The sequence below is a fragment of the Sinohyriopsis cumingii genome, chromosome 6 (genome assembly GCF_028554795.1).
Source record: "Sinohyriopsis cumingii isolate HCF-2022 chromosome 6, ASM2855479v2, whole genome shotgun sequence".
In the NCBI taxonomy this organism is placed as follows: Eukaryota; Metazoa; Mollusca; class Bivalvia; order Unionida; family Unionidae; genus Sinohyriopsis; species Sinohyriopsis cumingii.
Window position 1 is genome coordinate 120471377 of NC_142966.1, and position 144179 is coordinate 120615555.

The window sequence follows — 144179 nt, forward strand, 5'->3', positions numbered from 1 at the left end:
TGGAATTGCAGCTTTCAGAAATTTGAAAGGGAATATAATCGTTCGATGATCTTCCGCAATACTGCTCAGTCTCCCAAACGAGAAGATTTAAGATTTCATCTGATTGGCCGAAAAAATTAGCTATTATGGTAATAACATAGGTCACTAGAACATGACCATTAAGCAGTCGCTGTCAGATCTTCACTTAGAACAGCTGGAATCTGATAACCAGATTGGTCTGCCCTCTAACTGAAACGAATGAGTATTAGTAATACTTTTCACACAAGGACTGTCTCTTTTGCAACAATGTAGAACGTTAGAGGCGGGAAAGATTAGTTAGTCTGCATTCTAAATGAAATGCCATATTTTGCTTTGCTTGATAAATATATGGACATAACACGTTTATGTACAAGAGAGAGAGAGAGAGAGAGAGAGAGAGAGAGAGCATTTTTCAGCAAGCTCCGTTCACTTAAAATATTATTAAACGATGAGGGAGAATTATCTCAGTCAAAATGTATACAGTGCAGGGCCCGTTACGGCATAAAATTGCACCGGAAGAGAGAGAGAGAGAGCCGATAAAAGGTTAGTAGAACTTTTCAAGATCTGATTTGAAGCTCTCCTCTGTTGACGCGCACACGATACTTAGTTTCACAAAGGATGATTCCAGTCCACAGTTGTTTCATCAAAGAAAGCATTTATAAATTATTCTGTCTACAATACTCAACCACGAATCATCTACTGTTATTTGTAACTAGTTTTTCTACATTATATTTTAGTTACGAAGTTAGGAAAAGATCTTGCTTTGATTTGGCATTTATGTCTTCTTTGTTTTAGAAATACATTTGGTGAGAGAATCGGCACTAACCCCCTCGACCCCTTTGTGAGAGTATGTCAGTCGGATCATACTTCGCCTGTCTTGGAGGGTTTTGGTAGACCCAGGTCATTTAACATTTTGTTGACGCATCCTGCTTTACTGGTTTTGTAGTCGCCATATACAAATCATGCTGCCTGGCGTCGACACTTCTCGACTCTGACGATATCCTTGGTGTAATAGGGATCCCAGACGACACAACCTTATTCCAACACGGATCTGACTACTTGTTAGTAAGGCGTTTTGCCTTTATATCTGTGGATAGTGTCTGAGGTTTCTCTTAAGAACTGCCATTGAATAGTTTGCTTTATTGGTCGCTTTGATGATATGAGATTCCCACTTGAAGTCTTTAGATAATGTTAGTCCAAAATATTGTTTGCTTTATTGGTCGCTTTGATGATATTAGATTCCCACTTGAAGTCTTTAGATAATGCTAGTCGAAAATATTGGTTTTCACTGACTTATTGTGGTATGTGATTTTCAAGGTGTAGAAGTCAGATGATTTATTGTTTTACTGGTCATACTCATGAGGTAGCATTTAGTGGCATTAAAAGCCATACCCCAATCTGCCGCCCATTTTTTTTTTTTTTTTGGGGGGGGGGTTATTGCGTGTTTTTTTTTTATTGGTGTAAGATCATGCTGGAGGGTATGGTGATCACTCAAAATTGTTCTGTAAAGGAGGCAGTCGTCTGAAAGCAACCTAACCTAAGGATTTAACGCAGTCTGGAAGGTCATTTATGTGGTAAAGGAAAAGGAGGGGTCCTAGCACAGTTCTCTGAGGGACACTGGAGTCGACAGTGACTACTTTAGATGATTCTCCGTCTACCACCACTTGCATGTGTCGCTTGTCAAGGACATCGCTAGCCAGCAGTACATTGCCCAAGTGATTCCATCGTTTTCTATACTGAACAGTTATGAGGTGGCACAGTATCGAATGCTTTTGAAAAGTCTAGTATCACCAAGTCGGTTTGTATTTATCTACCATTGTTTTTTGAAGTAGCGCATGCATTATTGTAAGATGCTGGAGTATCCCAATCTAAAGCTGTGGTTCAGTTTAGTTAGAATATTATTTTTGTCCAGGTGGTTAAGAAGATGCCTATTCGGTAATTTTCTGCAAAATGTTCGTCTCCTTTTTTGAACACTGGGGCTACATTTGCATTTAGCCAGTCTATTGATAAACTCCACAAGTCAACCGATAATTCGAAAATAGCTCACAATCCAGAGGCTAGTTGGTGGGCACATTTGCTTTGGGGGGGGGGGGTATGTTGGCAATGTTGTCTGGTCCAACTGCTTTGGAAGTATTTATGTTTGACAACAATTTTTTAACATCTGTTGTTATCTTAAGACTTAGTAGGTTTTATTTGTAGGAGTTTTCCATTTTGTCATAGTGTTTGAAATGTCTGTGGTGGAAGCTGATTCAATTCGTTCGACTAGTATTTGCGGTTTTCCTTTGCTATAATTTACTAAGGTTCCTTTCTCCTTCATTGGTGGAATGACGAAGTTATCTTGTTTGTTTTTATTTACATATCTCAAGAATGGTTTATTGTTTTATTGTCCAGTCATATTTGAATTGTGTTGGTTATATGGTTGATCACTGCATGTTTAAATTGTTTGTTTGCTTTTTGTGTTTTTTATGGGGTGTTTTTTTTTTTTTTTTTTGCACTGTTGCTGAAATGATTTGTATTCAGTTTGTTCGTTTGTCTGTTTAGCTTGGATGTAAAGTCTTGATTTACGTTTCACCGTTCTCTTGGGTTTGTAACTAAACCATTACATAGAGTTTCATGTTTTGCACAGTTTTGATGGAATATTTTTGTCTATGAAGTTACAGATCGTGTTCTTAAAAAGGGATAATAAATTGTCAATATTTACTCCTACAATTATTTAGATTCCTTACTGTTCACATGCAAACTAAATTGTAAACATGAATCTATTCTCAAGGTTGACAACATTGTAAAGTAAGACCAGATGTCCGATCATTTAGTTCAGAATTGTAACATGGTTATGTTTTGGTACACGCCGGGCTTTGTTGACATTCCTTAGCCCCATCCCAGCATGTATGGCTGATTAGAGCATAGAAATGACACCCTGTTTTTCTAAAAGTGTATTTGGTGTGGGTTTCCTACGTCCTTCCCTGAGGTCTGTAAGTGTTGTTGTTAGAAAACAATAATGCGTTATAAAAATTTTACATGGTTTTTCTATTTTTTATTCATCAAATCTGTGAGTTTTATTATCCCATGAAGTTAAAAGGTGTACTTTCTTCCCTTTGTCCGGGCTGACAGTGGGCCTGATTTCCACCAGTTACTTCGAACTGGGGTTGTATTATCAACCGAAAGGCTAGTTACGGCCCTGGGTTAATTTCCTTCCCCTTTTAAAGTTATTTTGATTATTTGAAGTGACTTTGCCAGAGTCTTTCTGTCCGTATTGTGTTATTTGTAATAAAAAATTTGTTTGTATGTATGGCGGAAGCCAAGATTACAGACATCGGAGGTTGGCTAAACTTTAGCGGTGTATGTAGATATGTCAAATCACGCCGTACTCATTCAATAATGTTTCAAAAATATCCTTATGCCACAGAAATATAACTGTCTTTCTGTAATAATTGTAAAACTCTAATAGCTAAAATTTCTAGAACTCTCTTTTCTTGAACATGTATAAAATTATAAAAGATTAAAACCTATGAAAATTTATAACATAGGATTTAACCTTGTTCTGAAAAACTAATAAAAATGGTGACCTAAAGTTGATTTCTTCTTGTCCTGTAATACCCCCACCCACCCCCAAAATTGAAATAAATAGTCGCTCTATTTTTTTTATTTTTTTTTTTACACTCGACTAGTAATAACAAGGGATTATGAGAATAGGAGAGGAGTGGGCGCTGTTGTAGAGGGTATATGTTTTTGTTTAAGATAGAAGAGATGGGGGAGATCATAGAGGGCCTAGGAGTTTTGTTTAAAATAGGAAAGATGAGGGCGGGTTATACCACGGTTTCTTCTTTAAAAATAGGAGAGATTGTGGAATTATAGAAGGACTATAGTTCTTTTAATTATATTGGAGTAATGGGAGATATTTTTGAGGGCCTAGGTTGTTTTTTTTTTCTTAAATAGGAGAAATGGGGAAAATTATAAATGGCCTATGTTGTTTTTTGTTTGTTTGTATTTTTATGTTTAAAATAGTAAAATTGGGAGTTATTATAGAGAGCCAGAGAAGGAATGGTTATTTAAAATAAGAGAGATGGGGAGATTATTGAGTGCTTATTGTTTGGGGTTTTTTTTGGTGGGTGGGTGGGGGCTTAAAATAGGAGATATGAAGGATATTATGGAGGGCCTATGTTGTTGGTTTTGTGTTTGTTTTAATAGGAGAGATGGGGGAAATTATAGAATGGCTCGGGGTGTTGTTTAAGATAGGAGATGGGGTATAGACGGCCTGTGAGTGTTTAAAATAGGAGATGGGGTATAGACGGCCTGGGAGTGTTTAAAATAGGAGCTTTGGTGATTATAGTGAGCCTTGGGATTTTTGTTTAAAATAGGAGAGATGGGGTAAAATTCAAAATTGCTACAAATCTCCTATTTGAGATTATTACTCATAGGAAAATTTAGGACAATTGGGTACTGAAATTTGATCAATATTTTGCTGTCCCAACATAAACACATATATAGCAATCATACCAAATAGCATACACATATAGCACACATGGGACATAGGGTGACCTCTAGCAAAGGTCAACTTTAACGATCTAGGGAAGGAACTCCGAGGAGGTGATAGAAACCACTCTCGGATGAACTTCCCTATAGATACACTAGGGACTTTTTAGAAATACCCCAACAAATTTCTTAATTTTAAAAATATTTCATTTCAAAATTCTTTTTATAAAAATAACACATACAAACAACACACCTTTGGGGGAAACAACAACACATAAACAATTTTCAGTTCTTTGGCGGGGGGGGGGGATCTGTCTGGTGCCCCCACCCACCCACCCCCAAAAAAAAGATTATAGAGGGCTTAGGTTGTCGGGGTTTTTTTTTTTTACTTTTTGAAAGGGTTCTTTGAGAAGTTATTTTTTTACAAAATATTTTTATACCTCTTCTTTTGCATCCTACCCTGTGCGAATGAGATGGTAGCGTTGTGTAAAATAGGAGTAGTGGGGAGTGTGAGTACATTCAGTACATTTTTATTCTTATACCCCCAGGCTATTTTTGTAGAAATGTTGACAAACCTGGTTTGAAGAACATATATTTTTTTCTGGTTTCCTTAGCCAAAATGTAGTGTGCATTGATGACAAAATGACTATGTGCTAAATTATTGCCAATCTAGTCTTTCTTTTCGATGCTGCCGACCACTCCCGTGGCCTATTGGTTAAAGCGTCCGCGTCGGATGCGGAAGGTCGCGGGCTCGAACCCCGGCTGAATCATACCAAAGACTTTTAAAAAATGGCATTGCAGCTACCTCGCTTTGTGCTCATTAAGAGGTTAGTGTTAGGACTGGTCGGTCTGGTGTCAGGATAATGTGACTGGGTGGAACATGATGCTACATGTCTGCGGCATGATGCCCCAGTGCTAGACGTCACTATCAACTGTCACACTGCAGACATCGTAGCGGTATGACTGAAAAATCGTTAAAGCCATGTTGAAAAACAAAATATCACACACACACACACACACACACACACTATTCGAGTATATTTTGCAAAAGAAAAAGTCACAGCATACTCTTTCAGCACAGTATTTGACAAAGATCAGAAAAGTGCATGTACCAAGCATTTGTAATACTTAAATAACCCTTGTTTCTAACGGAAACCATTGATGGACTTGCAGGATGGTGGACAAGTGGTTAGATCACTGGCTACTGGCACCAGAAGCCCCAGGTTCGAGTTCTGGTGTGTCAGAAGAACCCTTATTTCCGAACACCAATAGCATCAAGAGAGAGGGCATATGAGCTTGATCAATGCCATGGTAATTTCGACATAACCTGCTTGAAATATAAACTTAGTTCATATTTTAATTTGTTGCTCAAGATAACGACTTTGTTCACATTGTGATGGAATTTATTGTATACGCAATATCCTTTGCACATTCGGAATGCACCCCTAGTTTAGAATAGTCTGGAAAATATATACTATATATGACGTGAAACTAAGTACTTTTGTTACTTTGATCGATGTTTGTTTACAGGGGGCGCTCTACCGCACTTTAAGGTCACCTGCTTGTTTGACGTCATACCAGACTATTGAGGACAAGCTGTAGAGGAGAAAGTGCAATCTCCATGTCAGTTGTAGGATAATATCAGTCTAACATGCCAGTTGCAATGGCTGGTGTTAAATATGTATCGTCTTCTATTACAAAACCATACGAGAAACCTTATTTATCTGTGCCAGATGTAACCAACAAAATTGCTAATCCAAGATGGAGGCTGTTTGACATTAGAAAGACAATATGGAGCAAGCTCGTTGTGTATTGGCTTGTGTATTCATATTTTAGTAGCCAAATTGGGTGTTGTGACCATTCAAACGGCCAAAAAGTTACGAATGCTAATATTCAAATTACATATCGTGAAAATGGGATGGATAAAATTAAACCAATTGATGGACATTATGGAATGGTAGCAAGAAAAGCAGAAGCAAATGGCATTGGTGTGCACGTACGTACAATTGAAAATTTAGCCGATGGCTGCAAACCCCTGAACACTAGTACAATTCCGACACAACCTTGGATAGCTGTAGTAAAGAGGGGAATCTGTGAATTCAATGTCAAAATCAACAATGCTGCAAAAGCAAATGCCTCAGCCGTAATCATATATGGCAATATGGAAGATAATAATAATAATAGGCATGTTATGGGTGGTAACGGAAGTTACAATGGTAAGTTTGTTTATCCTATAACTTGCAAAAGAGAAATTGTGGTCACATATTGGGTTAGTTTAAACACTAAAATACACTCAAAATCCAAAATACTCGAGTATTTACATATTTCGGTGTGTGTGTGTGTGTGTGTGTGTTTATAGATTATATAGATCAAGACACAGGTGCTGACGCGAGCTTGATGTTAAGAAAAAAAAAACAATCATCTAAAGGAAAAAATCTACAGAGTGACAAAAATACCTTAGATTACCCCCATGACCCGTTCTGACATAGGACCCTCTCTATCATAATATATCAGAGAGAAGGACCGGAACTTCCAAATACTTCGCTCCACCCATGACCCTGGGGGTAATCTAAGGTATTTTTGTCACTCTGTATGATTTTTTCCTTTAGATGATTGTTTTTTTTCTTAACATCAAGCTCGTGTCGAGCACCTGTGGATCAAGAGTGAGATTATAACAAGACGAAATATTTGATAATAGACCCAGACATCTTCAGAATAGCACGCCCCCTCCAAGGTACTGGAGGAAAAGAATGTAGACCCATATATCCAAAATAAATCGTATAACAGTAGGGAGAAGGTGATTTGAGTACAAGGAACTCGTATCTCAGTACAGAAGGACAGGAAATGTTGATAATGATCACAGGTGCTTAGGTTGTGGATATCACAGTTAATATTTGCAATAAATATTCACTTTTCAAGGAAGCTTTGCTATTATTATATACCTGAATGAGTCATTGAGTGAGACTAAAGCACGGTTTCGTATGGTTTTCATGTTATTGAAAATAATAATGACCAAATCAGTGGACAGCTATTCTAGTACATAAGGTAATTGAAGAAAACCAAGCTGTAGTCTGACTCTGTGATGACTGTTTAAAAGCATATAATGCTGAATAGGTAGAGATTTATTGCAAAAATGAATAAAAACATGATTTAAAGTGCCTTAGATAATCATGTTTTTAGTTTCTTGAATAAAGAAGATAGAAGTAATAGTTTTTATGGTTTCCTTTTTTATTTCTGAACTACCCCACTTTGGACCTGTTAAGGGTCATTGGAAATGAACACTGAATATACCAGCACCCAAAGTTTTGACTGTTGACATTGTAACGGGTTACTGCTATAGTCAGTTTCTAATCCATTCTGAATCATGTATCTTTAATCTCTGAAAGCTTTTACTTGGCACACAGTCTAACAAACTATTTAATCTCTCTGTGCCTTTCTAATTTAAAACAATACCTTTTTGTCTGCATGTACTTCTATGATTTGGGAAAATATAGTCGGTGGCAAGTGCATTGTTAGAAACATGCAATTTTTTGTACACAGAATGGCTTAATTTAGATGAATTGCTGCAAGATTGAGATGCAAAAGTTTGTAGGTATCATAGATTTTGTTTCCTTGCAAATGCTTCCACATGCCTACAATTGTCGCTTAACATGCCGCTGAATTTGTATGAGCAACAATATAAATATTAAAACACATTATCTGGATTAATTGTTTATTGGCAAATGGAGCCTTTATCAGTTGTACTAGCCTCTGGGAGTACAGACAAAAGCCCTCTAGCATAAAGCCCCCTGATAGGGGTTCGACAAAAGCCATGCAAAGGAATGACAAAAGCAGCTGTCTCCCCCATTTAAATTTCTTGAAATAAATAATTTGATTGTTTTAAGTGTTTGAATTATTTGCTATAGATACAACAATTTTAATATGTAATTACTGTGAGTGTTTGATTGAAATAAGAAAATATTTTTGTTAAAAAGTAATATAATTGTTAAGTATAATCTTTTATTTTCTTTTATTACATTCATAATATTTTTAATTACATAATTCTAGTTGTTAAACAGTTAGAAGTATGCTTAGATTATGTATATTTAATTTTATTTGTATTGTTTCTTGTTTTTATTTTAATGATTATATGCTATATACAAAGGTCTTGCTAGGATTTTAAAAGTAGGAGTTCAGGACTCCCATTTTGGTACAAATAGGAGTCCCACCATCAAAAGTTGCAGTCCCTTTTTTCCTACAGAATCAACAGAGACGTGAGTGCATCTATTTTTAGATGGAGAGGTTTTTGTAATGTAATCACTCACTTTAATATAGCTTTATTACAACAGTCCATTGACAGGATTGCAAATTTATGGTTTGTTTATTTGTCTACGTCCTTGTAATAATTTTAGGCAATGGTTAAATAGTATCTGATTTGCTGTTTTTTCCCCCCATATTTTTGCAAATATGTGTCAAGTCGGAAAACAGCTTAGACCTTGAAGCGCATCTTGCGAATTCCACAACATAGCATTGTCCCATACGTTTCTGACCTACATAATTTGCATTTTAAAGTTAAATCTTTAATAAAATAATACCTTGGCCTTACTTCCAATGATATGTGTATTTTTCTGAAAAAATTTGCCTGATGATTTACGAAAACAGATAATCTAATAAACTGGTACATCCCAGACTCAGTGAAGTCCACCATTATTTCTCGTTAGGCCTACTGGTTCACTTTCAGTTTCAAACTAATTTTTGATGAAATAGTGTACAAGAGGCAGTTAATATATATCCAGATCACCGATTCTGATCTTAAAACACATGTTTGTATGTTTTGTCATCAAAGGATGTCATGCAGGAAATTGATAGTTGCTATCTTACTCAGAAAAAGGTTAATGGTCAATCAGCTATCAAAACATATGCTTATGAATGGGCAAGAGTTTGTTTGTCAGCGTAATTGATATCCAAACTAGGCCTAGCTACTGATGTCTTGATGAACACATTTCGCTACAACACTAGAACTAACCGGGCTAAGGTGAGGGGCATTTTTTAAAAAAGTATGGTCCGTCAGTGTACCTCTTAAATAGCTATTGTTTGTCCGTCAGTGATACTGAATTTTGTCAATTCAAGTAAGGACTTGTTCCAAACACTAAGCTAGGCATCACACACTTTCTTACACTTAGCTACTGTCCTATCCGAACTATAAATTCTTGCAGCGTTAGCACTCTTCTGAATCTTGTTACAATCTTTGTTAAGTTTGCCGTCTAACCTCAAAATACTTATCCAAATTTATGAATGGCATTTTGTCTAAGTCTCAACATGTTTTGATTCTGAGGTCACGTGCACTACTTATTCCGATACGTTCGGAAATGAACACAATAATGAAAGTTAAAGTTGTTTATTTGATGTACTTTTATAAATTATCGCATGTACATCACTGGGTCTTTATGCCTCTGAATTCAATCACTGTAAATATCAGTACATTTTCCTACCCGGCTGCCGGTCAGAGCCTTTGAACTTGCTGCCCAGCTATTGCATCATGTTCTTTTTTATGTACTCTTATAAAGTGGCAACATATATGTACATGAAGGGGTCTTTCAGTCACTGAATTTTGTCATTGTAAATATCAGCATCGCTAATTGATCAACACATTTGGCAGGTGGCTGAAGCAGGACTGCCAAGTCTTTGAATTTTGTCGCAGACCTATTTCATGTGTAAGGAGGAATCCTGCCTCAGCGATTTTCTGCGTCCCAGATCAAAAATTGGCATCCAGATATGCGTAAATAAGCGTTTCCGATATATATATATATATATATATATATATATATATATATATATATATATATATATATTTATATATGCACACACACCCCCTTGACCATTTGTACAAAATCAAGTTAATGGTATACCTATTTTGTTTTGTAAACAACATGTTACATAGCTAATATTTTTCAATGAGTATAGATTAAGTATTCAGATCATATTAATTTTGAATATGCTTACTTCAGTTTGAGTTAAAGATACAGTCTTGATTGGACCTTAGCAACTTCCAGAAAGGATACTTCCCATTAAGTTGACAGTATTTCCAGAAAATGGTAATTGTGACTTGGGTGAAGTGGAGAGGATTTAAACTTGTTTACATTAATCATTATTTCTGAGGCAGAACCATTCTTATTGTTGTGTTCAATTTTTAATTTGGATGGATTTATTTATTCAAATTATTATTCACTGGAGTTACAAAGAGCTCAATAATATTCTTGGATTAAAACATTAATTTGAATTATAAATGAATTCAGAAAAAGACATTTTGGATTATATTATTGTGATACATCAAAAGACTTGACACATCACCATATTCCAGCCCTTTGTTACTTTAGCACATTCAAGACTATAGTACCCGGATACCAGGGTACCTGCCTATTGATAATAACCTGGGATAATAAAATGGGTAACTGGATACCCATTTAAAATTTAAAAACAAAATGTTTCCAAGTTCACATCAAAGACATTAAGAGCAAGCAAGACACACAGTCAGTTTGAGGCTTCTCTCGTGTGACTGTTGGCTGCTGTGCATTTATCCATTGTTAGACCCTATCTAATACTGTTATTTTCTATTTATAATAACTGTATATGAAATAGTTCCGAGAAAACTGATAGGTTTCTTGAATGTGAAACCATGTGTCACAGATTCATTATATTTTGATACACACATAGGTAGCAGACCAGTCTAAAATGAAAAAAAATGGCACCAGATATTAAGATAAGCAGGCTTTATCATTGTGATTCATGGATATTAGTAACTGAAAAATGTTGGAGGAGAGTGATTTTGTTAAACTTAAAAAAAAGACTCATGTTACCTAAGGAAAAGGACAAATCAATAGCACATTAAAAATTTTGAAGGAAGTATTTGCCAGTCTTGTAATACATATTCATCATTTGTGGACTTCACGGCCACTCAGTGAAAGTTTGACATGCAGACTTGTTAAAATGAGTATCATGCATAAATAATTTATTAATTTGTTTTGTATCTATAATCTCGTACTAACTACTAATGCACATGGATTTAGCCAATTTGTGACAAGAATTTTAACTGCAGATCCAGATAAGTAGCAAAATTAAATGTATATTTTTCATATACTTTTCTGTAATTATGCCATGTAATATAAAGATTGCTCTTTTTATACTTAGATTATACTTTTTTGTCACTTATATTAGTAATATTTACATTTAAACCTCTCTTGGGGGTTGGCATGTATAAACCTATAACAAAGTGGTTTAGACTTAACATTTAATATCATTTCCCTTTGATTGGGTACCCGGGTAACCAGTCATTAGCATCGATGGATTCCCAGTAAAGGTTTCCTAAAAGCTTTACACATCAGTGCATTCGATATTGGATTATTTCTTTTAATACCACTAGAATTCAATTGAAACTTTACATTTGGACTTGTGATATAATTTTTATTGGACTGTTTGGGATTTAATTCACAATACTGTAAGTTCTTTTTAAATTTTAACTTTGTTTTCTAGGAAGTAAATTATTTGTTGAATTTTACAAAACTTGTAGGTTTTCACTGTTTACTGTTAGTTTCAAAATCATAGAGTCATCATAAAATATAGTATACATGTTGGATTATTCTGTGTAGTATTTGTAGCCTAGTACGAGATACATATATGGGTTAAGTAAATTTGATTATTATATACTCCTTTTTTTCTCTGTTAACTTTACATTGTCAGAATTGTTCAGTTATTTTGTTTGATTTTTATGAAAATATGCCCATATTGTGTCAAAGAAAAACGTACTTTTGTTTTGTTGTTTCATAGTCCTTACACAAGATTACACACTCTAAAAGTTACTCAAGTGTGCAAAGGAGTCTATTGTACATAAACATTATTGTAAATATAGTCACAATAAATAAATAAATAAACTCTCAGTCAAATAGATAAACTGTTCTTTAGAAATGAACAGTGAAAATGCATAATAGTGTAAATATCGAAGATCAAGGACTTTTGTTCTCACCAGAGTGGTTTTGTTCTTGGGAACTTTTGTCCTGTCTTTTCATCAGTAATGAAATCAGAGATACAAGTGAGTGATTTTGAAACCAATATAGCGTTACATATTATAAGTCCAATTTATGTGCTTGATGGACAAAAACAGACTGCATGACAGTAAAACCTCATTTCAGAGGTGTTTTTAAATTAAATGTAGAAAAGGCTGTGTGCCAAATTAAAATATAGACAATTTAAAACTAAATTGCACTTTTTTTTCCTCGTCATAATTTAGCCCTTCAGGGTCATGTGTTATAAAACCATATAGCCCAGCAGAAAGGTTACAAAAAAATCTAATATATGAAAAAAATCTAAAAATGAAATTAAGAAGTACAGCTATTTATTTGATCAAAATACCTCTGTTTGAACAAGTAGACTAGGGCATTATTGGCATAAAATCGTAATACAACATTATGGAAATGTAAATCTGGCATAGATCAGCTGATTAATGCTTATTGAACTAGAGGCAAATATTTTAAGGATTTTGGTTTCAGTTAAAGATGCCAACTGGTACTTGAGTACTTGACCATTGCTAATAACCTGGGTAATAAAATGGACAACCGAGTACCCCATAAAATAAACAAAAAAAACCCAAGTTTTCTGGTCTTGTCAAGACACAGAAGAATGATTATAGTTTGAGGCTCCTGTTTTGTGCACATTTATTTGTTGTCACAGGGGCTCATATCATTGCTTATAATTTATTTGTCAACATGTACTCTATAATAATACAAGGAAGGACACTTCTCTCCTTGCTAGTGCAACCTATTTAAGAATTAATGTTGATATTTCAAGCTAGATTTCATGTAGCATATTATAATTGGTACTGATGCTTAGCTTTGGCATTTGACTTTGTATGCCAGTCCAAAGTTTGGCTTACTGTCATACTTTTAAGGAATGCCAGACCCTTTTCCCACAGTACCACTCGACATTCCCATGCTCACGCTGCTTAATATGAAAGTACAACTCACTGTGAATAGAATACTGCCTGCTCATTGGCCAGAGAAAAATGACGTACTAAACCTATTTACAATTTATTTTTGTAGTATTATATTGTATATATATGACTGATCGTTAAATTGGAAACAACAATATGAGCCCCTATGTTCATGGTTAGACCGCCATCTAGTTTCCTTATTTTCTATTTATAGTATGTACATCAAACAGTTCCAAGAAAGCAGACTTGTTTCTTGTATGTGAAACCACGTGTCACTCTGATACCACACACATAGCTGACTAGTCTAAATTGAAAATAAATGGTGCTGGATATAATAATAAATAGGTTTTATTAATGTGACTGATGGATGTTATATGACTGAAAAATGTTAGAGGGGAGAGATTTTGTTAAACTTAAAATCATGTTGCATCTGTAAAGTACAAGTAAATAACACTTTAAAAAAATTTGAAATAAGAATTCGAGAGTCATGTAATATAATACAACAGTCATCATTTCTGGACTTTACAACTATTTGCAAAGGTTACTTAAGACATGTGGATTAGTTACAGTGAGTGTTATGCACAATTAATTTATCAATTTCTTTTTTGTCAATACTCTTGTACTAACTACTAATCCACATGGATTTTGCAGATTTGTGACAAAAATGTTAACTGCCTATCCAGGTAAGTACCAAAATAAATGTATGTTTTTCATACATTTATTGATAAATGTGGCCTGCAATATATAGATTGCTCTTTTTATGCTCAGGTATGCTTTTTTGCCACTTATATTAGTAATAGATATGTTTATATCTCTTGGGGTTTGGCAAGTGTGAACACACAACAAAGAAGTTCAAGTTCACATTTTATTCAATTTCCCTTTGATCAGGTAACCAATCATTCGGATTGACCCAGTAGAAGTTTTCTAAAATTTTGACATCTCTAATTTCAATAGGAGTCTTATCGAGTGGAGCAGGAAGAAGGCAAGATGGATATTAAAGTGTGATGTAAATATTCAACAGTAGCTTTTTCCTACTTCACCTTATTTTTTTTCTATCTCTCCTCTATTTTTGTGACAAGGGGGGAAAATACCCCCCTTCCAGCTTTGGTGCTATATATCCTGGGAACATATCTGGAGAAGCTGACTCACCTTCTGGTGCTGTATTGTTGCTGTCAGTCACTTACTAGCTACACATTACAAATAGAAAATTGAAGTATATACAGTAATAATATTAATAATACATTGTAGGTTTTTTCTTCAGTTTGATGTGACCTTTTTAAGAATCAACATTGATGCTACTGCTGGACATGGCCATGATTGCAGTCGCGTAATATACAGGTGAACCTGCTGAATGGAATGCTGCCCTGTCATTTGTCAGCTGAAAATGAGGTTATCAGTAGTATATTATGTCATATTCATTCCACCAGTGAGAGGGCAGCATTCTATTCTGCTGTTGTACTTGGCATATTAAGCAGGTGAGATCATAGTCTTGTCCAGCTGTAGCACATTAAAACAGGCCAGTATTCTTTCAGGTTGGGATAGTGAATAAAATTTGTTATAGGTCTAACAATTTCTGAGCTTAACAGTGGTGCTAAAGCTATTACAGTACACGACGTGTAGCCTGAGATACCGGCGTCAATTCTTAAATAGTCCACTGATCAAATAGCATTAAGTGTCCGTCTTTTTGCTGTTATATATGTAGTGGATATACAGTATCAGGAGTCACACTACCAGGCAAAGTGGGCAACTAAGTTGCAGATAAAATGTAAACTTTCACCTCCTTCTGTTACGAGAGTGAAAATGATTTCACCCTGTGACATTTTAGATGTAAATTGAGTGACAGTAAATTGATCATGGCTTTTGAGATGTTTGCTTGACCCACACATGTAATTAGAGTTTTGTAACCCGAGGTAAATTGTATTGCTGGCTGCCTTAGCTGGTGTTGATATCAGTTGTACTGCCAAATTGGTCGCATTCACATGTATGTTTTTGACTGACCAATAATGCATTTCTGCCCTTGGTATGGTTACCAGAGTTCCACAAGTTATCATTGGACGATGAAAACATACCAATGTTTGCTTCAAAACTTAAAACATCAACATGTAAATAACAATTTATCTTTGAAGGATAGAAGTGAAAAGCATTTCTAAATATTTTTTTTCTTCAGATTTCAATGGCATATTTGCATTAGTTTCTTTATAAAATAAGCTTGAAACCCATCAGTAAACCTTAATGGCAGACATTGCTCTGTGGAAGTAGAAATGTAAAAAAATATTAGGAAAATTCTGCCAGGTACCCATCAATCCTAACAATCAGTTACTCGGGTACTCGGTCCAAGGAAAATTGTATTAAAAGTGAACCTGAACTACTTTGTTGTAGGTTCACACATGCCAACCCACAAGAGACATATAAGTGTAATTACTACTAATATAAGTGGCAAAAAAGTGTAATCAAAGTATAGGAAGAGCAATCTATATATTACATGCCATAATTACCAAAAAGAGTATGAAAAAGGTACATTTATTTTTGCTGCTTACCTGGATCTGCAGTTAAAATTGTATTCACAGAATGGCTTAATCCATGTGGATAAGTAGTTTGAACCTCTTGTACTAACTAATAATCCACATGGATTTAGCTGATCTGACACAAATGAAATTGATAGATTATTTATGCATAACACTCACTTTAACTAGTCTACATGTCTACAGTAACTTTCGCAAATAGTTGTTAATTTTCACAAATGATTGTTGTATTATATCACTTGAATTCTTGTTTCAGAATTTTTAAAGTGCTGTTTATTTGTCCATTTCTGGATGCAACGTGTTTTTTACAAAGTCCCACTTTAACATTTTTCAGTCATGTAACATCCATCAGTCACATTGATAAGGCCCATTTATTATGATATCTGGTGCCATTTATTTTCAATTTAGACTGGTCCGCTGGTATCAATATAGAATCATGGAAGTGTCGAGTGGTAGCCTGGGGAAAATTGTCTGGCATTCCTAAGAGGTATGATTGTAAGGCAAACTTTGGACAGGCATACAAAGTTCAATGCCAAAGCTAAGCATCAGTACCAAATTTATTATGCTGTGTGAAATATAGCTTGAAATATCAGAATTGATTCTTAAATAGGTTGTACGAAAAGGAGAGGTGTCCTTCCTTGTATTATCATACACATGTCTGAGAAATAAATTAGAAGAACAATTTGAGCCCCACTGATGATAAATAAATGCACACACGACATGAGTCTTGAACTGTAATCCTTATTCTGTTTCTCAATCTGAACTTGGAAACTTTATTTTATGGGTACCTGGTTGTCCATTTTATTGCTCGGGTTATTATCAATGGGCAATTACCCAGGTATCAGATGGCATCTTTAGTAGGGAGTACCTATTCATTAGACTATATTTTGCAATTGATAGTCACATAACTTGGAAAAAATACAGTTGGTTGAAAGCAAAATGTAACTGGTATGTAATAGAAGATTTAGCCTAATAATATATTTTTTTAGGTGAAAACTGTATGGGACGGTGTTGGCAGAATTTGAGAAGAGATGTAAAGGTCAGGGTTTTCTTCTGTCATTTATTTGAGTAAATATGCAAAAAAGCAATGAAGCAAATTATGTCTGACCTATACATAATATTATTATGAGTACTTAGACAAATATTAAACCATAATTTTGCAATCCAATCTGTGAATTGTTGCACCAAAGTTAGAAAGTGACTGGTCAAATTAAGAAAATTTCTGTTTCAAAAAATGGACTGCTTTCAGGTGGCATAGTAGTTAGAGCATCCATCTCAGATGCAGGAGGTCACGGCTTTGAACCGCAGCCGAGTCATACCAGAGACTTACGCAAAATGATACTAACGGGCACTCAGCATTAAGAGGTTAGTGTTAGAACTAGTCAGCCTGGTGTCAGGATAATTTGACTGGGTGGGACAGCATGCATGCTACATGTCTTCGGCATGATGCCCCAGTGCTAGACATCACTCTGAACTGCCACACTGCAGACATTATAGTGATATTACTGAAAAATTGTTACAGCTGTGTTAAAAATCCAAATCACACAGATGGTGTTGTATATTTATAACTATGTGTCAGTTCAGTTGGAAAGAAAAGTTCATTCATATATTGACTTAAATTTTTTTTGGCAATAATGAAATTAAACATTAAAGTTCTGATGTTCTTATGTGCCCTATTTGGTCTCTACACCATGTATTTTAGCTGTACATGTTTGAATTTATATAAGCATATGAGAATATATTTAATGTAATTAATTTTAGCTGATGGGAGTACCTAGATAAATCATTGTAATTTTGAACAGGTATAAATCAACAGCCACTAGAACAAGCAGTTTAATTTTGTTACTTTTCATAACTTCACCAAAAATTGACAGTGCAGAGGATTCACATTTAGTTTTGAATTTACACTCTGAACATGTTGTTGTAAGGTTTGGTTACTCATCTGTAGTTTGGATTCATGAACACTGGTATGAAGACACCTGTGTACTCTCATGTACATAATTTTCTGGTTGTTTTAAACCAGTTTAGAATGTTCTTGACGGCCATTTTCCAAATTATAAATAAAAAAATAAAAAAGATTAAATTGGTAGTTGATTACCTATTTGCAATTGTAGTGCAGGGTTCTTAGGTGCTACAGTAAAACCTGTTATGAGACTGCCCCATGTGCCAACAAAAAATGGTCTCATGACTGGTGGTCTCTCATAACGGGCTTGTACAAAATGACCAGTTTCAATGGTCCAGTTTCAGAATAATTTAAAGTAAAATAATCACAATCACTGTACACATAATCTATTCTATATTAATAGTTCTTACTAAAATATGGTAGGCATTCATCTGAAGAAAATTTTTTATATAGCAATGAAGATATACTTTTAACATCAAATTTGAAATCACATTTACTTGAAGATCACATGTACATGTATTAGCTTATGAATTCATGTCTGATTCACTCCTTTTCCTTTATAACATTCTACATTTTTTTTACTGACATTTAAACCGCCATTTTGCAAGTGGTCTGTTCTTTTCACTTCTTTCAGTAAAAATAATTATTTTCTCCAGCGTTAAAATTTGTCTCTTTTTAGTCGGAGAATCTTCCATTGTTATTAAGGTACTAGGTGTTAACTTTACTAGTGCTCATTTGCAATGTCACCTGTAAAGATGGTTTTGACTAGGCTTTGTGAAAATATGAAAAATCTTTTCATGGGCATTGCATTCATGAAATAAAAAGAAACAGTTATCCCATCCAGAAACAGGATCATTTGCTCAGAGACAAAAGTCACTAGCTTTATTTCAAAAAAAGACATACAGGGTAAGTCTATAAACAAAGTGTGTAGTCCGGTCGCACTAACTTGACAGACGACATATTGATGACTGGGATATAATCACTGTAACATCCGGGTGTGTGTGTGTGTGTGTGTGTGTGTGTGTGTGTGTGATGGAGGGAACAAAACAACAAACATCACAAGCCTTTAAAACTATCAATCAAATCCCACAAATGGTAATTACTTGCTGATTTAATAGACAAAGACCTTATTCACCCCCGGGCAGTACGGATTAACTCTAAAGACACAATATATGCGATCAGTACCTTAATTTCGGCACCACACTGGGAACTCACAACATGTACATTAGCCTGGTTTATAGACTGTACCGTCTGTCGCTGCATACATACCTGTAGCCAGAATCCTTTTTTATTTTTTTTTGTTCTTTTAATGCGTGTCTTTGATCAAAACAATCTTTACTATTCAAGCAGTCATTGTTACATTGATTTAAAAAAAGGTCAATGGTGATCTGTCTCTGTTCTCATGATACGCTTACTCATAGAGCTGGATGCTGGACCCTGCTTGTACATATATCATCGATAGCTACAGTTAGGCTAGGAACCAGGCTAAGTGCTAGAATATCCTACTGGTACTTTAGTCTGATTTGCAATGGAAAACAAAAAAAAAAAAATAAACAAGCACCATAAGCAAAAAAACCTATGCAAACACCATGATATTAAAAATTCAATAACTTAAAACTTTTGAGTGCTTGTGATCAAACCTATATTTAACAGTATAGTTGAAACCTGGATGTCAGCTTCTGTGTTGAAGAAAGGATATGAGCCGTGGCATTTTCTGGATCTGCATGTGTTTGAAACATGTGCGTTCAATTCCGCACCAAAGAGTCAGGTGCTAATTTTAGTAATGAGTGTTCCAAACTCAAGACTGTTCAAGGACTGAAATTCCATCATCAAACAATGTCTCTATTCTTTTTCCACTTACAATTAAGATAAGCTCTCAAAAGATTTTTTTCACTAAAACATAACATTATTAACCAATCCTGGTCAGCCAAACCCATATATACCCTATTTTATGTTCACCCATTTCCAGGCTGGTTCCCATTTTTCCACATCATGAGTACCCTGTGTCCTGTTTGGTTGCTAGTCAATTATTTTCTGGCTATTTATTAATTCCCAGCCATAATAAATCTCTTGCCTGGCAATCTTTGACAGTAGTTAAACATTTTTTACAGGAAGTGAAATTAAATGTCAGTGCTGAATGTTTTTACATGTACATAGAATTTGAGCACAGAAATTCAGACATTATATCTGATCAGTGGTGACAGTTTTTTTCAGTTAAGATGGGACCCCTTGAGAAGGAAGAAAGTAGTAATCTGAAACTACCTTTCTCTAAGAAAGGTGGGCAAACTTTCCAGTGCAAGTGCCGCATACACAAATTTACACCTTGTCGTGGGCCGCATAGTTCATTAAATAAAATAATTGATATTTGAAATAGCAAAAACAAAAGGTTTTTCTAAATAACATCATAATTAATTTTCAGTTGTTAATATGTTGTTAATACTTGAAAACTTAAACTTCAAAAGAAGCATATTTATTTGATGAACAGAGTAACATAAACAGAGTCAGTGCGAATGATGACTTGTTCCTAGGCCGCATGGAATACCCTTGGCGGGCCGCATGTTTGCCCACCCCTGCTCTAAGCCGATTTTCAGACTGCAGATAAGTTATCACTGGAAGTCATACACATCTGCTTTATTAGTTAGTATTTGCAGCAGCCTGGATCATATAATATTGCAGAACATGCATTTACATATAACATGGACATTGGTTAGGATTAGAACTGAATACAATGAAAAGTTTGTGCTGTGATATACTGCTTTATCTTTAAATGTACTGTAATAATGCCAGGGTATTCCAGAATTATATTAGGAATGAACATATTACTTTTGGGGAGGGGTGTTTTTTTTGTTGTACAGTTCTGACTCTCATAAAGCTGTGAAAAATATCTTGCTTTGATTCAAAGCATACTAGCAACATATTTTATCCATTATATTATTTAAAAATTAATTATCTTGAGCTAAAAGAAAAGACAGTCTCTTGGCTATATCAGTTTCCTGTGTTCTTCTTATGATGCCTGTTACGTATATCTGATTTAATTCATATTTATTTTAATTTTATTGTTTGTTTGTCAGCTTCAATTTTTTTTAAATTCTGTTACATGCTGTTATAATATAATCTTGTTTATGTGCTTTGGAAATCTTTTGACCTTGACAGTTTAGTTGGTAAACACTTAAAGCTGACCTAGTTCCCAACCTTAATTCAAATTAGTAACAGCCACATGAACAAGTTCTTTTTTTTTAAATTTTTTTATTGTGAGAGTAATAACCATATTAGTAAAAAAGTCAATTCAAGTTTATGGCTTCTCAGTAGGATATGACATTTTCTCCCTGAAAGGCACAGAAAACTATTTTATAACAGTTACATACAACCCTATTTAGATTACTGTAATACAGTATGGGGTAATTCAGATGATAAAAACATAGCAAAGCTGGCACATTTTCAGAAAAGAGCATGCCTGTTAAAGACCGAATCTGTTTGAGAAAAACCAAATTAATTTACAGGATATCCCATAATAGTGCTCCTGAATATTTACGATTACTATTCCAGTATAGGCTACCTGGTAATACTCCCCACTTGCGATCCATGTCTACCAAACAGTATAAAATTCCCAAACCAAATAAGGAGTTATTTAAAAAAAACTTTCCAATACTCTGTAACTCTGCTCTGGAATAGTATTCCAGTTGAGATTAGAAATGCCCACTCTGTTTCTTTCTTCCAAACCCAATATATCCAGTGGCTTCAGAGATGCAGCTAAAATAAATAAATTCCTTTGCATAGAGATGCACATTAAAAAAATTGATGCACACTTTTTATTGCCATGCATATTTTTGACGCGAAGGATGTACACACTGCAATGTGTTCAGTCTCCAATGCAGTGGATGAACGATGGCATCGTGTCCAAGTTCAAGTGTAGGCATTGTTATGATGGAGTAGCTTCCCCTATTCTAGCGGGCTCATACCAGTCTGGTTCTTGTGTAGGCTTTATTATGATGGAATAGCTTCCCCATATCTCGTGATTATGCAATTTCCTTCAATTTCCTTCAGGCTCAGCAGAATGTCTAGCAAGCAAATGAATATTGATACTTTTCTAAGTAGAAAAAGACATCCAGAGGAAAACCACACATACCAAAAATCATCAGCCAGATAGGTGAAGGATGATGAACATATAAAAGTAAGTGTGGCTCGTAGCTTCAAGGGTCCTACTAAATACTGCTAAGCCTGACAAAGCCACACAAACCCAGACAAAGCCACACAAAGCCCCACAAAGCCATGCAAAGTCAAATAAAAAATATGTATTTATATTGTTGATTATATTGATGAATAAATTGACCAAGTTGAAAGACTAGTTTTCAACATATTTATTAAGAATTAAATAACCAAAAATTGGTCAACAGAGTACAAATTCGAAATCAAATAATGACAGAGTCTAACAAAATGATATCTAAATTGTTTATTACTTTATAAATTGTTCATTTAATTTATTATCGAAAGAAATGTCTGTATATGATAAACTATCAACTTAAATGTTTATTTTTGACACAGGCACACAATGTCATATAATGGCATAATAAAAATGTGTTAATTAAGTTAAAGGTAGCACGTCCTACTCACCTACTATTGATTGTAAAAGTTGTTGATGTGTGTTAATGGAATACAGAAGCATTTCACTACCATATGCTGTAAATTTTATATCAACAGTAAATAATTACCATTATTGTAAGTTTTAAAACGTTTCTATCCTTGTACTGATTTAAATAGATAATAAAAAAATAATTATCATAGACAAAGCAAACATTTTCTAATTCTGTTATATTTAAAATAATTATTTTGAGAAAAAGAAAAGAAAATATTTCATTTAAAAAGATGATCATGGTCCCAAGAGAGAAAAATAAATTGGGCTGGATAAAAAATATTGAAATTGCACCAAGTAACCAACAAGATATCATTCATCATAATGGTATGTGTACTTCCCTTGGGACCTATCTAAAGTGTTTATATAATCAGTGATACAGAGTTGCAATGCCAGTCAGTAAGGTAAATGTCTTGGTTATGGGGCGCATATATGTAGTGCATTTAAGACTTTGTTGCTCTTGTTGTTGTATCTTAAGCCTATTAAATGGTTATAAAAATCAGTTGCTTTAATTAAATTTTAAAATATACAAAGGCGTTTCTCTCTCTCTCTCTCTCTCTGTTGACCAAAATTATCAAGACAAATGCAAAACTCCATGAAAAGTCAAGAATAGAGGATTTTCGCTTGTGAAATATCATAATGTCTCTGGATCTATGAAGGATGATGGTAGATATCAAGTCAAACTGACCAAAGAGATAAAAAAATTTTATGGTTGGTAGTAATATTAATTAAGGCAGAATAATGACTTAGATCAGCTTTAAATATATTTAATTAATTTAATTACCAATTGTGGGCTCGTTATTTCGCTTAGATTCTACTCCACACTAATATCCATGGGCCTGCACGTCGATGCATTGATGAGCGATCATTATTCAGGAATCTTTCTTTGTAGTGCCCTCCTTTGTTTGTAAAAACCATCTTTCATGTATAAATCATAAGTGTGACATATTGATTTAATCAATGTGAATAAAAATAGAAACTCAAAAATGTAAACAATCAGCTTATCAATATGCAGAGGTGATTGTGAATAGGCACAAAAGGACATTACATTTTGTAGTGGACACACTCGGCTGGGATGTGAGTTCATGGATTCGGTCAATACACAGTTGCCCATAATCAGTCTAAACTCCATTCCAAAGGCAAATATGTGTATTTGTATGTGATATAAATAAAATATATACATAGTATGTATGCTGTATCCGCAATATACCACTCAATGTGCAAGCCTCGTTTCCTTTTAATGAAACATTTATACATTTCGAGGTATATCATTCATACAGCGTACATACTACACATAAATTATGCTAATATACCGTTAGTCTGGTCATAAATATGTCTTTAAATATGATGAGCATGAGAAAGGCCTGGTGAAGTGTTCACCATTTGTCGGATGAGAAGTCCGTGAGAGAGTGGAATATATATTAGAAAATTGAATTTTCTTTCGATAATCAGTCGAAAGAACAATTTATCAAATAATAACAAACATTTCCAACATGATTGTGTCATACTTTATAAATACTTTATGATTGTTTGAAATTCAAACTTTGTTGCCCAATTTTTGGGCTTTTAAATCTGCTTAAATATATTGAAAACTACTCTTTTGGCTAAGTTAATTGATTCATCAATATAATTAACAATATAAACACTTTTTTTAAATCTGACTTTGCATGGCTTTGCATCAGGCTTTGTGTGACATTGTCAGGCTTTGTTGAGTTTTATGTGGCTTTGTCAGGCTTAGCCATATTTAATAGGACTGTAGCTTCAACAATAAATGGAAGAAAGAATTCCCCTGGATGAAATACATCTCATCTACTGGAATGACATGCTTGACTTGTGTTCGGGCGAGTGCAAAGACTTCCAGAGTGAAGAATACTTTTGTGACTGGGTCAAAGAACTATAAAAAATCTGCCCTTGTTTGCCATGAAGAATCTGGGGAACATATTATCGCAAAAGGGATTATTTCGCAACAACGAAATCTGGATGCTTGCCAAGAAAAATGCAAAAAGCAGGTAGATGCTAGCCTCATGGCGCAGATGAGAACAGCAGTGCATATATGCCGAGAAAATATTCCAGACTGGCAGTTTCCTGGTTTAATCGAACTTCAGGTAAAATCCCCCTCCCTCTCTCTCTCTTCTTTCATTTGTATGTGTATGTGTCTCATGTCTTTTTACTTGAGATCGAATTAAATTATAAAACGAAATTGTCATTGATCAGTCCACTTCAGTTTACTTTTTTTTTAATATAATTTTCAGTTAAAGAACTATAACACTGAATGAAGGGAATAACATTGGTTCTGCAATACTTAGTAGACTCATTACTTAGTAAACTCATTCCGTTGACTTGTGCTTTGTGAGAGGATGATAAGCAAGTTTTTATTACTTTTTTTTAGAGGGACAATGGTTGCTCAGCCCTGCAGAATGAGACCCTGACATACAAGAAGCATGGGATTGTGTCTGAGATGCAGACAGCAGCCTCTTTAGTTTGCAAGGAGAGGGTTCAACAAAGGGTCCATACTTCACTATACCTGGGCATTCTTCTGAATGAGTCTTTGGATATTGCTGTGCAAAAAATAATTGGTTATATTTTGTCGAGCTGTTTGTGGTGGGAAAGCAAACACTGAATATTTAGCTAATGTGAAGGTGCAAGACAGAAAAGCTGAAACAATCACAAATGCCTTAATGGATATTCTTCAGGAAAACAAGATTGATATTAAGGTGATTGGTTTGAGCACTGATGGGGCAAATGTCATGATAAGTTTCAAAATCTGGAGTAGGTGTATGGCTGGAAGAGAAGAATAAAAGAATGGTGAGTGTCTGGTGTATTGCTCATAGACTGGCCTTGGTAGTATACTGCGCTGCAACAAGCATAGCATACATAAAAAAGTACCAGTTTGTTTTGGTCACAGTCTACAAATTTCTTTTCATATTCAGATTGTAGATATCAGAGGATAAGAGACATGTGCCAGATTATGGGAAAGAAAGCAAAAAGGGATGAGATGGCTGTCTCACCATGATGCTGTGCAAGCCATTAAGAGCTGATGGGGATGCATAGTTCTTGCACTTGAGCAAGAAGCAGCTCAGAATGACTATGCAAATGTTTCAGAAGCAAAAGGCATCCTAGCTGAGGTACATACAAGTTTCTAGCATTGGCAATGTTATTGCTTGATGTCCTGCAAGAGGTAACCAGATGCAACAAAGTATTTCAAAAGGAGGTCATTGACATTGATCAGGTAGAACATATGCTTGATGCTACTCAGGAAACACTCAAAGATCATGTCAGCAATGTAGAAGGATACACACAACATGTGACTGAACTAAATGGTCAACTTGACATGCCAGGAAAATACCAAGGTGTGCAACCCAAAGAATATCATCAATGTACTAAAGAGTCTGTCAAAAATCTCGGAAAAGTGTTTGTAGCATGTGTTGAATCAGAGATGAGAAAAAGATTCTCCCCATGTGATAAGCAGATTTTGAAAGACCTCTCTACAGTACTCAATCCTAGAAAGTTACCTCAAGGCACTGAAGAAATAAGAACCCATGGTTCCATGTCCTTGGAGAGGCTCATTGAACAATTTAGAACATGGGGAAAATCCTCTGATTGACCCTGAGGAAACCAAGGCATCTTTTCCTTTGCTTCAAATACTACATTTCAAGACATAAAGATAAGGGGCTGGCTGAAATCAGCAAACTTCTTCTTCAAGAAGGAGGGGATATTTTCCCCAACTTAGCTCAGCTCGCTGCTATTAGTCTCGCCATCCCACTTACCTCTGTGCCTTGTGAGAGAGGGTTCTCTGTCCAAAATGCTGTACATTCACTCAAAAGAAACAATCTTTTCATTGCAGTCTCGTCATGAGAAAATGCTTGTTAGATATGAAGCCAACGTCCTGACTTTGACAAGCAAGGGTTTGCAAAAAGCTCATGTAAATTTCCTCTCAGAAGCATTAAAATGATTGTTTAATTATTGAGCTAAATTGTTTGTTGATTTTTAATTTTAGTTCGAGACAAAGTGAACATGCAATAAAGTTGTAATTTCATATGTTCAGGTAAAAAAGATTAGGGGTGAGATGAAAATTTGTCAGCATATTCTTGACCCCCAAATTTTTCATTTGACCCCCAGTTCTGACACCAAAGGTTTTTTTTACCCTTCGTCTTGCACTCCTAGGGGATACAGTGTCACACTTCAAAAAATTTCTGACAAAACTACTGAATAAACATTGTGTCAATCAAGTCTCCAGTTGCACTCAAACATTGGTCATATAAATAATCCTAAAACAGCAAAGTACACAAGACCTGCATTCTCAAAGCAATTGGATAATTTGAACTGATCCATCTGACATTTTTTCATGTGTCATTTTCTTCCATCGAAGATTGCCACAGATTGCATTTAGCCAGGAGCATTTGGATGCATGTTTGGTTCACATGACATGATTCTAATAATGTACTAATGATGCAACATTATAGACAGTGGTTTAAGTAAAAGTCATAAAGATATGTTTCATTAACTACTTTGGCTTGTTAGTTGCTTGCATTGGTTCAGATGTTGAGTACTTGGACAAAGCACTATGGGATTGATCTTGAATGTTGTTTGATTTCATACTGGAAAATGTATTCTTCTAACAATTGAAGCTACTACTGTTTGTTGTTGGGATAGTTTTGTTCTTGTGTATTCATAAATTTAGGTATTTGTTGAGTTTAGTGAACAAAATCAAGTATCCACCTTATATACTTGCTTTAAAAAAAAGGGTCCAACTTCAAACTGCACAGACCCAGATCTGCCAGTGCATGCAGTAATGTGCCAGCAGATCTGGGTTTGTGCAGTTTGTTAGAAGTAATCAGTAGAAGAAACAACATAAACCTTGATGTGCAGATGCATTATGCTACTACAGATCATGATCTTTGTTGTTTGCAGTTACACTCAACTTATAATCGAGTATATGGTGTAAATACTTTTACAGAGAAAAAGTATGAATTTAAGCACTCACAAAAATGTTTTTTTTTTGTATACAATCACAAAATCTGATAATCTATGAAAATGAATAACATAATAGTTTTGCTAAATGTCATATTTGCTATCATGGCTGCAGAAACTGATATTGTGTCACTTGTACACCTTTTCCTGCCTGCAAAAACTGATACCCGTGTTATTGTACACCTTTTCTTGCCTGCAAAAACTGATACCCGTGTTATTGTACACCTTTTCTTGCACTTGCTGAAAGCTTGGAGATGTCAATGCATTAACTGCATGCACCTGCAAAAATACAATACCTAGAATTTGTTTGCTGTAACTGATGGCACTCTATTGGGAACTTGTTTTGCAATTGGACATTTTATTCTTGATATAAAAAAAATATCAAAATATTTTCTTTTTTTCCATTTCAGTGGAGGACGTTATATCAGTATTTGTGGATGATGGACAAAGTTTGGTGGAGATTTTAGACAAGTATGAAAATGTTTTGTTGAGTATCAAAGTGGTTTCTGACGTGACCAACACACCTAGTCCATACAATGCCAACAATACGTCTGTGCTCTTTGTTTCTCTTTCCTTCATTGTGCTGATAATTATATCTCTTGCCTGGCTTGTATTCTACTACATACAAAGATGTCGATATGCAAATGCTAAAGAGAGATTAAGGGTAAGTAAATTATGTAAATTTGAATATATTTCTAGAAATACTTATCAGGACTTTTGTATGAAGTAGTTTGACTAAAAGGAATCAAAAGACAATTAAACATAATGCCCATAAGGTGCATAAATTCAAGTAATTCTCAGTGGATGTGCAAGACTATGCAAATGTGGTATACAAAGTAGTGCCACTTCATATAATTACTCATTGATAAAAAGAGTAAATATTACCCGCAAACACCATCAGAGGCTTTTCATTCAGGGTTTAATTTTTTTCCCCATTTGCATTTTCTACTTACATGTACCTTTTAAAATTGTATATCTCCATTTCATATCTGCCCAGTCTACTTCATTGGACATAATGGTCCAAGTGACCTACAAACAGCATTAATTGTGACAGACCTGAAAGGCAACTTCTGTTGTGACCTACATTGTATTTAGTAATTAGAAAGATTAATTGGTTTTTGTTTCTTTGACCATAAGGCCAAGGAAGCTTGTGGTATGATCCTTTGTCAATAATCGTCCATCATGCATTGTGTTTAAGTCCATCAACAATTTCTTTTTACACAAATCTGGAGCCTGTATCACTGATACAATTTCAGTCAAACTTGGAAAATGCTTTTATATCATCAAAATCTCATATTCGATGATGATCTGAAGTCAGTATAGATGCCATCACGAAAATTCAAAAACATTAAGACAGCTTATTAAAAATAGGTTTTTTTCCAAATCTAAAAGAAATTATCGTGACGTAAAGGGATTTTATTTTGTTAGAAATGATCCCTGTCTACTGGTAAAATTAGATCCCATAACTAAAACTAGACAAACCTTGAAATTACCTTTAAAATGCAGTTCAGCAGAAATTTACTAACCTTAACTTATCCTTCTTACTTTGATAGTGTTTCAGATTCCTACAAATGATGCCAGTCCACCATGCTTTTCGCAATAGAAAACTTTTAAACCTTTCTCGACAGAATTTGAACAACATTGATGGAAAACTTCAGGCATAAAGGCATTTCAGTATTGGATAAATGTTGATACGCCATTAAATATGAATGTGGACACAAAACAATAGAAAAACCTTGAAACAGTAGTTTTCATAATATTATACAATCAGCTGGCTTTTATAACATGCAGTCATAGCATTGGGATAAATTTCTACAAAATGCTTCCTACTGATTTAGATTTATTGTCCAAACTATTGCATTTGGCTGCTAGACAGATAAACATAGCTAGGTGAGCAATCTCAGACCAACGTGGCTTTCTAGTGTTGTGGAAAAGCAGTGAAACTATGTTATCATTAGCTATTAAGACTGACACCTAATGCAAATCAGTCAGATGTTTTCATTTGTAAATGGTGTTACATCTTGACGCTTTTCTCATATTGTGACAGGCTAATAGGACCCAGAATCATTTTTGATTAATGGTCTTGTTATATTTATGAATAATTAATTTCTGTTATTTTAATGCAAAAACAGAACAAGAAATACAAGGAGTATGAAAGTAACTATTTTGGTTGGCCTGCATAGTGTACCTAATTTGTATCATCTTGCATTACATTTCTTGATCCTTTTACATGTCAGACACATCAAATAAAGTTTTCCATAATGATTGTTTATGATCTTGCTGCTATTACTGAATAGTTAAGAAGAACAACGACAGCCAGAAACCATCTTTTTTCTTCCACAGTAAATATAATCAGTTCTCAACTTAAAGAAACTTATAAAAATCATGCCTTCTTCCTATAAACCGACATTTTGGATTTTGAATGGATATTTTCTTAACAGATTCTTTATTATAGAAACCTCTACAAACCAGAATCTCCAAATTCCAGACAATATAGACATTCTCAGAACCATTAATGCAAAGTTAATGTAAACCTGCCTCACAAAACTGGATAAATTTACCTTTCTACCTGTTGTTAATCTGATGAGTGACACATAATGTGTGTTAATTTGTTTGTAAAAGTTAAGTATTTGCACATTAATGATCTGTCAAATGAACCTATTACAGGTAAAATGTTCACAAAACCAATTGTTTATGAATTAAAACTTTGATACTAGGTGCATTAAACAAGCAAATTGCAGATTTATTTGAAAATTCCTTTTTTGAATTTATGTATGCTGTAGTACAATATAAAAGCTAACAGGTTATTTCAGTAAGTTGGTTTGCTGCACTATATGTGTGTATTCACTGAAAATATTGTCTGAATTGCCAACCAGGTGGCAACTTGTTGAAAAGTCTTGTAAAGAACAAAATCGCTATAATAAGGTAGTAGGAAGCAACTTGTAAGTCTTCCAAAAAGAAGTCTGGATAGCTTTCATTGCCCAAAAATGTACAGTCTCTGACATTTACAACAAAAGCTGTGTTTGTTTGGTTATATTTACCATTCAGATATGGATACTTCATACTGTTGATGTATATGTGTATCCACTTTGATATTGCATTAATGTGTATTGTTGTTTCTTCTAATCACTTTATATACCAACTTGTGATAATTAAAAGTACAACAATATTCATTCCTCACTCCCATTATGTATATATGTACATGATATTGATTCAGAAAGGCCTGAAATGCACTTCCCTTTTCAGCAATTCTGGAATTAGTTGTCTGAAATCTGAACATTTCTGTTGGTTCTGTGAGTGTTGGTTTTCAGAAGTTTCAGTTTATACAGAAGTTTCAATCATTTTGCTGAAATGTACCCAACAGGTGCACTTCATTTTAGTAGTTTATCGCATACGTTGGACAATTTGTCAAATATTACTGTAATTACTATCCATCATAAATGTGATATGTCATCTATGAAAGAGACAGTAAACAGATATTCACATTATGTCAGCGCCATGTCATAGTTAAATGGAGCCAGCAGCTCACATTGGTCTCAGTTTGTCACATCAAGCTCACATTGTAATATAGATATTAATCAATATTTACTTCAAAATTCAACATAAAGAGAATTATTTTCGTGATGTCATTTCTTTCTAAAACATTGATTACCAAATCTTTTTGGGATAACTGTTTAACTCTTTAATCAGTCAATTAATAAATTATTCATTTACCTGCATCAGTCTTATCTTTTAACACTTGGTAGCCATATCAGGTAATACTTGACACTACAGAGTGAACTATTACAGGTATTTGGCTTGTCCTTATTTGGTCCACATATAGTGCAGTTTTCACTTTATCTATACATGTACCATGTATAAATTATGGTTTTGTGTTCAAGGGGTTATTCAGGTTTTACATTCATGGAGTTATGATTACATGGTGGTGTATTAACCTGGATGTTAATTGGCTTGCAGTGATTGGTGGATTGTTGATTGATGGAATAATGGATTGAAAGGTAATCAAGAACTTCAGTTTAATATGATTACTTAGTAGCAAGGACAAAAACTTTTCTTTACCATAACCAAGGGTAAAACAGGAATCAAGATTTTGGAGACATAATACAACATATTGCATGAAACCTGGTATCCTTCACCCAAGATGCTTCACTTTTCAGAAGAAAAAAAAGAAAAAAAGGTTTCATTGACTATTGTTTCCTGCCTGCTTCGTAGTTATGGGCTTGTGAGAGAAAAAAATTGACATTGAATTCACACTTATGATGCCTGCAAAAAACATTATTTTCCGTAAAGCCTCTGGCTTCAAATGTATACATATCGTGTTACTTTGTCATTGGCGGGAACAGGTGCTCTTCAAAGAAAAGGAAACTTTTTTATCAGTCACATAATGTGTCACCTGAAGTAGCCTATATAAACAATCCACCCGCAAGAGGTATCTCTTAGTTATTCTGGTGTTGTAGCGGAGCGGTAAGTACTATAATGTGCACATATTTAGGTGGTGTTGTAGCCAGCTTAGGACTTAGTCCAAGCGATATGTGTTATTTGTCAAAGTTTGTTTTTTTTTTGTTTGTTTGTAATGGCTACTGAAGAGGGCAAAATCCTCTCAGTTATTGACCTCGAAGCCGACTTGGAATTTTCAGGTTTTGGTCCTGAGGATATTGCAGACATTTGTGAAGTTGAGGCAAGTTCCTCAAAAGGGAGAGGAGTTATGAAGGCACAAAAACAGAAAAATAAAGAGAAAAGATTGAAGTCTGTTGTGACTAAAGTTCATGAAGTGGCAAAACGCAAGCCTGTTATGGCGACTAAACAATCAAAAAATGTTGGACAGTCGAGGACATCAATAACAGTATATTGAGCTTTTGAAGAAAATAATGGTCCTAAATGAAATGCAGCCTGTTATGTCAGAAACAGATATTGAGCTTTTGAAGAAAATATTGGGCCTAAATGAAATGCAGCCTGTTATGGCAGATGACAATGAAATTGATGCCCTCTTTGGTGAACCCTTACTTGAATTACATGTGGAAGTTGAAGATGAAGGGCCATATAGCGATATTGATGTTACCCCAGAAGAGGGTGATGAAAGTAGACTACTCGAGCAAATTTCTTTGAATGGGAAAAATAAATGGGGCATTGTTTGAGTCTTTGCAGCCAGATTACAACTGTATTTCTACTACCAATGCTGATAATATGTGGCAGTTATCCAAACTGAAAACTCCCCAAAAAGGAAATCCTGTAGCAGAGCTGATTAATACTGCATGCACTTCTTTATGTGCAACAGATGATATTGTACAGAAGTACAAAATCCCAGAAAAATGTTATAAGTTGGGTCCCCCACTTGTCAACCAAGAAATTTGGAATGACCTTAACAAACAAGTTCACTCTTATGACAAAGCCTTTAGGGATATAGAAGATCTTGTTGCTGCAGGTATTATGCCAATTGTCCAATTAGCAGAATTACTAAAGTCTCAGATTGCCACTAATGAAAAAGCAAAGATCCAAATTTCAGATGCTTTTACCCTTATGGGTCAGGTGCTATATCATGTCTCCCTAAGAAGGAGGTATATGACTCAACCACATTTGAAAAGGAAATATTCCAATCTTTGTAATATACATATTCCCATAACGTCCATGCTTTTTGGGGATGATGTGGCCAAGGAAGTTAAAAGATGTGACACTGGGTTTGCACTTGAGAAAGAAACTTTTGTCCATATTCATAGGGGTTTCAGTAGAGGCTGTGGTGCTAGAGGTGGTGGACCCCAATGAGGTCCATATTTCAATCAGAGGGCAAGATTTCAATCTCAGCCTTATAGTGCTAAAAAAAAGTAAGGTATCAATACCAAAATTCCAATAGAGGAAGGAGACCTGCCCATACTAGTCATCCAAACTAGCCCACAAATTAAAATCTGTAGAGGTAAGTTCTGTGGGAAAATTTAAACACTGTTTTGCTATATGGAATAATTTTACTTGTGATCCATGGATTTTGCAAACAGTTTTGGGGTACAAAATAGAGTTTGATTCTGTGCCTTTCCAGTCCTTTTTTCCAAAAGAAATTCGAATGAGCAGAGGACAGTTATATCCAATGAAATCACTGAACTTCAACACGAAGGAGCATGTGAGAGTAATCAATTTCTTTGGAACATTTTTATTGTTCCCAAACCTAATGGAAAATTTCGACCAGTGATTAACCTAAAACAATTGAATAAATTTGTTCATTATGAACATTTTAAGCTAGAAACATTTCAGATTGTTTTAGATCTCATCCATAAAAATGATTTCTTTACTTCTATTGATCTAAAGGATGCTTATTTTAGTATTCCAATACATATAGATTATCAGAAGTTTCTAAAGTTTACTTGGAATTTAAACTTTTTCAGTTTGTATGTTTACCTTTTGGGCTTTCCTCTGCTCCAAGAGTTTTCACTAAGAGCCTAAAATGCCATTTATGCATGGTTTAGGCATCATTGCCTTAGGTGTTCCAATTATATTGATGACTCAGTTCAGATGGTGAAAGTCACATTTGCTTGCAAAACACATGGACTATGATTGAGACATTAAAATATCTTGGTTTCACTATCAGTGTTGAAAATTCAGTGCTTATTCCATCACAACAAATTACCTTTTTGGTTTCGTTTAGACTGTACAGTTTAAGGGTGTTTTTTTTTTTACTGAGGAGAAAGTGGAAAAGATCCATTTTTGCCAAGAAGCTCATTGATAGAAAGTATTTATAGGTTACTACATTTGTATGGGAAAATATGAACGAGTTTTGGAATGGAATACTGCAGGAACTTGTGAGTGCACTATATCCTTCTGACAAAACGAGTTCACATTTTCCCATACAAATGCAGTAACCTTTTTATTATATGCTCATTTTTTTATTCTGCCTAAGGTTTAATTATATAAACAAAATACACTACAAGAAACAACGTAAATGAATGAATGCCGTTTTCCAAACTAAATACACAAGCGCAGATTTGTCATTACACAATGACATCATTATTAATGCGCACATAACTCCGCCCAGATAAATTTGAACTTAGTCGCGTGCTCGACATAACTTTCGAAAGAAAATGGTGTGTCTAGTTAAAATTGAAATTTGCAGTCATATTGTGAATGAATGCGCATTGCAACAACTGTTCCATTTGATCTGGAATGAATATATTTTGTTATTTTGTTTTGTTTCGACGAAAGTTTGTGATTTTGGACTGGATTCATCTGTGCAAATTATACATGAAATCATCGGATTGAAGTGGCACCGGAGAAGCATGTTTACGTCTACTCTGCATATGTGTTTCTGTTTCTGTCATTGAATGTTTGAAATCATAATGTGGGAAAAATATGAAGTCTCTCAATTGCAATTATCAAAAAGACGCTTTGGAATTTAATGCTTATTTCATTTTGAGTGCAGTAAGGAGGATGCAGTTGCACTTATCATCAAAATTACAGCACAATTTCAAAATTTGTAATCCCGATTGAAAACCGATGACATGGCTCATGTAATTCGGATTTGCAGAATTAAGAAAATACGTTTTGAGGAAATTCAGGATGTAAAACTGGATGTATATTTTATTTTTCCATTCTTATCACCAGCTAAAGAAGACAGTATATGCCTTGTCACTTGTATGTTATTTGTAAGGACCTCTTGTCACTTGTATGTTATTTGTAAGGACCTTATTTTCCGTCTTCTATATAATGTAGCTAGCCAAAATCCGTAACATTGTATCAATGCTGAATGTGCCAAAACAGTTTTTTTGCAGTCCACAAAACATGTTTTAGTTCGTTCAGAAACAAATTTAAACAACCACAATGTAAAGAGCCTCTTACGCGAGTGTACATGATTTGTGTACAAATCAAAAGTGCTGGCGTCTGCGTCATTGTTTGTTTACAATAGAAAGTAGTTCTTTTATGCACATGAATGCTATATGTGTATTGTCGCGCGCATTCAGTATCGTGGAATACTGAACAATTCTGACAGTGTAAAGTTAACGGGGAAAAAAATGAGCATATAATAAGTTAGAGTACGAGAGTTGGCATCACTTTTTGGTATGCTTATTAATGCCTTTTATGCAATCCTGGAAGCCCCAATGCACTACAGGAGCAGCAGAGAGGGCGAACAGACCATAGAATTCTGACAAACAAATAAAACAAACAAAAAATAAAATCTGTAGAAAGGTCCAGATTTTCACAAATAAACGTTTCCTGGGAGGTTTTTGTTTTTTGTTGAAACCAACCCCATCAATAAAACCCTAGTTTGAAAAGGTAGCTGAAAAATAAAGTACTCTACCTATTTATTTATTTTTTTGTTTAATTACTGGATGACCAACGTTGGTAGGCGCCCTCTCTGCTGCTATATTAATTAAAAAATTGTTATGTTAAAAATAATGATGCATCCAGAATCTCATACTGCAAGAATAGCACGAGAACGATTAGAAGCAATTAAAAAATTTCTTCCCGTGCGAGATTCATTTAGAAAAAATCTACAAACGCGGCAAGAAGCACGAGTTGAGTACAAAGAGGACACTAAAAAACTGTTTAAGCCCATCACTGCAGCTACTGAGAAAGTTACAGCAGTCATCAAAGAGGATCTTCTTCCGGTATCAAAACAAACAGCGGAACAAACCGCAAAAATAGCAAGAAGAACTAAACAAACAAAGAAGATTTTACGAGATCTTCCACCTGGCAGCCAGGGAAATAGCTGCGGCTCAACCTCCACCTGTTGGTGAGGAAATACTTGAAAGTATTGGAAAACTTCGTACTGAAGTCGCCGACGTGCAAAAAGAGCATACACCTGAACCCGAACTAGTAGAAGTAAACGCGGAATTGATTGCAAAATTTAAGGAAGGTGTTGTTGAAGAAATTAGAAATACTAAAAAAGAACAATTACCCGAAGCAATATTAAATAGTATATTTAATAAATCTAGTATTTTAAAACCTCGTCATGAAAAAGTAAATGATGATAATCTTATTAAATATATATATCGTGTATATTACAACAAAAAACAGGCTAAAGGTCGAGAATATAAAATTATTGAAGAAGAAGTAAAAAGACTTTATAAAGAGAGACTGAAACAACTCACCCAGTATCAACTTCCTCCACCACAGCAAGAATCTTCACCCCTGCAGCGATTGTACACCTGACGAGGTGCTATATTGAGGAAACCAATTGAGGAGTTTAGAGAAGAAAGAGAACGGACGTTGGCAAGGGGGGATGATGATGATCCTCCGAGCACTGTTGGAAGTGGTTTTTTGACTACATCGGAAGAAAATAATTTTGTTTGTCCTGATAATATTATTAATGATGTGTCACGGTTAGAGGTTCTCATAGGAGGAAAACGTGCCAGAAATAATTCACCAGAAATAATTAATGAAGCATCTGATATTTGTCAGCGATTATTTCAAGGTGGTATCATGGATATCGGTGTTTACCGAGAACTTATCGATGAACTTGCTGATGACTAGTTGTTAGATAAATGGTAAATAAAAATAAGATGATCATACATGATAATCATCGCAAACCTGTACAGGTCAGAGCGGTAAACTCACGATTACCAATCTACAGAGCTACTTACGGAGATGGACTTGGTGATGTTATTCAGGGATTATTTACAAGGATAGCCCCAAAAGTAGCACCCGTTGCAAAACAATTATCGATGAAAGCTATCGATATTGTTCGTGATAAAGCTCCTGGGGCAATTGTCAATGTTGCTGGTAAGGCGTTCTCGGCGATCAAAGAAAGACTAGCACGATTATTGCGACGAAAATCACAACCACCGGTGAAACTGGCAAGTACTGAAATTATGCCAGCAGATGTCAGCAGAATAATAAATCAGGCTGCAAATCAAAAACTAGCGGCGTTAGCAGATCAAGGACCCGGTGAATCAGGGAATAATATTTCAAGCATGATATCAGGGAGTGGAATTTCTAAACCTGGTTTTGGTGTTAGACGAAAATAATTATAATAAAATGTTTAAGCGTGAATCAGACACAGCATTTGACATGGAAGCACCTGTCCTTAAAGATGAATCGGTACGTGATTACACTGGACAACAAATTTTTACAAAAGTCATGTTACTGAAATAAAATTAGTCAATTCTTATCAATTTTTATGTGCTGAACACGAATATGACAGTCAAATTGCAAAATTGGCTCTAGTTTTTTTGTAATCTGCAAGAAATTAATGTTTACATAACGAAATGCATTCCAATAGTAAAAGGTCAACTGTAATAGCCTACCTATAAAAAATCAAGTCATTGACTACATCTTAGATTTCTTCGCCTGTCTCTTGTACAGCTGTTCGGGAGCATCTCTGAGGAGTGTCCAGCAGTAGTCAGCCAGCATTGTAGTGGACCATTTTCCCTGGTATCTTTGTTCCATTGTTGCGATATCTTGATGAAAACGTTCGCCGTGTTCATCACTAACAATACCACAGTTGCTAGGAAAGAAATCCAAATGGGAATGAAGGAAGTGAATCTTTAGAGACATATTGCAGCCAAGTTTCTTATACTTCATCAACATGTCTTCTACTAGTTCCTTATAGTTTTCTGCCCTAACATTTCCGAGGAAGTTTGTAGAAACTAGGCGAAAAGCATTCCATGCTTGTTTCGCGTCACCTTCCAGCAAGTTGTTGAACCGGTCATCTTTGAAAAGCTCTCGAATCTGAGGACCCACAAAAACTCCCTCTTTAATCTTTGCTTCGCTGAGTCGAGGGAATTTTTCATGCAGGTATCGGAATGCTGGCAAAGTCCGGTCAATGGCTTTCACGAAGTTCTTCATCAAACCTAGTTTGATGTGAAGGGGTGGTAGCAAGATTTTCTGAGCCTCAACCAGAGCTGGGTGTTGGATATTCTTCTCTCCAATGGCTACATTCTGCCTGTGAGTCCATTCCTTCCTCATGTAGTGCATTTCCCTTGCTCGGCTATCCCACTCGCATAAGAAACACATGTATTTTGTATATCCTTGCTGCAGTCCCATTAAAAGGGCAACTACCTTCAAATCACCACGGAGGTGCCAGCTGTACTTGTTATACTCAATGGAATTCAGTAGCTGCCTTAAGTTATCGTATGTCTCTTTCATGTGGACAGCATACGCTACTGGAATAGATGGAAGAATGTTTCCATTGTGCAAAAGCACAGCCTTGAGACTCAGTTTCGAAGAGTCCACAAATAGTCTCCATTCTTGTGGGTCATGAGTGATTTTTAAAGCATTCATGAGGCCCTCAATATCGGAACAGAATATCAGATTACTTTCCTTTCTGAAGAAAGGCTCCAATTGCTGGTGGCGCTTTCGATATGCAGTAATTGTGACATCTTCTTCTAGAAGATTCCATTGTTGGAGTCTTGATCCTAGCAATTCTGCCTTGTTCTTTGATAAGTCCAAATCACGAATCAGGTCATTTAGTTCTTCCTGTGTTATTCTGTGTGGGGTTGATGATGCACCACAGTGAAAATCTGGATCACTGCATGCTGATGGACCAGGAGAAGAACAGGTCGACTCACCTTTGTCTTCGTCAGATGAATCAAGAGAATATTCTGCTGGAGGTTCTGGAATAGGAAGTCCCTCACCATGTGGAACTGGTCTCAATGCAGACGGAATGTTTGGGTAGACTATTCTCGACTTCTTTCGCTTCGTTATTCCGCCGGAAAGAGGAGGAACCAAGCAGAAGTAACAGTCATTTAGGTGGTTGCTTGGCTCTCTCCACACCATTGGGACTGCAAACGGCATTGATGACCTTTTGCAATTCAACCACTGTGAAAGCTGTGTTGTACATGTAGCACAGCATATATGCGGAGCCCAAGGCTTGTCTTGGTCACCAACCTTGCATCCGAAGTAAAGATGATATGCCTTCTTCACTTGAGAATTGATACTTTTCTTCTGGTTGGCAAATGTCACTTCCCCACAAATATAGCAAAAATTGTCCGCGGTATTAACACACTTTCGAGGCATTACTGTTCTTTATTGTACGTAAATGGATAAAATAATAAGTTTTATGTAACAGTAGCTTGAACTGTCTCGCACAACGTCTAAAATATTTTAAATGCTGAACCTATCTGATTGGGCTTTATATAGTACACTGCTTACGTCAGCTTCAGCAGCCGCCTGGCATTAGTATAATAGGCCTACACATGTATAGTACACTGCTGACGTCAACTTACTTCAGCAGCCGCATGGCATTAGTATTGCATTGCATCAGAAAATGATGCAATCAACTGTGGATGATGTGAGCATGATGGTATTATGCAATGTTACATCATTATTCCGGATGTTGCTGCAGTCCTACTGGAGAAATTTACACAGTGAAACATAGAAAATGAGGTATATGAATATCTTCAAAACGAGAGCCAATACAAATTTTTCACGGTTATATTCGTGTTCGGCACACCAAAATACTACAGATTAGGGCCTTTTCAAGTCAGTAATGATTTCACTGTTGACCAGTGTTATCAGTTTTATTCTTATGAAGCACGAATACCAAATCAACGTGGAAGAATTGAACTACAAGTTCATGATACAAGTAGATACTTTTTACCAGCTGAGGCTTTTCTTGAGGTAGAAGGTACAATTATAAAAACGGATGACACTAATTATGCAGATGCAGTAAAAATTGGTTTTGTCAACAACAGGATCATGGCACTGTTTGATAGGGCCACTTATATGATCGATGGAAAAAATATCGAATCGATTCAGAAAGATGTCGACGTTGCTACAACAATAATAGGATTAGCAAGATATTCTGATGATTATACAAGATCAGCAGGTCCTACAATGATGTTTGTGAAAGATAACTCCAATCACCCTGAAAGCAATCCGTATAATATAAGACGACCAAGAAATTTTGCCGATAACGCTGATGCTGATGTGTGGCCAGTGGTTCATGGTTCTAGCAAAAATTTCAACTTGGGATTTACAGCGCGTAGAAGTATGTTGTCTATTGGCAATAGAAGATTCTCATGTGCAATTCCACTATCGCATATTTTTGGATTTTGTAGAAATTTTAGGAAGGTTATTTTTGGAGCTAGACACACGGTTGTTCTTGTGCGAAAAGGTGATGATAACGATGCTCTGTGGAGACCTGTTGGTGATGCTGGTAAAGTAATATTGTCTAAACTTTCACTGTGGATGCCGGTAATGACTCCAATGATCGCAGTAGAACAAAAATTAATTTCTTTCATGGACACTGGTGGTAAATCCTTGTTGTCATGGTTAACAACAAGCACAGACAGTATGCAAACTAACGTTAACGGTCAGTTTACATGGCATATAGCATCACAACAGGGTGTTTCTGCACCGCGACATATTTTTATTGCTTTTCAGGAAACTACCGGTAATCGATTAGGTTCACAAGTTCGCTCTCATATGATATTTGATAAATTAGGTGTCACTGATATTTCTTTACGGATAAACGGACAACAAGAACCAACAGAGAATATACAACTAAATTATGAACAAAATCACGTAGCGTGTGCATATCATCGTTTAATGTCATTCATGGGACGTGATCAAAACGTGGATACTGGGTTGCAAATATCACAACATGATTTCAAAACTTTATATCCGATTTATTATTTTTCATTGGAGCATCTTGATCTATCAAAACAATCTGTCGTTGATATACATCTTAAAGCAACATTGAATACAGGTGGTGTTGATTATAGAGCAATCACGGTCATACTTAGCGATAAAGCCATGTTACTAGAAGGTGGTAGTGGTCGAATGAGGGTCGTTGATGCACCAGTGGAAAATATTTAATCATGTTATTTAGAAAAATATATTTTATATAAAAATGTTGTATGGTCATGTTAATGTTACTCTGACTCCTGGTCAGGTTAAAAAGCTTCAGTCAAAAACCGCCAACAAATGCGGAACTAAAATATCACTAAAACGAGATCAGATTAGTGGTGGTCCAAACAAATTATCGTTGACAAATAATCAGATTAAACATTTCAATAAAGCCCTGGAATCAAAAACTGGAGTTCAATTTCATCTTTCTCTGAGCGCCATCAAAGACATGGTTAAAAGGGGTGGTATATTTCCACTTCTTGCGGCTATACCAGCATTAATAGCTGCTGCTGCTCTAGCCATAGCAAAAGCAGCCGCGTTAGGTGCTGTTGGAACAGCTGCTGGAATGGCTCTAAAGAAAGCAACAGGAAAGGGGTACAAAAAAAAGGGACGCGGTCTAAGATTACCCGGATCTCACTGGGGAAGAGGTCTGAGGCTTCCACGTTAGATACTCCAGCATCAAATTTTGATTTACTTGATGCCGCTAAAAAATTAAAAATAAAAGCCTTTAGAGGTGTTTTTATGCGAGATCAATTACCGAAACAACCGAATAAACTCGAAACGGGTATTATTAATCTAGACTCAAATTCAGGACCCGGTACTCATTGGGTATCATACGCGGTTGATCCACGTGGAATCGTTTATTTTGATTCATACGGGTTAGCTCCACCCGTTGAATTTATCAAGTATGTCGCACCACTTCACGCGCAAGTTTGGTATTGAACGCTACCCACACAAACAATGACAGATCCGCCAATATGCGGCCATGAAGTAATTAATGTACTCGACGCTATATCAAAATCATCCAAACCGCCACATAAAGTCTTGCATGATTATACAAGCAACCGATTCATTGCACGTAAAGCGTTTTAAACAACAGGTCTTATTATAATGGTTGATATTTACGGAAGAAGATTCTCACGTGTTAAGAGAACATCCGGCGACGTTGATCTGTCGAAGTACGCGACTAAGGATGACCTCGCTGATATTATGAACCTGGCTGGAGTTGACCCAGATGAGGTTGTTATTTTTCAAGATCGATATGGTAAACTAAAAACAAGCAATATCAGATGGAATGATATAGTTCAACGAGTACTCGGTGCAGTTACAGATAATATTCCTGTGTTTACTAACAGCGGCAGAATCAGGGATTCAAGTATGTCGTTTGCAACCATCAGAGATGAAATTACAAGAAGCATTGCTAATCGCGTGAAAAACACCGGCGACACAATGACAGGTGAACTCAGCATGAACGGAAACAAAATAGTAGTTTTAAGAGATCCAACATCCGGTGAAGATGCTGCAACGAAAAAGTATGTTGACATTAGCTATGGTACCGTAGATAATAAATTATCCACGTTACGGGCTGAGTATGATGTTCACGTGGGCGCTTTTGCAAGATTTCGCAGAAACCATCAAAAAACCGCTGAAGATTTTTTTGGTTCTCCGCACTCCATTGACATAAAACTCGTTGATATCAAGACCAACATTGACACGATCAAACAAACACAGCAAGACATCGTAGCGGGAATTCCTGAGATCGTTAACAAAACCAGTCTGATTAAAATTCCAACCGGAATAACTCCCGGACATATCACAAACATCGTATACACAGTATCATCGGGATTTGCAACATGGTCGCAGCAAAATAATACTATCAACTATACCGCAACAGTCACTGACGTGTACTGGTTGTCCATGTTCAGTGCTGCGCGATTTGAAATATTTATCCTGGAAGTAGCTGATAAGAAATTAACCGCAACATCTTACTGGTGGTGTTTGGAATTTGTAGCTGAAACACCTCAATTGGTTACTGCATAAAAATATATGGACGGTGCACAATACAGGTACAATCAAGCGCGTGAATGGCAGGCGGCGCTAAAAGATCAAGTCGAACAATATACAGTAAAAGTAAAAAAAATATCGACGACGATTAGTTATCGTTGATGTGATTGTTTATTCAGTATCCACTGTTGTTGCTGGAACGGGTGTTATATTATCAGCGGTGACAATGATGGCACCAGTAGCCATGACTATTTGTATTTCAGCGGCAACAACGATTGCAGGTGTGCTCAATATCATCGCAAAAAAAATATGTACTTACACGAACGAAAAATTATCCGATTACATAATAAAATTACACACAGCGACGGTAGCATACTCGAAATTATCCTCGTTGTTATCAGCGAGTCTCAGTGATGGAATTATATCTGATTTCGAGTTTTCAATGATGACTAAAATATATGACGAAGGTATCGGTATTAAAGATACAAGTATTAATAATGACAGAATTACTCCAGCAGATCGTGACTAACACAACTCCGCCAAAGATAACGATGATCTCGGTAAGTTCATCTAATCCTGAATTTAGTATTAATTTTCCTACTGCAATTCCAGTAAAGGAAATAGCGTTAGCTCAATTACATGTATATTACAGCTGGCCAAATATCAGATCAAAATCATTTCATGGTACACCAGCAAATAATTTGCTCGTATTTGCTAACAAGAACAAACCAGATGGTACTCCTGACTGGATAGATGTTGGAATACCCACTGGTAGTTATGAGATTGAAGATATCAATGAGGAATTTCAGCGTAGAATAAAATCAATAACCGGAAAAGAAGCAAAAATATCAATTAACGTTCATGAACCGACGCTATCTTCAACGGTTGAGATACATTCTCCCGATTACGTCGTTGATATTTATCAATCCATGATAAGATCCGTACTAGGTTGGCCGGATGCTCCCCCGGTGTATGAAGCACCACCAGGACCAAAAAAATCTGATTTTACATCATCGAAAAGTTTTCATCATAATATTAAAATGAATTATACAAGTTTCTGGTGGAACATAGAAAAACGGGTATGGGATAAACGGGACCAATTTCGTGTCGATAAAACTGGTGAGTACTATTGGCTCTTACACAACGTTGATGGTGGTAATTCATTTTACGATTTGAATATCAATAATGTCATTCATATCGTAAATTCAGATCATGAGGAACAACTGGTTGATTTACGTATTCTTTTTCATGAATATTTGTCCGATGTGACATCTACGCGTGAAGAAATTATTAAACGAGTAGAAATTTTAAATAATATAGCTGATACTATTGAATATTTTCATAATAGAATCATAAACCTGGTGTTTGAATCATCGGGCGATCATAGAAGATTTTTCGCAGCTAAGTTCAAAATATCCGAAGCTGACATTGTAACGTTTAAGTTTCCTGATTATAATCCGGATAAATTAAGAAAATCTGTCAATGATGTCATTGATGAGTTTTATCCTAAAATACTCGGCGCATGGAGAAAACTAGCACCACTAGCAACTGTTCTTAGACATGATAACGATCCACATGGCGGCGGCAGACACGTATCTCCAGGAATCGTTAATATAACCAGCACTATCATGGTCAATCTGGTTCGTGACGTAGTCGATGGCAGCTATCAAATAGATCTCGGAAGATCAAATCAGGCTCAACAAGAATATATTTTATATACATTTACACCAAAAGTTTCCCCTGGAAGTTTAATCGTGCAAGAACCAACTAATCCTGTTTATCTGCGGTGTCACAATAATATGTTAACACGAATAAATTTTAAGCTCACAGACCACCTCAATCGCTTAATTGACATACGTGGAGAAGAACTTGTGATAAATCTGTATGTGAAATCTTAATTAATCAAGTAAATATTATATAATGTACCAGCACGTGAGGGTTTTTAAACACGACAAAGAAGTACTTGAAAACGCCATCAGAACAGCGTTTTCACAAAACATGGAGCAATTTAACGTTAATTTAGTTATCGATGAATACGGAAGTGAGGATTTCTTATTAACACAAGAACAGTTAGATGAGCTCCGTCAAAAACATATTATCAAGATCATTTGTAGCAGAGATCAGATTTTAAATTATGCACACTCCTGTATTAAAGTCGATCAACTTAAAAAAATAATATTCCAGAATGAATCAAATAAGGAGCGGATTAAGAAATATTTTATTTTATTTTATCAGAAATATTTTATTTTATTTTATTTTATTTTATCAGAAATATTTTATTTTATTTTATTTTATTTTATCAGAAATATTTTTTTTTCTTTCTGAATTTCAGTGAAAAATCAACAAATTTCGTGTTTTTGAGGGGTATTATACCCATCTTGGGTGATCTTGTCCATTAGATCGTCGGGTAAAGTTGCCTGATTCTCTAATTGATTTCAATTGAATAAAATATCAAAACCAGTAAAAACCAGTAAATCAGTAAAAAATTACATATTTTTTGAGATAATTTTACTGATATTTGAGCTGATTTTACTGATTTTTTTGTAATTTTTACTGGTTTTGATATTTTATTCAATTGAAATCAATTTGAGAATCAGGCAACTTTACCCGACGATCTAATGGATAATTCAGAAAATAAAATAAATAATAAATCTGAGTACCAACTAACCCATCAGAGTTATAAATTTGATTGATTTGCATGATTCTGAGTACCAACTAACCCATCAAAATTACGAAATTGATCATTTTACATAAATCTGAGTACCAACTAACCCATCAAAATTACAAAATTGATTGGTTTGCATGATTCTGAGTACCAACTAGCCCATCAATCTCAGAATAAATATATAATATTTCAGAATAAATATAATCTCAGAATAAATAAATAATAATTCAGAATAAATAATAATAATTCAGAAGAAATATAATAAATCTGAGTACCAACTAACCCATCAAAATTGCAAATTTGATCATTTTACATAAATCTGAGTACCAACTAACCCATCAATTTCAGAAAAAAATAAAATATTTCAGAATAAATATAATCTCAGAATAAATAAATAATTCAGAATAAATAAAATAATTCAGAAAAAATAAAATAAATAATAATTCTGAGTACCAACTAGCCCATCAAAATTATGAAATTGATCATTTCACATAATTCTGACTACCAACTAACCCATCAAAATTGCAAATCTGATCATTTCACATAATTCTGAGTACCAACCAGCCCATCAATTTCAGAATAAACATAATAATTCAGAATAAATAAAATATTTCAGAATAAATATAATCTCAGAATAAATATAATCTCAGAATAAATAAAATATTTCAGAATAAATAAATAATAATTCAGAATAAATATAATTCAGAATAAATAAAGAATAATTCAGAATAAATAAAATATTTCAGAACAAATATATGATAATTCAGAATAAATATAATCTCAGAATATTTCAGACAGGGTTGCTTTGGTCGTTACATGCTGACATCATTTTTCTTAAGTATCTTATGCAGGTACTGATTGTTTTATTCGTTTCATACTCATGGGATAACAGCGATCTGACCTTTTCTACTGCGACAGAAAGAGGAACAAATTTATTTACTTGATCATCGCTCACCATAGCCAGTGACTGAAACATAGCTGCCTGAATCCGCTTTATGAACTTATATGAGATGATAGAACGTACTTATTTTCATTCTTAAGCTCTTCTAACGTTTCAAAATCAGATATTATTTTTTCAGGATTTAGTTCATCAGATATATTAATTCCGTTTTCTTCTAGTTTTTTGATAGCAGAAATAATGTCTTTAATATTTTCATGGTTCATTATATAATAAATAAATCTTTAAAATAAAAATAAATTATCCCTACAGAACCCCTATCGAGTCTTTAGCGAGTTCGTCGGGATGTTTCAAGGACAGCCAAGAACTCGCAAATTGCCATCGCATTCTACCAAGTTCACCAGGCACACAGAACATTTAATGAATGAAGAGCCCCTATCGAGTCTTTAGCGAGCTCAGATTATGCAATGAATGACGGCACAAACATATATTATGAAATGGAACCTCTATTCGAGTCTTTTAGCAGGTTTAAGTATGCAATGAATGACAGCACGAACATATATTATGAAATGGAACCTCTATTCGAGTCTTTTAGCAGGTTCAGTAAATATGAAATGAAATATATATAATGAAATGAAATATATGTAATGAATGAATGAATGTAATGAGATGTAATAAATGAATGAAATGAGATGTAATGAATGAAATGAGGTCATTTTCTCCGCTCAACAGAACACCCACCCACCAAATAATCAACTCGTGGGAAATACAAAAACATGTATCTACCACGTTTGACATGGTAGGACGGTGTTCTGAGAGCGGGGGGGGGGGCTGGTGGAGCCCCAATTAATTATAACAATCGCAATTATGCGTACACCACCGACAAGTTGTCAGCCATGGGGATTCGATCCTGGACCGCAAGCGTCAAAGTCCAATACGATACTGATTGAGCTATCGAATCTTGTTAGAAACATGTTTTGGAAGTTAATATATAACTAAGGAACTAATTTCAAATATATTTGCTCAAAAGACAATTCTGAATTCAAGAAATACGTTTATACAATATATTCTCACCAAACATGTTAGATTTATAAAGCTGGATTAAGGAATTTCCTGTTTACTATACCACGCCATCTATGATTGAACATCCGGTCCAGATCATCTAATTGCTAGATTTTTCATTCACTCAATAACTGTTCAATGAAGAAATATATATTACGAGATTTTCCATTCGTAGTCAAAGGGAGTATTACTCGATAAATAAATAATCACACATACGTACACAATCTCGCATTATATTTCTGCACTGAACAAGAAAAATGCAACTAATTTTTAATTCCAAACACTATTATGCACGTATTTCTGTAATCGAGTCAGTATATGCAGGATCCATGTGCTGTACATTAGATCTAAAATTAACCCGCCACGATCGATACAGACTAGACGCTGGATTCTGCACTCAGTAAGCTGGAATATACGTCATACTGCGCTCGGTTTTCTGTAGGTTAGATAAAATATACATGTATTCTATGTGCTGTCTATGTGTTGCGCTGTTCTAAATGTTTCACGAAAAGAACAGAAAAATACACGAACTGTATATTTTTGTAAGTTAGAAATCATAAACGGGTATGCTCCACCAGGCATCACAGACCTTGGATGTTGTATACGATTATGACCATATACCAAGGATAAAAAAATTACCTCCCTTTCATGAGTCAAAAAATAAGTAGTATAATAATGATAATTTCTGACCCCAAAAAAAATAAATCTAATTCGAAGTAGAGATGATAATTATTGATACTGAAAGGTGATTTTATATATTATATTTTTTTGAGAAAGCAGATCTGGTTATATTTTCTGCTACTTTTTGTACTGAATACGGGTGAATATCAAAATATTTCGCAGCAGAACATATCGAACGAAATATAATTACTTTGCCAGTTTCTGTGTTTGTGGAATTTACCGCCCTTCTAGAAAATGTTTTACATCTTCCAGTATTACCACATGCAGAGTTCACGCTTTGCGTGACAACACGAAGGTTGGATAAACTATTATTTTGAGGATCTCCGTCAACATGATCAATAACAAGATCGTCTTTGATCACTCTGAAGAAACACTCGTACGTAAATCGATGACAGATACCTTTTCTTCCCAACAGTGAATCTAAGATAGCCAGTATTAGAAACAGTACCAACCGGTCTCTTCAACATGCAATTTCTAATCATGCCATTATGATCTGATTCATAATTCTTAATGACAGGATGTGGGATAAATATATTTTGCTCCATTATAATAATATTATTTGTTTAAATCATTGTTTGTCTGAAATCTTGATATATAATCTTCTATGGATTTTATAGCGTTTTCACTATTATTATTTTTTTTCTCATAATATCTTTTAAGCTCTCTGAACCGTTTTCCACCGCACTTTCCACATAATTCTGTTTTGCCTCGCACTCCAATACCACACCGCAGACATGGTATTGGTCCTATACTCCCCCGCCGTATGCCCTGTAAGTGCATCCAACAAAATTCACCTCTACAGGATTTATTGCATCGATTTACTGAACCGATCATCAACCATCTGCATTGAGACATTGTATATATAATATTTTTTATTTAAATATTTGTTTTAATTATTTGAACGAGTTTGAGAAATTATCCCAAGCTAGGCCTGTTAAATATAAATTCAACCTCGACAGATTATCTCCAGACTTACCAGTACGAGATCTGGTTGATCCGAATAATAAAAGTCTGATCTTGAAAATTCACGACGCCAAGAAAGAATTTTACACAGATGGTGCATCTCACACATGGTCAACGTTCAAGATTATTCTCAATACTGTCAAGGACGCCACAATGAATGACAAGCGAGCGGCAACTATCATTAACTACATCACTGAATACGAGGGCAATCAAAAATATTTCTTCAAAGTAAAATTTATTGTATTAACAAACAGGTAGTTGGATTAACCGTGACAAATATGATCCTGTCCTTGGTAATAATAAAACTGTTATATTAAGTAAAAATTCCAGACCGGGTCTATTGACGGGTGTTGACAAACCGTATTATGAGCGAGCGTGTCCTGTAACAGCAGTTATTTATGGAATTTATGAGATAAATAAAAAAACCAACGTTGATAAACTGGCACCCATGAAATTTTCAAGGTTAAATTGTGTAGCCGAACGAGTAATAGAACACTTTACAAACGCGATGCGTGGAAACGGATTAACTGATTTAAGACACAAAAAAATAAACTCGTGGGCTGATTCAGTTAAGGATACCGGTGCTACAATAAAAGATGTTGCTGAACTAGGAAAACTATTAAAATTTCCAATAGCAGTATCAACAATAACGGGAGAGGTACTGTATGAATCGAAATATAAATAGAAAGGAGCTTCAATAAATATTATTGATCATAACGCGCACGCATGGACCAGCGCAGTAACAATATTTCCACGTGATCGAACTGTTAGATTTTACCCCCCAGATAATTCTGGGGCAGACATGTTTGATTTTATCAACGAAATAAGTAAAAACGATCCTGTATCGGTATGGTTATTTAAAAGTGATGAGGAAGGTGAATTTGATCAGTTTGTTAGACCAAATGGTGAAATATATCAAACAGAATCTCTCCATGACGAGATGAAAAATCTCGCGATAAGTTTTTAGAGTGCAAACACGTGGAAAATACTGACAAATTACTAACTAATTGTTTTACCGTTCCATCTGTTGCGGCTCATTTCGCTAGAGAAAGAAATTCATGGAAACCAACTCGATTTGATTTACTTGAGGATGTACGCGCAAGTTGCGTCGAATACAGACATGGCAGATTGTGGAATACCAAGTATAATTACAACGATGTTATTTCGGTTGATATGGTTGCATGTTATCCGGGAAGTTTTCTAGGATACGGAGATTGTTCTGTATACTTTAAAAGATTCGGTCACCCTACAAACGAGATGACGCGAGTGGCAATTATTGGACCATTACCTGATTTTGATCTGACTGGATTTGCTTGTATTGAATCATTCGAGTTTAACGAAAATCTTCACAAGATTTGTTATGTTTGGTTTGGCAGACATTTTTGTGAAAAACGTTGGGCACCTATAGTTTTATTACGATATATGCTAGATTGTGCGATACTGACATCGTTGGTGGTCAGTGAGGCAATTATATCATATCATGCACAGACCGAAGTTTGGTTGCCCATGCCAGATTATATCAATCTCGATGAAGGTATTAGCGAGTTTAAGGAAAAATGTCCTGATGTTTCCGAAGATGATATCATCAAAGAAGCTCCTAAAATTCTCGAGATTAAACTCAAAACCGCAAAAGATCTCGGTAGAAAAATTATAGGTAAATTTACTCAAGGTGGTGCATATGATCATAAAAGACATCACGCACGATTAATTTTAGATGATGCTGAGTACGATTTTATAATCGCTGATACAACAGCGAGAAATATATTTGTAAATCGAGAAAGTGTTTATTTATCCGATGGAACAAAATTGGGTACGATCGTTAGTTACATAAATGACGTCTCCCCACAGTATACTCATCTAAGATCTTCCATGGTGGCTTATGTTTCTATAAATTTATTATCGATGATTAATAGATTTCCCAAGACCGCAGTCAGAGTCGCAACAGATTCGTTTTATATTTCGAGTAAATATTTAGAATCCGTTATGAAATTTACAAGTAATGATGAACGATGGGGTTCGTGGAGAATAAAAAAAGAAATATTACACAATTACACAGAATCAGCAGATGTTCCAATGAGAGATTTTTATCGTAAGGGTAATAAAATATCAGAAATGTCGAAAGCGCCATCATTGAGTGATCCAATAACCAGATATAAGACAGTATATCTCAATGGACCTGCTGGATGCGGCAAAACAACTCGAGCGATTAATGTTTTTAGAAATTCAGATATGATCGTGCTGACACCCACACATAGACTTGCACGCGAGATGAAACAGCGGCAAGTACAATCTTGCACGTATCATAGTTTCTTTCGGTGGCGCGGGGATACATGGACTCCTGAACGAATGGGAGAAAAATATATACCTAAAATAATTATTTGGGACGAGATATGCACGGTGTCATTAGATACATTAAAAACGTTTCTTGATTGGTTGTTGACGAAAAATACTGCTATAATAATAATGTGTGGCGATCATGGTCAACCGCCACCTTTTGTTGGACCATCTCCACATAATTGGTTAAAAAATTTCGTTGATTATTACGAAGAAATAGATGATGATCATAGAGCTCTCGATGCAGATTTAAAGGAGTTTAAAAAATTAATCAGATTACAATCAAACAAAATTCAGTGTGAAATAATACGCGGAGTAATCTCAGAGACCTCAGTGGGTGATTTTTTAAATTTATGGAGACCCAACGATTTGATAGTAGCAAGCAGAAAAATAATCAGAGACGATTTTACAACAGCAGTTATTTAACTACATAAAGAAAAATATTCAGAATTACCCGTACCGTTGTGTTATAGACCATCAGATACACGAAAACAGAATATTAATGTTGATATTCCAGGGCAGACTGAAAAACAGAATCTCGTATTAAGTGATATTGTCGCCGTTGATATCAGTGTGGTCGAAGATGCATTACGCGCTGACAAATCTCCATGGGTGTTGGGATACGCTATGACGATCCACTCGTCTCAGGGATTAACTATTTCTGACACACGAGTCTGGATTGTGGACGATCGTATCGAGTGGTCAAATTTAGTCTATTTAGCGGTATCAAGGGTGAGAAAGATATCTCAATTACGTAGAATTATAATTCCTGAAATCGTTGATAAATTTAACATCATCGATGATGATATAATAAGAAAAAAAATAATCGGATATAAACAATCTGATAAAAAAAAAAAATAAACACGACTTTGATCTTGATGTTGAATTTATTATTGAGTTAAAACAGCAGCAGAATAATCATTGCACAAGTTGCAATTGTATAATGTTACGGCGGTATTCGAGTAATGATTCAAGACAATTTACCGTAGATAGAAAAGATAATAGTCGCGGTCATACACGAGAAAATACCATGTTGACCTGTTTTGAGTGTAATCGGCGTTGCGGCGCTAGTTAAGTGATCGCGGTGGTAGTTGTGTATCTGTGGGGATTATTTGTAGTTGTTCACGTGTAAATCCACGTTGAGGAGCAGCCGAATCTAATCTGTAGATTGCAGGTCTACCTGAGGATCTTGTCACGGTGGATATTTTGTGTGTAGTAACACACCAAATAGGATCAGTCGCTCTTTTTTTACCACCTTCAAGTTCACCAGGCTCATATAAATATCTAACTGTAACATCACCCAATATTTTTTGTTTTTCAACATCTTTTCGTTGTGTTGGTATATTTTTTTTGTGACTGCGCTAATGGGTTTCATGTTGGTTGTTCGTGCAATCTCATTATTTAATGCAGCTATCACGCTTGGTAATCTTGCAACCCATTCGCGAGATCTTTTATCTTGAATAAATTCCCTTGCGTATTGATATCCAAATAACCGCTCAGTGAGTGTTCGATTAAATCGCTCAACAATTGCCTGATCACGGTGAATTGCAGTATGACCTCGTTCTATTTTGGTATTATGTTGTTTCATCAACGATGATACTAGACCAAGAAATTCCTTACCAGGATCAACCTGTAATAATTGTGGCCATTGCAGACCACCTCGTTGATAAATTCGTTCAAACGCATCGGCTACTTCAGATGATGTTTTCATCGATAACGGTTCTGCTTCTTTATATCTACTTGCAACATCAACTACGGTTAACGCGTACTTGTACGTTTTTCCACGCACAGTATCATGCTGTTAAAACAGAATATCAGCTTGATGAACTTCATTAGGAACACTGACATCGAAATACGTGTACTGAATTTGTTTCGGTGGTGGTAGGTAAATTTGCCATATTGCTTGTTTGGATAACCACGTTTTAGCAGTAGAATGTTTAACCGCTGCTGCATCAGCAAGTTTACCAACTGCTGCTTTGCCTCTCCAGTATCCTCTTGGTGAATAATAAATCGATTCTATTTATATATTACCAGCCCCAAGCGCTAATTTACTTTTCATCGCGGATCTTACTAACGAATTAGCTAATTTTTCTTTGATATTTTTATTTTTTATAGAATCTAGCGCGTGAATTAATTTCACATCTGCAATATGTCTATCTTGTAGATTTTTACTTTTATACGCAACATCATGAGCGTGACAAGCTCGATCAATAGCGTTTATTGGTTCCTCGCCTGGTTTTGGTTGATCTTGATTATCGAGCCTGATATCAAGTCTGGTACCAGGACCGCAATAATTATATCCTGGTAGATGTTTTTCTCCGCTGTATTTAGCCCATGGAGTACCTGGAAACTTTGACATCAAATTAGCAATATCACCACCGCGCTTATTAGGTAAAAATGAAAATTTCTTCCTACCGCACACAGAACATTTTCCACCATACGCTATTTTTTTTTTTTTTTTGTTGTAACCGTAGCTAAATCAGTAGTTGGAGTTTTAAATCTACAGCGTAAGCAATATAAATTCATGATATAATATATATGGATATAATTGATTTCTCAGCGACAAGAAAACGAGAGCCAGTTAAACACCACCCTGCGTTACCAAATTTCATCAGAATGATTATCATAGGACCATCTGGATCGGGTAAGACGCAGTTATTACTTAATTTAATAATGAGATGGTTGAAATGGGATAAATTGTATTTAGTAGCACCATCCGCTGATGATCAACGATGTTATGATGTACTTGAAGATTTCAGTGAAAACGCGTGATTACTGGATGAAGGTAATGATGTTATAGAGTTTATAACCGATATTGATGAAGCACCATCCGTAGATGTTTTAGACGGATTTATTAATAATCTAGTTGTATACGACGATGTGATGCTAGATAAACAATCAAATCCAGCTAGAATATTTTCCCGAGGTAGACATAAAAATACAGATGTGATCTATGTTACTCAATGATATACACAAATTCTGAATGTGATTAGAGACAACTGCAACATTTTAGTTGTGTTTAATGGTGTAGACACACACACGCTGCGAAATATTCATCAAACTTGGTGTGGTGGTGACATGGATATAATTAAATTCAGAAATTTCTTCTCACGAGCGCAAGCTACTCCGCATGGATTTATAACAATAAATTTACATGATCCAAGAACAAGATATCATGTAGGTCTTGATAAAAAATTTTAATTAATATAGCAGCAGAGAGGGCGCCTACCAACGTTGGTCATCCAGTAATTAAACAAAAAAATAAATAAATACGTAGAGTACTTTATTTTTCAGCTACCTTTTCAAACTAGGGTTTTATTGATGGGGTTGGTTTCAACAAAAAATAAAAACCTCACAGGAAACATTTATTTGTGAAAATCTGGACCTTTCTACAGATTTTATTTTTTGTTTGTTTTATTTGTTTGTCGGAATTCTATGGTCTGTTTGCCCTCTCTGCTGCTACAGGTATTTGGAACATGATAAAATAAAAGCCGTTGTAAAAACAAAAAATTTGACAGTACGGTACAGTTATCTCCACAAAGTGTCCAGGAACTTAAGTGGTGGTATCTAGATGTGGTAGACAGGAATGGGAAAACTATCAGACAAGAAAAGTATGCTGTCATTATTCAAACTGATGCATCACTCTCAGGGTGGGGAGCTTATGCACTTGATTCAAACAGATCAGTCTCTGGTAGATGGGACAAGAGTGAGACCATTTTTTCCATAAATTACCTCAAGTTGTTAGCAATTTCTGATGCCTTACAAGCTTTTCATTCAGATAACAGAAATGTCCATATTGAGATTCAGTCTGACAACATGTGCTATCTCATATATTAATAATATAGGTGGAATGGATCAGCTAGCTAGACAGATTTGGGAATGGTGCTTGGAAAGGAAAATATTCAAATCTGCAGTTCATATTGCTGGCAAACATAATATACAGGCGGATTATCTGTCAAGGAACTTTTCTGACTCCACTGAATGGATGCTAAAGAAAGAAATTTTTCAAAGATTGTGTGCACAGACATTTGTCCCAGACATAGATCTTTTTTGCATCTAGATTAAACTGTCAGTTAAAGAAGTTCACCTCTGTGGTTTCCAGAACCAGGTGCTTTTAAAATTGATGCCTTTTCTGTCTCCGGCATGATTTAATCCTATATATTTTCCCCCCTTTCAGTTTTGTTGGGAAAATATTGAATAAAATTATTGCTGGTGATGTTAGTAAAGCACTCTTAATTGTTCCACTTTGGACATCACAATCCTGGTTTGCTTTACTCTTGTCATGTTTAATTTCTCTTCCAATTAGACTTCCAAGGCACAAAAATTTACTGACTCTTCCACACAATGGCCAAACTCATCCTCTAGGGAAGACCCTATCTTTAGTCACAGTGATTGTATCAGGATTGCTCCAAAACCAAGGACTTTCAGCAACAGCTGTGGACATCATTAACAATTCATGGAGACCAGAAGCAACTAAACAATATAATTTGGCATGGACAAAATGGAATTTTTGGTGTAAGATCAGGGAAATTAATTCCTTTTGTGTCTCTCAGGTAACAGTAATTTCATACTTAGATTCTTTGGTAACTGTGTGTATGTGTGTGTTTTGGATTTTTAATGTAGCTTTAAAAAAAATTCAGTCATATCGCTACGATGTCTGCAGTGTGACAGTTTATAGTGATGTCTAGCACTGGGGCATCATGCCGCAGTCATGTAGCATGATGTCCGACCCAATCACATTATCCTGACACCAGGCTGACCAGTCCTGCTTAGTGCCAAGCAAGGCAGCTGCTTGTACCATTTTTGTAAGTCTTTGGTATGACTCAGCCGGGTATTGAACCCATGACCTACCGCATCCGAGGCAGACGCTCTAACCACTAGGCCACCGGAGTGGTCGCTCATTAATGAAAATACTTACCTTGCTAACTGAAGGTAAGTCTTATAGTGTCGTCAGTACTCACAAGGCATTGTTACTTACTACTTTGAGGATGTTTGAGAATGCATGGTGCCTCAACCCTTGTTGATTAATAGATACTTGAAGGGACTGTTTAACCAAAACCAAGATATGTTGACACTTGGGATGTAAACAGGGACATCATTAGGAGGGGGCAGGGGCATTAGCCGGCCCCCACCCCACCCCCACCCCCGAATTTGCATGTGCTGTAAAATGTAAAATTGCTGTTGCCTATATAGGAAAATTAACAAGCATGTCAGGTCCCCCCCCCCCTTCGAAAAACGTTGAAATGACGTCCCTGGATGTAAAGCTAGCCTTAAAATACATGTATACCCTGTTTCCTTTGGACACTGTATCTTTAAGGTTATTAACAATGAAGCTGGTTGCTCTTAATGCTTTATCCACAACTCCGAGAGCACAAACTCTAAAATCTTTGAATTTACATAACATGACTTGTATGGCAGATAAAATAGTATTAAATTTTTCGGATTTGTTGAAAACTTCAAGACAAGGTAAGATTTCCCAGTTGGAACTACTACATTATAAGGATGAGAAGCTTTGTGCTATGCATACTTTGTTGCATTATCTTGACAGGACTAAAAATCTTTCGAAATCTACTCAAGTTCTGGTATCTAATTGTTCCTATAGAGCTGTGACATCTAGTACTATTGCAAGGTGGTTAAAAATGGTTTTAGAACAATCAGGAATTGATACGTCTGAATTCAAATGCTCATTCTTACAGAACTGCTGCAGCATCAGCTGCTTTCAGACGAGGCTGTTCCTTGCACAATATATTGAAAACAGCAAACTGGACATCAGTAAAGCCTTTTTACAAATTTTATCTAAGGGATATTCTGATTAATAGTAAAGGTTTTGCTGAAGCAGTTATTAATAGCATATAAATAGTAATTTTTGTTTGATTATGATATACAGGTTAACACCCCTTTCCATTTTCCTATTGATGTTTTAGCAGATGTAGTCAATCTTTAACTCATTAACCCCTGAGCCAAACAGCTAGGCATTCCCCAACAGTGTGCAGAGATCACCTAGAGCAGTGTTAGCCTTACCAGTGCCTGTATCTCTGAGACTTCTCAAGAGTATTTGGCTTGCATATTTTTTCAGATGGAGGTTCTTGCAATAAATGTTATTTTCTTATTTATGTTCCTTTAATTAAGCTAAAAATGGCACAGCAGTTCTCAGTAAGATTACGTACATAATGATATAAATTTCATGCTACATGCAGAAATAAAACTCGTGCATAAAGATGAAATAAATGATTTTCTTTCCAGTTTGTTTATCTTTCCATGAATAATCCATAAAATCCATGATGAATTCACACTGAATAATTAACACTATCAACACATGAAATTCATTCCATTTTATGTACACAGAAATTCCACTTGTCGTCTTTCTTGCAAACTTAACACTGTGTGAATACTCCATCAGAGTCTGTTAAGTAAAAGTCTACTCCCAGCGGCTGATTCTCGTAATTTTCATCATTTTCTAATTAAATATTTCCACTTTTGTTGCCGCTATCGAAGTCAAATGTTTTCCTCTTTGTTCAGCAGTGTTCACTCTACGTAAGCTAAAATTTTATTGGTTAAAATCCCTGCATAATTATGAAATGGCTTGAAATTAACCAATAGTTTGTGCCAATTTAACTTGTGCGGGATAAAGGCCTAGACTAATACTGCCACTCAGACTGGGCACTTGGGAAACAAGCTAGGTAAACTGCGCCATGTTATCGTGGCACTAGGGAGATGAGGAAGGTAAAGTACAACAGGGGTTAATGGGTTAAAGATTCTATGTATACACATTAAGCCAAAGGCTTTACGGAAAATAATGAACCTCTCATCCAAGCATTTGTGAAGGATGAGGGGCATTATTGGAGTAAAGCAAGAGCCTGAGCATGTATACACCCATCCATTCTTTGTTGCAAGTTGAGGTTTTACTACAGTGGGGTTTTCTCTCCCTGTCTCATATAGACAACAAAACACTTTAAACTATGAGATGCGTCGTGCAGGTTGCTTGGTTATATAGGATACTTTAGGTGACACATCATATGACTGATAAAAAAGTTTCCTTTTCTTTGAAGAGCACCTATTCTCGCCAGTGACAGTAAGATGCTGTGTATACATGCCCAGGCTCCGGATTTACTCCAGTAATGCCCCTCATCCTTCAAAAATGCTTGGACGAGGGGTTCATTTTTCTCCATAAAAGGCAAGACTGTAATTGCCTGAAGATGCAAGTTTAATGCAGCTGCAAAATATTGTTTTTATTTGTATGTAGCGAACAGTTGTGTTATGGCTTTGGTGTTTACCAAAGTATCTAAGAATGCATATGGCTAAAAATACATTAGCCAAAACAATGCCTTTGAAACCAGATGATAAAAAAAATAAACATGTGCCCAATCTACCCACTAGACTTGCCAAGCAGCTGATAATTATAATGTCCATGCTGTTCATTTCCCAGCTTGCAATTATTTCATTTTTTTGTCCTTTACTTCTTACATAACAGAATTCAGTTTGCAACTCATTTTTTTCCTTCAGTATCTCTGACATCTTCATTAAACATCCCTAGGATTGTCTTGATATTATTTCCTGCTGTTGCATATGAAATACATGTTGAAATAATCAATACTGCCCAGACATGGGCATATGATGCTTTTGTAGGATGTACAATGATACAAAGTTAAACATTTTGCAACAGTGTTTATTTAAAATATTATTAAACAAAGGTTCTGTTAACTCTTTGACCACTAGATATTCTTCTAAAATTTTTTGTGTGCACAAAAGGAGGTTTGAAATATTTTGGGGTTACTTCTTAATGCATCCAAATACATCCATTTCTGAGATATTTTTTGTTCTGCCAGATGCTTATGTGTATAAAATATGTTGGTTTTGATCGGCTGTTTCCCCCCTGCAAATTTTTTTTGTTTGCATATTGGACTTAAGATTGTCCTGAACCCTTTTCACTCCAAATCTCAGATTTATCCAACCTTTTGCAAAGGTTCATCTGTATGCATTTTGGACTGGTCTGCTTTAGATATATGGCCAAAAAAGTGTAATATCCAAATACAAAACTCTGGTTCCATAACCATTAATATTGGGGCCCCGAGGGGCCGAGTGGTCTAAAGCACTCATCATTACGGATCATTGCTATCTCACATCTGTCTGCGTGGGTTTGAGTCTCCAATTCGGCCAGTGTGGGTATGTGAGATAGCTTGCCAGTAGCTTCTCGTGGGTCGGTGGTTCTTTCCAGTGTTTTCCCAGGTTCTTCCTCCACCATTTATACTGGCCGCCATGTATAGCCTATCGTGTGCTGAAAAATGGCGTTAAACCCTACAACAACAACAACCATCAATATTTGAGGGAAAAAAATCTGGTCTCAAAAAGGGTTTTCAACTGTAATTTTTAAATGTGAGTAGAAAGTCTACATTATTTAGTATCATTGCAGAACTACATCTGTCTGCAGTGTGATCGCCTTTTACGAAATCTCACTTTATGCGAATTCAAAATGACACAAGTTGGGAAAAAAATATGAAAAAGATTGCTGCTACTGAGACAACTTTCTCTTAGATGGTACCACCATCGCATGCAAATATCACCCACAATCCCCAGCTCTTACATGCCCACCATTTTGTTTATTTGTGATCTCCATGCTTCATGTGTATGTACATGCACAGATTGTTTTTTACAAAGTAAATGTTTGTTCAATATTTTAAAGTTATTAGTGATGGCATCTAAAGGACGAGCAAGAGAGCAAGGAGGGCTATTTCTTTTGAGGTTAAACTTGAAGTAGTGAAAAGGTAAGAAGCTGGTCAGAGTAATGCCATGATAAAGCATGCTTTGAACCTTTGTGAAAGTACATGTGGAACAATATGTGACAGTGGGGAAAAAATAAAAGCAAGTTTTAAAGCTGGAAACCCCCCCCCCCCACTTTCAGACTAAAAAATGTTGGTGACTTGGTGTGCTGATCAGCATAAGAAGAAAATTCCTCTTATCCAAGCCATTTTGTGTGCTAAAGCCTCTAGCCTGTATGAAATTCTCAGGATATCTGAAGAAGGTAATCAGAAAGATTTTGATGCCAATATTGGGTGGTTGCACAGGTTTAAAGTATGTTTTTGGCTTTACAATGTTAACACAAGTGTTGAAGTTGCATCAGCTGATGATAAAGCAGCAAGAAGTTTTCCTACCAAAGATTATTGAAAGCGGTGATTACTTTGCAAAGCAAACTTTATATGTCAACAAATCCAGCATGTACTGGAAGAAATTGCCCAACCACACTTAAATTTCGGTGGAAGATCAGACTGCACCCAGTTATAAAGCTGCTAAAGACCACTTAACACTTCTCCTGGGAGGCTGTGCAGAAGGTGAATGCAATTTGATGCCTCTCTTTATCATTCTGAAAATCCCAGGGCCTTCAAGTGGTATGAATGATTGGAGCTGCCCATCTACTGGTATGCTAATGAGAAAGATTGGATGACCAGTGCATTGTTGAAAGCAGTACTTTGAGAAGGACCTGCATTGTGAGTTGAAAAAGCATTGCCATAGAGAAGGCACTCCATTCAGAGTCTTATTACTTCTAGACAATGCCCCTAGCTATCATAGTACTCTTGAAGACTATTCGGAAAACATATAAGTCATATATTTGCCACAAATACCACATCCTTTTTGCAACCAATGGATCAGGCTGATATAAAGGCTTTCAAATCATATTATATGCAGTCAGTTTTAAACAATTTGGTGAGCAAACAAGTGAATGGAACATCACAGTGAAAGATTGCTGGAATGCATATAACATCAAGGATGCCTTGCAGTTTGTGAAAATGTCATGGCAGGAGGTTTCACCACATTGCATGAATAGCGTTTGAAAAAAAACCTTGTCATGAGTTTTATCATTCTTCTGATGGCTTAGATGTTGAAGACACAGTATAAGAAATGAGGCCAGTTTAAAGGCTACAAAGTCAAGACTGGCAAACGAGGCATTACAGGAGATTGACATCAAGCAGCTTTTGGAGTCCAGTGCTGTGGAGTTAAAAATGAAGACCAGTTTGATTTGGAACAAGAATATTTGGAAGAAGAACAAAATAGCATTTGCCAGCCAGCAAGAGGCTTGTGAGCACCAACATGCTCCAACTTGGAGATTGAAATTTATGTCTGATATCTTAAATCATGTCACTGCTGCTTGCACTTTTAATGGAGGATAATGATCCAGATATGAATTGAAGTTCACTTATTCAATGCAAAGTTATGGATGTATTTGCTTGTTATGAAGAGATTTTACGAGAAAAAAGAGAACATAAAGACTCAGACTTACAATGCTGGACTCGTTCTTCAGAGTGTCATGTCCAGATATGCCTTCCATTTAAAGTAGTATTCCTGCAAGCCTGAGCCTATCTCCTGTTGTTGTCTTTACAGGCATTTCCAAGGAGGATGTGAAAACGTTGTCGCTACAGACAAGATTTGAAGAGGATATGTAAATGTTGTCTGTACAGACAGTTCCAAAGAGGATATGTAAATGTTGTTGTCTCTGCAGACAGTTCCAAAGAGGATATGTAAATGTTGTTGTCTTTGCAGACAGTTCCGAAGAGGATATGTAAATGTTGTCTCTGCAGACAGTTCTGAAGAGGATATGTACATGTTGTCTCAGCAGACAGTTCCAAAGAGGATATGTAAATGTTGTTGTCTCTACAGACAGTTCCAAAGAGGATATGTAAATGTTGTTGTCTCTGCAGACAGTTCCAAAGAGGATATGTAAATGTTGTCTCTGCAGACAGTTCTGAAGAGGATATGTAGACGTTCTTGTCTTTACAGACAGTTCTGAAGAGGATATGTACATGTTGTTGTCTCTGCAGACAGTTCCGAAGAGGATATGTAAATGTTGTTGTCACTGCAGACAGTTCCGAAGAGGATATGTAAATGTTGTTGTCTCTGTAGACAGTTCCGAAGAGGATATGTAAATGCTGTTGTCTCTACAGACAGTTCCAAAGAGGATATGTAAACAGTGTCTCTACAGACAGTTCCAAAGAGAGTATCAACAATACTGTTCGATGCAGCTTTCGTTTTTTTTTTTTACATGTACATATGTTGTATTGATTAAAGTTCGTTTTGATATAAAAATTATAGTTACATACTTTAAGCAAAAGAATTAAAATAAAAGTCATACAGGATTATCCTACCAGACAAAGATGTGGAAACATTAATCAGAATGGGTAGTTCCTATGTCATATACAGAAACATGCATGTTGATTTACACGTATACAAATTTAATTTACATTTACAGACAGTAAACTAAATTAAGTTATTAAGTGCAAATGTTGCAGATTTAAATTGCATTCATGTACATACACATGAAATATTATGGAGTAAATAAGTTTTCTTGATAAGCAGTCTTGATTTCCTTAATGTACTAGAAGAGTTAATTAACAACAGCCCATATGCTGCTTGAATTGAAGTGTCTTTTTTGTTTGGTGTATTTTGCCTAAAATGTTCATTACCATAGTAACAATTTAGAGTTTTGAAAATATTGATTTTTCCAGTAATTTTGCAGTTTAAGGCAAAGGCTAGCAGGTGTGCTTAAACACCAGTGGAGACTTTTACATTTAATGCATGGTTGTAATGATTATTGTGTCAGTCACTTGTATTTTGTGGCAAGAACTTATAATGTAACACATTACAGCACATCAGCATAATAGTGGTTATGTGGTGTCAACTTAAGTTAGATGTTCAATTAATTATAAATGAATTGCACAAATATTGAAGGTAGGCAAACCTTCCAAGAATACACAATGTAACAATGTTACAATTCTGTGTATAAAACAAAAAGATTGACATAATTTAATTTAAAGATATAGGGGACAATAAAGAAGAACAGGTTTCATATATATATATATATATATATATATATATATATATATCTTCACAGCAGGAGATGATGTGGCTTAGTGGTTAGTATGTCAGACTGTCAGTAGGGTTCAGTATTTAATTCTACTGTTGGTAGCTACTTTGTAGCTACGATGTTGTAACCACTACTTGATGCTTTGAAATGATCATATAGATGTTAATGGAGCAACAGAACAATAGTCAAGATTAGCAAACAATTTTTGTTTTTTCTTGTATGTTCCTATGTATCATGCTCATGCAATCTGATGTTTTATTCAAAATGGAGCCTGTTACTTTTCAATTGTTTTGACTCTGAGAGTTGCTTTTGGTATTTGTTTTTAGGTTGAATAAACTAAGGTCTGTAAGAGTTTGTATGCATTGTTACAAACAAAGCAAACATGCTGCAGAAGTACACCTGATGTGAGTCACACCAGGCTGCATAACATCCAACTGCTTCATTGCTAGAATGAATTAGGACTCTCAGTCCACAAAATAAGCAGCTGTACAGATACTAGTACTTGCTGCTGTATTGTTAACTTAGGCATGGCACTTGGCTCAGATTCCTTTGTTATGAAAAAACCTTAATGTGCTTGTTTTGTTGTATCATAAAACATCAAACTAAATGCAATACAAGCTTATACATTTTTTCGCTCTGAAGAATAAATAGATGAATCCTACTGATAAGGAGTCAGCCTATGAGCCAGACATACTTAATATCTTAACATAATCCATTTTTTCTAACGCAACAAGACCAATGGAGTTAATATGGTATTTCCCACCAAAGTGGAGTCAAAATTCAGAAATATTTTTGAATTACAAACCCATTTATTTGGTGACAGATACATGGACAATATTGCACATTGTTCTGTCCCCCAAATCATGACCACAGTGCACCAACTGGGCACACTGTTTTGTCAGGAAAAGAAATGTCCAAAAACATGCTACTTTTCATAGTGCACATTCATCAATTGTCTATATTTGGTGTAGCAAGGGCCAAAGTCAGCAAAGTCAATAAAAACTATAAGATGGCAGTTAGCATCCATTTTAACACAAGCAACATGTATTTGACAATCAAATCATTTAAGAATTGGCATAGTCTGTCAAGTTACAACATTTTTAATGTCACTGTCAGTACTAGTGAATGTATTTTTGAGGTTGAAGACTACTGTAATGTGTTATTGCAGTTAAATTAAAAGAAGGAATGAAAATACATACCACGCAGCAAATGTTTCCTCAGAAAACTAATTCAGAGTACATGTTTTATAATAAACAGTACTAAATACTTTATGAGTTGACAGTAAGGGAATAAGGTTGGATATACAAAGAGGGGAATTTAGTTGCCACATGTACAGTACCATGAGGCTGGCTATTTTGGTACCTTTAGTTCAACAAAATTGGGAATCCTGTATTTGCCAATCAATTGCTGTTGCTTGCATAACACACAATAGTGTAGAAAGTGGTTTCTTTGAATTATGGCTGAGGGACAATCATTTTCACAAAATAGTTGCATGGATAAGGATTAACTTTTAATTAGTCATGGCTTTCTTTTTTGTTTATTTAAGATGACTCTTTAGTTTTTGTGCAGTTTGACCACAGCTGACCAGAATATGAAAATGGGGTATGTCACAGGGAGAAACGGCAAGTTTTTTGCGAATTTCACACATATTGGACCTAAGGAAGGTCAATCAATATTTAGTGAAAGCAAAGTTTTAAAAATGCCACAAAAAAACTCCCGATTTTAGGTCCAATCTCTTTTTTTTATTTTTCAGTCTCCCTACTTGGCTTTTGAAAGTTCATAGGTATGCCTTAAACACAATTTTACAAAAATACAGTAATCATGTTAATATTATGTAATGAAAGGCAATTACACATCAATGTACTGGTATAGTTACCAGTCAAAATTCCCTCATCACAAGCCACTTTCAGGGTTTTAATGATTAACTGGCCTGTACTGCTGTCACAAAACGAAAGATATTCGCCGATTATCAACATAGGAGACGCGAAACATCAAGCTTTCCATTGTGTGAAAAGTTATGTTTGTTCAGCTAAAACACAAAACTAAAATTGATGTTGATCTTAGTTGATCTCTATGATAATTTTAGCCTTTATTATTACCACTCTTCATGAACATGTAAATTATGATGGTTATGTGCCTTGTATAATTAAAAGAACGTAACTTTTTTTATAATATTACCTCAATTTGTAGGATCACTTATATCATTGAAGATGAGTAACTTGTGAGCGTGTGATTAAACGTAGATGAAACAGCTATTTAGGACTAGCTGAAATGTTTTCTGGAAGAATGCAATTTGTTTGAAACGGTGAATAAAGCAAAATCTGCATCTGTGTTTGGGAATAAGTAAGGATTTAAGTGATGCTATGCATGCTCTGCACTGTGTAAGTACTGTACATTATAGTTCAACATGGTCTCCCTGGTAAACTCAACCGGCCCACAAATTATGACGTCTGTATTTACCTTTATTTAACTTCATTTTGGAGAAATCAGAAAATATGCACATGCAAAAGAACAACAAAATCATTCATAGTACTATATAAGTGTAATAATTGTCGGGTCACTGAAAGTTACCTTTTTTTTACATGCATATGTCTTAGGACATGGAAAAGGTTATTGTTTCGTGTCCCAAGATTTACAGCCATTAAAGTAGTCAACACAAATACCTAAAAACTGTCAAGTTTAAACATTGGCCAGTGGATAAGCCTTTTCTTTATTTCTAAATTATTCTGCTTATACACGAGTATATATGATAACTGCTATTTTCATTTGTCCCTTTAAAATATTGGGTCTCCCACAAATCTGGAGGATGGAGGAAACACCATCCCCTGCCCTTGGAATACAAGGAGCAAAACCGCGTACACGTAAATACTAATTTTGCCAATTGTCTATAATTTTCAGCATTCAAGTACTTTTCAGACAAACAAATGAAAAACCTTTCAACAACTTCTCCAAAAGTGCTGACTACCCGGCTGTAGAATGTCCATCATATTCCATGAAAAACGATGGAAAATGCTGGAAAATTCTAGCATGGAAAATGCTGGAGTATTTGGACTAATATTCCAGCCTCTGTCCAGGGTAGGCTGGAAAACCCTGAACAATTCTTGCATGGAAAACGCTGGACAATTCTAGCATGGAAAACACTGGAGTATTTGGACTATTATTCCAGGCTATGTCCAGGGTAGGCTAGAAAACCCTGGACAATTCTAGCATGGAAAAAGCTGGAAAATTCTAGCATGGAAAACGCTGGAGTATTTGGACTAATATTCCAGCCTATGTCCAGGGTAGGCTGGAAAACCCTGGACAATTCTTGCATGGAAAACGCTGGAAAATTCTAGCATGGAAAACGCTGGAGTATTTGGACTAATATTCCAGCCTATGTCCAGGGTAGGCTGGAAAACCCTGGACAATTCTAGCATGGAAAACGCTGGAAAATTCTAGCATGGAAAACGCTGGAGTATTTGGACTAATATTCCAGCCTCTGTCCAGGGTAGGCTGGAAAACCCTGGACAATTCTAGCATGGAAAATGCTGGAGCATTTGGACTAATATTCCAGTCTTTATCCAGGGTAGGCTGGAAAACCCTGGACAACACTAAAATTTAGCTGAAAATTGTTGAAATATTTTATGAAAACAAGATTTTTAACAGTGATGCAACTTTTATTTGATGATAATTTCAAGAAGAACATGATCCAAATTACCCCAACCAACTCCTTGTATTGACTGTGATGTTTAGTAACTTTTAAACAAAGAAACAAATATTAAAAACTAGACTTGTCACTGGTAGCTTAATAGGTTGTGCACTAGTATTCAGTAGACAACATAGCTTAAGTTGTGATAAATATCGCTACACTTCTACTGGTGTGTCATAAAATCCAGATTACTGGCTCCTGAACATCATCCGAGTTTCTAAAAATATGTTCTCTTACTCTAGTTATAGTTTGAATTTATTCTGAAGCAATCTTAACAACAAAATAACAGAAATTCATGTTAATTTCTATCTCAATTTTAATTAAAAACATTTAAAATATTTTTTTTACACGTGTTGTTTTATAGTTCATTCACCACATTTCTTATTTTTCTGTTGTCACCACTGGAGTCTGTGGAAGTGATGGTACTCTTGATGGTTTAACCAAATCGCAAAGCTTCTGTCTTTCTCCTTCATGATTTCTGAAATACAAATCATTGTATATTAATGAATAGAATCAAGCAAGATTTCAAATTTATTTCAATCCCATATGTATATATATATATATATATATATATATATATATATATATATATATATATATATATATATATATAGAGAGAGAGAGAGAGAGAGAGAGAGGGGAGTGAGAGAATGAGAGTTATGCCTGAAACATTTCATGCAATTTCAGTACTTTTACAATCCCTGAGGTTGGTAATTGTAATGAGGCACTTGGCTTGATGACTAACTTGATAGGCTTAAAAACCTGTGGTTTCCATCACAAATTAAACTGGCTACCTAACTGCTCCTGTAGCCTAAGTCTAAGTGGTTAGAGCGCCTGCTATGGGTGTGAGAGGTCACAGGTTTGAACCCTTAACCGAGTCATACCAAAGACTTATTAAAAAAATGGTACTATTAGCTGCCTTGCCTGGTGCTCAGCATTAACCCTTTACCTCATGCAAGCGTCTTTTGACGCCTCTACTCCATTCACGTGGAAGCGCCTTTTGACGCCTGCTGTAAACATCAGCCATTTTAAGCCGGTTTTCATAGCGCCACCTTCAGGGAAAACCCCACATTTAGATACTACATTCATTTCTGTGAATGACAATTACATCAGATCACGTGGTCACTGTTTATGCCCTGGTCGATATCTGCTATTTAAAGTAACTGGGTCATAATCTCCACTCTCCAAAATGGAGGTTGCGGATTTCATTCAGTACTTATGAAGTTTTCAGGATTAGAATCAGAACTATGAAAGATTCAGTAACTTAGGTAAAGGCTCTGATATTGATGCAGGCAGCAATTAGTTTTCATAAATTATCAAATTCAGATGACTTAGTGATGTAGATGCAGACGACAAATTGTAAATTTCAGGTATGAGAAATGGCAGCTACGATTGGTCACGCGGCCTCACTGACATGACAGTGAATGAGTCCTCTCAAGATTTTAAAGCACGTAAAAAATTCTTCAGTGAAAAATAATTACGCAGCTATAACAATCAGACTTTTAATCTTAAATTTTTCCACACATAATAGATGTGTACCAAAAATGTAAAATGGTTACAATTGCTGTTTAACATAAAATACACTACATTGCTTAACAGTTAACAGGCAGGCCTATGCGTATGGAGTCGAATAGGTAACAGGTGCTCTATTTATAGCATGCTGCACTTTGTAATTATGCTCTATAAGGTAAACGGTTAAGAGGTTAGTGTTTGGACTGGTCAACCTGGTGTCAAGATAATGTGAATGGGTGGGAGACATTATGCTACATGTCTGTGGCATGATATCCCAGTACTAGACATCACTATAAATTGCCACACTGCAGACATCGTAGCGATGTGACTGAACATTTGTTAAAGATACGTTACTAAACATCTGAATCACGCACACACAAACTGGCCACCATATACATGCAGTTGTGATTATACCATTTAAACTGAAAGTAGATTTACATTGTCCATTTGAATATTGCCTGTCTACACTATAATGTTTCAAGTAGTAGTTGTGTATACGTTTAAATTTCATAATAATGTTCCAGCCTTAGTTCATAAAAAAAAAATTTGTTACAATTTGGCATATATTTTGTCATAGGTTAACAAAGTTTAAAATGCATGGTTAATAATTTAAAATATACCATAAATTATTTGAATTCTGGACTGGTCTTGGAGAGGTGGCCTTGTGTGTGCTTATTATTGGCTCTTGCCCCAGTTAGTGTCTTGCCAATATATTCACCAGAGCTGTACAGCATTCTGAATATTTATTTAGCAGCTTTGTTAAAATCCAAAATTTGACACATTTCTGCCTCATGCTGGGTGTGAAAAAAAATTTCATCCAAATTTTCACCATGATGATTCATATGCACTAAGTTTCTGATATATTTACTTATCTACATACGCAACTCCAGGTTACAGCTAATGTTCTAGACATTTGAATTTGAAACAAATGTGGTATTACCTCTCGCTTGCTTAATTCAAAATTAAAAGATCGAAGAATTTCAGTGAAGCTGTCGCCATCAAGTTGTTTACATAACTGTGCCTTGCCACTTTTTTTTTCTGAAATTAAAGGACACAAACTAAACAAGTATTTTTGGTGAGGAAAATTGATAATCATTTCCAACAGTTTACAACTGTACATTCTTATTAATTATACAATAAGTTACTATTAAATATTACTGAAATGGCTGAATATAAATTGGATAGACAGAAACAAGCCATAATCTGAATTGAAGATTAATTGGAAAAGAGATCTGCCGGTATATTTCCGAGTCACAGTCTAAAATTAATTAAAACAAATATAACTTATTGCTACAAATAGCACACTGTCTGGAAAATAATAACGAAAATGTAAAAAATACAAATACCAGTCAGATCATTAATAATATCAAGGGTGAATAAAATTTAAAGTGAAATTTACAATTTGGAAATGTATATTCGCAAGGCTGGCACGTACCAACTTTTTTGAAAGACAAACACGAGATGACTGGTCATTGTGCATTAGGATAAGTAAAAAATGTTGCCAATTATGTAAACAAAGCTTAAAACATAACACATACCTTTCAATATCCTTAGAAGTTTGACGTTTAATTTATCAGTCTTCAAACAGCATAAAAAAAAGAAATTGTTCCATAGGATATATTTCGTAATAGCTTTCCGTAAATTTACGTCACGCGAAGTCTTTCGCAGCTAAGGTACTTGGCGGCCGTGCAAATAATTTTGCTACAACTGGACTGAGTAATGACTTACCTGCTATTTTCGCAATAATACACTCATGTTATCCCTTGAATCCACGACAAACCGCCATCACTTTCTCTCCCGTGCAATATTCCTTCATTTCTTTTCGTGGCGAGTGTACATCAGCCATACAGATTATACCTCCCTGAATGGGACGATCATTCACCCATATAACCAGTGATATTTCTGGTTCAGTGGTCATCTTAAAATCCTGGGATATTTTATATTTCACAATTTGAATGACACTCCAATCGAAAATTGCGTCCAAATTCTAGACTGGTTATCCAAAGCGTTTTACGGTGCCAAATTTGGAACCAAAATTTACAGAAACGGTTTTTTTTTTTTTTTTTTTTTATTTTTACAGAAAATTTGGTTCTAACGCATGAAATCGAAATATGCCGGCTTTTTCAATGTAGTAATTGGTTAAAAAAAATAAGTTCATAATTTTATATCCCATCATAGTCAGCTTCATCAGCCATCATCATACGGAACAACCTCGGCTATTTCTGCGTGATAAAAACATGACTACGATACGTGAAGGCGAATACTTGACAGAAAAATCAGACATTTTGTTCTCTTTTGATTTGTGATTTATCTAAAGAGTTAACATATATACATCGGATACCAACGCCGTGATTTGGATATGTTGGGGAATGACTGGTTTACAGTAAAGTGGTTTTAGAAGACAAAGTTTACGACCAAGAGGCAATATCGTGTCGAGGTGTGGAACACAAATGGACAACACAAATTGGACACCCAAATATTATAGGTGAGTATCAAATAAACGGAGTCTCGACTTTATCTCGTTTGCCCAAGTATAAACTGACTATATGATTAACCGCCCAACACTATATATGTATGACTGATAATTAAATTGTAAGCAAGTATTTCAATAAATGTGAAAAGATATACAAGGTCAAAAACAAGTTTCCTTTTGCACCAGTTTTAAAATTAGAGTAGGTATTTTTGTTTTTCAATATATATGTATATATAACTTTCAAAGCAACCTGATTTGTGGAATTTTATTTTAACAGCCATAACCTTGTAATTGTCAGTCTTGGAAATGTTAACTCCAGTGATACATGTAAGCCCAAACAGGGACTGCTCTGGTATTATGATAAAGTTGTGAATTTCTTGAGTATTTGTAGATCTACTCCAAAAAGGTCTTTAGGTTACTGCTGAATTTTCAGACTGCTACATATATAAGTAAAACCATAACTTAAGTAACTTAAGTCCTGGAAAAAGAAATTTTGAAAAATTTCACATTAATCTTAGCAAGATTAAAATGTACACAAGTTTTACCATGAAGATGATTTTTGAACGATATGTTAATGTTTTAATCAGTCTGACTGTACAGTCTGTAAACGTTTTAATGCTGTTTGTGTATTACAGGTACTGGTGTTCAGGACAAAATATATAAGCAATCTGAAGTTAATTCCACAAAGTCCATTCCTAAAAGCACCATGTACTGGAGGAAGAGAAAACAATGGTAATTCCAGAAGTAATAGAGAGTTTTTTTACATTTTAAATAAAGTCTGCAGCTGTCTCCCACAACAATGTTTATTTGTGTGGAGATAAGCATTATTCTTTATACATTTGTTCTTACCTGGTACATTCACAGCTTAACATGGCTCATATCTTAAACACCGTTTCATTACCATATCAGTAATTTAAGGAATAAACAAATTTCACTATACAACACTAAGTGGAATTTTCAGAGTTCAACAAATTCTGAGTATATGGTGAAATCATTCAGTATTTACAGACAGAATATTCAATGTACGTGTTTGAACAGAACATTCACTCTGTATGGGTTATCTAACACACCATACACAATATATGCACAATGTACACCATATTTAACCAAATCAGCCAATTACAGAAATTCCAGGAAATATCTGATCAGTATTGATTCTTGCAGAACAAGATATAATAATTTATTGTTGTGCATTGTCATACTTCAGTTTTTAATTATTTAAAATGTTAATATAAATTTTACTTTCATTTTTCTTATAATGCCCTAAAACGTTATGAATCTTGAGTTGTTTTTCTGAAAACATCACATACATTTATGAAGTGTATGTTGTATCACATGTACTTTGTATGATTGAGTACATTATTGTGTATCAAGTACTTGTCATTTACATGCATTCATTGTGTATCATGTTTGCATTACCCATGTTTAAATGATGCATGCATTAACATTGGATTTGTCAAACTAAACTACTGTAACAGTGTAATATTAACTGTACATATTCAATTCCCACAACAAAACAATAATGTTTGAATGTTAAGATTTTAATATGAATTATACATGTTCACTAAAATTTGTATTTCTCATTACAGTGTTGTTGATCTAGGTGAATCCAGTTCTGTTGGTCTTGGATATTATGAAATTGGTGACTGTACGTAATACTAATCTTCAAATATAATGAGAATATCAACAGATGAACCAACTAGATATGGTGACAGTGACATGAGTTTTTCATCTGACTCGGAAGAAAGTATAGAGTTTTAATCAAGTTCAGACAATGAACAGTATCATCAGGTGAATGAAGCAACTCAGTCTTACCCATCCCATGTCACAGATCCCCCACTTTATGTCATAGCCCCATAACAAGATATATATTGTAGTGAAATCACAAAGTCTGAACATGTTATTGTCCTTGGGGCTTTGCCAACAAGACATAATTTGTCAGATGCTAAATATGTGACTTTTGGACTTAATTCAGTTGCATCTTCTTTCAGCAAACACAGGATTGACAATTGTCAAAGATTTGAAGGAAAAATGTGAATGAATTCAGTAAGGAGTATCTCAAATACAATTGTTATTGTGAGATCTGCAAAAAATTGTACTCCGATAAAGAAGAAATGTGTGAAACTGGGGGCTGTACAGGTGTACATAACTAATAATTATGAGCAAACATCTCTTTGGAATGAAGTTGGCTCTGACAAGAAAGAAGACTTCCTTTCATCATCAAAAATAGGATCAAGTGTCTTCGAGAACCTACTATTGTTGTTAATATTGGAAATGCCATTTATGGTACTGTTCTCCCCAATCATCATGAAAAGGACTAAAATGGCTCTCACCATTGCACAGCAGAATTTCATACTTATACACTGTAGTGTCAAGCTCAAGTGGTGAACAGATTTGGACATATTTATGATTTTATATGCACCAGATATTTTCTGGTCAGGATTTAACTAATTTTTCAGGATATCTTTTCATACATGTATAGTTTGTGTTACACCAACATTTTTGTATAGTGATGTTCTTTTGATAATGAACATTTAATTATATATGTGGTACATACAATAAATGATGTACTACTTCAACACTTGTAGTTTGTTTTTTTAAAGCAGGGGTCAAGTGTGTGTGTGTGTGAGTGTGTGTGTGTGTGTGTGTATGGTTCAGTTTGTTTATTTGTCTTGTGACCTCTATTTCTCAGTATATATTTATCATAGGTTTGAAATAATAGTTTAGTTTCAAGTTCAAAAATCTGTGTTACAGCACAGTTTAGTCATGATTGCTCTTTCTTTAGGTAATTCAAAATAATTCTTTGTACCAATCTTGAAAATTGACTAAGTTCTTTTCCAGGGTTTTCCATGCTGAAATTTAACCCAAAAATTCTAAGTCTAAACTGTCCATGCTTTTCCAGGGTTTTCCATGCTAAAAAAATTCAGAGTCCAAAATGTCCATCATTTTCCAGGGTTTTCCATGCTGAAAAAAATCAAAGTCCAAAATGTCCATCGTTTTCCATGGTTTTCCATGCTGAAAAATTTCAAAGTCCAAAATGTCCAGCATTTTCCAGGCATGTCCAGCATTTTCCATGCACAATGTCCAGGGTTTCCATGCTAAATTCTGCAGAATATTTCATTTTTCCATCGTTTTCCAGGGTTTTCCATGTTTTTCCAATGTATTCCATCCTTTTCCAGAGTATACGATGGAAAAAGTACAGCCAGTCTGATATCAGATTTGGCCACCATGGTGCCAGTCTGATATTGAATATACCCACCATTGTGCCTGTTTAATATTGAATATGGCCACCATGTTGCTGGTCAATTATCGGTTTTGGCCACCAGTGTGCCAGTCTGATATCAAATATAGCCACCATGGTGCCTGTAGGATATTAAATATGGCCACCATGGTGCCAGCCTGAAACAAAATATGGCCACCATTGCATCCCTCTTGAATATCTTATTACTGGTATTCATACTTTGAGTGGCTATTACAACTTTTAGGTCACACAACCCCCAAAATATAATCAGAATAGAATCAGAAAAACAGAAGTCATTTGTATGGAGAATTAATTTAACAAAAAGTGAAGCTTTAATCAAAATTAAAGATTAATTATTAGAAAAGAAATAAAATGAGTTTAATTTTAATAGTACCAAACAACATACAGAGATCTGTCTGAACTGTCAACATTCATCCACATCCTCATCAACAAGCCAGCTACTGTACTTCATTATTTAACTTTTTTTAAGATACTGATTGGTCTTAATTTCACTCTTTGTTCTCATAACAGTTTATATTATCAAGGTCTTGGCCAAACTTGAGTTTTGACAATGATAATTTTTAGCTCTGCTAGTCATATATCAGAAGAGCTTATGGGATGATCTTTTATCCATTTTTTGTTGTCCATCCATGAGCTCAAGCTTGTTATTTCTACCCATCCTAAACTACTTGGAGGATTGCCATGAAATTTGATGATCACAATCATCCCATGGTCTAGTTGGTCCTAAATAGAAAAGTTGATACTCAGTCAAGAGAATAATGCCCATAGGAGAAAAAGAAGGGAAGTTTTTGAAACAATGGATGGTGAGCCACTGTTGAACTGTGATTTTGGATTGGAACTCCTGCCATTGTACAGAAAAGATTTGTCACATGATCAACATTTAGATGGTCATGTGACTCCAGTCCAGAGGTCATTAATCTGAGTCAAAAACTTATTTTACAACGGAAAAGGTATTTATTTTTGTTTCATAAACTGCAAATGGCTGTAGGTGGTAAAAATATTCATTCTAGAACCAATGTAATGTTGTGACCAGAGTGCATTTAATTTCAATGTTAATTGGTGGATAGTGCCCAGAAATTTGAATCAGTTTCTTAAAAGTTGCAGTTGTTTTATAAGTCCTATATTTTGCTAAAATTCACAGTATAACTATTTAACTAATATAATGACTGAAAAAAAATCAAGCTATGACATTGCTGTTTCTCAAAATAATAGTCACTGTTTTTAGTATAAAGAATCTTCCTTTATTCTGAATCCATAGTAACACCAGAATGTCACCATATTCACATGGAAAAATCAGTTTTGTAATGCACTATTTTTGCTAGTATACATGTGATGTGTCTTGACAACACTTACATGGAGTAATGTTTTAAATGATCTTTTAGTGATTTGATATATTGAAAATGATGGTAATTTATACAGAAAAGCAAAGAACTTCATTGGAAAGCTCATGTGATGTCAGGCAGCATGTACTTTTTTGTTCTTTTTTTGTTGTTGGTTTAACACTTGTCATACATTAATGAGTACATGTCACAGAAATGGGAGATACATTTAGCCAGAGTGGGTATCAGACCCTTTACACATACAAGTCTGATGCTGTACCCACAGTTATGACTATTAAAACTGAAAAATTATACTGTACTCAGTCACTTTTTCATAATATTTTGGTGGCTGCAAACCACCGAGTTTGTGGGATCAGTAGCACCCTACACCAGTCCATGAACACAAGTATTAACACAGTATTCTTTTTTCCCCTGCAAAACTGCATAAATAAATATCAAAGTAAATGAGTACACTGTCTACTGAAAGGAACATGACAACCTGTTCTACTGAATTCTTAATATCCTAAAAAAATTAGATATTGATATTGTGTGGGCAAAAATTATGTCTTAGAATAAGGGATATGGTAATAAAATAATGTTTTTCTTACATAAGTGTAAATATTATCAAGTGTTTTATGTGTTTTCAGAGCTTGTGCCTGTTGGAGCTATCAAGCTTTGAACAGCAGTGATAGCTACATTATCTAGTGTAGGCTGCAAACCTAAAAATTAAATTCCATTAAGTTCATGACATGTACAAAATATACTGACTTTAAACATGATTAGAGAAAGTTGAGGCTTTTTGCCTGTCAGTTTTCGCAAGTATTGATTGACATACTTAGAATAGATACCATACAAGTTTTAGCTTTTCCAAAAGATGTAAGCTTCACAGTATTCAGTTAATTTGTTTTGGTTTGGAATGAAAGAAGCTTTCTTTTTTTAAAAAATATTTTAGTGGAAAGGGACAGAAGAACTAGGTCATATTATATTGTAAAGCAGTAGTATTCTTTTCATGTTTTGCAGATGGGTGATGTTGACAATTTTAAAGTGGTACTTTTTTGAGACTTGTCATTGTTGAGCATAAAATTGGATTTGTAAGACTTATGAAAGTTCTTCAGTCATTTATGGTATGGCCAAGCATCCATTATCAATCCAGTCATCAACAATTGCTCATTACCACTCAGGAATCCATTTTCAGTCAGATGAGCAAGAGCTATGCATACAAATGAGGAAATCTTGCATCTAATTGGTTAACTTCTTACTGCTTTGAGGTCATATTGCTGATCTGAGGTTGATAATACTTAAAATCTATCATTATGGTCTCAGATGAGTTGAGTAACAAGCAATATCCATAAATAATAATGAAGTGATCATGCATCTGATTGGCTGAACTTATTACCCCTCTGTAGACCATATATGCTGATATCATTAATATCTCTGATAAATTTGAGATAATGAAAGAGATGCATATGCATCATGTTATGTTGTGGTCCAAGTTTCCTCTGACCCTAGCTACATCATTTTTGATACTTGGACATTTACGTTAGGGTGTAGGGTCAGAGACTGCTTGGTGAATCTAATTTTTTTCCAAGTTGCTGCAACATTTACAGATTTATAGTCGTTTTCAGAATAAATATTTTTAGAAGTTTATGTTCTTTCATTTTTTTTATAAATCTTACTTGACTTATATTTATATGTTCATTTTGTTTACCTACAGCAACATTAGAAATGGTTAATTGTTGATATCACGTGACTGTTTGAACTCTGTTGTCATTGACATGTGGGTCACGATTTGTTTAGTCATGTGACTCAGAATGCAAATGTCAAGTTCCAGGTCAGATTTCATCAATGCTATAGTTTTGGCTAGACTGTCAGTGGATTAAAGATATAATGAATGGTATAATTGCAATTTCTGAGAAAATAAATCATATTCCTATCGATTTCATGAAGGTATATCTCGATGAGAGGTCATTAAAGTTTACTAGGCTGGCTAGCAAGTGGCTACCCCACACCGATACCAAATGGTGTCAGCGAATTCCATCTTTCTGATAGGCAGTGGACTCTGACCGTACACCCCAACATAAATGTCAAATATCAAGAATGGCATGGCAAGGGTCAGAGGAAACTCGGACTAGTGATGTTGTATCTAATTGGCTGAGTTTGCTGCCCATCTGGAACTTGTATTTCTGCTCCAGCTTTTTATCATACTTGAAATATTCGCTCATAACATTAAAATATCAGATGAATTATAAAATGTGTGAGTTGCGCAAGAAATTAGGTGATCATGCATCTGATTGGTTGAGCTTTTTACCATTCTGCAAGCCATATCTCTCACCCAGTATTGATCAGACTTTGATTATGGGCTTATATCATTAGGTTCTTGGGATGATCAGTTCTAAATTAATTGAGGTGATCTTGCATCTGAACAGTTGTGCTTGCTACCACTCTGATGGTGATATTTCTGTGCTTATTGTGATAAACCTTGGAATATACATCTTGGTTTATGCGATAGAGATCTCAGATTAGTTTGATTATGACAGAGTTCCATGTATAATGATGTGATCTTGCATCTGATTTGCTGAACTTCTTATCACTCTAAAGACTATTCATTAAATCCATTTTTTAGTCAGCTTGATAAATTGACAAATCTTGAGTTTGGTAAGGCTTTTTTTTTTGAGCATAGACTTAAATCTTAAGTCTAGTAAGTTTCATTATGAGCAAGATCTGTTCATATTAATGAAACAGTTACATTATTCTACAAAGAAACAGCTCAGTTTGTTTTCTTTTTTATCTTCATTTTGCATATTATTTGGAATAAATATTTCTGGCAAATCTTTAAGTTAAATTGGATATATTTAATAGAACATGTAGGGATAGGTTGGTAGTGGAGGAAAAAGAATAATGTTAAATGAAAGCTGGAGAATATAATGCATATATAGAAGACTCAAGACAGATAGCTAACAGTTTAATCACTTTGATTACATCAACACATAATCAGTTAGGCTCATCTAGGAAATGAGTGTACATTTTTTAAAATTTACTTATTTAGACACTAGATTGATATGTGACACATTATTCATGTAATTATTTTACCAGACATCTCTTAATCACATGTACTGCTAGAACATAAACACTTCTTGAAGATGATTGATGTACTACTTGAAGATGATTGATGTTACTGTAAATGGCATCATGCTGTTAGATAAATCCAGGCCGTTGATCATTAGAAATGCGTGCCTTTTTATTTCTAAACACGATTAAGTCAATGTGAAATGTGCCATACATATCCAGACAAGCTGGTTTTTTTTCAGTTTGGGAATAGCATGCACATTTCATTGGACCAAAAACTCAACCAGGCATTTTCATAGCCAAGCACCATCTGCAGGTTCGGGGCTACATAGCTCCAGACCTTTTGATGCATTTGCAATGGCTGATTTATGTTTGCACAGTTTGCATTTGGACTCAACTTGTGAGTACGTGGACTTGAGTTAATATTTATGCATTACATGGACTTGTGAGTATATACAGTACATGGACTTTGTGAGTGATTATACACAGTACATGGACTTATAGCTATATACAATACATGGACTTGTGAGTACATGTACATGTATATACAGCACAAGGACTTGTAGGTATATACAGTACATGTACTTGTGAGTGAGTATACACAGCATGAAATATAAGCATAACATGAACTTCTTAATGCTGTAGGGAAAAAAAAGGTTACATTTTAAGAGCCACATCATTACCAAGAGTAATGTATTTGACATTTTGAAGTATATGAGGCAATAAATCAATGAATTTACTGTATATACATATACACTTGACTACTGAAAGATACTCTTTCATGATGGGTTGTTGAAAATGTGTATCATTTTCTTTTCAGAGAAGATTAGCCAATGCTGCAAAGAAGGCGATAGCCAAAATACCACAAAGATCAATAAAAACTGGTGACAAGGTAATGATTTCATAGTGTAATCTACTGTCTTTGTAAGTGAAGTGCAGCTGCAAACTGCACAGAACCAGATCTGCAATCACATAATGCACTGGTAAATCTGGATCTGTGCAGTTTGTTAGGGTTAGTAAGTAGAACAAATGCATAGACTGATCTACCTGCATATTATGCAATGGGGGATCAGGGTCTGTTTTGTTTGAATTTGGACTAGCTTGTAAGTGAGTATATATATGGTATTTATTAAAATTATGGACACATTATCAAGCTTGCTGCACACATTTTTTTTAAAGTCTCATAAATAAGACAAACCAGATTGGACTGTTATAGCAATGTGATATGTGGTCCATATTTTCAGAAGTCATTGATCCTCCTGCATGCCTAGAGATGTATAATAGACTTAATCTGTGACCTCTTGCATATCATAATGGGTCACTAATGGGGGAAGGAACTTGCAGATTGGAATCGTACCATTGGATTAGCCCAAATCAGACTACCATGGTGTATCTTTGGCTGATCACTTTACTCCAGTTGCATTGGCCTTGGGTAAGGTACTTCACTCCAGTTGCTGATCGATAAAGTACCAACTAATCATTGACCCCCAATCTTCATGCAAGTCTTGGCAATGAATATTAATTCCTTTGGGTCTTGTGAAGTTAATTGAGTGGTTGAGTATTATGATATAAATTTGATTGAAAGGTACAGAAATTGTTTTTGTTTTCTTCCCTTTAGGAATTAGAACTAGATGCAGATCAGTGTGCTGTGTGTATTGAACCATACAAAACAAATGATGTCACCAGAATATTACCATGCAAGTAAGTCTCATTTGTGATGTCATCTTTGAATTAAAATTACATCAGAGTATGTGCTATCATGTCATTTATACTGGAATATGTGCTATCTTGTCAGTTGCACAAGTGTATCATGTCAGTTATATGGGAGTGTGATATCATGTCAGTTTCTTGAGAGTGTGATATCATGTCAGTTTCATGAATTTGAGCTATCCAGTCAGTTACAAGAGTGTGCTATCATATCAATCACATGAGAACTTGCTATCATGTCAGTTACATGAGTGTGTGCTATCATGTCTGTTACACATTCATGTCAATTATACAAGAGTATGCTATAATGTCAAACAAGAGTATGCCATCATCTTTATTTTTGGTATGTATCAGTTTCTTGTGGTTTTGCAAAAAGTTAGATATTCATCTTCATTTAAATTTCATAATTTTCAAAAGAGGTCCCTTACTCCTTAAAGGCCTATCCTTATTTATTGATTCATTTCATGGACTGAAACATGTGAAATCTGTGAAATTTGATACTCCACAAATAAGAATGAACACTACTTACTAAGTTACTGCATCTTGATTTTTCTTATGACCAAAATAACGTGTCCCATAACAGTGTTATTACATAAACATTTTTAGGAACTGGTAATCTCACAGATTTGTATACACGCACCAATGAGGAACATTGTATATTACAACATCATTCTGTCGATTCATCCATCCATCCAATCATCTCTCGCTTATTTCATTTCTGCACAGCTCAAGCCCTCCACCAATAGTCTTTCTAAATAGCATGCAGTTGGTGTGTAAGGAAGAAGCCTATAGATTTTGGAATCAAAGATCATGGTCAGTAGGACTGTATGGGGAAAAAATGGTTTCTGCATAATACAGACCTGGACTAACTTTAATTGTTGATGGCTTGATCTTGGATTAAGGTAGAAGTGTCACTGACTGAAAAATTAAAAATGTTTCTCAACAACATTGTTATTTCATGACCATGTTTGTGGATGGCTTTCGTTTTGGTTTGAAACAAGCCTATTGGTTTTGGGATCACAACTCATGATCAGTATAATTAAGAACAGAAAAATGTTTTTAGTTGAAACTCTCTACCTCATCCAGAGTTTTGGAGGTCTTGCTCTTGAGATGAAGAAGATTCCTATTGATTTGGGGGACAGAGGTCAGGGTCATTATACTTAAAGTAAGAAAGGGTTTTGTACAATAGCTTTTGCGTTAGAGTAAGTTCCTTTTTCAGGCTTTGCTGATAACTTGCTTTTAAGGTGATTATTGGTTCTAGTTGTCATGGACAAGAAGAGATTATGGGATGGTCTGTTGTCCATCGTTTGTCATCTTACATCATCCATCTATTAGCACAAGTTTGTTATCATTACTCCTTTTAAATTATTTGGAGACCGCTCTGGTGGCCTAGTGGTTAGAGCATCCGCCTCAGATGTGGGAGGTCGTGGACTTGATCCACTGCCAGAGACTTACAAAAATAGTACTAACAGCTACCTCGCTTGGCGTTCAGCATTAAGAGGTTAATGTTAGGACTGGTTGGCCTGGTGTCAGGATAATGTGAATGGGTGGGACATCATGCTATATGTCTGCAGCATGATGCCCCAGTGCTAGACATCACTATAAACTTCCACATTGCAGACATCATAGCGATATGACTGAAAAATTGTTAAAGCTACGTTCCAAATTAAAATTACATCACATCATTTAAATTATTTGGAACTGCTCCGGTGACCTTGTGGTTAGAGCATCCGCCTCAGATGCTGGAGGTCGTGGGTACGATCCCTGGCCAAGTCATACCAAAGACTTACAAAAATGGTACTAACAGCTGCCTCATTTGGCGCTCGGCATTAAGAGGTTAGTGTTAGGACTGGTTGGCCTGGTGTCAGGATAATATGACTGGGTGGGACATCATGCTATATGTCTGTGGCATGATGCCCCAATGCTAGATATCACTATAAACTGTCACACTGCAGACATCTTAGCAGACTAATACTAATTTTTTTTTTAAAGCTATGTTAAAACTCCAAATCACACACACACTTAAATTAGTTGGAGGATTGCCATCAAACTTTATACACACACATTAATCTCAAGGTCTAGTTGGTTTTAAATAAAAATGGAGTTGCTTGTACATCGAGTATGGCGACCTAAATGTCCATGTGTAGAATCTTGTTTTCGTGACTCCTGCTGTTTGTTAGGTCAAATCTACATGGGATTTTCATTAAAAGACTTCTTATGATGTCTAGGTGGTTCTGAAGAAGAATGGTGCTCCTCACACATCTAGTATGGATGCCACAATAGCCATCTTGAAAATCTTGTGATTACTACTACTCCAGCATGGATATCAGCATGGAGCTTTTACTGGTGCCATTGTGAAGTCCAAAGACCATCATGTAGCCATCTTGAAACTCTTATCACAACTCCTGAACAGAAAGTTATATTTATGTGGTTTTCTCAGAAAGGCTTTTTATGATGTCCAGTTGGTCTTGAATAAGCATGGTGCTACCACAGCAGCCATCTTGAAAATTTTATTATTACTTCTAAGTGGAAAGTCATATCTTGAAATATATATATATATCCTCCTCCATTACACTGGTCATCACTCACAGGCTTCACAGTCTAACAGTACAGAAATAGGGATCAGATCAAATTTCCCCTTCTCCCCACTCCACCATCATGCTCAGTCTTGGGAGCCTGCTCAGTGGTGCCAGACTAGGGAAGGAGGACAGATTGTTATCTCCCCCTTGCTATTATACCAATGAATCTATACAGGATGTGGGGCCCTCCACCCTCAGTGTAATTAGTTCCTTATGTCCCCTTGGGCTGCAGGACCAAGAGTAGAGTGAACTTCTAGAACACATAGAGCCCCTCCTACTTACCAACAGGGACAAGTACAGGAAGTAGCACAGATTGCTACTAAGTCATTCCTCTGAAGGACATAGTGATGCCTGGTCACTCGCCTACTCAGATTGCTCAAGATGATGATGCATTATGTATCCTCAATGAGTTTGGAGTAGGAATATTTAAATTGACACCTTCTATGAGTTCCTTCTGCTTCTCTTCATTGGATGAAGTGGAGGAGATCTGGTCTTATGATAAGGCAGAAAATTACATTTTATTTAACACCCGCTTCCCGTAGGCTGGTGCCTGAAACCATCTGGCACACAGCCCAAGAAGATCCTTTCGATTTCAGAAAGTATTCAACCACAGCCAGATCTGCTTCTTACACGTTCCTCAACAATTGAGGAAATATCACAAAAGTTCTCCACATGGCAAGACTTTGCTCACTGGCATAGAGGGTGGTTTGTTTCTTCCTTTACCTTGAGACCGATGGTCTGTGCCTCTAATTACCAGGTACATTCCCCAAAATAGACCATTAAACGTCCCCATTTTGATGCAAACAGATCCCAGGTGGGTATTACAACTGGGGCCTGGACATGGCTTCCCAGTAAAACAATTGAAGCTATTAAGCAGAAAGTTCAGCTTCTGGTCACATGCCATCCAGTTACTGTATTTTGTAGTGCAACTAGATATTCCAGATTATTTGGTATCATTGTAGAACTACATCTGTCTACCTTTCTATAATACCACCCACTTTAGTGTATTATGCCTGACCATGATGCTACAGAGCTCGGCAGTAGACTACTACCTCCTGCCCTGTAAAGTCGTCGCTAGGGGTTAATGTGTTAAGATGAAAGGGAAAATAAGCTTTTCGAAAAGTGTTAATAATCAACACAGAAGAATAAAAAGGAGTGTTCAGATTCTTATGAATAAAGGCTGGAAAGGACACGATTACGTTTATTGGACATCACATGCCAGTTTAAGTATATCTCATGGCAGGAGATTTGATTGCCATCATCACGTGAAATCGAAAAGAAAAGAATTTCCAAGAAGTATGTAAAGTTGAGAGATAGCAACAAGCCATTGAGCTGCATAGAATTTGGAACTAGAGTTTGTGCAATTGTTCTAGTGGTAAATAAAGTCTACGCATACTTTACAAACTTTACAAACTTTACAAACTTTTCAGTTGAACATAATGTTTATCGTTGATGCAGCGAACGTTTAATTACATTTTCCAGCTTTACAATAGCTGTTTTTGTTAGTTTGTTACACCTTACTGAAAACTGCTTTACTGAGACGGACTTATCAGGGTTGGCAGGTCTGCATTTACCTTCAGGATGCCTGCTTAGGTTCACATCCCTATTTTGTTACTCCACATCAAAAATAGCTTCAGTTTCGCTTAGACTGGGAAGTTTTCTAATTCCAGGTTCTGTCATTCAAAATTGCTTTCACACCTAGAATCTTCACAAAAGTTATGGGAGTAGTAACAGTATGTCTCCAATTGCTGGTAAGTCTGATTCTCCAGTATTTCAACAACTGATGGATTCACATTGTTTAGGTTCATTCCCTCCATCTGGATCTGTTCTGTTGTTAGCCACAGAAACTCAGTTGGGTCTTTTACCCATCCTCAAGAAGTCAGAACTCATTCAATTTCAGGACTTAATTACATCTGGATAAACCCTCCTCATGAGCCTGAACTTAGTTTGGGTTTCACTAGATTGCATAGATAAAATCCTGGCACTTCTAGGAATAATACGAATAAAAACGTCCTTTTCTGCTTGCCTTTACCAATTAGTAATTTTGAATGCAGCTGCAGATCTAGTTCTCTAGTAATATTCATATATGCCCTTTACAGTTTTACTTCTTGCAAGTTGGATGCTATAGAGATTCTCTATCAACTCAACTTTTTTGTAAGACGAGACTTCCATTATTATTTGCACTGGTGGATTCCTGACTGGGGTCCACATGCAAGCAACCAAACCCCACTCCTGTCTGCTCACAGTCAAGTCACATCACATTCTGGTTGGGGTGCTCATTTCGTAATTAACAGACTAGAAAAGAAAGGTGTATTTCCAGTATTTCAAGTATGCATTAACAAAGTACATACTCTCCTCAGTCAAAACATCTGTTGTAGCTTATCCCAGACATCAGGGAGGCACACATGCCTCTTCTCTGGAACCTCCTCTGCTAGACCAACTTGAAGAACATCACCCTCCAAGTTTACCATAATCAAGGATTGAATGTTTTAGCAGACAGTCTGTCCAGATCAAGCAAAACAGTTTTCACAGAATGGACTCCTCACCACTTAGTAACAAGAGACCCTTTTCTCATTTATGGAGAAAGCCTCTGGTGGACTTTTTTTGCAACTAGACTTTAACAACAGGCTTCTCTTTTACATCTTTCCAGCCCCAAAATGGAGATCATGGGCAGTAATAGTATTAACCCCTCATGCATCCCAGTGAGATCGTCTCTTCACGTACGCTTTCCTACCCTTATGGCAGCTGCCTCAAGTTCTGCAAAAAGTTGGTACTACAGTGCTCATACCACTCTCAAAGTCCTACTGTGGCCCCAATGATCACGGTTCATTGATCTTTCGTCCTTTTGATTGATCAACCCATTCTCTTCCTTATTGGAGGATTCTTCTGTCACAACACGGAATCCCTGCTACAAAAGCCTATATATTCACCACCTTCATGCTTGGCTCTCAGGTGATCTCTCTGCCAAAACAAGGTTACAAGCTGATTGCCAGCTGCATCATTTAAGCCAGGGGAGCTTTGACATCCAAGGTCAATGATGGCATGTGGAGAATCTTACACAGTGGTCCTCTGGTCCTCTGTAACTTTATTGCTGATGTCCTTTTGTTCCATTTTGAGACCAAAAGATGTTCAGTATCAACTATCAAGTGCTATAGAGTTACCATTTCCAACAGACTAAAATTATCTTGGGTCTCAGGTATCAGAAATTGGTTCATATTCAAACCTTTATGACCTAATTAGATACTTTGAGCTGCAAGCCTGTCTCCCACTCATGTACACATAGACGACAACTATCTTTTGTTTTATGGTCCTTAACTAAAAACCACTATGAACCAATGAGTGAGGCTTCCTTTCAGGACCTCACACTTAAGACTTTTTACTCACTTTGGCATCTGCCAGAAGACATAGTGAGATTTATGCATTGTTGGTTGACACTGGCAGACTCAGACTTAATATCAGGCATTTATGATTCTGTTTTCATTCTTTGTCAACTATATATTTTTAGCCACCAATCAGTTATCTTAAGTAGCTCAATCACTGATAGAGAATCCCAGTCTCTGTCAAATCTGTGCTGGAGATGATCAAGGTAGTCATTTATACCCAGTTTTAGGGCACTACATTTCTGTCTAAATGCCTCAAATAGGAAAAGAATGGTGAGGAAATTTTTTTCCTTCCTTTTAAGGGCTTTGTTGGTATTTCAGTCTCAAAAAAATCATGGTAGATTGTCACCACATTAAAAAATACTATAAACCCCATACCGATAGAGACCTCTCATGTATGAAATTAAAAGCCCATGATGTTCGAGCCATCACTGCTTCTTGGACCTCTCTAAATAATTCTTCCTTGGAGCATTTGGGTGATCCTATACTACCTTCTCATTCTACCTCCACTTACTAGCACACCAAAGTGCAGACATTTTTTTCTCTGGTGACCCATAGTTGCAGTACAGTGTTTGTTCTACCGATGTCACCAACATTATGCAAAGTGGATCTCTCCCTTAATGGTAAGTACTTTCCATTATCTGTTTTCAATCAGTTTAACACATCAGCCTTACATCAACCTACCCACATAACTGACAAATTCAACTGTGCAAAGCGATGGGTAAGCTGTTGTAGTTATTAAAATATGGTCTGGGCAGGGTACAACTAATTTTAATTATACATTTACCTGCTTATCACTATTGCTGAATGCCTTCCTACCACCCAGCTCTGACATCCTTATTGTCTGTGAAATAAATAATTGTTTCTGTGTAGGGGTGCATGAGTGGACTGTGTGTTATTGAATATTTCCCCCTTCTCTTTGGAAGAATTTATTCACTTTGAATGGATATGATTTCTCAGCTTGAAAAAGAATACATTTTGCATTAGCAATGGGTAAGTGTTGCATAATTGTAGTTTTTCACCACCACCCCAGCCCCTCCCCCTCCAGTATTTTGATGAATTTTACTCTCTGACCTTTGCTTGTTTTGTTTTTTAACAGATGGATATGGTGTAATGGGGTATTTTGTGAAATTGTAATATACAACAAGGAATACTTGATAATACGACAAGGATTGGGTATTGGCAGCTCACTTCCTATATGACAGATATCTCACTATGCAGCTTCTGAGACATAATATAGATTGTTGCAGTTTTCCATTTCAGGAAAGGAAAAAGTGGGGCCCAAATGACCCAGACCAGGTCAATAAGTTGGGTTATGTAGAAAAAAAACAAGGGTTGTTATATCCGTAACTGTTTCTTGTTTATTGAAGAAATTCAAACATATAATTATTGCAGGCAGTCGCATCATAGATTAAATAATGTCTTCAATAAACAGTCAATTTTCTAGCATTATACACTTGAATCAGTCATCGTGGAGTTGGACTACACCATGGTTTTCTGACATTTTATTGTCAGCAAAAATAAACACTGTACAGGTCATGGTTATTTTAGCTGACAAGAAAATTGTAGCAATCATTGCTATCAACTGATTCAGCTGTGACTGGTTCAAAAACTATATCATGTTGGAGAAGTAAATATTTAGTGCAGAAATAAATCTATAATTTAAGTGTCTAGGGTTGTTATCAGCCTCACCTGTCATGCCTTCAGTACTGAGATTTGATTTCATGCTTGAGTAACCATAAGGCATTCATTTTGGGTATTTGAGTATATTTTTTTTCTTCCTGTACATTTTGGTAATAAACGCAGCAGTGTTTCTGGGGAAGATTTCATCATTAATCATGTGCTTGTTCGACTGGCAATCAAGCTAATCAAGATCAGGTAGACATTTCAGCCAGTCATTAAAATTGATTGTCTTGTGCTTCTTTGCGATGAGTGCATTCCATGCAGACAGCTTGGGATGCACTCAGTTCAGTCTTAAATCAACTGTAATGATCTCTGGTATTTGGGTCATTTCATGCACTTTATGGGCACCTTGGAGGCAATGTTCCTGTATCAAAAGGTGAAAGATAAGGGTCACTGGCAGAAGTGTGCATTAGTTGTGCAGACAGACACACAACTACAACTAAGATGTGTAGTTATGCATAGTCTGTGTGTTAAACAGTGGCAAAGCTGAGATATTTGAGCCCTGCCTCTATTTTTATTAATATCAAATACCAATGCCATGTTTTGGTACTTGTACATATGTATTATCAATTACAGTATTTGAAGGGTGGTATATTGCCTGTGCCTAGTTTCTTTCTGTAGTGATTAAAAAATAATTTGTTTGGATAGGCTCGTGGTCCCATGTATTTGTGGGCTCATATGCTTTGCATAATCTTGCTATATGGTAGCTACACCCCTGGTGTTAACCAAGTCTAATGTATGAATGACTGTTTCATAACAAAGCAGCTGTTTTATTGATATGTTTTGTTTGTTTGAACATAATTTTTATAAGTCTGACAGTTTTATTGTATTTATTACTAAACTGATTCAGTTAAAAGTGAATGTCATTTATCATATTGGTGTGTAGTATTGATCTATACTGGTTTATTAATATACCAATCTAGCCCTGTTCATGTCATGGTGTCTAATATTGATCTGTACTGGTTTATCACTATATATCAGTCTAGCTCTGTTCATGACATTTGTCTAATTGGTGTGTAATATTGATCTATACTGGTTTTTTCATGATACCAGTCTAGCCATAATAATGACATTCATCATGTTGGTGTGTAATATTGATCTATACTTTGTTTTTCATTATACCAGTCTTGCCATAATAATGACATTTATCAAACTGGTGTTCTGTATTGAACAGTACTGGTTTATCATTACACAGGGGTGGGTGGGGGTGAGGGGCCAAGTGGCCTAAAGCACTCACCAATACGGATCACTGCCATCTCACCTCAGCGTGGGTTTGAGTCTCAGGCTCAGCCAATGTGGATACATGAGAAAGCTTGTGAGTAGCTTCTCATGGATCAGTGGTTCTTTCCGGGGTTTTCCCTGGTTTTTCCTCTACCATTTAAACTAGCCATCATGTCTAGCCTATCATGTGCTAAGAAATGGTGTTAAACCCTATAATATCAACATACATTTTACCAATATTTGTCACGCCTTTTGTGAATGCTTTAACTGATATAATGAACAGAACTTTAAGTGATCGATCATAGGGCTTTGTTTAAGGAGTGTTCTGAAGTACTTTAGTCTAAATATACACAGATATCCAGAATGTGTTCCAGTCACATAGTATGTATTGATCAAGTACATCAGAATAAATAGTATTCATGCTGTCAGCTAGAGAAATACGTAGACATCTTTTGGTTGTTTCTTATATGAAAACTGAGACCCCTTTTTAATAGATTTTTGACAGTCACTTTTTGCATTTAGTGATGGATCAATTACGAATAATGACCATACATGATTTGTGGTGTGCATATGTCTGCCAGTGCGCTTTAAAACATCTTTAAATACTTGGGCTTGAAATACTTCCCTTGTCCTGTGGCAGAAGTTTGCAATGACACTAACCAGAGCTCCAGATAAGTGGTGTATTTTCCCACAATTTTACTAAAAACGCATAAACAACTTTTGTGTTAAACTTACGTCATCAGTTTAAATTTAAGCATTTGTCTAAAGTTAAGAACAGTATGTTTTATGGTGTGCATTGAATCAATGTAAACTATGAGATCATGATAAGTTTGGGATATTATGTGCATTTATGAAGTGGTGGTACTTGACAACTGTGAGAAAACCAACTCAAGAAGAGACATGTACCCTGATTTGATCTTGGTCAATTAACCATTTGACATGTACTATAAGGCATGATTAGCATCTTGATGATTAAGATAGTCTCATACTGTCTGTTTGTGTTTTGCATATTTGCAGAATAAACAGTGAGATTTTAGAAAGTACAGTTAGTTTCAAACCCTGAAGTAAAATACCAAATTTATGATATTCTTATCTAGAATTCCAACTAAAATTGTATTATTACATTACATGTAGTTTCATGTGTGAAAACAATTGTGACCTTCATGATTATAAATCCATTGGATCTTTCATACAGACTAGGTTCATAATTTTGCTGAATACATTTCATTGTAAACCAAACACAGGTGACTGTAATTAATAAATCTTCTTCCAGTTGTGCAAAGTATAAAAATATTCCAAACACGAGTCTGTTTTCAATGAATTAATATTTGCCCAGGGAAACTATGTATAATGGTTTGTAAAATGCAGAGTTGTAGTTTGCCTAGAGGAAACAAGAACTAGAAAAAAACCAAAATAAATAATCTGTATTCTTATTTCAGACATGTGTTCCACAAGTCTTGTGTGGATCCGTGGTTACTAGAAAAGAGAAGCTGTCCCATGTGTAAAATGGATATATTAAGAGCATTTGGAATGCATGTAAGTACAATATCCATCCAAGAACACATTTATTCTGACTACCATAAAATGTATCTGAGTTAATTTTAGTTAAATTTTCTTATGAAAATAAATATAAAGAAAATCCTTACATTATACTTTGCATACAAAACAGTACACAATTTATTGATGAGGATGAGGATGTCTGAAATTTCAAAATTAGATGGTAGCCTATACCCTAAAGAAAATGGCAGTCCAGCTTTAATATTGCAGCCAAAGGATGGAAAAAGAGGACTTGAACGTGTTAACTTCAGGACCATGTATTTATCTTCTTATGCATCTTTATTAGTTATTATACTTTATAAAATGTTTAATTTGAATAAAATATGTAATATTTCATTTGAATAAATACATGTAGCAACCCACTTGACTGCCTGACTTAAATCCATGTACATGGAAGCAAAGATCCTGGGTTCTGGTAGCTGAGAACAATTTTTTAGACCTTAGATGATTAGAGGACAATTTTTGGCTAGCATTCAGAAGCTAATTAGAAACGTAAATCATGACATAAGCAGTAGCAACACATCTGAATCAAAAACCATATATATGCCTGTTAATATAACAATCCAAAACAGAAAATGAACTCACATTGACCAGCCTTTCACATTTTCCTGCCTTAGGCTAAGTTGTTATGCTTAGATTTATGTCCTAACCAGAAAATTATCCAGCGAATGCATCTCGATGAGCACTACTTTCCCAATGCAGAAGTAGGTCATATTGTTTTATATTTTACATTTCATTGCTTTGGGTTGCCTCAAACACTTCATTCAAGAATTATGAATTGTATGATAATATGCATCCAGTGGTAAACTTATCATATTAATGACTACTTTTTATATTGTTGTTGTTGTTGTTGTTCTAGGGTTTAACGCCATTTTTCAGCACAAGATAGGCTATACATGGCAGCCAGTATAACTGGTGGAGGAAGAACCCTGGAAAACCCAGGGAAGAACTACTGACCCACGAGAAGCTACTGGCAGGCTTTCCCACGTACCCATGCTAGTTTTATATTGTGAATACCTCAGTGTTGTAACCATATTGTACTTCTGAATGAGTATAGAAAAATAAGAGGCCTTTGCTGTTGTGGCTAATCAAGGTAATTACTGAAGTGCTTCTTATAGCAGTCATACTGGCTGACACTCTAAGGTTATTTTTCCAGCTTCTAGATGCATACAGTGAAATGGAAACAATTTTTATTTAAGAAAGGTAAAGAAAATGAGTGTGGTATTTTATCAACTCTTTATAGAACCACTTCTTTTGATGTGGAAAAAATGTCTTTTAGTACTGTTTACACCTTGCATGCTCAGTTGCAGGGGTCAGCATAACATTATTAAGGTCACTTGTGTCTAAATTTATGTGCTGCATAATAATTAATGTTTACAGTCACTGCTGGAAACTGTTAAAAGCTACATAGAGGTGAGCTTGGACTACATTCTGGTTTGGAATTCTTGTCTAACATTAATTTTAATAAAGAAGAGGTTTTTTTTTCTGTTACAGCTAAATGGGAGTCAAGAGAGTGTCCCGCAAGATCAGGAGAGTGGAGTCATACCTTCTTCACCAGCATTGGAGGAGGTTGACCATCTTTCCACATCAGAGGAACAAGGAGCTGTAGGAGGTGTCAAGATAGTGCTGTATCAACATCCCTCAGCTTTACCTCATTATCACACTTGCGTTGATGGGGAAATGAGTAGCGAGGGTAGTTTAGACTGTCATACAACAGAATGTCTTGCAGAGTTTACAAGTGAAACTCCGTTTGAAGAGAAACAACTTTCAGAGCAGGCATCCATTCGTCGCTCTTTAAGCTTTGAAAGTGTGCACAATAGTGACTATGAGTGCAATGAAGTTGATCCGCTTATGCCAGGAACATTAGTGGCAGAGACAACGAGTTCAAAGCATAGCAGCCTAGTATCATTATCATCAAAGAAAAGTAGTCATAGTAGCCTACATCACAGCCTGCAAAGTTTGCCTGACTCAGAGCATTAAAAATACACATATATCGAAGAATATCAGACATACCAAGTTTTGCAAACTCAGTTGAAGATATTAGGCCTAATATGGAGTAAGAATAATCAGCAAATTTGGTAGGTTGCATTAAAAAACAGCTGTACAACTTCACTGTCACTTTGACATTTTCTTACAAGAAATATGGGGTCTTTTTTTATTTTGAATTGGTCAAAGGTTAAAACTGCACAAGTCTAAAAAAGATGATATACAGATTGAGGTGTTAAGAACTTTGACAACATCAAAACAGATATGTAGAACTATTCTGGAATAAAGATAGATCTGTGGTAAAAATTTGCTCCTATTATTATGATATTTCCCATATATACACATAAAAGAAAGCATATACTGAATTGAATATAAAAGAAGTAAACAAATTGTGTCCAGATCTAAGTTCATCAGGCATAATTTAATGTAACTTTTCTTTGAGGTAGTTGCATGTACCTTTTAAACTAGGCATCCTTGAGAATAAAATGTTTGGCCACCAAAAAAAGAACAAAAAATCAGATTTGACAGTATTAACAAAGCATATACACAATGTAGACAGTGACAAAGCATCTTTTTTGTCAAATTTCATATTTCTCAAAAAATGTACAGCAAAATTGGCTGAGGAAGAATTCTGATATGGCAGGATTCAGACAAATGATGCTGATCTTCCTTCATATAGGGCCTTCATTTAAAAAGAATAGAAAAATACTGTAGTGGCAAGTTTCTCGATTCAAGCACAGGATGATGAGAAATTTTGAGAATCAGAGGTTTGTGGTTTATGCTTGGTCCAATAAAGCTTGGAAACCAATGAGGAGTTTGCAGTCAAGGTAGTGAATGTTTGCTGTGTTGTGTTATTTGTTAAAACACCATACTTTCATTGCCCAATAAAACCTAACCAAAGCATAATCTTTACATCAAATGATATAGCCATATTAAAATGTTAGAAATATTTGTTGATTTTATGTTATTACATATATATACATTTTGCTGCATTTTCATCAAATACCATTAATCACAAATCATTTTAATTGTATAGTTTTTTTGTACTTTTAGCTTTTAATTAAATATATTTTTCTCATAAAATGCTTCCAGATTAACTACCGCTATTATTCCACATATTGGGACCCTTCAGTTTTCTGAACACTGACCCTAGTAATATTCAATCCCTAAATTCCAAAGAAATGCCATTTTCTCTGGATGTTGCGAGCAGATTCCATCTCATTTCATTCATAGGTAACACTGTTATATGTAATGCTTAGGAATTTTTTCTCATATTAGTAGCACCACCTGGACATGTGTAGAAAGCATGATAATTTCATGCTGTAATATTGACTGGTTCACAGTTTGTTATAATTTTGATGTAGTTATAGAGAATGTGAACCTCTATATCTATTTTATTACATCATGTTCTTTATACATAAAATTAATGAATACTCAAACAAACTTTATGAAAGTTGCAGACATCTGTGAAAGGTGAACACATTCAGGTTAAAAAATAATAAATGTCAGTCATGGTATGCATCTTTTTTAAAAATACATAACCATTGATAACACGAGTAGCTGTTTATCCACAAGAATGTCCAACATACTGTGTGGATACAAAAGTACAATTATCCACTGTCATATTCCAAACTCAGTAGATAGAATAATATGAAATCAATTACAGTGTCTAATTACTAATTATGTTTCAGTAATATAACTAACTGCTGAATACACAATCAGCAGATCAATCCTGCATGATCAAAGCCCATTTTTATTAGATCCATCCACAGTGATGCTTTGTCATGTTTGGAGATATTCAGTTTTCATTATTTGGCTAAATTCTGTTAGTGATTTCTTATTAAAAGTCATTCCAAGCCCATGATGTAAGTTTGCTTTTTGTCAAGCTTAGACCAGTTTAGTTAGCAGTTTTCAAAAGTCATTTAAAAGAGTTTAAGTTTTTAGGAGCATTTGCCATTTTGGCATCATTGATACAAAAGTGAAAAAGCCCGTTATGCCAGAATCCTTTCTGCCAAATTTAGATAAAGATGGTAAACAGTTTTTGAGAAGAACACATTTATAGATGTTTCTTGTCTTTGGTAAGTGTGGCCATATTTGATATTGGAACAGCACCATTGGTAGAAACTTGAAAGTTATTTTTGCCAGAATGTTATTTTCTCAAATTTAGTTAAATACTGTTTAGCAGGTTATAAGAAGACATTTATATTTTTAGTAGTAGTGGCCATATTTGAATGCATCGTCGCATAATTTACAAAAGCCTGAAAGCCATTCATGCCACAAGCTTTGTACAATTCTTTAAGAAAAACTCCTTGGAAAGTTTTTCTGTTTTATTTTAGCGTCGGTGGCCACATGTGATGATGAATCATCATCATTGTACAAATCTGAAGGTCCCATAAGCCAGGATGCTTTCTGTTCAATAGGTCTTGTTACATCTAGTGGCTTTTGAGAGGAAGTCATTTCAAGGTTTTTTCTCTATATAGCAGGATGAGCCATATTTGATTATGAATTGGCATTATTTGTGTACTCTTTATGCCACCCAGAAGCTCTTTGTTCACTTTTTCTAATTGAGCAGATTTTAAGAAGTTCTTTTAAAGTTTTGTTTTAAGCAATACTGGACAGAGACTAGGAGATCTTATGAGATGGTCTGTTGTCTGTTGTTCCTCAGTGGCACAAGTTTGTTCTAGTTACTCTTCATAACCATCTGGAGGATACTTTGCATTGGAAGACTACCATGAAACTTTGCCCTCATGCCATGGTTTATAGCTGCTTATATATCAAAATGAAGACCCCTTATATATTCATTATGACCACCATAGTGGCCAGCTTGAAAATCTTGTTGCATCTCCTCATGAATGGATTGTCATATCAGCATGGGGTTTTCACTAAATGACTTCTTATGATGTCTGGTTGTTCCTAAATGAAAATGATGCAAACCACATTAGGCATCTTGAAAATCTTGCTATTACTATGCCATCCAAACATGAAGTCATATTTACATGGGGTTTTCACCAGAAGAATTCTTTTGATGTCTTGGTGATGCCCAACATGACCACCACATTAACCATCGTAAAAATCTTGTAGCTGCTTGCCCTTAATGGATGGTCACATCAGCATTGGGGTTTCACTAACGATTAATTTGATGTATACTTTGTCTTAAATGAAAATGGTACCAATCTGATATCCAGTATGGTCACCACAGCACCAGTCTTGAAAATCTTGCTGGTGACACTATTCCTGAATGAAAACTAATATTGTTACGAGATTTTCACCAGAAGATGTCTTGTTGAGCCCTTGTTGCTATTCCTTTTAAATGAGTGGCTGTATCAACATAACCTTTTGCTAATGACTTCAAATGCTGTTTAGTTAATCCTGAATGAGAATGGTGCTGTACACACATCCAGTTAAGCTGAGACATTGGACATCTTAAAATCCTGTCACTACTTTTCTGGAATGAATGGTCATGGGATTTTCACTGAAAACTTCTTATGATGTCACGTTGTTTGTAAATGAAAGGGGTGCCTATCTACTATCCGATATGGCTGCAACAATGTCCATCTTGAATATGTTGTTATTGCTATTTTTTCTAGATGACTGATCAATATTGATATTGTTATTTTACCTGAAGAATTCATGTTCATTTACTCTTAAATAGGAATGGTACCAATCAGAAATCCATAATGGCCACCATGGCAGCAATCTTTAAAATCTTGTTATTATTCCTACTCCAGAAAGGAATATCATATCATCATTGGGTTTCCTAAATGATGCCAATTGGACATCCAGTATGTCTGCCAGCACAGCCAGTTTGAAAATCTTGTTTTCGCTGAAGAATATCAAACATGGTTTCAGCATTCAGCAGATAAAAGAAATGGTCTTGTCTTGAATTCCTTGAAATTCTCTCATGGAAAGTAGATTTTTAGTCTCATCAAGGAACTTGTGTCTATTTTTAGTAACATTGGCAGCTCAGTGCTTTTATACAAGTTTGAAAATGGTTCACACCCTGATGCTGTGTGCAGAATTTGGCTTTTTGGGATCCCCAGTTGACAGTGGTCAGAAATAGTCACCTTTACAGATCACTCACTTTTGACCATAAGATTTTAAATCTCAGCTATCATGTGTATCCGAAAAAGTTTGCCAGTAGCCTCCTTTGGGTTGTTTATTCTACCAATGGTCTTCTTGGTTTCTTCACCACTATATATACTCGCTGTCGTGTATAGTCGATAATGTGCCGAAAAATGGCATTAAGTTCAGAAAACACCAAAACCCTGTTCATTGGTCCAGTGGTTATCGAGAACTATAAAATGGCAAATTGATTGATCGGGATGCAGGGTCATCTTATAAGCCTTATGGTCCTTGTGGCCAAGTAAATCAAATTTATAATCTGCCTCCAAGTCATTGATATCATGTTAGTGTAGTTTATATTTTAACACTGCTCAGCTACTTCTGTCAAAAGTAGCTGTAGGAATACACATCAGTTTCATGTATTTGGTGATTCACTTTGGAAGAGTGCACCATATATGATTACATGTCATCCATTATACTTTTGGTGTAATCATTATGCTGTTTTCACCTAATTGCATTTTACACTCTCATGTGTATTGATTATGCCTTTATGATAAAGTAATAAAAAGTTTTGTTTGCCAATTTTATTATCATATCTTTAATCCCACATATCATATAAATTTGATGAATATTCTCATAGACCAGCATGCACTTTAATTTTCTATTTATAGCAGCTGTATATGAAACATTTCTGAGAAAACACAGGATTCTTCAATTTGAAAACTTGTCTGACATATTCAGTATATTTGATTTGATATAATATGTATTTGACCAGTTGATATCTTTTAAGAAAATGGTACCAGATGTTAAGGAAAAATGAATAGTGCTTTACAAATTTAAAGAGAGGAACATGAGTGTGTTATAATACAGCACTCAAATGCACATAAAAATATTTGTGTACGACTTTATGATCATTCAGCAAGAGACATGTAGACTGTTGTATATTAATAATTTGTTAGAATGGTTTTGTTTCAATTCTACTCTGGTACTAATTGACATGGATTTTGCCCATGTTTGAAAAGAATTTGTACCAGCTGCAGATCAGGTTAGTAGCAAAGTAAATGTTCATTTTCATAATTCCGTGTAAGTAGGGCATGTAATTTGTAGATTACACTTTTTATTCTCAGATTACATTTTGTACTTATTTTAGTAATAATTACATTTCTAGCTCTGAATATGACTTTCGGGGCCCCAAGTGGCCGAATGATCTAAAGCGCTGTCCGTTACGGATCACTGCCATCTCACCTCTGTCTGCGTGGGTTGGAGTCTAGGATTCGGCTAATGTGGGTATGTGAGAAAGCTTGCCAGTAGCTTCTCGTGGGTCAGTGGTTCTTCCCGGGGTTTTCCTGGGTTCTTCCTCCACCATTAATACTGGCCGCCATGCATAGCCTATCATGTGCTGAAAAATGGTGTTAAACCCCACAACAACAACAAAAATCTGAATATGACTTAGAACAGAAATGGCCAGTAATGTTCCAGTTGTGACAATGTCTCCTTCTCTCACCATGCTCTTTGAACAAAGTACTTCAAAATATTGTTCTCAATGGCTGCAAATTAGTTTTTTTCTTGACCGCAGTGTTTGACAATGTTCCTCCTACTGTCCCATTTAGTAAATTACCATGACCTTGAGTCAGCCAGTGAAAAGGCATCCGTCACAGTAAACATGTAATAGTAATACTGGGCCAGAATGTTTTAGAAGCGGAATTATTGATTGCTAAATAGCAGCCTGTAATATATTTGAATTCTCATAGTCAACATTTTAATTCCAATATTAATCCAATTATGCTTCAACAAACTGGAAACATTTTTGCATGTTAATATCTTTAATTTCATCAGAGATTACATTTTTCAAAAACCACTATACTTATTACTTCTCTATTATCTTGCAAGACAAATTTGCAAGCATCTGTTCTCTATGGATGATGAAAAAATCATTACATTTTTCTCTCCATTGTTTTGCAAACTTATAAAAAGTTGTTGCATTTGTTGTACATTTTCTCATTGTTATTCATGTACATACTTTTTGGAAGTTGTATAATATCTGTACAACTCAGTTGCATAAATGAGCTCATTTGGGGGGTGGGGGCATTTACATTGTTTTCTCTGTTGACAGTTAACACACAGAAAAGGGTAAATTTGGAAGATTTACGGAATAGAAATTTTAAGGAGTTTGAAAATTAAATTCACAAAATTCGGTAGTTATAAGATGGAATATTTTAAAAAAAACTGAAGTCAATTTTTCTGTTAACTTTTGACCTATCTGCATTTTGCTCAGTTAGTATCTACCTGATGACATTTATTCTTTACAACTATGTGTGCTTGTTTACGAGTCTGGTCCACCTGCAGACAACATGGATCCTGATATGCCATTGCATATTATGTCAGAATATCAGGATCTGTGCATTATTTTATTCTGATTACTCCTAATAAACTGCTTAGATCCAGATCTGCAAGATGACAATTAAATTTAAATGTTATTTTACATGAGACTTCAAATTATATATGTGATTCTGTGTGATTTATCATACATGTCTTCTGCACTACTCTGTAGTCAACCTGTACATATCTTGTTTACCTTTGACTTCATCTTCTTATTTTTGGGTTTCTGTGTATTGATTTTTTTATATTTACAGTTACAAAAAATAGAAAGACCCCAAAAAATTGTTCTTAATTAAAAATATGACTTAGAGAAATAATAGCTAATCATCCTTCTTAGTTTTTGGGGTTAGATATTTGTTTGTCACAACTACCATATAATTTATTCCCAGTAATTCATCAACCTGTCATTTTGCTCATTAAGTATTCACTTCACTTCATGATATAAAATACAAATGTATACTATAAACAAATCTTATTTGTAGAAGAAAGAAACATTACTTTGCTTCTTTAAAGTCAGAAGGCAGCTTGAATGTGGTTGTAATTTTAACATTTGCATATTTGACAATTGGTAATTCTATAAACAGATTTTCAAAAACTTGAACATGTGGCAGGTTCCTATTATTCAATCTACACCTATTAATCAATTCTTTAAACTTTTTAAATTTCTTTGATTTAGTTATGATTGTTTGCATCAGTTTGTACATTCTTTCAATAGCAACCTTTCTAAATCAATCTTATTATGATAATCTTTCTGAATGAGTCATAAAGTTAATATACAGTACTTATTTCAATGTAGTAAACATGTAAGTATTCAGCTTCCTGTATAGGCAATACCTTATCTTCTTGTATAGACTTTATTGATGTGATGTATATCATATGATAAGCATATGTACATGTAAATAGTACATGTATGGAACATGTGTCATGTAAAAGTGGACAGATTAGTAGATATATGGAACATGTGTCATGTAAAAGTGGACAGATTAGTAGATATATGGAACATGTGCCATGTAAAAGTGGACAGATTAGTAGATACATGGAACATGTGTCATGTAAAAGTGGACAGATTAATAGATATATGGAACATGTGCCGTGTAAAAGTGGACAGATTAGTAGATACGTGGAACATGTGCCATGTTAAAGCGGACAGATTAGTAGATACGTGGAACATGTGCCATGTAAAAGCAGGCAGATAAGTAGATACATGGAGCATGTGTCATGTAAAAAAGTGGACAGATAAGTAGATACATGAAACATGCCATGTAAAAGTGGACAAATTTGTAGTTTCACTGAACATACCATCTGTATGTGGACAAAGTAGTAGTTGCACAGAAAACGTGATTTTGGAGTGGACAAAATAGATGCATGGAACATGTCTATTGAAGTGGACAAAATTGTAGATGCATGGAACACATGCCATCTTGAATTGGACAGATTAGTAGATGCATGGAACACAGCCATCTTGAATTGGACAGACTAGTAGATGCATGGAACACATGCCATCTTGAATTGGACAGATTAGTAGATGCATGGAACACATGCCATCTTGAATTGGACAGATTAGTAGATGCATGGAATACAGCCATCTTGAATTGGACAGATTAGTAGATGCATGGAACACATGCCATCTTGAATGGACAGATTAGTAGATGCATGGAACACATGCCATCTTGAATTGGACAGATTAGTAGATGCATGGAACACAGCCATCTTGAATTGGACAGATTAGTAGATGCATGGAACACATGCCATCTTGAATTGGACAGATTAATAGATGCAAATAAGGTTAGGTACATATTATGAATGTGCACTTTCAAAATGTTTAGGTCACTATCCCCCACCACAAAAAAAAACACGGTAAAGAAAAATTTGGATGAAAGCAAAGGTCACTCAAAATTTATATTGTAATAATCAAAGGCAAACTTGCTTTGGTTTATTCATTGAATTCCAAATGTTTCTTTTTGTTGAAGAGTGAGGGATGACTGATTTGTTTCAGCTTGTCTCTTTGTGCATATGTCATCTCTACAAAATTGATAAAAGTATACATAAATCATGTATGACTTGAAATGGAATATGAAATTCAATGGACAGATAGCATTTCAACAACTTGAATGAGACTGTATTATTACGGGTTAACATCTTAAGCTATTTTACTCTAATTAGTATATGTCTTGGATTTTTTTATATATAAATTAGATGAGACATTACAAGATTTTGAAATTTAATGTTTTTGATGAAACTTTGTTCAAATACTTTTTCAAATTCATAAAATGTTTGAAATTGACATTTGAAATATTTCTTTTCTTTTCAGGCAGATTGGTGAATTCTGATTCATTTTGCTTGCCACTCTTTTGCCTGTCAGAAAATGTGTACAAGTTTGAGCTTTTCAGTTACAAGTATTGACCTCTTAATGTCCATGATTTAGGGCAAAACAGTGTTGTTCCCCAAAACATTCAAAAACTAGTTAAATGTCATGTTTACAGGTTTGATCCAAGGATGTTTGGAAGATATGTCAGTTTGAACATTTTCATCTTGCACATCAGCTGAATCTCTATTTAGGATTTCCATATTTTACTTTATGTATGGCTCTTGTTATGTATAGGTGTCTTTCACAAAAATTTAGATAATATTTGTTACTGTTTGAAATAACAGCTTGTGTGATACCAGTTTGTATCCATCTTTGTTTGGAAAATGTATTCTGACTATTGTATAATAATAAAATACAGAGATGTTTATTTTGTAATCAGTTATTTGCAGCTTGTATAAGGGAACCCACCAATCCAGACAAAATGAATGCAAGTAGGGAGTAAGCAGGTTACAGAATTAACAATACATTGTATGATAATAAAACAAATATAAATTAAATTACATGTTATGTTTTAATGCACTATAAAACCCATTTCATTGTCAATTTTTGTATGTGCAGAATTAGTGTGATTTACAAGTTTTGTAAGGAGAGTCAATTTAGTACATAACGATTTTGTATCAATGTGCTTTTTAACAGCTTTATAAACCAGTGAGTTGTGCTTTCTTAGAAAAGTTAGTTGAATCATGTAGACACATCCCATCTAGGGTAATTTTGCAAGAGAAATAAACTCCATCCAGCTAGATTGTCATGCTGCACATGTGCCAGAAAGTGGTTTAAGAACATAGTTATGGTTTCTTTTGTTAGTGTGCCTTAGTTTAAAGATTCCATTGTATCAGACACTTCATGATCTGAAATCCAAAACTATTTTGCATATCATGGACCTTGTCACTAATGACATGCATCCTAAAAAGGTCAAAAGGCAACGTTTGATGCAGAGGCCTTCTCCTCTAATACATTTGTTGATGGTCAGAATTATTTTATGCTATTTATGTGATACTTGAATGGTTTTATCAGTATTTGGGGCTTTTGGAATTTAATTTATTATTGTTAAAACCTGTTCAGAATGATTAGGCAGTTTGACCTATGCAAATGAAGATTGGTGTCTGTCTGTATGTATTTTTATGCTATTTATGTGATTTTTTTAAAAGTGTTATCAGCTTTTATTGGGCGGGAGTTGGCAGTTGGCGGCGCTGGAGCCCTAAATATGGTTAAGACACAAAAAAAGCCCACTGCAAGTACTAATGTAGTTGTGTTTATTGTCTCAATTACCTTGACAGTGGTGTACACCTATCATAAAGGGAAGCATTTTATGATGTGTTGTATGTCTCTTACAAGATTTCTCCATCATCTTTGGTTACCATTATAAAAAAACATTATAGTCAGGCCAATGTCACGGTGACTGAAAAAATAAGAAATGGTTTCTGCTTGGCAAAATTAGTTCTGCTTGACATACATCTACTAGACTTTATAGATGGCCTGCACTTGGGGTAACGCAAAAGGCGATTGATTTGGGGTTTATGAGGTCAAGGTCACACTGACTGAAAGAAGAAAAACCGTTTCTACACCAGTATGTTCTGCATCACAGACCTGACAAAACTTTTTGGCATGCCTTGTACTTAGTAAGGAAGAAGCTTTTGATTTTTGGGATAAGGGTAAATGTCAAGGTCACTATAACAGAAAGAAGAAAATGGTTTCTGCAAAACAAAATTCAGTTTTATCTATACAAATTACTATTAAACATTTTCCAGGTGTATCCCATTCACAATACTTTTGTTTTTAAAATTTCACCATTGTTAAAACAACGCAGTGTTCATCATGTCAGCATGCGATATATTCAATATAACCCATTATGTGTATAAATGTACTGTATTTTTCATGATATTATTAACATCTAACATGCAAATGTCTTATAACCAAACCTGTCATGACACTATGCATCGGCAGATGAGTGTCTGTCTTTTTGACCTTAGTTTGTTGAACATCAGAATAGAACGTGTTCTGCTGGTGCATTATATAATGGCAGATCTGGTTCTCATTTGTTTGATTCAGGTCACAAGTAGAACAACATAGAATCTACTCTGCAAGTGCATTATGCAGTGACAGATCTTGGTCTTTGTTGCTTGCTTGAAGTAATATGTAGAACAATTTTAAAACAGAGTCAATACTTTTTGTACTCAGTTGTTTACTAAACAGGATAAAATACTTTACTCAGTAATATTTTTCTCATTTCAGACTCCATTTGGTTAAATGGAGATGAGTCTCCAAGGTTTAGTGGCTAAGGCATTGTATTTGTAACCAGAAAGGTGTGGGTTCAATTCCCACCATCAGATTGGCTGGCGTCAGAGAAAGCACTGTACATGCCTTGGCACATTATAGTCATCAATGTGCTGCTGTGTCCTCAAGCACCAAGCCAAATCTTGTGTGAATTAATGTTCTGTGTTTACTAATGATAAGAGATTTTATCAAAATTGGTGTAAATCTATGATCTTGGAGAAGGTTCTCACCATGTGACTTAAGTATGAAATTTGTGATTCATGTTTTGTTTAACTATTTTAAGTTGGATTAGTTGCAGCTGTTTTGTTTAGAAAATAATGATGTAAAAACCATTGGTGCCATATTTATACATATATAATGCTCATCAAACGTTTACAACCAAATGCCAGGAGCTGCCATCTCATGCTGTTTCAGCAAATTGATTTCAGTATTCGGATCTATCATCTTATACTGTACCAGGCAATCAGTGTATCACCAAAAACTGAGCTGCCATCTCACACTGATCAATATATATGGTGATGGTTTGGAATTCTATGTGTAACAAACTGAGTCAAACAATGGTATTCAGAACATGCCTTTTCCACTGTGGCTATTGCATTTACATATGCATTGTTTACCTTGCATATCATCACATGTTCTTTTCAGAGATACATTGAGTTAGATGACTTGGCAGAAAATGTTCCTTAGCTGCTCTTTTGATGTTTGAACTTGTACAGATAGTTTCATGAAGGTATTGTAATGCTTTACTTATGGTACTATATTACCTTGTGTACTTCAGCATCTCCCTTTTTTTTTTTACCAAGTTCTATACTATTTACCAGCAATTACCCCTTTTTTTTCTCTGTCATTCCAACAGAGTATTTCACAGGTGGATTATTGGGTTAGAAACGCGTTGTTGTCATCAGACAGAATGTATGGGCAAATTAGTATCACTGCTGTTAACTTGAAATCATAAAGACCATTAATCCTGTCACCTAGAGCTGTTACTGTTAGTTGGACAATCAGTATGAGAGGGTTGCTTGCTGGACTAAAGGACCAGTAGAATGACTTGAGTATACCCTGATTTTCTTAACACTTTATGTGATGGCAGATATGGGTGTATACTGTTTATATTTGGGTCATTGTTAAACAGGAAGACATTGAGTACTGTAACTGCAAATAATGGATAGATCCTAATTAATATTTTTGTCCTAAGATTGATAATTTCATATGGAAAATGCATATATTGCTCAGTTTAAAAACTATTATACTTTATTTAGAAATGGTGAAAAGATTGTAATGGAATCTGTCATGAGTTACATATGATTGACTTGATTATTGATATTAACAATGCAATCACCTTATTGGCTCATAAACTGTTTACAGAGTTGTGTAATTTTTATATAATACATTCATGTGTGTGTGTGTGTGTCTATATATATATATATATATATATATATATATATATATATATATATATATATATATATATATATATATGTGTGTGTGTGTGTGTGTGTGTTCTTCAATGTTTTGTTGGTGACATTGTTGTCTTCCCAGCTTTTGAAGTGTGTGAGACATTGATTTGTAATCAAATGTAACTTGCATGTGTTTCATCAGTTAATTGTTCTTCAAAGGTGTGATGATTTTCATCCAACTATGAAGTAAAAATCGAACTAATATTATTGTTATGTCTTATCTTTTATACCCTCAAACCTCCCAGGGCATATAATGTCCCTGTGGTCCATCCATCAATAAATAGATCTTGAATTTTATTTCCCATCAGTAACATTTGAAAGACTACTGGATCCAAGTCGAATGTGATATGTGGCTTTGAATGAAGATGTATCATCTTTGCAAGTCTTAAAATTTAGCCCAGTTGGGAACTACACAGACCCACTTCTCTTGTCTAATAATGAACTGCGTGACCCACCATCAACAAGTCAGTCCAATTTCAAACTGCACAGACCTACTTCTTCAGTTGCATAATGCATTGGGAGAATGGATCTATGCAGTTTTGTTCAGAGTAATCATTAGAACAAACATATACACTGATGTAATGGTTCATTGTGGTTTATGTTGTTTGCATTTGTTGTCAACTTACAACTGAGTATAAGTAATGACAACTGAAATTTAACTTTTTTCCATTGTGCAATAAACTATAACCATTCTAAAGCCATTTCAACTTGGACATTTCCTGTTACATTACGAATTTCCCTGTGAAAAAACAAATAAAATGTTGGTATTGCTTTCAGCATCAATAACACGCGGGTCAAGTTTCAACAATTTGGATTTTAGCTTGGAGATGAATCCTTCAAGGCAAATGTGACATCATAATTCCTACAAATCTTAATTTTGTAGAAGGGGGTTTCGTTGCTCTCGGTGTAAGTATTAGCTCGTATCCTGTGCCCCGATACATAATTCTAAAGATGATATAACAATTAAAGGTGTATTTGAATGTTTTTTCTTTATTAACACAACTAAAGGTCAGAGCGAGCAAAAATTACTTTCAAATGTGCTGTTTTACTTCTGGTTTCAACGCCATTTTTCAGCACATGATAGACTATACTTTGCGGCCAGTATATCTGGTGGAGGAAGAACCCGGAAAAACTCTATGAAGAACCACCAACCCACGGAAAGCTCCATTCAAGCTTTTTCACATACCATATGTGTAGATTTGTGTATAATTGCAGTTGCATCAGTTGATAAATGAAGGGAAGATTTCCATTAGTCAGAACATAATCATGTGCTCAGACCCAATTGCGTTTATTTCTGTATAAACTGGACGGAGAACTAAAGTTTATACTAACTTCTATAAATAGTCATGTGCAAAGTAACTAACGTAAACACTGAACTGGAAGGCATACACACTGCATGCCTTTAACACGAAATAAAAACGGTGGGTAAGATAAATAGAAACAGTGAAGAGCTTGATCCTCCTTGCCTACAACGGAGTAGCAGTTGCCAAGTAGGTTAAGGGCTATATCATGGAATTCCCCTTCGTTATTTTCCGCGACTATAGCAAGGTCTTGAAGAGCAGCCAATGCATACTGTACTTCTCCATGGTAATATGAACAAGCAGAGAACAAGCCTCGCTGTATAGAACTGGATGAATCTGCAGATCGTCATTGACATCAACGAATAAGGCACATACGTACTGTAGACGTTTCGGAAGACAAACCAAATCATTTGGGTGATATTTTACATCACATGCATGTGTTAAAGATCTAATTGCAACATTTAAGTCCCCAGCTGTCTTTTTGTATGGATTGTCTTTCGTCCTTATGATTTAGTCAGTGAACACCTGTCACTATAGATAATTGTTCCTTCGTGAGTGTTAGCATTGTTGATCCAAACCTTTGCCTGGTCCATGCCAACTCGTGTAAAAAAAAAAGTCGAGCTGAAGCATACCCGCCATGGCCTCCGTTTTGCAACCATTTGATAAGAGAGTTTCAGCAGTATATATCATCTTATCGAAGTATGTTATGTCTAAATCTGTTGCTGAAAAACATTCTGAAGCTTTTTGCAAATATACCCCAATAAGAGAATCAAGTATGTCTGATGCGAGACTTTTGTGCCCCGTAGTAATACCTTTTGGTAAATTTCCCATTCCCTCGCGCACTGCGTTAAGCTGCGGTAGTGTCAAACGCCGAAAGTGGGTATCAAGCTGTCATCGCAGAAGATTCTTTGAGTGATATGGAAACACATAGTCATAAAAACTACGTATGGGAAAATTGAAATCACCATAGAAAATCCGAATGGGAATCTATGGTGGAGTTGGCATTTGTCGGATGGACACTCAAATACAAAACAACGATGCACAACCTCAGCTACGTTGGATAAGACAAAACCGTACCTCGGAAGCGAGCTTATTTCGTTCATTAGCCAAATCTAGCTTTCCTGTAAGAATGTTGTTTCCCCTCGCGAAATAGTGTGGCATAATCGTATGCTTTATGCACTGGAGAAGTCTATGAAGACAATCTCGGATGCATTGCAAAATATTCTCTTCTCTCCCGTATTCAAGTCGTTGCTCCTCAGATATCCAGAAGAGAATCGTTTTCCTGTGAAATGTGATGATCTTATTATCTGGAAGTAATTTGTCGAGGTGCATCTTTTGGATGTATTTCAGCGCTATAAAGCAGCAGTACTGGCAATTATTTAATCTCCACACGAGTGCTCTTTCTCCAAGAAGAAAGGATATCCTCCATTCTATATGCCGATCCTCAGAAGATGGATTTCCCCAAGGAACGTTGGTGCATCCTGTTTGAAACGGCTTTCTGAACGACATCAGAGGTCGGCCATCCTTTTGACCGAGGTCTGTTTATCCGTTCTTCGGCTTCTGTTGGCCATGTCTTGTATGGTGCAGTGCAGACTGTCGTACTCGTGAGTCTGTGATGATGCGTCATTCACAACAAGGGTAGTGCATGGACCACGACGGTATATCTTCGTCTTTTTCGGGACTTTAACAACGGTTGAAATTTCTTGAAGCGCACGAGCAAACTTTTCACTTTTTATACCTCCCAGAACAGCTATGAGACCATGATCGGCATCATCTTTCAAAAGAAGCTGCGTAGATGTTAACATGGTCTATGGCCTTCTTCTCTCTTTAGAAACACGTCCTCTTTCGGCTCATTTTCCTCACAAGCTTCACCCACAACATGAATATGATGGACGATCATCATATAATCGTCGTTGCTTCCCTCACTGTATGTGCCCTCTGCTTTACTTCCGCCGTATATCACACAGATTGCATGGGTCATGTTGAAGATGGATTCTGTGAGATTAATTTCTGACCGACGTTGAATCATTTTTACGTTCCATTTTCCGTTGTCAAACATGGTAACCAAACTGTTGGATAGAAATTCCAACTCGTGACGATTTACCAAGTCTGGAGACATTGCCTCAGCCATGATTTTATTTAACTAAGAATGGTTTAATATTTGCCCACTGGCTAAAGAAATACATCTAGTTTTAGTGCTGCAACCTAAAAATATAATCAAGTGACTTGTCCATATATAAATAAATGACAAAGGTATTATTTGGTTGTTCTAACGATGATGTGTTTGAATCTGACGTTTACAATACAGTGGAAGGTTTTTAATCATTTATATCATCCGTTTTAAATTTTAAAATGGAAATGGATTGTTAATCTGTCCAGAGAGATTTTCTATTTCATCTCTAAAGTGCACAGAGACGGACTTCATTACCTAAAGGTAACAATGGATAATGAATAATTAACACACACACAGATATATATATATATATATATATATATATATATATATATATATATATATATATATATATATATATATATATATATATATATAAGGGCCCCGAGTGGTCTAAAGCGTTACGGATCACTGCCATCTCACCTCTATCTGCGTGGGTTCGAGTCTCGGATTCGACTAATGTGGGTATGTGAGAAAGCTTGCCAGTAGCTTCTCGTGGGTTGGTGGTTCTTTCTGGGGTTTTCCCAGGTTCTTCCTCCATCATTAATACTGGCCGCCATGTATAGCCTATCGTGTGCTGAAAAATGGCGTTAAACCTTAAAACAACAACATCTATATATATATATATATATATATATATATATATATATATATATATATATATATATATATATATATATATATATATATATAACACCCCGTTAGTGAAATTGTCTTTTTCAGGAAATATCTGCTTTGAGCTCATTTCATGACAAGCATTTTTACTCGAAGCGAAAAAGAACCAGATGTGCTACATCAGACGGCTGTTTCTGTATGGGCAAGCTTCATTATCCTTTACTTACAGATGCATTTTCGGTGATCACATGCTCGACGATGTATAGCTTCTGTGACATATATTAAATTTGTATTTCCATGGATTCTCTCGGAAATCCTTATGTTCCTAACTAACGTTCTTTAAAGGAAAATCCTGCTTCTCATATTACATTTTTAAATCATGCAAACTCTATATGCATAAAGGAATATTTATTTAATTTTCAGCTCAGCAATTCACTAACTTGGACAACAACAAAAAGTTCAATCAAGCACATGATGTATATATAACATAATCGCTATTTGTCCAAAATCATCTAAAAAATGACAGCATTTAAGAAAAACTGTCCAACATTCCACAAGATAGTTTCGTATGCATTACTCCCAGCCGACACGTTGTTGACGACTGTGACCAGCAAATCTGCGCTAAGCGGTCAAAATTGTTAGTTTACTAATAGGTATCACACAGCAATCTTTATCATTTCATGAAATATTCAAGCATGCAGACCTGTGTTCGAATCTCCATATAGTACGAATTAAGAATTCTCTAATCTGTATGATAGTATTTTTTGCACTAAATATTAATTCTTCCAACTATTATCAAGCATTCTCCAACATAATCCAGGGATAGCACTTTCCGTTCTGTCTGGTGCATATTTATAGTTCTCTATAATTATTCCTATATACCTTGATTTCTTTCTCAGGAATCCGGAATGACTGTGTAGATAGATGAGAATTAATTACTAGGTCGTCGTGCTAGTGTATCTGTTACACACGATTGTATAATAACACCGATTAAGTATCATTCTTTTTTTTGGTGACGTGTGCTTAGTCGTGATGGAATGTGGGCTGGTGTGTGTAGGCAAGGTGTGCCGTTTACCCGCGGATTACCCGCGGACCTGGGTTCGAATCTCCGTAAAGTAAGAATTAACATAATCTAACCTGTATTATTTGTATTAAATATTAATGCTGTCTACTAGTATCGAGCATTATCCTATATAATCCAGGAATAGCATTTTCCGTTCTGTCTGGTGTATATTTATGATTCTCTCTCTCTCTCTCTCTCTCTCTCTCACATATATATATATATATATATATATATATATATATATATATATATATATATATATATATATATATATATATATATATATATATATATATATAATTTACCGGTTTCCTACCCTAAATACTGCCACTGCAGTCACACCACCAATGTATACCACTAGATTTTAATATGGACTATCATTCGGTTTTGGCCTGAATTTACTACTAGTGAACCATGGCATCATGGAAGCTCACTAACACTTCACTACGTAACGTTTGCTCCTAGTAATTGGCTAATTATTTCGGGCTAAGGATATTTCCATTGCGCCGAATTCCAATAATCACACAAGTAATCACACAAATCTAAGAATTCCTTAAAACGGGGCGCTATAACCAAATACGCATACTCCAAATTTATTACAATATATATAATCCGGGCCTGAGTAGCATTTATGTATTGGTTATTAATCTATAAATATCACAAGGCCCCAAATACATAGGATCGTTATCCAACGATGGTATGTATACGTGCAACGGTTGGACTGAATTTGATGCAGAAAGTAAATTTCCTTCAAGCTTGAGTAGTGACATTTTAAAGGTTATTGGACCAGCATATATTAAAACCACTGGGCTATGACGAGGTGTTTGCTTCAGACAACTGTGTGTAACGGAGACAGCTCTTCTACGTTACTGTCCCGTCTCACATGTACTGGTACTGTTAAGAAAGTTGTTTTAGATGTAAATGTAATTACTAACACGTACTGTAATTACAACTCTAAGATTAACGGCACATAAATTACAAAACCAAATCAAGCAAAGTTACAGTATTAGAAAAGGCTGATACTGAGAGATCACTTCTGAGTATCTTAGGAAGACTGATGTTTCATTTAAGAAGGCAATTTATAACTACTCGAGAAGAAATCATCTCTCTCTCTCTCTCTCTCTCTCCAGCCCCAGTTTTAGATATGTCCAAAAGATGAGAAATATGCAATTTAGATTATACCTGCTAAAGGAATTTTCAATTCATTTTAGACCATACTGAATAAATATAGTGTGGCATTTTTTAATTTACTTCACGTTACGAAAGACTCTCAGAGGCTAAATTTATTTGGCTTAGTCATGGAGATGGTTACAAAGGACACAGATTTCAATGGCCGGTGGACCCTATAACAACTATCAACTCCGTTCTTTCAATTTCTATTATGACTTGGCACTGCAGTTTGTTTTACAGGAAAACCAAAGATTGATCTCTACTTTTTTTACGATTGATACAGAAGAAAAGATGAAACGGTAAGCAATTTTTATGTAAACAGTAGATAATGAAAAGATTAGATGTTAGAATATATTTTCCATATATATATATATATATATATATATATATATAGAGAGAGAGAGAGAGAGAGAGAGAGAGAGAGAGAGAGAGAGAGAGAGATGTCTTCATTGACTCTTTAAGTACAGCTTGGTCACGGGTGTTTCGACTCTTTTGGATTTAATTGGAGAAGTTGTTTACCTTTACTGATCTCGGTTTAAGTACATATAATGCGCCATAAATATTTTATATGGTACATATACCTTATGTAATAAAGCACGAAGGTATTCCCTCTGAATCTGTCAGTGTACAAATTAAATGTCAATATTTTTCTTTTTATATAGTATTGCCTGTACTGACACAATTTAGCAAGAAAAAGAGGTCATTTGTAAAAGCACATTTAACATTTTATGGGTGTAAACATAGGTGAAATTGCATGAACACTCATACATCAGTGTTGTCTAGGAAACTGAGCTAGATGAGATAACGAGCATCTGGCATACTTTGTTAAAACAATTACGAGAGAGAGAGAGATGTACAACATGAACTTTCGGTGAAAATCAAAGAACAAGTGTCCTTTCAAATTAACAGAACCTTTAAAACAGACAAAACTGATTTTCAACACAGAATGTCCATTGAGTGTCATGTCCTACTGTTTGGTACAGTACCGGTTTGAGTACAGTGAAGATCCATTTTTTTCTGGAAAGTGTCATTTTCACAACTAAACATTACATCGTTGAAATATTCATGTGAAAGGAGCATTATTTGATGCTGAAATTCCCACAATTACTGTAATTTATTTTTTCACTGAATATTTGCATTATTTGATTTTGGAACAGTAGACTACAGAAGACATAAACATTTAATTAATGAGTCGAAACTGCATCACATACGTTCTATCAGCTCTAAGTTAATATTTAAGCCACGCTTGTATATAGGGTGGACTCCATGTTACAGGTATACAACTTACCATTACCCTCACATCCGGTATCAACTGAAAAAGCCCCTTGTTTTACATGTTGTTGTTGTTCTCTTTGGGTTCAACTTCATTTCTCATAGCATTATAAGCAATAAATGGCGTAAGCTCACGTGAAGGTAGATTCACCATATTCAGAATGACGTGACCTTTTTTCCCAATTCACTTTGAGCAGTTAATTTTGAAAAATGACCTCCAAAATATTCATAGTATTAGTAAAAAGAAAAAGTTCTATAAGACGGGGTAAAAAAGACTTTCCCACGATCGCACCCAATCAGTAATGAGAATACTGCACAAGAATGTCATGGCTTATTTGGATCATTCAGACTTACATAACGTGATATGTTAACGTGTTTAATATAAAAAAAAAATATTAAACTGCACACATTTTTATACAATGTGTATAGACTATGTGGTAATTTGAGAGGAATCATTTATTGAAATTATTTATTGAAATTACAAAGTGCTCATTGACTTTTCGGACTTCAACACTACTTTGGGATTATTGTGAATTTGTTTAAAAGATACTTTAGTGTATCAGTACATTCAACATTATTGGAATTCGTTCGGAACATTCTAAACGTTTTGACTTGTATATAATGTAGGTTCCTCTTAAATTTTCACGTTGTTTTCTAGGGAAATACAATTTTTGCTGATTCTGACTAAACATGTTGGCTTCGCTTCTAACTATTACTGTGTTTAACACCAGAGTCGTAACACTAGTGCTCATTTAAGCGCATCGTGCCGATCCGTGGGGGATAATCCTCTATGTTGCTTCATGACCCGTGACTGCCATTCTTGGACTCGGGTATTAATTCAACTCCCATAGTAAACCTATGCAAATACCATGATATTAAATATTCAATCATTTTAAGTTTCTAAATACTCATGATCAAACCTATATTTCTCAGTATAGACAAATTGATGACAGCTTCTGTGGAGCGAAAGCCATATGAGCCGCAGTATTTTTGGATCCAGGGGTATTTGAAACACATTGTTTAATTCTGTTAAATAACAGACCCAGATGCTAATTTTAGTAATGAATTTTCCAAATTCAAGTCTGTAAAAGAACTGAGCTTCTATCAATAAAACATAGTCTCTATATTTTGTCAGTAACAACTAAGATAAAATCTCGTTGCACTTTCTTTAACAACCAATCCTGGATAGCCAAGCACATTTACACTATTTTTTTCTGGACTTGTTTCCCATTCTTCCACATCATTTGTACCGTGAGTCCTACTGGAATCTCTTCGTTTTCATGAGATCGCATTAAAAGTTACATCATCAGGAATATCATATAGCAATCTTCTATAATACATCAATGACAGCGCCCATATCATCGATTGATAAGTCTGCGTTTGAACAGGAACTTTGTCTGGCTCATTCACACAGCGTGAAAGGTTATGTGTCACAACGGCCTTGAAAACTGTACTCGCTAGGTGAGGGATTGGTTACACATATTTTCTGCATATTCGTGGAAAAACTAGGAAATCCCTGCACAGGCAGCCACAGATGACAAAGGAGCGTAGCGAATTATCGCCCGCAGCTTGTTACGATCATTTCAGCGTCACCATAGATTGAGAAAATCTTCGTCTCTTTCTAATGCAAGTGGAATAACTTCGGCTCTCTGTAGGAACCACGGATGTGATCGACAAACATCCGGCTAGATGTGAGAAGAACAGGGTCTTATAACGTGATAGATCTTAGCAATAACATTCAACGATCCTTTGAAAAATCAATGAAATACCTGCACTTTTCATTCCTAATGTCATTCTTGCCACTGTGCATTGAAAAACTTGAAGAAATTATTAGGTTTCAATTGTTCCTGCAATTGCGCGATCATTCGCCCTTCACCTTGTTTAGAAATCGTTCATGCAATCATACAACCCATCAGCTTTCACGCAATTTACAAACCGTGCTTGAAATCACACGACCTTTCACCCTTCACGTAATTTACAAAACGTGCTTGCAATCACACGGCCTTTCACCCTTCACCCTATTTAGAAATCGTTCCTGCAATCACGCAGCCTTTCAACCTTCTTCTTATTTAGAAACCTTACATGTAATCACACAACCCTTCAGCCACACTTTTTTTCGAAATCCTGAATGTAGTTTCTTGACCCTTCATATGTGTGTGTTTTAGTGTGAAAATATGTTTTTCTCTGTATTTTGTTATCTATTTATTTTGCTTTGCGCATCTCCGCGATCTTTCTGCTGACTTCTGAGTAAAGTTATTCAGTTAGAAAAAATATATGTACATTCTTTATTGACAACTTTAATTCCGTCATATGTTTTGATGTCAAAATAACCAAATTAGAATTAATTAATTTCTCTCAGTAAAAGTACAGAGTACATTAATTTCGGATGATATCATCCTTTATGATCGAAATGTACCCGAAATCCACAGGATTGGTCAAGGTGTCAGACTTCGCAATATTAAATTACTATCTCAAATCCAATTAAGAGGAACTCTTTGGTACTTTTTAGTCTTACAGCAGCTTCAGTTGGCTAAGAAGGCACCAGTCTTAGATTATTGCAGAGTTACACGTGTATTTTATTGATACACCAATAGTGACCGACAATTTATTTCTCGTACAGAGTATGGGGTGGGAGGAGGGTTATGACTTTCCTTTATAGTCCAGATATTTTTTTTCTTATTACTCTGTTTTGTTTTCAAATAATATAATTACTATTGTAAGTTCATTTTTCTTATAAATCAGAGCAAAAAGTTTTTTTTTTTCTTCAAAGAAAACTATTTGAAACCCGATATTTGTTTTAAATTTGAAATCCCAACCCTAGCCCCTCACAAATATTGCATTGTTAGGCCCTTAAAACTTTGTGTTATGTCAATCTGCGTTGAAAGCACACATTTCAGCAGTCTGATATAGCAATTCAGTTTTCACGACCTGCATGGGCATTCAGTGTAATCGTGAGGCCTGCATGGGCATTCAGTGTAATCGTGAGGCCTGCATGGACATTCAGTGTAATCGTGAGGCGTTGGGAATGTAATTCTTAATTTTGATTGTACATGTATGTTAAATAGACGCGTAGTGAAGAGCAATCGCGATTCTACAAACCTGTCCAGCCTGTGCATGAAAATGAGCTGAAAATATAACTACGAGAATGTTAAGGAGGGCAATCAGGTGTTTTATCTACCCTAAATACACAAATACAAAGAAATACAAAATCATTTGATATTGTTACTGTATTATGCATGTTATAAGAAAATAACAAAAAGTAATTAACATCTTGTATACGGTTAACTTTTCGCTTTCATCAGTTCTTATTTGGAAACGTTCTACGGTAGGCAACGGTACGTTACTGTGCAGTACAATAAGCCTACTGGGTACAATTTTATGTGCGTAGTGACTGAAGATATTTCTAATCCACGACTTTCATGGAAATTTATATTTTCTGTCCTGGAAATAAGGCAAGTGTGGCTATCACTAGTCCAGTGATAACGCTACATGGAAATCTTGTGGAATAGCGTGTTGACTGATGAAAGAGCCACTCTGCTAGGTAAGTGCAGGTGTTTTCATTTGCAATCACACTATTATGATTGATTTACCTGTGGCGGATTGTGGGTTTTTGACAAAGTTAGAAGAAATCAATTTGACACAAGACATGTCTGGTTTTAGCTGGTTTTACAGAAGCTCTGGGTAGAGTTTGGATTTTTGTATCCATTAATTTTAATTGCCTGTGTGTCTGGAACTCTATAAACAGCACGACTTTGCGCGTGTGCATGTGGGTGTAAGTCAAACTGTTTTCTAGGGTGTGTTTTCAAAGTTGGAGAGACCTTAATTTGCTTGAATTTCTTTTTGTTTTATATCTATTGTTGTATTTTATAACAATCCGTTAGGTACAGCAGAAGACAACAAGGGTTTCTTCTTTTTAAAAGTAGCTCCTAGCGCGTGAACACCATGACTAAGACGACCGCAGTGAGATAACCAGACTGAGATAAAAAAAAAAAAAAGTAAAGTTAGCAGAACAGATTTCTCCGTCGCATCGGTGAGAAAATATGTTAATGACTGTTTGGGTAAAAAAATCAGCCCTAAATCAGGCACGAGATTTGTTTGCGCAATTTTATGATTTCAGTCATATAAGTTTTCGTCTTGGTTATCATATTTCAAGACTTATCCATCACAGCTATGTCAAGACGGAAGGCACAGAACAAATTTGAATTACCCTGTTCGAATCAGACTGTAACTGTAAATATGTGTTGTAAAATTTCTAATAATAAAATCTGTTTATATGCTTCGGGTTATATCCCATTCGATAGGTCGGTCAGGTGGGTTCTTTTACGATGTGAGGCATTTGCTAAATGTCTCGTGGTGGGTAGGAGAAAAATGCGTTTGAGCGCCGTGTACTTATATATAAAGAGAGAATTGAGTAATTGATTTCATTTCTATCTCGGATTCTGATTACCTATGTTCTTGTTGTACATCAGTCTTCATATATAATTAATGTTGTGTTTAGATATTGTTTGAGAGGAACATTTTATTTTTTAGATTATTTATTGGAACTACATAGTGCTCATTGCACTAAAATATTGTTCTGGGACTGTTGTGAATTTATTCAACGGTGTTCTGGACCATGCCATTGTGATACATCAGGACTCTTAGAAGACCAGTCATTCGAAGATCTGAAATTCATTGAGAGCATTCTTTTTTTTTGAACATGTGTAAAACTCATTTAAGATTATTTCTGGATTTTATTCATAATTCTGTAAGTTCCTCTTAAGTTTTCAGTTTATAACTTTGATAATGAAATTATTTGTGACGGTTTTCAACTCCAAAACTTTTTATTGGCTTTGCTTATTTGTGTGTGTTACTTAGTTTATAAACACAGAGTCGTAACAGTCTCTCTCTCTCTCTCTCTCTCTGTGTCTCTGTCTGTCTGTCTGTCTGTCTGTCTGTCTCTCTCTCATATATATATATATATATATATATATATATATATATATATATATATATATATATATATATATATATATATATATATATATATATAACACCGGTTAATGCTCTTCTTTTGCTTCTCTATATGGCTTCGAATATTGGTTGACTGACAGTTTTAAGTTTTGCCCATCAATAGTTAAATAGTAACATATCTCATAATGATATTCACTGTATCGATTAGCTGATCCTTTGGCTGTTGATGCTCTAGACTTCTCATACCGTGCTAGTCGTTCTCACAATCTAGACTTCTCATACCGTACTAGTCGTTCTCACTATCTAGACTTCTCATACCGTACTAGTCGTTCTCACTGTCTAGACTTCTCATACCGTACTAGTCGTTCTCACTGTCTATACTTCTCATACCGTACTATTCGTTCTCACTGTCATTGAACCACTTTTTATATATTTCACGTCTAGTATTCGTCAAAAATGTACTTGTTGCAACGAAACTCTTGGAACTTGAGCCGAGTGGTCTAAAGCGCTTTCCGTTACGGATCACTGCCATCTCACCTCTGTCTGCGTGGGTTCGAGTCTCGGATTCGGCTAATGTGGGTATGTGAGAAAGCTTGCCGGTAGCTTCTCGTGGGTCGGTGGTTCTTTCCGGGGTTTTCCCGGGTTCTTCCTCCACCATTAATACTGGCCGCCATGTATAGCCTATCGTGTGCTGAAAAATGGCTTTAAACCCTACAACAACAACAACAAAAAAAAAATCTTGGAACTTGAGTGGGGATCTGACAGAACTGTTTTGATTTTTATATTAATAATGTTCGAAAAGTGGAACATCTACACACTTACACACTACGACACGATGAAAATAGCACATGCAGGAAGTTGTCGCAGTTGAAATTATGGATAAGTGTTTGATGTATAGGTCTTTCGTTTAATAATTGCATTGTTGATATAATTGGAGTTGATAATGTGTTGATGAATTGTTTTTTTTTTACTGATATTTTCTTGTTATCGTTACACGTAAGTTAGGAGATTTTGTAATTCTTTATCAAATGTTACCTGAATATAACATATTTTGCACCAAGCCAATGATTCCGTTTAAATATATTGTCATATATTCTAGTTAGAAGACTAGAACATGTATTAAAAGTGCTTTTCGCTCACTCTTGGAATTCACAGAATGTGTATTCCAAACGGGAGCTAAAGGTTTTAAGAAATAAACTGACTGTATGAAAATATACCAATGTCGCTCTTTCAGTGCCTAAATGTATTCTTTTTGACAAAAAATTATAGGGACGATGCTTGAGTTAGGGTTGTTTACTTTTATTAATAACGTGACTATAGCTTAACTTTAATCTCCACTCTTGCATTCGTCCAGTCTGTATTTTGTGTCACTGACCTTACAAGTGGAGATTAGCTGTAATCTAACGTCCAGATATTGACATTAGAGTACTTCGAAGGTAAAAAATGATAAATTAAGCGATTTTAAATTTCAGCAAACCATGACACAACTTTTAAACAGGATGCTAACTTATTCACTTTTAGCCAGAAACCGCGCGAGAGTATGCAAGGTCCCCGTCCTTGACCTTGTTCATGAGTAAAATAATGGCGTGATACAAGCAAGGATTTTTAACCGATCTCCTTTCTTGGTAAGATAAATAGAAACAGTGAAGAGCTTGATCCTCCTTGCCTACAACGGAGTAGCAGTAGCCAAGTAGGTTAAGGGCTATATCATGGAATTCCCCTTCGTTATTTTCCACGGCTATAGCAAGGTCTTGAAGAGCAGCCAATGCGTACTGGACATCGCCCTGAGCAATATGCACGAGCACTGACAAAGCTTCACTGTATACAACTGGATGAACCCTCTGATGATAACTGAGATCATTATACAGCGCGCATTCGTACTGCAGAGGTTTAGGAAGGCATGGCAAGTCATCTGGATGATATTTGACATCACAAGCATGTGTTTCAGATTTAACTGCAGTATTAATGTCTACAGCTGTCTTTTTGTACGGATTGTCTTTCGTCCTTATAGTTTTAATCTGTGAACAACTGCCAGTATAGGCAATCAGCCTTTCATGAGTGTTAGCATTGTTGATCCAAATCTTTGCCTGGTCCATTTCTCCACGCATGTAATAAAACGTGGCCAAATGAAGCTTACCTGCCATGGCGTCTGTTCTGCAACCTTTCAGAAGGAAAGCTTCTGCCTTGGATGTCATTTTATCATAGTGCACAAGGTCCAAGCCTGTTGCTGAGAAACATGTTGAATATTTTTGCAAAATCACACCACAACGAGCGTCAAGTATATCTGATACGAGACGTTTGTGCTCCTGTGTAATACCTTCTGGTAGATTTTTTATTCCGTCACGCACTGCGTTGAGCTCCTGTAATGTCAGTCGCCGAAAGCGGGTCTCGAGCTGAGGTTGCAATAGATTCATTGAGTGATGTGGCAATACATAATCAGAAAAACTGCCCGTGGGGAAATTTAAATCACTTTCCTGGATTCCATGGTGGAGTTGGCATTTATCGGACGGACACTCGAATCCAAAGCAACGATGCACAACCTCAGTTACGTTCGATATAACGAACTGTACCTCAGAAGCGATTTCATCTCGTTCATGAACCAAATCGAGCTTTCCGGTAAGAATGTTGTTTCCCCTCGCGAAATAGTGTGGCATTATTGCAATCTTTATGCACCGAAGAAGTCTATGAAGACAATCTCGGATGCAGTGAAAAATATTCTCTTCTCTCCAATAGTCAAGCCCTTGCTCCTCAGACATCCAGAAGAGGATCGTTTTCATGTGAAATGTGCTAATCTTATCCGGAAATAATTTATCGAGGTGCATCTTTAGGATGTATTTCAACGTTATAAAGCAATAGTACTGGCAATTATTTAATCCCCACATGAGTTCTCTTTCTCCAAGAAGAAAGGATATCCTCCATTCTATATGCCGATTCTCAGAAGATGGATTTCCCAAAGGAACGAGTGTGCATCCTGCTTGTACTACTTTCTGAATTATTTCAGGAGTCGGCCATCCTTTTGGCCTGGGTCTGTTTATCCACTCATCGGCTTCTTTAGGCCATGTCTTGCTTGGTATGGTGCAGACTGCGTCATACTCATGTGTTTCGGAACCTTTTTTCACCACAAAGGTAGTGCATGGACCATGGCGGTATATTGTCTTGTCCGACATTTTTATATCGATCGTAGCGTCTTGAAGGGCGCGAGCAAACCTTTCACTTGACAAACACTGGGTCCCATCCTTAACTTCGTGAAGAAATTTCTCAATGCCCCCCAATGTATTTATGAGACCATGATAGGAGTCGTCTTTTGAGAGAAGCTGCAGAGATGGATAGCATGGTCTATGACCATCTTCTCTCATTAGGAACACATGTCCTTTCAGATCCGTTTTCTCCTCAGCGTCGCCCACAACATGAATCCCAGGGTCAATCAACATATAATCGTGATCGCTTCCCTCAATGTCTGTGCCCTCTGCGATACTTCCCCCGTACACCATACCCATTGAACTGGTCATGTTCAAGATGGATTGTAAGAGAATAATTTCTGACTTACGCTGAATCCTTTTAACGTCCCATTTTCCTTCTTCAAACATGGTAACCAGATTTTCTGATAGATGTTCAATTTCATGATGACTTTCAAAGTCAGGAGTCATTGCCTCAGCCATGATTATACTTCATCAACAATCTGAAAATGACATGCAAAATAATTTTCATATTTTCCTTATGTAACTTCATGGAGAAACCTAAATTTAGACAAAGTAACTAGTATGTGTACATGATAGAGAAATGACAAGGTACATACGTGTTCTTTATTTGAACTATTCTACGATTTTAAACTGGCAAACATTCTCACGTATGAATATAAGCTAGAAAATACAGTGGAAAGCTTTTCAAATGCTTAATATCTACCGTTATTAAGTACATGTATATAGTTTGTCTTAGATGGAAGCAGATCGTGAAGACAGAAAGGGTTAGTTTTTTCCTGCTCCGATGTATGGAGCTTATAGCAGGACTTTAGTACTTAAAGATTTTTCGATTTATATTGAATAAATTTTATGGATACATGCTTGATAAATATAAACTCTTATTTTAATTTATATACAGAGAGAGAGAGAGAGAGAGAGAGAGAGAGAGAAAGAGAAAGGGAAGGTGGGGAGATATTTTCTTTTCCTACATTAATACCGGACATATTTCATCATGTGGTACCGAAAATACAATATTTAACGAGTGGCGAAGACACGAGTTAAAATATATAGTTTTTGGTACTACATGATGAAATATATCCGGTATTAATATAACATTGAAATATATCGGGTATTAATGTAACAATGAAATATATATGGTATGAATGTAACAATGAAATATATCCGGTAGCAATATAACAATGAAATATATCCGGTATTAATGAAGGGGAAAAAAAATCATTGTATTATATACCAAACTCTCTAGAATCGAAGTTCAGAAGATTAAACTAACTCGTCGACACAACACGGTCATCCCCATCTCCTTTCTGTAAATTTACCTCACTTTCAAGAACTGATGATATAAGTATACGTGACTTAAAAATGCGATGGGATTTGGGTTGACCTAACCTATCGCAGTAAATTACTTTTTTCATTGTTTAAACTATTTGACTCTCTCTGAAAACAATGCAAATCCGATTCAGCAATGTATCATGGCGGCTTTGTCATTCTTGTCGAGGACGTCTGGTCAAAGTTCTTCATCAGAGATTAATTTTCATGTCTGAAATGTAACACGGTTTATATTTATTTGATCTAGCTCACAAAATCCTGGTTTTTGTTGTTGCAGGTGCAAATGTTATAGCCACACACTCAAGCGTCGCATGGCATGATGGAAAATTATATAATTTCACATATGAAAATATAAGGATATATTTTTCACATGTGAAAATATAGGAATGAAAAAATATCAAAATTATTTTGCCAATAAGTCTGTACTTCACACTTAAGTATATATATATATATATATATATATATATATATATATATATATATATATATATATATATATATATATATATACACACACACGCAATAAACTGACAACGACCAATGCAAAATTAGTATCTAACTAGCATGAGTGCTTTCGACTCTTAATGAGTCTTTTCAAAGGTAAATACAAAACATAGAAAGACAAACAAATAAAACAGAAAAAACGGTTACGTTTGCAAAACGTTACATGGCTGTTTCTACAGGAATTAAACCTTTAAATGTATTATGTTTCAGCTAGTTTATTTCAACTTGATGCGGATACTGGAAAATATTTTTATTGACCTAGAAATCGGTGAGCCATAACGACATCTGTTATTTTATGTAAATTTATGTAAGCGCAAATTATATCCCGGATAGTTCATTGTTACAGTAGTTATCACAGGCTATTAAGCAAATTTAGAGAATTATTTAAAAGAAAATGTGTCGGCTGCAAAAGATAACTTTATGTGTGCATGGCTGTCTTTTTCTAGTCTTTTTTTTTCTTCTCCTATATATATGGAAAGTGAACCATGCTGATTTCATTAAAAAGATAGGTACTTTGCCAAGCTTTTAAGTTGTACCAACAGTGTGTGAATATCAGGACATTATTCATCATCCAGTCACACCGCATGTATCAGATACTTATCAGAAAACATAATCAGATTCCTGCTTTTAAAGTAATAATACACATCATGTCAGCTCCAAAGAACCAGCATAGCTACATCTAAGAGCAGTCTCTGCATGATCGTGTTTAGGAAAGAGCACTGCAGCATTGCACGACTGTCTGTGCCAAGTCACAAACAGATACCTATTGGTTTATCATCTGCTCGCCAATGTCTAGCTTCCTTGTAGAATATATTCAATTTAGACTAATTTGGGATTCTCTGAAATTATGCGTAAATGAATATTAGTTTTGTTTTGTCAGCACAGCAAGTCACTAACTTGGTAAAGAAAACGAAAATACAACTACACTATTAACGTGCAACGTAATCAATTCTTCTCCGAAATCATACCAAAAAACAAAAAACAAAAAAACCCCACAAAAAAACCCCAAACAAAAACAACAACAACATACCATAAGCTCACTCTTCATGCTTTAATTCTAGCTTGCACATGTTTTTGTTGTTGTTGTTGTTGTTGTAGGGTTTAACGCCATTTTTCAGCACAAGATAGGCTGTACATGGCGGCCAGTATTAATGGTGGAGGAAGAACCCGGGAAAACTCCGGAAAGAACCACAGACCCACGAGAAGCTACTGGCAAGCTTTCTCACATACCCACATTGGTCGAATCCGAGACTCGAACCCACGCAGACAGAGGTAGATAGCAGTGATCCGTAACGGAGAGCGCTTTAGACAAAACATCTGTTTTTAACTTGTTCGTAGTAAAGGCAGGTTTTGACAGCTGATAGCAGCAAAAACAGTATAAATCCAAAAATAAAAATAAAATATAAATGTGAAAACCAGTCGTTGAAAACAACTTAACCACATTCCTTTTGCCTTTTTAAATATTAGAAATTTCTGAATTCTTTACCTGCTTAGTTTTTAAACATAATTTCTACACAATTCATTCAATCCGCACCTACTTGAACCTTTAAAACGTAGTGATAGCTTTTATGCTTTCGAAACATTAAATTTTAAATGTTACACACATAATTTCAAATTTTATGAAATAAGCAACATACAGGTACCCTCACCATTTGATGAAATATACAAGCGCACTGCGGGGACCTCTAGTGGCCGAGTGGTCTAAAGCGCTCACCGTTCCGGATCACTGCCATCTCACTTCTGTCTGCGTGGGTTCGAGTCCAAGGCTCGGCTAGCGTGGGTACGTGGGAAAGCCTGCCAGTAGCTTTTCGTGGGTCGGTGATTCTTACCTGAGTTTTCCAGGGTTCTTCCTCCACCATTTATACTGGCCGCCATGTATATCCTATCTTGTGCTGAAAAATGGCGTTAAACCCTAGAACAACAACAACAACAAGAAGCGCACTGCCCTTCTTTAAAGCAAAATAATTTTACTGAATGGGTGTTATACATACATACATACATACATACATACATACATACATACATACATACATACATACAGGGGCCCCGAGTAGCCGAGTGGTCTAAAGCGCTGTCCGTTACGGATCACTGCCATCTCACCTGTCTGTGTGGGTTCGAGTCTCTGATTCGGTCAAGGTGGGTATGTGAGAAAGCTTGCCAGTAGCTGCTTCTCGTGGGTCGGTGGTTCTTTCCGGGGTTTTCCCGGTTTCTTCCTCCACCATTAATACTGGCCGCCATGTATAGCCTATCGTGTGCTGAAAAATAGCGTTAAACCCCACGACAACAACAAGAACAACATACGTAGATGCATACATACATACATACATACATACATACATATGGCATATGGGAGACAACTCTATATTGCCTACTTGTCTCCCTTGCACTGAAAGTTCTTGCAGCTGTAATCAGTTACTGTAATAGCAAGGAAGAGAACAGCCTCATGATTAATAACAGCAGGGACATCCTTTCAACTTTTTTCCCCCCGGGGGGGAGGGGAGGGGCAATATTTGACGGTCTTGTTAATTTTCGTATATAGGCTACAGCAATTTTACAGCACATGCAGTTTTGGGGTGGGGGGCAAATGCCCCCTGTCCCCCCCCCCCCCCATGACGTCCCTGATTAATACAGTACATAAATGGTAAAACAGAATTAATCAAAGTAAGAGTATTATACAGGATTGACATATCTACATAATGAGGGATCACTTCTAAATGATTTAGGATGATTGATGTTTCATTTATTAAGGAAAATATAGGACCCATGTGAGGAATACTCAGCCCCCTTCCGGCCATTGGCATGCGACCCCGTGTGATGATATGTCAAAAACTCGTAAAAATGGGGAAAATCTCATTCCAGATAAAACTGAATAACTATAATATCATTATTATAATTGTTCACATATTGACCACTTGTTGCATTATTCAAAATTAACTTCGATTTACGAAATAAAGTCACTGAGTGAAGAATTATTTTATTCCAACAACGCTTAAGCAAAGGAGTTGGTTATAAAGGACGCTGATTTCAATAACCATGTTTAATGACCACACTTGGTGGTACGAACCACATCAATAAACTCTGTACTTTCGATTTCTATAACGATTTTATGGGGTTAGGCACAGTTAATTGTTCCGCAGAAAAGCCAAATAAAACCTCTAATAGTATCGTCGATACAGTAGACAAGATGAACTGTAAGCACTTTTGACAAAAACAATCGATTAGAATTAAATAGTCATCAGAATTTATTTTCTTATCAGATAAATTTATGGCTATCACTGGTAAAATTAATTCAAATTTCCAAATGAAATTTCTCATTATCCAAATGTAAACAAAGTTGCGTTTCGGAGCTTGTGATCAGAAATACATATATGCCTGAATCATTGCTCAAATTTGTTTCGGTGGCTTTAGCTTTAAATACAAATCTGCTTCGTTTCATCATATACAAGATCCCAACACATCTCAGCAACAAATAAAGGGTGAGCAAATTTTGGGGTCACAGAACCAAAACACAACCCTTGTGCTTAATTTGAAGTTGCAACCATTGTACCAAACTAGGTTTTAACGTCATACCTCTGTAATCGGCTCAGGAAGACGATACACCGGTACTCACAACAATATCCTCGTATAATTCACACTCCTTGGCATTCTCAAGAGATCTGTGATCTCAAGAATTAACCTGCTGGTTCAGGTTTACAGGTAACTTATTTGGAAATCACGTGACCTTCTTATACGAGATTATAATGGAGGGAACGATATATATATATATATATATATATATATATATATATATATATATATATATATGTATATATATATATATATATATATATATATATATATATATATATATATATATATATATATATATATATATATATATATATATATATATATATATATATATATATATATATATATATATATATATATATATTGATGACTTCACTGATTCCATGAAGAATGCGCTTGGTTACGGGCTGTCGATTCGTATGAATTGATTTTGTAGAAGTTGATTCCTTTACGTTTAAATACATGCAAATAATTTAACGCATGTTATCTAAATTGATCCTACTTAATTTTATACTACGCACAACGTATTAGCACTAAAAAAGACCTTTAACTGTAAGTTTGATTGGACCGTTGCAATAAACAGTTTGTGGTTCATGTGTGTTGATTTTAGTTTGATTTACAGGTAATTTTTTATTGTTAAAACCTGTTCGGAATGATTAGGCAGTTTGACCTATGCAAATGAAGATTGGTATCTGTCTGTAAATGCATATGTGGATGATGTATTTGTATGATATTTATGTGATTTTATTTTTTAAAAGTGTTGTCAACTTTTATTGGGCGGGAGTTGGCGGTTGGCGCGGCTGGAGCCCTATATGTAGTTAAGACACAAAAAGCCCACTGTAAATACTAATATAGTTGTGTTTATTGTCTCAATTACCTTGACAGCGGTGTACACCTGTCATAAGGGGAAGCATTTTATTATGTGTTGTATGTCTCTTACAAGATTGCTTCAAACACGATAAATTTTGTGGTCTAACATTTACAGTTTACAAATGTGGTGGATGACTTGCACCTGTGCTAAGGAAGAGCCCTATAAATGAGATGCTGAAAAGATCAAAGTTCAAGGTCACTGCACAGGAAGGAAAATAGTTTTCACACACCAACTAGAGCTCTCCATCATCTGTGGTTACCATTATAAAAAACATTATAGTCAGGTCAATGTCACTGTGACTGAATAAATAAAAAATGGTTTCTGCATGGTAAAATTAGTTCTGCTTGATATACGTCTACTAGACTTTATAGATGGCCTGCACTTGGGGTAAGGTAAAAGGCGATTGATTTGGCGTTTATGAGGTCAAGGTCACTGACTGAAAGAAGAAAAACAGTTTCTACACCAGTACGTTCTGCATCACAGACCTGGCAAAACTTTTTGGCATGCCTTGTACTTAGTAAGGAAGAAGCCTTTTGATTTTTGGGATAAGGGTAAATGTCAAGGTCACTCTAACAGAAAGAAGAAAATGGTTTCTGCACAAAAATTTTAGTTTTATCTATACAAATTACTATTAAACATTTTCCAGGTGTATCCCATTCACAATACTTTTGTTTTTAAAATTTCACCATTGTTAAAACAACGCAATGTTCATCATGTCAGCATGTGATATATTCAATATAACTCATTATGTGTTTTATATGTAATGTACTGTATTTTTCATGATATTATTAACATCTAACATGCAAAAGGGTTATAACCAAACCTGTCATGACACTATGCATCGGCAGATGAGTGTCTATCTTTTTGACCTTAGTTTGTTGAACATCATAATAGAACGTGATCTGCTGGTGCATTATATAATGGCAGATCTGGTTCTCAGTTGTTTGATTCAGGTCACAAGTAGAACAATATAGAATCTACTCCGCAAGTGAATTATGCAGTGACAGATCTTGGTCTTTGTTGCTTGCTTGAAGTAATATGTAGAACAATAGTAGAACTGAGTCAATACTTTTTGTACTCTGTTGTTTACTATACAGGGTAAAATACTTTATTCAATATCACAACAATATCTTCGTATTATTCATAATCCGTGGCATTCATAAGAGATTCCAATGGAAGGAACATTATATATATATATATATATATATATATATATATATATATATATATATATATATATATATATATATATATATATATATATTGATTTATTCATTAATAGAAAATTTTTGTTTGAACAAGAACTAGGAGAGGCCCGGGTGTTTCTTTTCTCATTGCCTGTGATCGCTGTCTATGGCCCTGGCTGTGCTGTGCCTTCAAGTTCAAAACAGATCTTGTTTAATTTAATGTCCCATTTATACTAATGATCAGAGATTCTATCAAAATTGATTGAAATCTATGACCTTGACGTAAGTATGAAGTTTGTGATTCAAGTTTTGTTTGACCATATTAAGGTGGATTAGTCTGTAGCCATTTTGGTTAGGAAATAATAATGAAAAGACCATTAGTGCCATATTTATATGTGCTCATCAAACGTTTACAACCAAATGCCAGATGCTGCCATCTCAAGCTCTTCAAGCAAATCGATGTCGATATTCGGAGTTGTCATCTTATACGATACCAGAAGATCAGTGTATCGCCAAAACTGAGCTGCCATCACGTACTATCAATAAAAATTGTGTTGGTTTGGAATCGTACGTATAAAAAAACTGAGTCAAATAAGAAAATGATATTCAGAACATGCTCTCCCTTTTCCACTGATATGCAGAAATGTACACTGGAAATATTACAGACGTGACCATTGCATTTACAAGAACATTATTTGCCTTGCACATCATCACGTGTTCTTTACAGTGGCACGGTGATTAAGATGACTTGGCAGAAATGTTCTTTAGTTGCTCTTTTGATGTTTGAACTTGCACAAATAGTTCCTGAAGGTATTCTAATGACTTACGTATGCTACTAGATTACCTTGTGTACTTCAGCATATCTTTTTTAACCAAGTTCTACACCATTTACCTGCAATTACCTCATTTCTTTTCTCTGTCATTCTAGCAGAGTATTTCACAGGTGGATTATTGTGGTAGAAAAGGGTCTCTGTTTTCAAACTAAGTGTATGGGAGATGATTGTTAACTTGAAATCATAAAGACCGTTAACTCCATCACCTGTTGATAGTGCTGTCAAAACTTTTGAAATCATAAAGACCGTTAACTCCATCACCTGTTGATAGTACTGTCAAAACGTTTGAGATCATAAAGACCGTTAACTCCATCACCTGTTGAAAGTACTGTTAAAACTTTTGAAATCATAAAGACCGTTAACTCCATCACCTGTTGATAGTACTGTCAAAACTTTTGAGATCATAAAGACCGGTAACTCCATCACCTGTTGAAAGTAATGTCAAAACTTTTGAGATCATAAAGACCGGTAACTCCATCACCTGTTGAAAGTACTGTCAAAACTTTTGAAATCAGTTGGACCAGTAATGATGAGAAAAAATAAAAACTACGAGAAGTTTGGTTGTAGGACTGAAAGACCAGTAGAGCGGTTTGAGTAGACCTTGATTCTTTGCACATTATGTGATGGAAGGTCTGGTTGTATGCCGTTTATATGCTGGTCATTGTTACACAGGAAGATGTAGAGTCCTGTAACTTCATAGATTCCAATTAATATTTATGTTACTAACTGCACAAGGATAATGCATGCTTGATTAATAGATATATTTATTTAGAAATGATAACACGATTTTAATGGAATCATCAATTACACACTTCACAGAGTTGTGTAGTTTTCATATAATAAAAGCATGCATTTGTATGTCTTTGTATATGAGTTCATCTATATTTTGATGGTGACGTTGTTGTCTTCGCTGCTTTTGAAGCGTGTGAAATGTAACTTGCATGTATTCTATCTGTTAATTGTTTTTCCAATTGTGATGATCTGCATCCACCTTTGAAGTAAAAATCTAACTCATGACATTGGTATGTCATATCTTTTAAAATCATTAAAAACCCCAATTATATAAAAGGGCAGATAATGTCCCCTTGGTCCATCGATCGATCATGAATTGTATTTCCCATCCGTAACATTTCCAAGACTACTGGATCAGAAGCGAATCTGATATGTGACTTTTTATTATGGAGACTTAGTGTCTGTACTTGTCTACAAATTTAGTCCAATGGCGAGCTACACTGACCCACTTTTGTCACATAATGAAGTTGGAGACCCACCATCTGTACTTGTCTACACAGGTCAACTTCGCCTGTTGCTTAATGGATTGTGAGACCCACCATCTGTACTTGTCTACAAGTTATGTCTGATTGCAAACTGCAGATACCTACTTCTCCTGTCGCATAATCCACTGGGAGAATGGATCTATGCAGTTTGTTAGGAGTAATCAGTAGAACAAACGAAATATACCCTGATCTGATGGTACATTAACGTTAAAATCAAAATAAAAGCTAAAATGCATCGAAAATAGGTAACGTAAAAAGAATAAGACCAAATAACTGAACTTGCTATTAATTCAGTTGAAAAACTTTAGGTAATACAAAATTACAAGTACTGTAATCCAAACTGACATGGCGTAAAACTGACATTGGCACCACAGGAAAACAAAATTAACAACAAATAAAACTGAATAAGTCTTAAGGATTAAAGGAGCATGGAAAACAGTATTCTTTGTCATTGCCTTTGTCACTTTATAAATCCAATGTCTATATTACTTCCTTTCAACCCATGTTTCGTGAAAGAAACAAGACCCAACAAAATCAAACCCCTTTAGTTGTATAAGCAATAATCTGTTGACTGTTTCTAAAATCTGTATGTTACCTATCGGTGTAGGAATAATGTTTTGTGCTGAGAACCTTCCTGGCACAGCCTATCGTGTGAAGGGACATATACATAGCTAGTTGAGCCATCTTGAATAAATTGGGACACTGTTCCTTATGGTTAGGTCCAATTTTACACAGCTCACGAGTATTATCCTTTGGATACTTCTGATTCAAAATTAAAAAAAAAATTAAGAACATAAGATTTCTGCCTAATTTTCGCTTTATTTAATCAGTGCTTTACGGATTACTATACCCGATTTATTATATGTTTCATAATGCTGCATTAGGGGTTTAAGTCCATCAGTGACATTGTCTACTTGTTCAATCAAACACACATCTTTATTTTTTAACTTCCTATTTTCCATCTTATGTTTTCAGCTTATCATAACCTTTACATGGTTATAGTTTTGTAGCACACGATCCCACAGGTCTAAATTGCTTAAGAAATAAATGAAATTTGCACCCTACTTTTAAATTGTCTGTATTTTAATTAAGTTTTGTATTCTGCTTTTTTTTCTTCTTTCGAATACGTTCCCCGATCACATTAACGTTAGGAATATAAGCCCTGCTACCTTCTACAGGACTCACGGTACTAATTCAGTTCCCATAGTAAACCTATACAAACACCATGATATTAAAAATTCAGTAACTAAAAACTTTTGAGTGCTAATGATCAAACATATATTTAACAGTATAGATGAAACCTGGATGTCAGCTTCTGTGTAGAGGAAAGGATATGAACCGCGGCATTTTCTGGACCTGCATGTGTTTGAAACATGTGCTTTCAATTCCGCACCAAAGAGTCGGGTGCTAATTTTAGTAATGAGTGTTCCAAACTCAAGACTGTTAAAAGAATGAAATTCCATCATCAAACAATGTCTCTATTTTTTTCACTTACAACTAAGATAAGCTCTCAAAAGATTCTTTTTCCTAAAACATAACTTACATTATTAACCAATCCTGGTCAGCCTAACCCATATATACTCTATTTTAGGTTTGCCCATTTCCAGGCTGGTTCCTATTTTTCCATCTCATTAGTACCCTGTGTCCTACAGCTGGTATAACGTACCAATTGAACAAACCCAGGTGGGCGAAGCTTAAGGTGTAGGAAACACTGTATTCAGAAATAAACAACAAAACTAGTTGTGATTGTGCATTATTTAAGAGTTGTACCTTCCGTTAGGCTTAAAAATGTCGAGCCTCTTGGCAACATGTGAGATTATGTTAATCCATAGCTAATCATATTTTGTATCTGTAAGATTTTTAAAAAATCTTGTACACATGGCTGAAAATGTGTTATGTTGTGACCAGATAACTCTTACCCATGTCTAGTTCCAGTAGAGCTATCTCTCTTAAATCCAGTGGAGTACCTGGTTTTGTCCTTGTCAAATTGACAATCTAACATTGTTCTCAATGACAGTGTGTGGCATGCATGCTGAGATAGGATAGAAAGTATACTTATTTCACAAAACATTAGCATTGAGGTATATGGAAATACAATTGATAAAGTAATAGCAGCTGGGATCAGATCTACTCAACGCTTATGAAATGACAAGTCACCCTTCACTTCGGCTCCCGAAACTTAGTGGGTTTTTGTGCTATTTTCATTACATCCATCGAAAATTTTGTTATTTTCGGATGTATTACAGATTATTCAAACGATTGTATACATAATTTTTAAAATTTTGACCATACTTATGTTGAAAAAGATTTCCATTTGCGGACTTTGTTTCTGCGTTCTCGGACCGCGTGGCTCTCCACGTTTACACTGTATTAGTACGTACTGAAGTTCGTGTTTGCGCACACTATTTATTTATCACCCCTGGTATAGCGGGTGTCTCTGACATTTAAAATTTAACTATAAACTCTATCTAACGTTGGCATGATTTGAAACAATTCAACAAAAAGCTCTTATGAACCTTTTACCGACATATTTGAAGGAGATATGAAAACAAACTAAAAAATGACTTCGAAATTATAGTATTGAAAGCATTTATGAGAGACGAATGTGTGCATTTCTTTTTTCTTTCTCCCACTTTCTTACTTTGTCGTTTCAGAATCAGCTATGACGACTATGCAAGCCAGCGAGAAGTATCAGGACTTGTGTATCGCATATGCAAAGTGCACATCGTCGGCTGGGTGCAGTAAGTGCGCCACTTGGTCGGATAATACATGGTTGACAGTTTAAAGGGCTGTTGGTAATACAAATTGGCTTAACGGGTGGGTGGGTGTGGTATAGTCAAATATCATGTATAGTATGTGGTGAGTTTAAAGTTACATATTATTAACTTAAAAGACTGTCATTTAAATGTTTAGGTATAGTCTGTTTTGCGGAAAATGTATTTATTTCAGTTTAAATAACCAATATTTTATTGTATTTTAAGCGCAATAGATCAAGGAATTGATATAGTACTGAACAATTGCATTGTAACTATCTGTTTCATGAAGAACAATCAAGATGCAACGAGCGTTACATTTTTCATATACATTGGGCCTTACATACAATGCACGTGACAAACATCACGACGCCAAACAATGGGAGGCTGTCATATTTGTCTTCTTCCACTCAACTCCTTCCCCTGACAGACAGTCATATTACGCGCATACATGTAATCCGATGGCTATCAAACTTTCTATGTTGACAGTAGAGTTATAGACGGTACCGCTACATACAAAGTTAATTGCAAAACATTCATGATATACATACTATCAAATGATTGATTTACTTGTTTACATTTTACTTCTGTTCATCGCATTTTTCACGTCATATACCGCTGTAAGTACTGATCAACCAAAGTTTATATCTTCGGATATCATCAGTCTTTCGTACTTAATACGCGTCTAAAGATAATGAAAAACAACAACAAACAAACAAACAGACAAATAAACTTGCCATTAACTATTTATGTTAAATAAACCTTTAGACAAATTTAAACAAATTTACAAATTGATCAGGTAAGTTTTATCAGGTAAGTTTTTATCAGGTAAGATTTATCAGGTAAGTTTTATCAGGTAAGATTTATCAGCAGTTGCATACTTTCCAAATTCGTGCTGGTTCAGTTCCAGTGGTTGTCATCATTATCACTAATCGTTAAACGAAGTATAGCGCAACATACTTAATGACGGTGAATCTGACGTATTTACACCTATATGTACAATTTTTTTTACATATTAGTGGCGATTTAGTGATATTTTTGTGTATTTGGGATAAAAAGTTCTTTGTGCTATCTTATCTGGAAATAATTTATCGAGATGCATCTTTAGGATGTATTTCAGCGTTATAAAGCAATACTATTGGCAATTACTAAATCTCCAAATAAGTTCTCTTTCTCCAAGAAGAAAGGATATCTTCCATTATATATGACGATCCTCCTCAGAAAGATTTCCTAAAGGAACGAGGGTGCATCCAGTTTGTACGAATTTCTGAATGACATTAGGAGTCGACCATCGTTTTGGCCGAGTTCTGTTTATCCACTCCTCGGCTTCCTTCGGCCATATCTTGCATAGTATGGTGTAGACAATGTCATACTCAGGATCATTGTATGAACCTACGTTCCTCACAATGTTAGTACCTGGACTATTACGGCGGCATCGCTTCGCTTTGTTCAGGGCTTTCATATCTAGAAGTGCATGAACAAATGTTTCACTTTAAAAAAAAATATATGGTTCCGTCCTTACCTTCCTGCAGAAAGTTTTCAATGCCGCCCAATGTAGATATGAGACCATGATTGGTGTGCTCTTTTGATACAACTGCAGAGATAGACAGCATGGTCTATGACCATCTGCTCTCATTAGAAACACGTGTCCTTTCAGCTCCTTTTGTTCACTAGCTTCACCCACAACACGAATGTGAGAGACGATCATCATACAATCGTTGTCGCTTCCCATAATGTCTGTGCCCTCTGCTTTACTTTCGCCGAATAATATATCCAATAGATTGGTCATATTGATAATAGATTGAAAGAGAGTAATTTCTGACTGACGTTAAATCTTTTTGAAGTTCCATTGTCCATTTAAAAACATGGTAACCATATTGTTGGACAGAAATTCCAACACGTGGCGATTTACCAAGCCGGGAGACATTGCCTCAGCCATGATTTTATTTTATTTTATTTGATTTTATTTGCCCGCCGGCTAAAGACATATATGTAGTTTCAGTGCTGCAACCTAAAAATATAAAACAAAACCATTTATATATACAAAAATGACGAAGGTTTTTTAACTATTCTATGAATTTTATTATAGCATACATTCCTATGCCAGAATAAAACGTGCACAAGACAATGAAAGGCTTTTAAATTACTTATACCTCCTATTTTCAAGTTTGCAGTTTTCTAAGACGGAAACGGATCATTAACCCTTGCAGAGGGTTTTGCTATTTCTGCTCATAGGTACACAGAGAGGGTCTTTATTGACTAAAGTTTTCTCTTTTGAAATGACGGATATTGAATAGCAAGCATGGATATACGTTTGGTATTATCAGCACAATATTTTTGTTTTTGAAATACGGATAAAATTGTCGCATATATGTGTGACAAAAAAACATAATATACAACAGTGCAAGACTGGTGTGCGAAACCAGCCCAAGCGCTTTCGAAATCCACCGATTTCTTTTTCAAGGACACACATCCACAAATGACAATTACAGAAACGAAAACAAAACACAAAAAAGCCTACATTGTGTATACTGTTGAACGATGTTGAGTATTGTTACTGCTCAGTGCTAGCAAGGCAAGAATGGCTAAACCTACTGACCCAATTTTGGGTGTTAATAATAGGTCAGCAATTAAATGTTTGCGCTAGCTACAAAATGTTCCATCCCGAATATAATAATTCGTTGATCTAGCAGTTTGTTGAAAATGGCATGAATTATGTTCTAAAGAGATATTGTATCATTGAATGTATAATATTTAACAGCTTTAATAAACGCTTTTGTAATCAATTTATAATGCGTTTTTATAATTAAGTAAAGCATTTCTGCATAAAATTGATAGTTAAGACGATGCGTTTTAGAAAGCGGATAAATGGCAGCAAAGTGTGATCTTGGTAACCTGTATGGTTTTTGTTACTAATGCATTGACAAACGCCCTTTTGGATTCTTCCTGATTTAAGCTGCCCGGTCGGTGTGTACACAGCCGGCGAATCCAATAGACGTCTTTGGATTTCCGATTTTCTGTGTTTCATTTTGAGTTATGGGCGGTCCCAGTCAGGATTGCATCACTGAAAGTACGGCTTGGAGAAATGTCCCGCCACTGAGTTCCTTTCCACTTTATTGGTTTGTCAGTCTGATCTGTGGAGATCCGTTCTAGTGTTTAATTTCTGCGTTTTTCCAACATACCGAGAGTTGCATACCTTGCAAGTGATGAGGTAGAACACATTTTCTGTGTTGCATGCTATAGAATGGTTCAGAATATTATGCTTTTCACCTATGACTATGCCAAGGGCGCCCATATAAATTTTTATCCGGGAGTTGGTTTTTATCTGGGAGTTGGGAGTCAAACATGTAGCGGTCAGCTATTAAGTTTTACCGATGCGTGACAAAATATTTTAAGGGTGGACTGTGCTTGAAAATATGATTGTTTCCTGCACGAGTTGGCACGTCTTGCATCGTTTGTTTCCACAAAGCTTCAATTTCCCATCTATATTCTCATTTGAGTGTGGCCTTAAATTTTGCCCTAACAATTCTCTCAAATTCTGAGGTCTTCGAAATGCTTCTACATGTTTATGTGGAAAGATCAATTTAATGGTTTACACGATTCAATGATTGAAGCAGCAGAGAGGGCGAACAGACCCAAGAATTCCGACAAAAAAAAAAAAAAATAAAAAAAATAAAATCATCTCGAAAAAGGTCAAGTTTTTTGCAAATAAACGTTTCCTGGGAAGTTTTTATTTTTGTTGAAACCAAACCCATCAATAAAACCTTAGTTCGAAAAGGTAGCTGAAAAATAAAGTACTCTACGTGTTTATTTATTTTTTGTTTAATTTCCACGGACGACCAATATTGGTAGGCGCCCTCTCTGCTGCTATATTAATTAAAAAATTGTTATATCAAAATAATGATACATCCAGAATCTCATACTGCAAGAATAGCACGAGAACGATTAGAAGCAATTAAAAAATTTCTTCCTGTCAGAGACTTATTTAGAAAAAACTTGCAAGCGCAGCAACAAGTACAAGTTGAGTATGAAGAGGACACTAAAAAACTGTTTAAACCCGTCACTGCAGCTACTGAGAAAGCTTCAGCGGTTGTTGAAAAACTATATGGGGGGATATTGCGGAGGAAGATGAGAAGAGGAAAAAGGGTATTTTTCCGGTATTAGAACAAACTGCGGCACAAACTAAAAAAATAGCAAAAAGAACTAAACAAACAAAGAAGATTTTACGAGATCTTCCAGTTGATATAGTGCGGCTCAACCTCCACCTGTTGGTGAGGAAATACTTGAAGAAATTAGAAAACTTCGTGCTGAAGTCGCCGACGTGCAAAAAGAACATGCACCTGAACCCGAACTAGTAGAAAAGAAACGTAGAATTGATTGCAAAATTTAGGAAAGGGGTTGTTGGAGAAATTAGAAATACTAAAAAAGAACAATTACCCGAAGTAATATTAAATAGTATATTTAATAAATCTGATATTTTTAAACCTCGTCATGAAAAAGTAAGTGATGATAATACTATTATATATATATATATATATATATATATATATATATATATATATATATATATATATATATCGCGTATATCACAACAAAAAACAGGCTAAAGGTCGAGAATATAAAATTATTGAAGAAGAAGTAAAAAGACTTTACAGAGGGAGACTGAAACAACTGGAACAAGAACAACTCGCCCAGTATCAACTTCCTCCACCACAGCAAAAACCTTCACCTCTGCAGCGATTATACGCCCGACGAAGTACTATATTGAGGGAACCAATTGAGGAGTTTAAAGAAGAAAGAGAACGGATGTTGGCGGGGGGGGGGGGATGATGATGATCCTCCGAGCGCTATAGGAAGTGGCTTTCTGACTACATCGGGAGGAAACAATTTTGTTTGTCCTGATAATATTATTAATGATGTGTCACGGTTAGAAGTTCTCATAGGAGGAAAACGAGCTGGAAATAATTCACCAGAAATAATTAATGAAGCATCTGATATTTGTCGACGATTATTTCAAGGTGGTATCATGGATATCGGCGTTTACCGAGAACTTATCGATGAACTTGTTGATGACTAGTTGTTAGATAAATAACAAATAAAATAAGATGATCATACATAATAATCATCGTAAATCTGTACAGGTCATAGCAGTAAACTCGCGATTACCAACCTATAGAGCAATTTACGGAGATGGACTTGGTGATGTTGTACGGGGATTATTTACATGGATAGCTCCAAAAGTAGCGCCTGTTGCGAAACAATTATCGATGAAAGCTATTGATATTGTTCGTGATAAAGCTCCTGGAGCAATTGTTAATGTTGCTCTTGGGCTTTCTCGGCAATCAAAGAAAGACTAGCACGATTATTGCGACGAAAATCACAACCACCAGTAAAATTACCAAGTACTGAAATTATGCCTGCAGATGTCAGTAAAATAATAAATCAGGCTGCAAATCAAAAACTAGCGGCGTTAGCAGGTGAATCAGGGAATAATATTTCAAGTATGATATCAGGAAGTGAAGTTTCCCGAACGCGGTAATCAACGTGTTAAACGGAAAATAATTATAATAAATGTTCAAGCGTAGATCAGACACAGCATTTGACATGGAAGCGCCTGTACTTAAAGATGAATCTGTGCGTGATTATCAGTTTCATTCTTATGACGCACGAGTACCAGATCAACGTGGAAGAATTGAACTACAAGTTCATGACACAAGTAGATACATTTTACCTGTTGAGGCTTTTCTTGAGGTAGAAGGTACAATTGTAAGAACAACTAATGCTAATTACGCAAATGCGGTAAAAGTTGGTTTTGTCAACAACGGGATCATGGCACTGTTTGAAAGCGCCACTTATATGATCGATGGAAAAAATATTGAATCAATTCAGAAAGATGTCGACGTTGCTACAACAATAATTGGTCTAGCAAGATATTCTGATGATTATACAAGATCAGCAGGTCCCACAATGATGTTTGTGAAAGATAATTCTGGTCACCCCAACGATAATCCGTATAATATAAGACAACCAAGAAATTTTGCCGATAACGCTGATGTTGATATGTGGCCAGTAGTTCATGGTCCTAATCCAGATTTCAACTTGGGATTTGCAACGCGTAAAAATATGTTGCTAGGAGCCAATAGAAGATTTTCATGTACAATTCCACTATCGCATATTTTTGGATTTTGTAGAAATGTCAGAAAGGTTATTTTTGGAGCTAGACACACGGTTGTTCTTGTAAGAAAGGGTGATGATAACGATGCTCTGTGGAGATCCGATGGTGATGCTGGTAAAGTAGTATTATCGAAACTTTCACTGTGGATGCCGGTAATGACTCCAACGATCGCAGAAGAACAAAAGTTGATTTCTTTCATGGACACTGGCGGTAAATCCTTGTTGTCATGGTTAACAACAAGCACGGATAGCATACAAACTAACGTTAACGGTCAGTTTACATGGCATATAGCATCACAACAGGGTTTTTCTGCACCACGACATATTTTTATTGCTTTTCAGAACTATGATCGATTAGGTAATCAAGAACGTACTCACATGATATTTGATAAACTAGGTGTTACAGATATTTCCTTACGGATAAACGGGCAACAAGAACCAGCAGAGAATATACAACTAAATTATGAACAAAATAATATATGACGTGTATATCATCGTTTAATGTCTTTCATGGGACGTGATCAAAATGTTGATACTGGGTTGCAAATATCGCAATATGATTTTAGAATTTTATATCCGATTTATTATTTTTCATTGGAGCATCTTGATCTATCAAAACAATCTGTCGTTGATATACATCTTAAAGCAACATTAAATACAGGTGGTATTGATTATAGAGCAATCGCGGTCATACTCAGCGATAAAGCCATGTTACTTGAAAGTGGTAGTGGTCGAATGAGAGTCGTTGATGCACCAGTGGAAAATCTTTAATTATTCAGAAAAAATATATTTTATATAAAAATGTCGTATGGTCATGTTAATGTTACTCTGACTCCTGGTCAGGTAAAAAAGCTTCAATCAAAAACCGCCAACAAATGCGGAACTAAAATATCACTAAAACGAGATCAGATTGGTGGTGGTCCAAACAAATTATCGTTGACAAATAATCAGATTAAACATTTCAATAAAGCCCTAGAATCAAAAACCGGAGTTCAATTTCATCTTTCTCCGAGTGCCATCAAGGACATGGTTAAAACGGGTGGTATATTTCCACTTCTTGCGGCTATTCCAGCGTTAATAGCAGCTGCTGCTCCAGCCGTAGCAAAAGCAGCCGCATTAGGTGCTGTTGGAACAGCTGCTGTAATGGCTCTAAAGAAAGCAACTGGAAATGGATACAAAAAAGGGACGCGGTCTACGATTACCAGGATCTCGTTGGGGAAGAGGTCTGAGGCTTCCACGTTAGATACTGCAGCATCAAATTTTGATTTACTTGATGTTGCTAAAAAAATAAAAATAAAAGCCTTTAGAGGTGTTTTTATGCGAGATCAATTGCCGTACCGACCAAACAAACTCGAAACAGCTATTATTAATCTCGACTCAAATTCAGGACCCGGTACTCATTGGGTATCATACGCGGTTGATCCACGTGGAATCGTTTATTTTGATTCGTACGGGTTAGCTCCACCTGTTGAATTTATCAAGTATGTCGCACCACTTCACGCAAGAACTTCTGGTTCAAAAGTTTGGTATTCAACGCTACCCACACAAACAATGACAGATCCGCCAATATGTAGCCGTGAAGTAATTAATGTACTTAACGCTATATCAAAATCATCCAAACCGCCACATAAAGTTGTGCATGATCATACAAGCAACCGCTTCGTTGCGCGTAAAGCGTTTTAAACAACAGGTCTTATCATAATGGTTGATATTTACGGAAGAAGATCCTCAGGCGTTGAGAAAAAACCCCGGCGACATTGATCTGTCGAAGTACGCAACTAAAGATGAACTTGCTGATATCATGAATCTTGCTGGAGTTGACCCAGATGAGGTTGTTATTTTTCAGGATCGATATGGTAAACTAAAAACGAGCAACATCAGATGGAATGATATAGTTCGACGAGTACTCGGTGCAGTTACGGATAATATTCCCGTGTTTACTGACAGCGGCAAAATCAGGGATTCAAGTATATCGTTTACAACCATCAGAAATGAAATTGCAAGAAGCGTTGCTAATCGCGTGAGAAATACCGGCGACACAATGACGGGTGAACTCAGCATGAACGGAAATAAAATAGCAGTTTTAAGAGATCCAACATTCGACGAAGACGCAGCAACAAAAAAATACGTCGACACCGTAGATGGTAAATTATCCACGCTGCGGGCTGAGTATGACGTTCATGTAAGCGCTTTTGCAAGACTTCGAAGAAATTTTCAAAAAACCGATGATGCCACGGATAAGTTCTTTGGAACTCCCCCCGTCATCGACATAAAACTCGCTGATATCAAAACTAACCTAGACACGATCAAACGAACACATCGAAGCGGGGATTCCTGAGATCGTTAATAAAACCAATTTGATTAAAATTCCAGTTGGAATAACTCCCGGACATATCGCAAACATCGTATACACAGTATCATCGGGATTTGCAACCTGGTCGCAGCAAAATAAAACTATCAAATATACCGCAACAGTCACTGGCGTGTACAGGCTGTCTGTGTTTAGTGCTGCAAAATTTGAAATATTTACAACCTATCCATGGCGTCATTCAACTGATAGGTTTTCCGGGGTTGTATCTGTTATATTAAATAGCGGAACCGAAGAAATATTTATTTTGGAAGCAGCTGATAAGAAATTAACCGCAACATCTTACTGGTGCTGTTTGGAATTTGTAGCTGAAACACCTCAATTGGTTACTGCATAAAAATATATGGACGGTGCACAGTACAGGTACAATCAAGCGCGTGAATGGCAGGCAGCATTAAAAGATCGAGTCGAACAATATACAGTAAAAGTAAAAAAATATCGACGACGATTAGTTATCGTTGATGTGATTGTTTATTCAGTATCCGCTGTTGTTGCTGGAACCGGTGTTATATTATCAGCGGTGACAATGATGGCACCAGTAGCCGTAACTATTTGTATTTCAGCAGCAACAACTATTGCAGGTGTGCTTAATATCATCGGAAAAATAAATATGTACTTGCACGAACGAAAAATTATCCGATTACTTAATAAAATTACACACAGCGACGGTAGCATACTCGAAATTATCCTCGTTGTTATCAGCGAGTCTCAGTGATGGAATTATATCTAATTTCGAGTTTTCAATGATGACTAAAATATATCATGAAGGTATCGGTATTAAAGATACAAGTATTAATAATGACAGAATTACTCCAGCAGATCGTGACTAACACAACTCCGCCAAAGATAACGATGATCTCGGTAAGTTCAACTAATCCTGAATTTAGTATTAACTTTCCTACTGCAATTCCAGTGAAGGAAATAGCATTAGCTCAATTACGGGTATATTACAGCTGACCAAATATCAAATCAAAATCATTTAATGGTACACCAGCAAATAATTTGCTTCTATTTGCTAACAAGAACAAACCAGATGGTACTCCTGACTGGATAGATGTTGGAATACCCACTGGTAGTTATGAGATTGAAGAGATCAATGAGGAATTTCAACGTAGAATAAAATCAATAACCGGAAAAGAAGCAAAAATATCAATTAATGTTCATGAACCGACGCTATCTTCGACGGTTGAGATACATTCTCCTGATTATGCCGTTGATATTTATCAATCCACGATAAGATCCGTACTAGGTTGGCCGGATGTTCCCCCGGTGTATGAAGGACCACCAGAACCAAAATTAAATGATTTTCTTACGAATGTGAGTAATTATGCAAGCGGATTAAATTATCCCGATGGAAACCCCGCTAATGAGCACGTTGGTAGAATTATTTTTAATTATGAAATTTCTAATAAAATAATTACCAAAGAAGTAATTGAGTCAATAAGTAAAAAATTTAAGGATGAATATCAAGCTCGATTTAAAATTTTACAGAATTTATTTTCTAGTATTACACAATTTTACAGCGATGATGTAAAACAGCAAATAATTGAGTCAATACAACATTTAAATAAGGTTATATCAAATTTTCGTGATGCTAATGCAGTAATTGTTGGTAGATCGGTCACAAGAATTACATCTGGAGGTAAATTAACAGGTGTAAGATTAAATTATTCTTTTAATGATCTATTTACCAATCATTACAAAAAAACCGCCGAGGAATTATTAAATTTCACATTACCAGAATTTGACACAACTGAGTTAAAAAAAAATCTCAATGATCTTATCAACGAAAACGTTCCTAAAATACTCGATGCATGGAGAAAACTGCCGCCATCTTCAACTGTTTTAAGATATAATAATGATCCACACGGCGGCGGCAGACACGTTTCTCCGGGAATCGTTAATATAACCAGCACGATCGTGGTCAATCTGGTTTGTGACGTAGTCGATGGTAGCTATCAAATAGATCTCGGAAAATCAAATCAGGCTCAACAGGGATATATTTTATATACATTTACACCACAAGTTTCCCCTGGAAGTTTAATCGTGAAAGAACCAACTAATCCTGTGTACCTGCTGTGTCACAATAATATGTTAACACGAAT

The 144179-nt window shown here is 35.5% G+C and overlaps 3 protein-coding genes, 1 long non-coding RNA gene and 1 pseudogene across 6 annotated transcripts; 4 read left to right on the plus strand and 1 right to left on the minus strand.

Moving 5' to 3' along the window:
• Positions 1-6033: 6033 nt before the first annotated feature.
• Positions 6034-105668, plus strand: LOC149797844 (E3 ubiquitin-protein ligase RNF130-like). Of its 2 annotated transcripts, XR_016421889.1 has the most exons (7): positions 6034-6707; positions 27890-28143; positions 79632-79703; positions 80430-80512; positions 90821-90917; positions 92433-92994; positions 101677-105668. XR_016421889.1 is itself a non-coding variant. In XM_089962862.1 (6 exons), the coding sequence occupies exons 1-6, from the start codon at positions 6143-6145 to the stop codon at positions 92916-92918; spliced, it is 1557 nt and encodes a 518-aa protein (XP_089818988.1). In that variant the 5' UTR covers positions 6034-6142; the 3' UTR covers positions 92919-105668. The 2 variants fall into 2 exon arrangements, 1 of the variants encoding a protein (XP_089818988.1); XM_089962862.1 differs by having other exon boundaries at positions 92433-105668.
• Positions 28162-34047, plus strand: LOC149797845 (uncharacterized). Its single transcript, XM_089962863.1, has one exon. It carries the CDS (start codon positions 32586-32588, stop codon positions 33237-33239), a length of 654 nt encoding a protein of 217 aa, XP_089818989.1. The 5' UTR covers positions 28162-32585; the 3' UTR covers positions 33240-34047.
• LOC149797846 (uncharacterized) lies at positions 56881-58300 on the plus strand (annotated as a pseudogene).
• LOC149797847 (uncharacterized) lies at positions 70882-73743 on the plus strand. 2 transcript variants are annotated; one of them, XR_016421562.1, is made up of 3 exons: positions 70882-71176; positions 71800-71896; positions 72754-73743. It is a non-coding gene; the product is annotated as an uncharacterized LOC149797847 (long non-coding RNA). The 2 variants fall into 2 exon arrangements; XR_016421561.1 differs by having other exon boundaries at positions 70882-71896.
• Positions 105669-119289: 13621 nt separating the features above from the next.
• LOC149797848 (uncharacterized) lies at positions 119290-126729 on the minus strand. The gene is made up of 2 exons (XM_089962860.1): positions 126612-126729; positions 119290-121690 (listed from the first exon to the last, which is right to left on the minus strand). Exon 2 carries the CDS (start codon positions 121668-121670, stop codon positions 119529-119531), a length of 2142 nt encoding a protein of 713 aa, XP_089818986.1. The 5' UTR covers positions 121671-121690; positions 126612-126729; the 3' UTR covers positions 119290-119528.
• Between the last annotated feature and the right edge of the window lie 17450 nt (positions 126730-144179).

Excerpts from the sequence above, each read along its gene's own strand:
- LOC149797844 (XM_089962862.1), top strand. The coding sequence starts at position 6,143 with ATGCCAGTTGCAATGGCTGGTGTTAAATATGTATCGTCTTCTATTACA. Across the intron at positions 79,704-80,429 it reads CAATAAAAACTGGTGACAAG|GAATTAGAACTAGATGCAGA; the intron begins GTAATGATTTCA and ends TCTTCCCTTTAG. Across the intron at positions 90,918-92,432 it reads TAAGAGCATTTGGAATGCAT|CTAAATGGGAGTCAAGAGAG; the intron begins GTAAGTACAATA and ends TTTCTGTTACAG.
- LOC149797845 (XM_089962863.1), top strand. The coding sequence starts at position 32,586 with ATGGGAAAAATAAATGGGGCATTGTTTGAGTCTTTGCAGCCAGATTAC.
- LOC149797848 (XM_089962860.1), bottom strand. The coding sequence starts at position 121,670 with ATGGCTGAGGCAATGACTCCTGACTTTGAAAGTCATCATGAAATTGAA.